The 140,629-nt window shown below is 42.9% G+C and overlaps 10 protein-coding genes across 24 annotated transcripts in view; 5 read left to right on the forward strand and 5 right to left on the reverse strand.

Annotated features, from left to right (window-relative positions):
* Positions 1-15,731, forward strand: part of pou2f1b (POU class 2 homeobox 1b) — a gene marked incomplete at its 5' end in the record, with an annotated part of 19,694 nt that extends 3,963 nt beyond the window's left edge. Inside the window, 14 exons of the mRNA XM_080478271.1 lie at positions 6,273-6,338; positions 6,921-7,012; positions 7,730-7,825; positions 8,753-8,962; positions 9,579-9,696; positions 9,809-9,900; positions 10,122-10,295; positions 10,424-10,565; positions 11,239-11,384; positions 12,438-12,626; positions 12,772-12,886; positions 12,974-13,298; positions 13,418-13,506; positions 15,035-15,731. Coding sequence (XP_080334397.1) covers positions 6,273-6,338; positions 6,921-7,012; positions 7,730-7,825; positions 8,753-8,962; positions 9,579-9,696; positions 9,809-9,900; positions 10,122-10,295; positions 10,424-10,565; positions 11,239-11,384; positions 12,438-12,626; positions 12,772-12,886; positions 12,974-13,298; positions 13,418-13,506; positions 15,035-15,306 — 2,126 coding nt within the window. The 3' untranslated portion in view covers positions 15,307-15,731. The remainder of the gene's footprint in view (positions 1-6,272; positions 6,339-6,920; positions 7,013-7,729; positions 7,826-8,752; positions 8,963-9,578; positions 9,697-9,808; positions 9,901-10,121; positions 10,296-10,423; positions 10,566-11,238; positions 11,385-12,437; positions 12,627-12,771; positions 12,887-12,973; positions 13,299-13,417; positions 13,507-15,034) is intronic.
* Positions 15,732-21,643: 5,912 nt separating this feature from the next.
* LOC308118530 (uncharacterized protein) lies at positions 21,644-35,947 on the reverse strand. 2 transcript variants are annotated; one of them, XM_080477984.1, is made up of 7 exons: positions 35,712-35,947; positions 28,102-28,196; positions 26,216-26,245; positions 26,079-26,099; positions 25,944-26,003; positions 25,830-25,859; positions 21,644-23,105 (listed from the first exon to the last, which is right to left on the reverse strand). In XM_080477984.1, the coding sequence occupies exons 1-7, from the start codon at positions 35,773-35,775 to the stop codon at positions 23,055-23,057; spliced, it is 351 nt and encodes a 116-aa protein (XP_080334110.1). In that variant the 5' UTR covers positions 35,776-35,947; the 3' UTR covers positions 21,644-23,054. The 2 variants fall into 2 exon arrangements, with proteins under 2 accessions (XP_080334110.1, XP_080334111.1); XM_080477985.1 differs by having other exon boundaries at positions 35,757-35,895.
* Positions 35,948-43,260: 7,313 nt separating this feature from the next.
* On the forward strand, positions 43,261-49,453 carry LOC308118784 (lysosome-associated membrane glycoprotein 1-like). Its single transcript, XM_080478344.1, has 6 exons — positions 43,261-43,821; positions 45,866-46,047; positions 46,120-46,248; positions 46,379-46,445; positions 47,807-47,974; positions 48,044-49,453. The coding sequence occupies exons 1-6, from the start codon at positions 43,761-43,763 to the stop codon at positions 48,181-48,183; spliced, it is 747 nt and encodes a 248-aa protein (XP_080334470.1). The 5' UTR covers positions 43,261-43,760; the 3' UTR covers positions 48,184-49,453.
* A 589-nt stretch (positions 49,454-50,042) lies between these two features.
* On the reverse strand, positions 50,043-55,015 carry LOC308118785 (growth hormone-regulated TBC protein 1-A-like). Of its 2 annotated transcripts, none has more exons than XM_080478346.1 (9): positions 54,934-55,015; positions 54,784-54,858; positions 54,025-54,170; positions 53,159-53,317; positions 52,921-53,045; positions 52,468-52,564; positions 51,458-51,630; positions 51,194-51,379; positions 50,043-50,810 (listed from the first exon to the last, which is right to left on the reverse strand). In XM_080478346.1, exons 2-9 carry the CDS (start codon positions 54,843-54,845, stop codon positions 50,709-50,711), a joined length of 1,050 nt encoding a protein of 349 aa, XP_080334472.1. In that variant the 5' UTR covers positions 54,846-54,858; positions 54,934-55,015; the 3' UTR covers positions 50,043-50,708. The 2 variants fall into 2 exon arrangements, with proteins under 2 accessions (XP_080334472.1, XP_080334471.1); XM_080478345.1 differs by having other exon boundaries at positions 54,025-54,173; positions 54,934-55,007.
* A 1,190-nt stretch (positions 55,016-56,205) lies between these two features.
* Positions 56,206-61,767, reverse strand: LOC308118756 (DCN1-like protein 1). 3 transcript variants are annotated; one of them, XM_080478284.1, is made up of 7 exons: positions 60,156-60,209; positions 59,665-59,881; positions 59,396-59,564; positions 58,964-59,094; positions 58,634-58,716; positions 57,546-57,642; positions 56,206-57,464 (listed from the first exon to the last, which is right to left on the reverse strand). In XM_080478284.1, the coding sequence occupies exons 2-7, from the start codon at positions 59,837-59,839 to the stop codon at positions 57,385-57,387; spliced, it is 735 nt and encodes a 244-aa protein (XP_080334410.1). In that variant the 5' UTR covers positions 59,840-59,881; positions 60,156-60,209; the 3' UTR covers positions 56,206-57,384. The 3 variants fall into 3 exon arrangements, with proteins under 3 accessions (XP_080334410.1, XP_080334409.1, XP_080334408.1); XM_080478283.1 differs by lacking the exon at positions 60,156-60,209 and adding an exon at positions 61,721-61,767 and having other exon boundaries at positions 56,207-57,464; XM_080478282.1 differs by lacking the exon at positions 60,156-60,209 and having other exon boundaries at positions 56,207-57,464; positions 59,665-60,056.
* A 2,481-nt stretch (positions 61,768-64,248) lies between these two features.
* On the forward strand, positions 64,249-77,249 carry tfdp1a (transcription factor Dp-1, a). Of its 7 annotated transcripts, none has more exons than XM_080479136.1 (12): positions 64,249-64,452; positions 66,278-66,355; positions 66,507-66,573; positions 68,744-68,865; positions 70,819-70,940; positions 71,069-71,234; positions 71,327-71,473; positions 71,556-71,624; positions 72,585-72,736; positions 74,099-74,265; positions 75,806-75,884; positions 75,973-77,249. In XM_080479136.1, exons 2-12 carry the CDS (start codon positions 66,344-66,346, stop codon positions 76,109-76,111), a joined length of 1,242 nt encoding a protein of 413 aa, XP_080335262.1. In that variant the 5' UTR covers positions 64,249-64,452; positions 66,278-66,343; the 3' UTR covers positions 76,112-77,249. The 7 variants fall into 7 exon arrangements, with proteins under 7 accessions (XP_080335262.1, XP_080335267.1, XP_080335264.1 ...); XM_080479141.1 differs by having other exon boundaries at positions 64,371-64,528; XM_080479138.1 differs by having other exon boundaries at positions 64,371-64,452; positions 66,260-66,355.
* Positions 77,250-79,962: 2,713 nt separating this feature from the next.
* Positions 79,963-85,722, forward strand: LOC308119111 (rhodopsin kinase GRK1-like). Of its 4 annotated transcripts, none has more exons than XR_013935926.1 (8): positions 79,963-80,941; positions 81,748-81,875; positions 82,939-83,096; positions 83,177-83,260; positions 83,353-83,477; positions 83,567-83,768; positions 83,866-84,397; positions 84,561-85,141. XR_013935926.1 is itself a non-coding variant. In XM_080478946.1 (7 exons), exons 1-7 carry the CDS (start codon positions 80,243-80,245, stop codon positions 84,153-84,155), a joined length of 1,686 nt encoding a protein of 561 aa, XP_080335072.1. In that variant the 5' UTR covers positions 79,963-80,242; the 3' UTR covers positions 84,156-85,722. The 4 variants fall into 4 exon arrangements, 1 of the variants encoding a protein (XP_080335072.1); XR_013935927.1 differs by having other exon boundaries at positions 83,866-84,383; XR_013935928.1 differs by having other exon boundaries at positions 83,866-84,353; positions 84,556-85,141.
* A 36-nt stretch (positions 85,723-85,758) lies between these two features.
* Positions 85,759-87,850, reverse strand: mettl21cb (methyltransferase 21C, AARS1 lysine b; the record flags this gene model as incomplete). Its single annotated transcript, XM_080478163.1, has 3 exons — positions 85,759-86,156; positions 87,521-87,638; positions 87,722-87,850. The coding sequence occupies 3 exons, from the start codon at positions 87,848-87,850 to the stop codon at positions 85,759-85,761; spliced, it is 645 nt and encodes a 214-aa protein (XP_080334289.1).
* A 5,686-nt stretch (positions 87,851-93,536) lies between these two features.
* LOC308119301 (uncharacterized protein) lies at positions 93,537-98,392 on the reverse strand. Its single transcript, XM_080479232.1, has 6 exons — positions 98,096-98,392; positions 96,462-97,571; positions 95,595-95,677; positions 95,367-95,507; positions 95,159-95,270; positions 93,537-94,155 (listed from the first exon to the last, which is right to left on the reverse strand). The coding sequence occupies exons 1-6, from the start codon at positions 98,130-98,132 to the stop codon at positions 94,088-94,090; spliced, it is 1,551 nt and encodes a 516-aa protein (XP_080335358.1). The 5' UTR covers positions 98,133-98,392; the 3' UTR covers positions 93,537-94,087.
* A 15,305-nt stretch (positions 98,393-113,697) lies between these two features.
* jam2b (junctional adhesion molecule 2b) lies at positions 113,698-123,938 on the forward strand. Of its 2 annotated transcripts, XM_080479126.1 has the most exons (11): positions 113,698-113,895; positions 117,605-117,670; positions 118,448-118,558; positions 118,635-118,784; positions 119,310-119,491; positions 120,484-120,592; positions 120,674-120,781; positions 121,763-121,781; positions 121,867-121,918; positions 122,050-122,090; positions 123,752-123,938. In XM_080479126.1, the coding sequence occupies exons 1-10, from the start codon at positions 113,844-113,846 to the stop codon at positions 122,086-122,088; spliced, it is 888 nt and encodes a 295-aa protein (XP_080335252.1). In that variant the 5' UTR covers positions 113,698-113,843; the 3' UTR covers positions 122,089-122,090; positions 123,752-123,938. The 2 variants fall into 2 exon arrangements, with proteins under 2 accessions (XP_080335252.1, XP_080335251.1); XM_080479125.1 differs by lacking the exon at positions 123,752-123,938 and having other exon boundaries at positions 113,748-113,895; positions 122,050-123,384.
* The last annotated feature ends 16,691 nt before the right edge of the window (positions 123,939-140,629 follow it).

The raw sequence follows: 140,629 nt of genomic DNA on the forward strand, positions 1-140,629 counted from the left end.
GTGGTGGAGGCGGCCCGGCCCAGGCTGTCCCCTCTGGCTGTCCCTACATTTCCCCTGCGTCGTAGCGGGGGTCTCCTCCACCCTCCGTGGTAACCCACCGCATAGCAGAAGACATGGTCCCAGTTAGTGAGGTTAAAAAGTCTGGATTCAGAAAACACACTTGACCCCAGATGTAATCTGCCCGGTCGCCAATATTTTGCAGAGAAAGCTCTTCCTGCGTTGTTTACTCAAGTGAGAGAAAAAAATACAAAAAAAAAAAAAATGACGATTTCATGATGAAGCTGTTTAATAAATACTGCTTCAGCAAGGTCCACTTCGTTGTGATTTCCCCCTTATTGCATCCAATTTAAATATTAGCATATATTAATGTAAACAGTAATGTTTTAATGTAAACATAGAGTCCTCATACTAGTGTGATTGCATGCATCTAAAGTGTTGATTTCAGGCCAAGCCAAAATATTGAGATATATTGTGTATAGTGATATGGCGTAAGAATATCGAGATGTTAATAAAAGGCCATTTCACCCAGCCCTAACCTGAATTAAACAGTAATCATGTGGACCATCGACATGTGGTTACAGTTATCATTTGTCAGTCTGCATCAATCAACTATCCATCCAGCCATTTTCTTCCGCTTATCCGGGGTCAATCCATCAACTATATTCAATATATTCAGTTTTCCTTCATAATGAACTGAACATCTTTTTGTTATGGTCTGCTGGTTATTAAAACGCTATTTTGGAAAGACATTTGTTTAAAAATTTAGCAGCTAATTGAGTGAGTGATGGATTAGTGCAGGGGTGTCCAACTCATTTTAGTTCAGTCTGTCTGTTTGCAACGTGTTTGATAATTAGTCCCAGAAGTTACTACAATCTCAACATAAATCTCAACATAAATGTCCCAAAAACTCCTAGAACTTCTGGAGTTTGAAGCCTTTTGCATGCATGTTTTTATAAATGCTAGTCGTCAGCGATGACGTAGCTCGCTTGAGTCTCAGTGCCATTTTCTATTACTTTTCATAAAACTGTTAAAAAGTTGAGGTTTAATTTCAATCCTTGTGATTTTCTTGGTGGTTTCCAAGGGCCAGGTTGGGGCCTCTTGGGGGCTGGTTTTGGCCCAGAGGCCTTATGTTTGATGCATGTGGAGCCTTGTTGCTGACGTTCATTAAAGTTTTGTGAGGTTTTAGTCGTAAATATCGGGACAGTAATACACTTTCTTGCTGTTAGATTGTGTCACAGTCACTGTGTTATACCTGAGGTTTTATACCATCTGAATGTTACGATTTAATCTCACTCTGTAGTGAGTTTAATGACGACATAATGCAAATGTTAAGAATAACCCGAAGGATAATTGTTCTCCTGATTGATAGAAGCTGTCTTGCTGAGGGTTCGTAGATTGTTTGCGTTTGATTCCCATATTTTCTGGCGACTTGAGACACAACGGAAAGACATTTTTAAGGCATCACATCTATTTTCCTCTTGTTACCTTCCATAAGTCATTGAGAAGTCTCAAAATGCGTTGGACTGCATCTGAAAGCCTCCTGTGGAGACATGGCAGGGGCTCAGAGCGATGTGTTTTACTGTTCATTTGGACAACATCAACTTTTCATCTAAGTTGAACAGATTCTGGAACATTTTATTCTTATGATTACAGCATATTTGAATGTTTGTTTTCATGTATTTCTTTTGTTTCAGATGAATGTAGCTTTGTCAACACTTGATATCAGTTGTGTCTATTGTGATGTATGTACGTGTTTGTCGCTTCGCCAGCACTGTTAGTGCAGGAATCACAGGGTAACTTTGCCTCCAGCAGAAACAGCATCACATTACAGGCAATTTTGTGACATGTGATATACTGGAAGAGTCGTGATACAGAAAGATATACTTTGTTTCATAGGAAGGCAAGGACGGGCTTCATCTAACAATGTTTTATCTATGTAAAAACTCTTAAATGTTGTGCTTTAAAGTTACTTTTTCTTTGCTAGCATTTTGTGACCGTCTGGAAAATAGGCTCACTTATGTAAATAAAAATAATTGGCTTATTAAAGTGGGTTACTTAAAGAACAGATTAGAAATAATTCTGTTTTCCTCACACTTAGACTACTTTTCTCATTTAATCAGTTTTACAGTTCCACCCTTATTCCAGCCTTGTAGTTTCATCATGAATATTCATTGATGTAAACACGGTTGTAATGAATAATGCATCATTCACCGTAATAAATTCAGGACATGCCATTTCAAAGTACTGAGAAGGCCTCCATGAAGGCTCCAGTCAGACAAGCTTTTTTCTTGTGGCGGAAGAGAATCCTAACTCATGGGAGCGGTTTGCAGTCTTCTGGACTGTTGCGCCTTGTTTTCAGTGTTTTCCAGTCATTCCTGACCAAACAATACAATGATTAAAATTAGTACAAGCTTTTAGCTTCCATAGTGCAAAAAACACACCGTTTCTTCAATCCCGACATGTTTAGCATTTGGAAGATGGTTGAAAGTAGGAATCCAATATTGTGTAGCTGTTTAGACTACTTGTTGCGTAACAAAAAGAATCTCACAGATTTAGGAGCATTATTCCAGATGAGTAACGTTGACATTAAAATTACCAGTACACACATAACAGCATTTTATTAAAAGTTGTTTAAGTTGAAATACAGGTACATGAAGTAATTGAAAAAGTTTCTGCAGTTGGAGCCACATTTAGCCTTGTTTGACTAAAGCGGGAAATGTGCAGAAGAAAGTAGTTAGTGTGGGTAGTTAGTGAACGTGCTCATGAACACAGGCTGTCTTCACTGATTTGTAGCCGTGGTGAATCATGAGGCTAACCTCTGCATGGGCTGATTAGAGTGAGCTGAATATTCCTCTTTGCCATCCCTGAGAAAACTGCACTTTCATTTGGTTAGATTGAATTTTCCACCTAGCCTATAGACAGTTGGCTAATGACCACCCTAGAGATATACCACGGTAGCCTGCAGTAGAGTTAGCCCCCCATTACTGTTCATCAAATTACACTGCATCTTGTGTTTTTGCTCGTTTGTGGGGCGCAGACCAGTGCTGCTACTTTTCCTCCCTGTTTGTCAGGCTGTTTTGGTTTAATGCACTGACTATATTGCACCATCAACATTAATATCCAAACAATTTAAATGGATTTCAGTGCTCATGTGCAGCTTCTGGTTGCTTGGGCATTATCTAATTGGCACAAATTGAACAATTATCTGTCTTGACCATACATCCACTATGTGCCTCATGTTGCTCTGGCTGATCCAGATGTGGAGGAGCGGGCTCGATGTATTCTGTGTTTTTAGATGAAGAATATAGATGTTGAGGCAAGAATGTGAATGTGCTAATTAAGTTTTGCTTTGTCTCATGTTGAATCTCTGCACTCGCATTAACGGCTCTGCAGTATTCATCCTGCCTTCCCTTATTACAGCACTAATGAGATACCTATTTAAAATTCTCTTCGCAGGATATTTGTATAATGCATTGTTCCACAGCAAGCTTTTGCAAACCGTTCATCCAAGTAACTGTACATGTGTAGGAGCTCACTGCTGATAACCGCTCCTGTGTTTGCCGCTCCTTTGTTTTCTCATTTGATTGCACAAATTCATGTAGATTAGACCTACTTTTTGACCTGTTGGAGACACATAGTTGTGATGACCTCTTTTTTTTTTTTATGTTGTGGCATCTATAAATACCCTGTCATGGTGAAAAGTAGATAAATAGGTTTGTTTTGATTCTGTGAATGTTTCTGCTCCTTTTTACAAAGATAGTTAGGGTTAGTTAATCAATATTACTGTGTGTTTGTGACTGTACCGAGAATGTTATAAAGACGTGACATTGTTGTGTATTTCGTATGTGATTGGACAGCCGTACTGCTTAGAGCCACCATGATAAAATCTATGTGGGCACAAAGCTCCATTTCTGAGTTCTGGTACATATCATATGAGTTATGGTTCTGAGAAATATGTTCGCCCTCAGGCTGTTCCCTCCTGGAGTCGCCACTGTGATGTGATCTGCATGTTTGACTTGGCACCAGTTTTACGACTGATGCCCGTCCTTTCGCAACCGTAGGCGGGATTAGGGGGCAGTGGGATTCAAGCTCCGACTTTTCAGTGAGAAGCGAACATGCACAGGAGAGGAGGTTGAAAGTTAAACTTCTCTTTTGCTCTTGGTCAGGGAAGTTATTTCTAATCGGAGGTGCTACCGCTTGATTTGTTGATGAGAATGAAATGTGTGAATAGTCCGATTATTTGTTTACTATTTACAAAGCAGCATAGAAGCAGTCAAGTAGTAATAGATGGATTAAAGTAATAGAGAAAATATGAAATGTCTTGCTTCTACAACTCCAAATGGTAAATGTATGCATTGTTCTCAAGCTTCTTCAGTAGTTTGATTTGACTCTTCATCAGTGCTGGGTGATTGAAGACTTTCAACAGCTCAGAAAAAGGTCCTTCAAGATGCACTGTGCTAAAGCCCTCGAACCCTGTTGGCATTGTTTGATTAGGTGAGCTTGTATGTAAATGCCTTTTGGCGGGCAGTGCGATAGGTAAATCAGTTGATTGGGCCTTTAGGCAGGGGCAGTTGTTGTGGATTTAGTTGGTAAGCCCCTTCCCCCCAAGGACCACAATACAGCCATGCATTCCAGTCCAGCCGCCGGTTCGCTGGACACCTGCGCCGCCCCACAAAGCGGGCTGTTTGGCAGCTGTATGAACTCCGAGGCACACGCTGGAAATGAAAATGAAATACTAATGGAATGTAAAGCTAATCTAAATATGCTAATCCCCCCAACACTTCATAAACATAGACGGCCGCAGCCCGCCACCCACTTTCTGAAGTCGCTCGCTGAGGAATGCTTTAGCCACGGGGGGTCCAGCAGTAATGACGGGCTTGTGGTGGATTAATGCGGAGTTATTTATTTCCGATTGAGCGAGTTCCCCCTCCCACTCCCACCCTGCACTCCCTTATTTCCAGCGGTGGAGTCGGGTCTCTGTGACTCCGGGAGGTGTTCTGAACGAGCAATCATAGACGCCCTGTTAATGCAGTCCGTCATGCTAACATGCTCAGACCGCCGCTGACAGACCTCATACTGCATTCTGGGATATCTTCAGCCTTTTACCTGCTCTTAGCTAATTACTTTTTAGGCCCTCGCTCGTTCAGTAATTGGTCTTGTGCCGCTGCCTCCCCTCCCTGTGCTGCGCCAAGTGTGAGTTTGAGCACTTTTTTTTTCCTCCTTCTCTCCGTCGTCCTTATTCCCCTGTTTTTTATCGTCCTCCAAAAGCCATCCAATTAATATGCTAATGAGCTGATAAATATTTATAGGGTTTAAATTATGCAGAAAGCTTTCAGAGCCCGGTGTGAAATGCGTCGCTCGCAGGACTTCAAAGCCTTGCATTGCTAACGAGGCAGGGGCAGATTTGCATACGGCTTTAATCAGCTGAATACTGATTATGCTTCATTATAGAGTTGGAGGAAGGGGGGCCAGGCCGAGTTGGGGGAGGCCGCCAGCTGCACTTGTCGTTTGTTTCATTTCAGCAAGAGAGAGGGAGAGAGAGGGTGAACTTTTCAGAAGTACAATCTTGGCACACAGGCGAGAGAGAGAGGGAGGAGAGAGTGAAGGAGGAGAGGGAGTGCAAAGTAGGCACAGTAACAGAAAGGGGCAGAGCTATAAGAAAAGAAAAGAGAGTGCAGACACAGGCAAGGAGAGCTGTTTGCCTAAACCCTGTTGGCTTTCCCAGTATGCATTTCCCAGTGTTGTTCAGTGAACCGTGCGGCCGACACTGCCACTGTGTCTGTGTGTAACCCGGCTTGTATTGAACTCTGCTTGCTGCTGACCAGTGGAGAGTGAAGAGAGGGAGGAGTGGGAGGAGGTAGAGAGAGCGCCGGACGCCTCGTCGCTCGCTGGGTGGGTGGGTGGGTGGGTCTGCCCGGCCGGGGCAATTTCACTTGATAGGTTCAGCCGCCATGCTGGAAAACGCAGGTGGAGCAGGAGCGGGTGAGTTCTTCACAACATTGTGTTGGAGCTCAGCTGGGATTTGTTGTTGGCGTCTGTCCTTGAGGTTTCTGTTGTTGTCTGCTGTGCCAGTGTTTGACGGTGTTGTTTGCAGCTTTCAGAGGTGCACGTCAATGAAATGGACTTGCAAAAAAATAAAGAAATGAGATACTATTTTGAAATATATTCTAAGACTAAATGGGAACACCTCTCAGATCGCTGGGAAGAGGTGGTGTTTTAGCAGCGATAGGTTTGAGTGGTGTCTCATTATGTCTCTCTCTGACTTTTTTTAGATGCTAAAGTGAATAATCAGTCAGAAACTACTAAATGTGCAATGGAAAGTGGTGACGGGAACACCGGTGAGTGATCTCCAGCTTTTCTCCTTCATCTTTTCCTTTCGTTTTCTTTGCCTGGTTGACATGAGGATGTGTTGAGTTTTGCATCCTAATGCAACAGGTGTCATATTTTGACTCATCAACCTGTGAGATCAGAGAAACGAGGCTGCTGTCCAATTTTTGCATCAGTTCTTTTATAAAAGATGCTTCTCAAAAGTCATTGTCAGCGTCCTTTTTAGATGTTTTGCCTCTCTTGAATATTAATTGTTTTGGAGTGTCTGAATGCTTCATCTATCCTGTGACGCAAAGGATCAAACTCAGAGGGCTCAGAGGCTTCTAGATTTGTTGCACAGCTTCCGTTTTTTGTGTGAAAGATCCTAATGCAAATGTCACATTAATTCTGTGCTTATTCAAGAGTCTGCATTTCAACAAACATTAAATTTGTGCTGCTACTTGTAAATATGCCTTTGTTACATGAAAGCTGTCTTTTCATTATTGTGTCCTTTTTTGTGTGTCAATAACGGCACAGATTCTGATTTAGAAAAAAAGAAAAACATCATTTAACCCACCTGGCAGATTGCTTCATGACTGTATTTTTGTCCTCAGGAATCCAAATCAATGGATTGGACTTTCAGAGGCAGACGGTGCCAACCACAAGTGCAATCACTAATGCACATGCACAAGCCCTCCTCCAACAGGTACCCGATCACATACACAAATGCACAGCATCACACACACTTTGAGTGAACCTCCCCCACTTCCTCCGGTTCTTGAGAAAGGAGCAGGTGTGATGATGTTTTGGCATAATGTTTTGCCTGCCCCTGTCGTCACGACCGTGAAGGGAAAGTGGGAAGTTTGCACAGGGGTTTGCTCATCGACACTCAGACTTACACAAGCAGAAAAGAGTTCATTTGAATGAGCCAGGCTCTCCCAGTGTCGCCTGGCAACAAGGCAGATTAATCAACCCTGTATGCTAATTAGCTGCTCTGCGGTTGCTCGGAAACAGATGGCCGAGAATATGCAAATCTATGCAGAATTTACATGCACTGCATAACAGTTATTTTAATTAGCATCTCAACTCTCCCCTCCCTTCACTTCACTTTTCTTGTCTCTGAAGGCTGCAGCACATTTAAATACCCACTTTATCGCTGCCTTTTTAATTCAAATTCCTCTTCCTGCATAAACACTACAGACTTATTCAGAGCGAGCTTCTCAGGTAACAGAAATCTGACTTTCTTCCGTCTTTCTATTTTAACAACTGCATTCATTTAAAATGTCTTTATATCTAAATTACATGCTCATTTGAATTGCAACATTTAATAAATTGTCTTTACATTGGTGACATGCAATTAAAACTCAGTTATAGCTCTTGGAAGAGTTCCGCTAAGCCCCCTTCTCTGCTTCACCTCCACTAGTCTAAGTCGGAAGACTCGGGCGCTCTTCCGACCTCCGTCCAGCAGAGCGTTTTGCCTCAAACCCAGCTAATGTTGGCCGGGGGACAAATTGCTGGAGTAAGTGGCCTCGTTGCTCTGAGTTTCAAACATGATCGCAGTCATGTGTCCTGGGGCTGACAACACAACACCATCCCAGCCAGGCTGATTCTGACTGAGGTTGTTAATTGGCGGCTTGCCCTGATTTGGTGGCTGGAGCTGGTGTCCCCTCTTGCCTGTGCGCCTGTTCATCTCTGTGGTTGTCTCGTCTATGTCCAAACTCCTCCTGGATGGAAAACAGAGAGGCGTGTGTGGACATAGGCTGTGTGTCTCTATACTCATCTTCGAGATAGCCACATGACACACTCCATATCCATGCTCACCCCGAGGCCTCGAGAGACCGTCCGGCTGAATGCACCTGCTGCTATGCAAGGCGAGAGTGAATGTATGCTGTGCATGTGGATCCGAGTTTACACATGACATTGACGTGCTCATTTGCACTTGTGCCTGGCTCAGCTGCATGAATGTCCATTTGTCTGAATTGTGTTGTCACGACAGCCAGGTTGCAATACGGCTTCGATACTAACTAAAGGTTACACGTCAATTCTTCTACATGGTAAATGAAAAATGTGTGAATCTGTAATACATGAATCGGTGATTTTGGTAATTAAACTGAAGCTCTTGACTCCAAATGTAACAGTTCAATGTGTTTTCAACAATACAAACTTATGATGTGAACCAGACAGATCCTCAGCCAATAGAGCAACACTGTAGGTAATGATATTCAAAATGATCTTTCTACACATGATAAACAGTTTGTAATATTTCACTGCTCTGCTGTTGCAGGTACATTTTCATTGGATTTCACTGTTTGCTTAAGTATCAAAGCCAAAACTCACCTTGGCCAAGTCTGTCTGATTAAACTTCTTTATTGATTCTAATGACACTTTTTCTTTTGTGTGTGTGTCTTTGTGTGTGTGTGTCTTCATGTTCTTGGTCTTTCTTCAGTTGACACTGACCCCAGCCCATCAGCAGCTATTGCTCCAGCAGGCCCAGGCTCAGCTCCTGGCTGCAGCCGTGCAGCAGCATTCTGCCAACCAGCAGAACAGCACCACCGGGGCCAGCATCTCAGCCTCCGCAGCCACACCCATCACCCAGCTGCCCCTGTCACAGCCCATCCAGATCGCCCCCGTAAGAGAAACTCACCCATGCACCAGAGTGAACCAGACATACTGTTGGAAAACTTTAAAGAGTCCCAATTTAAGGGCTGCAGCCTTTGGAGGACGCAGCCTACAGATACAGGACCCTTTGAAGGCTGCACGATCTGCTACTTAAAATAAAACTGAAATGAAATCATGTAGCCCTAACACACCAGAAAAATATTTCAAACACGTTGTCAGAAGAATTATTTTTTTTTGTGTGTGGTCGGTTTTTTTTCTTAGTTATTTTCATGAAATAGAGCTTTGTGATGCCATCTTGGGAAGGACTTTTAAAAAATGTATTTGTTTTTTTTTCTTTTTAAATCTGTCATAATGATTCGGAACAACAGAATTGCCCCAGGTGCTGCTATTACAGATTTTTACATGGATATCAAGCAGCATTAAGCAGTTTGACTGAATGTAACATAATTGGCTGAGAGACTGTGTTGCCATTTGGTGGTGTCAGTTTGTGTTGTTATTGCTATTCATGGTATAAAAAGGTGACAAAGTCTGTCGTAATGGTCCCAAAAGATATGCAAATTTCTCGATGTGTGGCTGTATAATGTAATGTAGTGTAATCTGTGCACAATAAATGCCCATGTTTTTGTATTGATACCTGTTTTGTCTGGCAACAGTTACAGCAGCAGAATCTGAGCCTACCGCAGTTTGTTCTGCTACAGCCCGGCCACCCGATCGCCACACAACTGCAAGGGGCTCAGTTCATCATCTCACAGACACCGCAGGTCCAACAGGGTCAGTAACACGCCCGCCCTCTTACTTTTGCATGCAGAATCATTAGGAGAGGTATTGAATTTATATTCTACCTTTCTGTTTCTCCTCCCCTGGTTCATCTTTTACTCCTCAGGCATGTTGCAAGCCCCGAGTCTTCTAAATCAACTACCTCAAAGCCAACCTAACCTCCTGCCGACTCCACCAAGCATCACCCTCGCAACTCAGGTTGGCAATGATGCAATCACCTCTTATACACTCCGAGAAATGTTTAACTTACACTGGCTGGGCTTACACTCCTTCAGCTATAATTAATCAAAGAGCACTTCTTCGAAGTATTTTCCTTTAGTTTTGATCGTTTACGTCCGTCCTGTTTTAGTTTCCAATCCTCCCCTCAAACCAAAACGACATAAAAAATATTCATGTTTTCATGTCTCTGCTCGCTGCAGCCCGCAACTCCAACCCGCACAACAGCAGCCACACCTATTCAGTCCCTGCCCCACAGCCAGACTCCACCCAAACGGCTGGATACTCCCACTCTGGAGGAGCCTAGTGATCTGGAGGAGCTAGAGCAGTTTGCCAAGACTTTCAAACAGAGACGCATCAAGCTGGGCTTCACGCAGGTGTGTGTCGGACTGAAGAGAATCGGTTGATTCTCACCGTCTTTCTTCTATTTTTAAATACACTCGTGTTATTTGCCAGCAAATTCCTGCAGCTAATTTTTCCCCCTTTGCCACCGTCTCTTTCACAGGGGGATGTCGGCCTGGCCATGGGGAAGCTGTATGGAAACGACTTCAGCCAAACAACAATCTCTCGTTTTGAGGCCTTGAATCTGAGCTTTAAGAACATGTGCAAACTCAAGCCATTGCTGGAGAAGTGGCTCAACGATGCAGGTTTGTCCCTAAGCTCACCTGGCCCACTGATAAACGTCCAGCCGTTTGGACTCGGATGTGCCCTGGCCACCACCTGTCGCAGACGCACTTTGACGGTGCCATGCCACTCTCCTCTCGGCCTCCACCTTCAGATCAGACCACTTCTTCCTCACCTCTGCAGTCACAGATCTCTCTGTGGCTCTCACACTATTTACTGCTGTGACAACGCGCTGCCGATCACTTGCGTTTCATTTTATTAGTGAAGCCTCTACTGTGACCACCAAATATGATTTTCCTGACCTCCACCTCCCCCGTGACTATTTCGCTCTCTGTGAAAATAATTTCCCTTGTCTTCTATGCCGTGATTTAGTGTGAAATGCCATCGAGCAGCAGGTTTATTTATATGCAGAAATATTCATGAGGTTCTTTGCATTGACCATTCATAATAGAATGTGGGTGTATAGCGGGCGGGATATCATGTGAACCCACCTGTCCAACCTTCAATTATTTTTTTAGTGAATGCCATTTTCAGCTTTTGGGCGCCTTTTAGTATGGATCCTACACAATGTTTTATAAATTCTTCACCTGGTCACTCTCCGTTTCCTTGTTTCTCTGGGAATGAAGGTGGCCTGCATGTCTTTACAACACGTCTTTACCTCCTCTCCCGTTCCTTGTGTCGGTGCTGTTTGTGCAGAGAACCTGACTTCTGACCAGGCCCTGTCCAGCCCCAGTGCCCTCGGCTCCCCGGGAATGGGCATGGAGGGGCTCAACCGCAGACGGAAGAAAAGGACCAGTATCGAGACCAACATCCGAGTGGCCTTAGAAAAGAGCTTTCTGGAGGTGTGAATTTAAGTTTGTGCTCATGCTCAGATGTTTATTTAGATAAGAATGTAAAACCATCTATTGTCCAACATAACCTTTTAGTTCCTGCTGGCCTTCTTGGCTAATCAGTCACAGTTTTACTGACCTCTTAGTGTTTAATTTAATCAGTTATGGTAGATGGGGAGAGCACATACCATCTATCCAGTGGCAGCTGATGATAAGTTTCTTAGGTGGGGCTCTTATTATTAGAAAATGAAGCGAATACAGTTCAGGGCCCATTGCTAGTTTGTTGGCATAAACAAATGTTGATAGTATTACAGTTTATTTATATATTTTATAATAAAAAGAACCCATTCCTCTTGCTTCCACCATTGGGGGCGGCACCCCTGCGCCCTCTATTGACCGGCCGCCACTGCATCTGTCCATACGTACATAGTTGGTTTCACACTGAGAGTCCGTTGTGGCTCAGTTGCCAAACGGGGTTGTCTTTTAAGCCCAAGGTTGCAGTCCAGCTTCAGTCATATTGAACATATTGTTATATAGGTGAAATCCTTTCATACTGACTCATAACCCACTGATTCTCACCTCTGTTTGAAGAGGTTGAGGTTCATGAAATGCCGATCAAAAAAACTGCTTGGTGGGTCCGGCCTCAGTGTGGGAAATGGTATGAATGCTGGAAGAGAAGAAGCACTCTGGACAGCTCGCCAGTTCATCACATGGCCAACGCAGAGCAACAGAAAAACACACACACACGTTCCTACATGCTTTTAATTTACACAGTAGTTCAACTGAAATGCAGAAAGCCCATAGAAAAGGTATGCAGAGGTTGAAAATGCAAACAGAAAGAGATACTCTCGCTCTGAGGTGACAGTGCTTACAACTAAATCATACAACAAGGCCATAATGTAAACATTGCTCACACTTTATGCTGCATCGTCGATATCAACATACTCTTTCATGACTACCCCCTTGAGTGAGCCCGTAATAGATGTTATCAAGCAGCTCAAGGACGGCGCTCTGTAGTCTCCTCAGTGCTCACAGGGAATCTCTGGCTTCTTTGCCCTCTTCCAGCAGAACCAAAAACCTACCTCTGAGGAGATCACCATGATTGCTGACCAGCTCAACATGGAGAAGGAGGTGATTCGGGTCTGGTTCTGCAATCGTCGACAGAAAGAGAAGAGGATCAACCCCCCGAGCAGCGGCAACACTGGAATAGGCAGCACGCCCATCAAAACCATCTTCACCCCCAGCAGCCCACTGGTGAGGACTGGCAGGCCTCTGCTTCGCTTTGGCTCTGTGCTGAGCCATAATGACACAAGGCTCATTATCTTGTTTTTCGCTGTAGTGAGATGATGTGTAAACACACAGTGGCTTATTCAGTGTCGTCTCTTCCTCTGGTGACCAGGTGGCCAGCACAGCAAGCCTTGTGAGCAGCCCAACTATTACTACGCCCACCACTCTGACTGTAAACCCAGTGATGCCTCTCACCAGCACCAGCGTCTCCACTTTGTCCTTCTCAGGTGTGTATGACTGTGACTTTTCACTGTGTGCCTATAACCTCCAAATTCCATAAAATATCGGTTATTTTCATTCCCTTCTCAATCAAGGTGCAACAGTTGGAGCTACAAACACTGCATCTGTCATCTCCACTGCACCCATGGTTACCACGACCGCCAGCTCTCTGTCTTTAAGCCCCTCCCCGACGACCATTCAGTCCATGAGCACAGAGAGCAAGGCAGGCACTCAGGCACAGACGGTTGTCACACATACCCCGACGTCAATAGCTACCACTCTGGGGACGGGGCAGGTGATGGTGGCGGCTCCAGGTTTCTCCGCCGCCCACATACCCACCAGCGCCAGCTTCGCGGCCATGGCCGCCGCTGCTGCAGGGCTCAACCCAGGACTGATGGCGTCCTCTCAGTTCACTCCAGGGTTAGTTTGTGGCGCGTTCAAACAAGGCCTGTCATTGTTGTTCCTGCGGAGTTCACCCAGTTGTTGAAGTGTTGTAGTCTCTCAATGATGTGTGTGTGTGTGTGTGTGTGTGTGTCCAGGGGCGCCCTCTTCAGTCTGACTCCCGGTGGCCTTGGCAGCGCTCTTAGTCCGGCTCTCATGAGCAACAGCACTCTGGCTACCATTCAAGGTGTGAACTGATGCGCTAAACACACTGAACACATGCTGCTACACTCTTATTATGTTGCGGTTTTACAAAAAAAACAAAAACATATGAATAGAAGAAGACACATCATTGCAGCACCAAATGTATAATATAGAAATGTTGTAAACCTGCAACACTCAAATTCTGTAACTTTTTTCAACTGAAAGTGAGTTTTAGAGTTTAATTAGCATTAGCAATGCTTCAGCACAGCAATAGAGTTTCTTTGTTCTTGCCTTACATATAACTAACAAAATCTACTAAATTGATAATTTTTTGGGTTCTTTTATGTAAAATCTATAGATTTTACCTACTTTTCTGTGGCTGACCAACATCTTTTGTATTTTTTATACATGAGTACCCAACAAGTGGTGTCCTCAATACAGTTTATATGATTTAGAAATAATTACAGTGCTTCGAAGCAAATAAATTTTCTTTCAGTTTGTCACTCAAACTCTGGTCTTAAGAAAAAAATGCAGAATTTCCATCTGCAAACCCGACATAACATCCTGAAACACAGCACACAGAGCAATTGGCATAATTACCATAAATGTTTCTGTGCTATTAATGTGAATATTTTCAAAAAAGTCTCACTTGTGTCTTAAGCTCTCACTGGACGTCATAAGATCCAAATATGATTTGAAATATTTATGCTGTCCTGCTTTAGTAGCCACCAACATTAGTGGAACTGAAATATGATGTATCCATGTTCCAAGAACAATAATTACTTAGTAAATGCACAGAAAAATACTGAGACAAACCATAATAATGATGTTTCGAACATGGCAGCATCTGAATGCTGCAAGCAACAAGTATTGACTTGTTTTTCATTAGAACATTTGTCACTGATGAAAGTGTAACAGACAAACAGGAAGAAACTGCAGTTATAATGTTTAATTTTAATTAAAGAAATCATCTTCACACAGAGTCCTTAACTGGAAGCTCTGATATGAACGAAGTACTCGGATTCAACAGCAAATGAATTAATGAATGACCGAGTACAAGAGCCAAATAAAGTGCGGGGAACAAGTGAAAATTAATTGCATGGTGAACGAGATAATCCACCGTTGCTTTAATTCCAAAGCAAACAATTGAAAACTTTTGAATTCTAACTTAGTAATTCGTGCTGCACCCAGAAAGTGCCGAGGTCGGACAATTACCTGGGGAAGACGGAGATGTTTGTCCTGCAATACCAGGATGTGAACAAGTAGAAATCATCTTGTCTTGACCCTGAAACAAAAATCATCACAGTTCGCTCATGACAAATATGTACAGCTGCTCCTCTACGCATGAGAAAAGCACTATAAAGTACATTTATTTGTGAGTTTGTTCAGTTATAACATCAATTAATCAATCTTTTTTACAGAGTTTTGCACGATGAGGAAATTATTTATAGGCTCAAAATTCAGTTTATTCGTAATAAATGTGAAATATAGGGAACTTTAACAGTGACACAGTTATGATAGTCAAATGCACCATTCTGTCATCACCGACTGTCCGCCGTGTCGTCCCGCAGCTCTGGCGTCGGGCGGCACCATCCCCATCACCTCGCTGGACGGCAGCAACCTGCTATTCGCCAACACGTCCGCCGGCAACACGCCCAACCTGGTGACCACGCCGCTCTTCTTGAACCCCCAGAACCTGTCGCTGCTCACCAGCAACCCCGTCAGCCTGGTGTCGGCGGGCGCCGGCGGGCTCCACGTCACCACCGACGCTCATCACCAAGCCACCACGGCCGCCGTGCCTGTGCAAGCCACCACCATTACCACTGCCTCCAAGGCTCTGTGAAGCCGCTCCGCCCGACGACACGCCCCGTTTGAAGGCATCGCCCCCTGTGATGTCACGCGGGGACGCGGGCGGCCGCTTGATCTGGCCTTCGTGCTTCACTAACCGCCACTCATTCTTTCCATTGTATCTACCATTATTTAATCCTTTTGCTACACCAAAAAGAAAACGGCCTTAAACAAGGTTGTGTTTGACTTTTCAGTTTTTTTTTTTTTTTTTTTTAAATGATTCTTGGATGTTTTTTTTTTTTTTCTTTTCTTCTTGCATACAGTAGCCAGATGGACACTGTTGTTGTCGTCCTGCCGCTCTTCATGAACCTTGACCCGTGTCCAGGAGGAAAGAATCCTCGGCACCTTCAAGCTGTTCACATTTTGTACATATAATCCTCCTGTTTCCAGGTCAGAATTTTCTCTGAAGTACTTCTAACCAAAAATGAAAAAAAAACTCTCTCTTTTACTGCTAAAATTTTACTGATTTACTACTAATTTCATGATCGTCGTCATCACTAATGGGGTTTTAAAGGGTCACCCTATCTCTCATGATCTCTTTTGGATTCTTTGGACAGGCCTTGATGTAAATCATATCAAAGTTATATTTTTTTTTCTTTTTCTTTACCGTCTCCATTTTTTTGGAAGTTTTCAGAACTTTGTAAGTCTAATATTAAGTTAATGTTTTAACTATCACTTTTTAATCGTGGTTACAAGGCTTTAAAAACAAGTAATAAGTGGCCGATATAAAGGTTATCATTGCTTTAAGGGTCGGAGGGACCGGTGGCGTCTCCTCTGGAAACACTGAGTTTTACAGTCTGAGCTTTTCGTCAGGCGCCGGTCTGTAGGTGTGGCTTTGAGACACTGACAGGATCGGACTGAAAACATTGAGAGCTTTAACAGGAGCTGCGCGTGTGCAGCGCTGCGTCTGAGTGAGGGTGATTTGTTTTGCTCTGTGATCCATTGGGGAAAAAACTACGTTTCACTTGGATTCAGGCAGGGAGTTGATGTTTGCCGTGTGCTTGATGCAGATGTTGACGCGTCGCCCACGAGGCGCCGCCGACGGCTCGAGTTGCGGTCGTACGGCGGCTCTGGCTAAGTTGGGGTTATTGTATCGTGGGTTTTTTTTTTGGGGGGGGGGGGGTTTATTTTTTTTGTTTGTTTTCTTTTCTAATGGTAGTACCGTCGTATCTACTTGTGCACAGTATCTGTACCAAAAAACTGGATTGATGAGCTGCAGTCTGCCTGTTTCGGGGGGAATGAAACCTGTCTTATATTTTGTCTGCAGTCGGTCGACTGGCTTACGTACTTTAAGATATACCAAAAATATTTGTTCAAATAATTGCTGTGTGTAGTCGGTGTAGCTTAGTCTCGTCGTTATATTTATGAGTACAGAATCTCTCTTCATTGTCAACAGAATATAGAAATGCAATATTTTGATGATCATTTTCCAAAGATGACATTTGTTTCCCTTTTTAATTTGACCACGCGTCTCGTCGTTCAATTTTTAATTGGCAGCGCAAATGACCAAAAAAAACGAGTGATTGATTGGTGGGTTGGGATTTGACAAAGTAGTTTTTTGTTTTTCTTTTTTCTTTTCCCAAACTCGTTTCTTTTTCTTGTTTTCAATCAAGCCTCCGGGGCCTCGCCCTTCATGCTTCGTTTTCTTTAGTTTTTGAGCCATTTGATGGCTTTGTGTTCCTTCCTGATCGGTTGTGGTAGCAGTTTGAAGACTTTCCTGAAGCCTAATGGAAAAGTGTTTAGTTTTTTGGTTTCGTGGTAATATTCAGCCATAAAACAACAGCTTGAACCAAAGTGGGTTTTCCTCAGTAGTTTGCTGTGCCCCACCCGTCCTATCCCCCCCGCCTCCCATCGATCCCCCATCCTCCTGATTTGGTGCTGCTGGATTATGTCTGGTTTATTCTCCAGCGTGGGATTCGATACCGCCACACATTTGAAGCATCACATTTTTAGGATTTCCTCATGTTACAAAATTTGCCGTTTATTTTCTTCATCTCTGAAATGACGCCCAGTTTCAGTCCAATCTGCTTTAAAGTCCCCCAAAAAGTCCCGAAAGGCGAAGGGCTCCATGTAGACGTCGCGCCGAAGCATAAGCCAGGCTCTCGGATCCCAGAAGCTTTAACGACCTGCTGCTGAAGCGTGACTTCTTATAGCTTTACCACTGCATCCTGCAGGAATCAGGGTTTGGTAGTTTGGGACCGCTCCCGGCTGGACGGACGGCCCCGATGTGTTGGTGCACAGATCTGATGACGAGCATCACCTCCTCTCAGCACCGCCATGAGTCCCCCATCTGTCTGCAGGCTCGAGGACACACACACACACACACACACACACACACACACACACACACACACACACACACACACACACACACACACACACACCCGAGCAGTTCTGTTCTGCTTTCTAAAGAATTACTACATTGATGATCGAGTCTTTGCGACTGTAAGCGGTGAAATTGATCCTCTTGAATACTTTCCTTTCTGTTGAATTACTTTGACTGAATATACCTCAGCAGGACTCCAAACACAAGGTTCACCTTCCGGCTTTTCTGCGTATACAACATTGTAGAATGTATAAGTACTGTCTGTCTTATACTGATCAAGCGTACATAGGAAGCATTCATTTAAAGGACAACCTACTACTGCTACTTTTCTAGTACTACTATTTATGGGGGTATTTCCAGGTTTATATATTATTTTGAGATCCTTCTTGCCAAAGTCGAAGCCTTTCTCTTTGCAGCTTGGCGGCTCGTGTTTCCCCGTTTTGGAGGCCCCGCGGGGCCCGGAGAGCTCGGTCCTGCTCCAGAGCTGTTTCCTAGTTACTTTAGGAGCCAGTTGCCGTTGGCACCATAGGATGTTACTGAAATATTTATCTAAGGAAAGAATTAGAGAAACGGATCTTTTTTCTTAATTCTATACATATAAATATATATATTAACACTTGTAAGATATTCATATTTTATATTTGAACCCGTATGTTATCAAGACTGAATGTAGTGTTTATCTTGCTTATTCAAAGGAAAAAAAAAATCCCCTAAATATTTTTTTTATATATTTTTTTTTTGTGAATTAGCATTTTTTTAATTTTTTTTTTTTAACCGTCAAGACCAAAAAAAAAAAAAAAAAGAGGAGCTGAAACGTGAGCGCACGCCTGGGCGGAGCCTGCCAGCTCGCTCAGACACGTCCTGTGGTCGCTAGGAGGCTCTGGAGCGTCTGCTCTGGAGCGTCTGCTCTGGAGCGTCTGCTCTGGAGCGTCTGCTCTGGAGCGTCTGCTCTGGAGCGTCTGCTCTTATATCTTTTCACTTGTTTTGAGTTGTGGTGGACTTGATTTGGTGTGCTGTCTTTTAACAATCATTTGACTTGTTTTACTTTATGCCTTTTAATTGTTTTGTATTGTGCGAGAGGGCAAGATCACTGGCTTTCTTAGAAGATTTAACATTATCATTTATGCCTTATTGTTATGTAGAAGACATGAGCATTGTAGCATTGTTGTTCTGTGTGTGTGTGTGTGTGCGCGTGTGTGTGTGTGATTTGGAGTGAGCTCCAGTGCTGAGCTCACCTGGTGCATTGTCACTGAAAAAATACAGTGTACTCCGGGCATTTGGGACGATTATGTTGCTACCTATGCTTTCTAGGTGGGCGTTACCTGTGTGAAAAGCTTTACTAATAATTCCAGCAGGTGGGCGTGCGAGTGTGTGCAGAGAGAGAGAGTAGGGGGGGGGGGGGCAAATCTGCAAACCATTATGGTGCGTTTTCCCCCATCTTCCAGCGAGTGTTCGGAGGGATGTTCGTTTGAGCGTCGTCGTCTGGAGGGAGATTGTCTGCTGACGAGCTACATATACCGGCTTTAAGCGAGCCACTGCCGAGCCAGGTTCTGGTTTGTTCTCGTAAATCCACACTTCGTGGTCCACTTGTTTTTAGGAACTCAGTTCTTGGCACTGACTTAGCTGACGATGCTTCAGTTTGTTTTCTTTGGGGAGTAAACAACAACTTGTGGTTCAACCATGCATCAAGAGTTAATATGTTGACCCACCACACTGGTTTGCTGGTTTGTTAATGGCGTCAGAAAGGACACGTGGAGCACCAGTAAGGCAAAAGGAGCTGTTGTATACCTCATTTCTAACTCAAGACTGAGTGAAACCTGCTTTAATCTACTAAAGAAATAAGTAAAATATAAAAAAAAAAAAAAAAAACTACACAAAGTTGTCTGTGGAGAAGCCTGCTCATACCTGTACTTGGTGAAGCTGCCACAAGGGGGAGACAGAGAACACAGCACTCATGAATGTCTGCAGTTTGTCTCTTTGCTCACGTGTTTCACCATCAAACACTGAGGTCATTCTAATAGACGCTATTGCCTTTCATTTAATTTATTTTCCCCTTGTATGCTTGAGGTTTTTTTTTTTTTTTTTTTTTTTTTTTTAATTTGACAATCCTGTTTTTATTTATTTTTTGTTTGTTTTGAAAGTTTGACATCTGACCAGGTACAGGTATGTGCGAGTCTTCCCACAGGACGGCGTGCTGTGGCGGCCCGCTCTCCTGGCGGCACCAACGTTAACCAAAGACTTTCTGACTTGATTGTATCTGAACGCCGCTGCTGCCGCCGCCTCTCGCCCGTCGCCGCCTCCCTGCTCGGCATCCAACCCCCGGCTGCTCGCTCGCCCGCTCGCGCTCACCAGCGTCCTCGGCCCGCCTGCGACCAGTTCCTGGGTTGTTTTTTTTGGGTTTTTTTGCTCTTTTTTTTTTTGCATGCGAATGTGCATCCGGTTTCAGTGCCTGTGGGCGGGGATTGGAGGAGGTGACGGAGGGAGGGAGGGAGGGGGGGGGGGGGGGGGGGGAGGCGAGCGGGCTTCTCCAACAGACACCAACCGATGTGGTAGCTGGGTGATGTTTGTTAATACACACTGAGGGTCGATCCTGTGCACACTGTACCTGCTCAGGACTCTATGTTTTGTATGTCTTGAGCGCTGTTGCTAGGATGTCGTTCTCCCCCCCTCCATCCCTCGCTCTCTCTCTCCCTCTCTTTCTCTCCCTCTCTTTCTCTCCCTCTCTCTCGCTCTCTCTCTCGGACTGTGGTAAAATACTGTTCCTGCCTCTCACGGTGCATCTCCCTTCCTCATCATCTCCACACTGTAGTCCCGGGATATGCACACCCTGCGGTTGTAAGAAAAGAAAAGAAGAAAAAAAAACCCTTCACTGCTGTCTCCCTCTTCCTCCTCCTCCTCCTCCTCCTCACACGCCCCCCGCCCCCCCCCTCCACCACAGACTCTTGATCCGCTGTGACACTATGCATCACGGCCTCGACCTCTGGCCGAGCGGCTTCAGTGACACTTTGTTCAATGCTTTACTCCGAGTGAGGCCGCCAGCCTCACAAGCGCTATCCCAAAGCAAAAATCCAAATATTTAACTTTTGACAAATGCAGATACCAAAGATATCTCTCTGTCCTGTGTGTCTCTGTCTGTTATTTCTCTCTCCCTCTTCCGCCCTGCAGCATGTGTATTAAGAGACAAACCCAGCACTGGCTTTAGTCCTAGCCTCAGTAATTCCAAAGCTTAGATGTATATTTTGGTATATCTCTGAGAAATACTTACGTGGAAAGCGTCTGATTCTCGTTTGTTCGTTGTAATCTCTACTTCTTTTATTTCTTTTTCTGTCACAGCATGGAACTAATTGCAGAACTGTCTTACTCTTGGTAGGTTAAAGAAATAGTATTTTTGTATGTTTTTTGGGTGTGTCATGTGTGTGATTATCAGTTCACAGCCCAAGTGACCATGTCTTTCAACAAGGGAGGAAAGGACAAAAAAAAAAAACAACCCACCATGAGAAAATGCCAACCATGTACATATTCCGTCTGTGTATCTCCAGAAAAGCATTCTGTAAAACATTTCACGTTGGAAGCTTGGGCTCATCTAAAGGAATGTGTCCCCGTTTCCCTTTTTTTCTTACTCTTGCAGTCTTGATACGATTAATTGACTCTCCAGGACTCGAATGTAAAGAGTTTTGGTTTCCTTTGTGGAAATTAACACTGAGGGACACGTCTCCGATCTGACTACAATAAAGAAAAAGAAAGAAAAATACACAAAAAAAAAAAGGTTTAAAAAAAGAAAAAGATAAAAAAAAAAAAAAAGAGGCCTCCAGTCATGGCGGCGTAGAACTGAAAGATTGTGTAGGAGTTTTAAGTATGTGAATCAGGATACATAGTAGATTTTAATGCATTTGTCTGCTGTATTTTTTGTTTTTTGTTTTTATACACATATAAAGATAATCTTTTACTGTAAATGTACAGTTCTCTTTTGTTGTAAACACCATTAAACCATTTTCCAAGTGTTTTTGACAGGTGCGTGGTCTTTTATTGTGAAGTTTCAATACATTCAGGACAGTCTGCCATGAAATACACTAAATACTGCAATTCATAATAACATGTGACCTTTGGGGCGATGATAGGTAAAGAACATGTGATGCAATCTACATGTAAGTTACAAGTATAGACAAAGTGATTAACCAAAGCAGTAGTTAGTAATTATTCATTAAAACGACACTGAAGGAGAAAAAGTGAAGCTTCAGATTGATGAACACGACCGACGCAAAGCTCATGACCACTTCTCATTAGAAATGAGCTCGTCCACTCAGGATGTGAGTGACTTTTCTTCAGATTTCGGTTTGTGCTTCAGTCGTTTTCTGAAGTTTTTAAACATTTCCAAAGTTACTTTCCTTCCATGTTTAATTGTCCTGCTGCTCAACTTCTCCTGAGCTTCAGTCGGTCTGACAGGAACCCTGAAAGGAACCCTGAAAGGATCCTGCAGGAGAAATCTGGGAATTCATTTTCCACTTGTGAATGGAAAAGCGGTTCGAGGTATCAAAGCAGCCCGAGTTCATGATGCTCCCTCCACCCTACTTAGTCGTTAAGAGGTTTTTAAGGTGGTGTTTGCCCACGTTACACTCTACGTGGTGACGTGTGGTCTGTGGAATTCATCTTAGCTTTTCAAGTTGAACAAACATTTTTGTGGAGCGTCAGAGTGCTGCCAGGCGGTTTTAACCAGAGGATATCCTGTTTGTGACGTAATCCACCAGCACACGCTTCTTGTGAAAAAAAAGAAACAAGTAAATAGTACTAAATCTACGAGTTTCAGACTTTTCCAACATCACTAAGCACGTGAAGTCCTATATTCAATATAACTGAAATATAATTGTGTTTTTTTTTTCATTTCATCTTATTTCAGAGCCAATTAATCCCAAAGTTTTCACTTCTGTTTCTTCCCAGGGTAGATTATAATTTGAAGCTGTTGCTCAACAACGTTCATGAAAACAGGAAGAAAATGAAGAAAGAATGAAAAACAACACGGCCTGTTTTTGTATGACCGACAATAAAACTGAATATTTAATTTTGCAATCACACATAAAGCTGCATCCAAAACAAACTCCGATAAAACCCAAGCTGCGGAGTGACTGGATGATTTCTGAATAAACGGCTTGGAGCAGGAGTTTCACATGGAATACTTGAGAAAACGTAATACTTGAGAAAACGTAATACTTCTGTTATTTCAGACGTCGTCGTTTTACATTAAAGCCACTTCCTTTCATCGCCTCACCTGGAATTGCTTCAGTGTTTCTTATTCTTTTTTCTGTTTTCTCTCTGAGTTTCTCTGCTCTGGAGACAATCTGAGAAAAACCCTCTGAGATGAACTGACGGACCGAAGCGACGGCGACTTGAAGCTCTTTCCTCTGTTTCTTCACGCGACGGCGTCACTGTGCAGCTGAGGTGGAACCGCCGCCGGTCAAAGGCGGAGCGAGGCCCTGGTGTGACGGTCAGCAGGAAACACAAAGTTCACACTCTGGATTGATAACCGGCAGTTCCACACTTAAACTGAACGGAACTAAAATGTGTTTTAAGCTGAATGTCTCTTGAAACGTCTCTTCCCTCTCAGTGGCTCCTGATCTCTGTGGAAGGTTTCCTGGTTTTATCCTAAATGCTGGAAACTGCAGAACAACGTTCCGACACGTTTTATTGCAAAACACTTTGGAATTGAAGTCAGAAATTCTAATTAAATTAAATTCTCATTAGAATTCAGGTTTTTGTGCTTCTTCACACTCTGGGTTCTGCGGCTGTCGGAGGAACAAATCGGCCTTGATTTCATTTCCATGTTTGTGTCTTGAAATGTGCCGTCAGAGCGACGCAGTGGTGCAGTGGTCAGCTCTCAACAACATGGATTCACCCCCAAAGGAGTAAGACGCCTTCTTACTTTCTACTTTCTACGTTTCAGAATGGGTTCTCCCTGTGTCTGCATGTTCTCCCTGTGTCTGCATGTTCTCCCTGTGTCTGCATGTTCCCCTGTGTTTGCATGTTCTCCCTGTGTCTGCAGGTTCTCCCTGTGTCTGCATGTTCTCCCTGTGTCTGCATGTTCTCCCTGTGTCTGCATGTTCTCCCTGTGTCTGCAGGTTCTCCCTGTGTCTGCATGTTCTCCCTGTGTTTGCATGTTCTCCCTGTGTCTGCAGGTTCTCCCTGTGTCTGCATGTTCTCCCTGTGTTTGCAGGTTCTCCCTGTGTCTGCATGTTCTCCCTGTGTTTGCATGTTCTCCCTGTGTCTGCATGTTCTCCCTGTGTTTGCATGTTCTCCCTGTGTCTGCATGTTCTCCCTGTGTTTGCAGGTTCTCCCTGTGTCTGCACTTTCTCCCTGTGTTTGCACTTTCTCTCTTTGTTTGCAGGTTCTCCCTGTGTCTGCATGTTCTCCCTGTGTTTGCATGTTCTCCCTGTGTCTGCATGTTCTCCCTGTGTTTGCAGGTTCTCCCTGTGTCTGCAGGTTCTCCCTGTGTCTGCACGTTCTCCCTGTGTCTGCATGTTCTCCCCTTGTTTGCATGTTCTCCCTGTGTCTGCATGTTCTCCCTGTGTTTGCATGTTCTCCCTGTGTCTGCAGGTTCTCCCTGTGTTTGCATGTTCTCCCTGTGTTTGCAGGTTCTCCCTGTGTCTGCACGTTATCCCTGTGTCTGCACGTTATCCCTGTGTCTGCATGTTCTCCCTGTGTTTGCATGTTCTCCCTGTGTTTGCATGTTCTCCCCTTGTTTGCATGTTCTCCCTGTGTTTGCATGTTCTCCCTGTGTTTGCATGTTCTCCCTGTGTCTGCACGTTATCCCTGTGTCTGCATGTTCTCCCTGTGTTTGCATGTTCTCCCTGTGTTTGCATGTTCTCCCTGTGTTTGCATGTTCTCCCTGTGTCTGCATGTTCTCCCTGTGTTTGCATGTTCTCCCTGTGTCTGCATGTTCTCCCTGTGTTTGCATGTTCTCCCTGTGTCTGAATGTTCTCCCTGTGTCTGCAGGTTCTCCCTGTGTCTGCAGGTTCTCCCTGTGTTTGCACGTTCTCCCTGTGTCTGCAGGTTCTCCCTGTGTCTGCACGTTCTCCCTGTGTTTGCATGTTCTCCCTGTGTCTGCAGGTTCTCCCTGTGTCTGCATGTTCTCCCTGTGTTTGCATGTTCTCCCCTTGTTTGCAGGTTCTCCCTGTGTCTGCAGGTTCTCCCTGTGTCTGCAGGTTCTCCCTGTGTCTGCATGTTCTCCCTGTGTTTGCAGGTTCTCCCTGTGTCTGCATGTTCTCCCTGTGTCTGCACGTTCTCCCTGTGTCTGCAGGTTCTCCCTGTGTCTGCAGGTTCTCCCTGTGTTTGCAGGTTCTCCCCGTGTTTGCATGTTCTCCCTGTGTCTGCATGTTCTCCCTGTGTTTGCATGTTCTCCCTGTGTCTGCATGTTCTCCCTGTGTTTGCATGTTCTCCCTGTGTCTGCATGTTCTCCCTGTGTTTGCATGTTCTCCCTGTGTCTGCAGGTTCTCCCTGTGTTTGCATGTTCTCCCCTTGTTTGCAGGTTCTCCCTGTGTCTGCAGGTTCTCCCTGTGTCTGCATGTTCTCCCTGTGTCTGCATGTTCTCCCTGTGTTTGCATGTTCTCCCTGTGTCTGCAGGTTCTCCCTGTGTCTGCATGTTCTCCCCTTGTTTGCAGGTTCTCCCTGTGTCTGCAGGTTCTCCCTGTGTCTGCAGGTTCTCCCTGTGTCTGCATGTTCTCCCTGTGTCTGCATGTTCTCCCTGTGTTTGCATGTTCTCCCTGTGTCTGCATGTTCTCCCTGTGTCTGCACGTTCTCCCTGTGTCTGCAGGTTCTCCCTGTGTCTGCAGGTTCTCCCTGTGTTTGCATGTTCTCCCCTGTGTCTGCATGTTCTCCCTGTGTTTGCAGGTTGTATTGCGGGTCAATGTGAGTGTTTGTCCCGTGATGGACTGACCATAGTGACTCCTGCTGGGACAGAAATCCCATCATGCACTGCAATCAGAGCCTCCAAAGCTTTAACGTTGATCAGATGTTCCAGAAAACGTTTTATATTGAAAGAGTTTGTATGTTTCCTGTTTTTTCACTTCCGTGCGGCCGAGGACTCACAGTCTGGATTGTTCTATTGCTGCTTTGTAAAAACTCTGTGTCGCCTTCTTTCTTATATTCTGGTTGCTGTTCTGCTTTATGGCACAGGAGTTCTGTCCTTTAATAGATTTTCTCACCTCAGGTTTGTTTTTCTTCGCTGCTCTTTTCTGCGTTTAAAAGAAATAAAATGAAAGTTGATGAGAAAACGTGGAGACGGAGTGGAATCCTTTGAAGAGTCTTTATAGTCCTACCTTCTTTTTAGTGGGCTCCAGTCCCTGGTCGAGGTCAGCGTCTTTCGGCCTCTCCAGTTCCTCAACAGACAAACAAGACAACAGTAAATAAAAAAACACGGCAGCAGAGTTCAGAAACACGAGAGTTTTACTGACCTGATAGGTGCCGTCATCCTCCTTTCATTTCATGGAGAGAAGAACAAAGAACAAACACGTGAGTTTGGTAGGATTCGGTGAACAGTTGAGGAGTGGAAGAGGAGGAAGTTGGTCAAACGTGACGGTTGTAGACTTACTGACGGTGGAGCCACTGTGATGTTGAGATACTGCAGCAAAGAGGAAAGAGAAAGGTGGTTTGGTCAGTCGACATGAAGCTCCTCTGGTTTCTACGGAGGGACGGATGTGAACCAGGGACTCAGATTTACACTGAGAGTTTCAGTGAAAACGTTTCAGAATACTTTCTGAATACTAATAGATCCTTTTACAAACTATGTACACTCTTTTATGGATCTTTCCTCTGAGATCCAAGATTGAAACACCCGCCAATATTTTTTTTAAATACTTTTCCCGTTATTTATTTATTCATTTATTCATTCATTCATTCATTCATTCATTCATTCATTCATTCATTCATTCATTCATTCATTTATTTATTTATTTATTTATTTATTTATTTATTTATTTATTTATTTATTTATTTATTTATTTATTTATACATACATACATACATACATACATACATACATACATACATACATACATACATACATACATACATACATGCATACATATTTATTTATTCATTTATTCATTCATTTATTTATTTATTCATTCATACATACATATTTAGTTATTTATTCATTTATTCATTCATTCGTTTATTTATTTATTTATTTATTTATTTATTTATTTATTTATTTATTTATTCATACATACATACATACATACATACATACATACATACATACATACATACATACTTACTTATTTATTTATTTATTTATTTATATATATATAATAATAATAATAATAATAATAATAATAATAATAATAATAATAATAATAATAATAATAATAATAATCTTAAGTGTTTGTCCCGGCAGTGGGTGGAGGGTTTGACATTCAGATGTATCTCTGTTTACTTCTTTTTTTATTTTTTTTACACTGTTATATTTCACACAGTCTGTCCATATCGTTTAAAATGTTCTAAACTAGGTAAGATTTATGTGTCTAAAATTGTTTAAAACAAAATAATCAATCCAGAAAATTAAAGTTAAAAACATTTTTTTCTTTTAAATGAACAAAATCAGCTTCTATTAAACAAGACATCAATATTAGTACTTTAAAAAATCCTAATTTGTGCAGTAATTTCCTATAATAACATTTGATGAAGTGTTTGGATGACCGACCACTGTTTATAAGTACTTGATTACATTTATAGTTACTGATTTAAATACTGTAGTAGTGGAGTGAAACATCAGTTTATTACAGTTTATAATTAATACATTAAATAAAAGTATAATTAATTTACATGGAACTAAAATTTATTCTTTCTTGATTACATAAATACTCACTGCTTTAAATACTGTAATAGAAGGTTTACTGTTCTCATCACTGAAAGTAGTAATAGATTACTGTAATAGTTACGAGAAAATATTGTAAACACGATAGCAATTGAATTATTTTACTAGTACCTGAACTTCATTACTTAATTACATCTGGAGTTGGAATTTACTGTATCAAATACTCTAGTAGACGAGTTACTCTACATGTAACTGTACTTGATTACAGTCAAAGTTACGAGCCGTGAAATTGTTCTGATTATAAAACCTCAATATCAGCTGGAATATCGAATTATGATCCGTTTACGTGGAGGGAAGACGGCGGAGCAAATCTGTGAGATGAATTTCTTCTTCACGTTCATCCATGAATTTATTGATAAAATTCATCCGACTTTCTTCGTCGTTTGAATCGTTTCATCTAAAAAAGAGTCTGAAGGTTTCTGGGATGTATTTCAGCCTCTGAGGATCTTCTACAGTGTGAATGTTTAATTTAATCAAAGTCCAGTTTCAGTCTGAATTCACTGATATTAGAAAAGAGTCCGTCAGTAATCAATATAAAAGAGAGTAAATACTTTGTGTTTTCACCGTCGCAAAGAGGAAAACAAACAAACTCAACAAACCTTTTCTCTGAAGAAGAAAACGGTGAAGATGATGCAATAGATCAGGAGGAACACGTCCAGGAAGTAACAGATTACCATGTGGCTGAAGAAAGTCTCTGGAGTGGAGAAAGAAGGAATGAAGTTACTCTTTCTGCAGGAGAGTACTGTGTATCTGGTGTATCTGGTGTATCTAGTGTATCTGGTGTATTTGGTGTATCTAGTGTATCTGGTGTATCTGGTGTATCTAGTGAATCTGGTGTATTTAGTGTATCTGGTGTATCTGGTGTATCTGGTGTATTTAGTGTATCTGGTGTATCTAGTGAATCTAGTGTATCTAGTGTATCTAGTGTATTTAGTGTATCTAGTGTATCTAGTGTATCTGGTGTATCTAGTGTATTTAGTGTATCTGGTGTATCTAGTGTATCTGGTGTATCTAGTGTATTTAGTGTATCTAGTGTATCTGGTGTATTTGGTGTATCTAGTGTATTTAGTGTATCTAGTGTATCTGGTGTATTTGGTGTATCTAGTGTATTTAGTGTATCTAGTGTATCTGGTGTATTTGGTGTATCTAGTGTATCTGGTGTATCTAGTGTATTTAGTGTATCTGGTGTATCTAGTGTATCTGGTGTATCTAGTGTATTTAGTGTATCTAGTGTATCTGGTGTATTTGGTGTATCTAGTGTATTTAGTGTATCTAGTGTATCTGGTGTATTTGGTGTATCTAGTGTATTTAGTGTATCTAGTGTATCTAGTGTATTTAGTGTATCTAGTGTATCTGGTGTATTTGGTGTATCTAGTGTATTTAGTGTATCTAGTGTATCTAGTGTATCTGGTGTATCTAGTGTATCTGGTGTATTTGGTGTATCTAGTGTATCTGGTGTATTTGGTGTATCTAGTGTATCTAGTGTATTTAGTGTATCTTGTGTATCTGGTGTATTTGTTGTATTTAGTGTATCTGGTGTATTTGGTGTATTTAGTGTATCTGGTGTATCTGGTGTATTTGGTGTATCTAGTGTATCTTGTGTATTTGGTGTATCTAGTGTATCTAGTGTATCTTGTGTATTTGGTGTATCTAGTGTATCTAGTGTATCTAGTGTATTTAGTGTATCTAGTGTATCTGGTGTATTTGGTGTATCTAGTGTATTTAGTGTATCTAGTGTATTTAGTGTATCTTGTGTATCTGGTGTATTTGTTGTATTTAGTGTATCTGGTGTATTTGGTGTATTTAGTGTATCTGGTGTATCTGGTGTATTTGGTGTATCTAGTGTATCTTGTGTATTTGGTGTATCTAGTGTATCTAGTGTATCTTGTGTATTTGGTGTATCTAGTGTATTTAGTGTATCTGGTGTATCTGGTGTATCTAGTGTATTTAGTGTATCTGGTGTATCTAGTGTATCTGGTGTATCTTGTGTATTTGGTGTATCTAGTGTATCTAGTGTATCTTGTGTATTTGGTGTATCTAGTGTATTTAGTGTATCTGGTGTATCTGGTGTATCTGGTGTATTTAGTGTATCTGGTGTATCTAGTGAATCTAGTGTATCTAGTGTATCTGGTGTATCTAGTGTATTTAGTGTATCTGGTGTATCTGGTGTATCTAGTGTATTTAGTGTATCTGGTGTATCTAGTGTATCTGGTGTATCTAGTGTATTTAGTGTATCTAGTGTATCTGGTGTATTTGGTGTATCTAGTGTATTTAGTGTATCTAGTGTATCTGGTGTATTTGGTGTATCTAGTGTATTTAGTGTATCTAGTGTATCTAGTGTATCTGGTGTATCTAGTGTATTTAGTGTATCTAGTGTATCTGGTGTATTTGGTGTATCTAGTGTATCTAGTGTATCTAGTGTATTTAGTGTATCTTGTGTATCTGGTGTATTTGTTGTATTTAGTGTATCTGGTGTATTTGGTGTATTTAGTGTATCTGGTGTATCTGGTGTATTTGGTGTATCTAGTGTATCTTGTGTATTTGGTGTATCTAGTGTATCTGGTGTATCTGGTGTATTTGGTGTATCTAGTGTATCTTGTGTATTTGGTGTATCTAGTGTATCTAGTGTATCTAGTGTATTTAGTGTATCTAGTGTATCTGGTGTATTTGGTGTATCTAGTGTATCTAGTGTATTTAGTGTATCTGGTGTATTTGGTGTATTTAGTGTATCTGGTGTATCTGGTGTATTTGGTGTATCTAGTGTATCTTGTGTATTTGGTGTATCTAGTGTATCTAGTGTATCTGGTGTATTTGGTGTATTTAGTGTATCTGCACCTTCACTGCAAAGTTTGACCAACTTTTAAAGTTAAACTGCATCAGTTTAATCAGAGTTTATTTTTCGTTGCTTTAGGACGTTTTGAGCTTTTATTTTATTTTGCACCAGAATGATTCATTAAAATGACTTTATTTTGACGTTGGAGGAATTCTTGGTCGTACTTGTTTGGTTTTCGCCCCAAAAATAGAGAGAAAGTCATGAAGTCTGATCTGCACCACAACAACGGAACACTTCAGTTCTCAGGTAACGACTTCACTGTGTTCCGGTCCGGACCTCTCAGGGTGGGACTGGACCGCATGTGGCCGCTGACATGAAACCAGTTGGACACTCCTGCTTCAGAGGCCTGAAGTCCTGCAGCCGACTGGGCAAAGGAGCAACGTGTTCCCGGCTGGAGGCCCGGCTGGTTCCCGGCTGGAGGCCCGGCTAGAGGCCCGGCTGGAGGCCCGGCTGGAGGCCCGGCTGGAGGCCCGGCTGGAGGCCCGGCTGGAGGCCCGGCTGGTTCCCGGCTGGAGGCCCGGCTGGAGGCCCGGCTGGAGGCCCGTCCAGGACGGCGAACCGTTACTGCACTTCATGAACCACTCCAGATAAAAATGGGACGTGTTTGTGTGTCGGTGTGCGTTTGGCCGCCGCACAGCGCAAGATGGAAAGTGGCGGCGGCTCGGCGAAGCACGTTGACTGAGAGGTCGGGGACAGGAAGCTCCACATCTCCACTTCAGCCTGATGGTTCTGCTCTGAGGTCGAGCCGGGGCCCGTTTATCTCTGAGTGCGGTTGGAACAGAAACCGTGTCGTGAGAAGACTTCCTGCTCGCGTCTTCATCCAGGAAAAGGTGATTTTGCTGGTGGGTAAGATTTCCCCTGAACGGTGAGACCCAGACAGCCTCTGTGTGTTTGTCTCCTGTTTGCTGGACGCAGTGAAAACAAGCCGCCAGGGAACAAACCAGATCATCTCAAACCTGCCGACAGAACCACGTCTGGCCCACGACACCGATCCTCCCGACTCAGCAGATGTGAACCATTTTAAAGTGTCTGGCTTCTTCGCCCTGCAGCCACAAGGTTTCTGCTGCAGCCCCGCAACTGTTAAATCTGCTTTTTTACTCAAATAATCCAACAAGCAAAACCATTTGAAGCTTTAATGACATTTCACACAGTGGGAGTTACTTCCTGCAGGACCTTTTTATTTAAAACAAATCATTCCTCTTTTCTTGGTTTTTAGCCGAACCTTCTGTTTCAAACAAGAGTGTGTTTATGAATTTAAAAGTGATTATAAAACCTCATTATAATTCAGTGAATGTTTCACAGACGTTTATGCTTTGATTGGATTTTTTCCTGCACGTCAGATTATATATCAAAACCCTGGGAAAACTTTTGTCCTTTTGTTTTAGTGCAAGTGCAAAGTTAAAATGTAAATGAACTTAACACTTAAATGAGAATGTTTTGTCCCAAACAGTTGTGAATAGATAAGCAACAGACCGACAAAGAGATGAATCCAACAATTTCTTTAAACTGCTTTTAGTTTAAACTAGTTTTAGTTTAAACTGCTTTTAGTTTAAACTAGTTTCAGTTTAAACTAGTTTTAGTTTAAACTGCTTTTATTTTAAACTGCTTTTTGTTTAAACTACTTTTAGTTTAAACTAGTTTTAGTTTAAACTACTTTTAGTTTAAACTGCTTTTAGTTTAAACTAGTTTTAGTTTAAACTAGTTTTAGTTTAAACTGCTTTTAGTTTAAACTGCTTTTAGTTTAAACTACTTTTATTTTAAACTGCTTTTTGTTTAAACTACTTTTAGTTTAAACTAGTTTTAGTTTAAACTGCTTTTAGTTTAAACTCGTTTTAGTTTAAACTACTTTTAGTTTAAACTGCTTTTACTTTAAACTAGTTTTAGTTTAAACTAGTTTTAGTTTAAACTGCTTTTATTTTAAACTGCTTTTTGTTTAAACTACTTTTAGTTTAAACTAGTTTTAGTTTAAACTACTTTTAGTTTAAACTGCTTTTAGTTTAAACTCGTTTTAGTTTAAACTGCTTTTAGTTTAAACTAGTTTTAGTTTAAACTAGTTTTAGTTTAAACTGCTTTTAGTTTAAACTACTTTTAGTTTAAACTGCTTTTAGTTTAAACTAGTTTTGGTTTAAACTAGTTTTAGTTTAAACTGCTTTTATTTTAAACTGCTTTTTGTTTAAACTAGTTTTAGTTTAAACTAGTTTTATTTTAAACTACTTTTAGTTTAAACTGCTTTTAGTTTAAACTAGTTTTAGTTTAAACTACTTTTAGTTTAAACTGCTTTTAGTTTAAACTCGTTTTAGTTTAAATTACTTTTAGTTTAAACTGCTTTTAGTTTAAACTAGTTTTAGTTTAAACTAGTTTTAGTTTAAACTGCTTTTAGTTTAAACTGCTTTTAGTTTAAACTACTTTTATTTTAAACTGCTTTTTGTTTAAACTACTTTTAGTTTAAACTACTTTTAGTTTAAACTGCTTTTAGTTTAAACTAGTTTTAGTTTAAACTGCTTTTATTTTAAACTGCTTTTTGTTTAAACTACTTTTAGTTTAAACTAGTTTTAGTTTAAACTACTTTTAGTTTAAACTGCTTTTAGTTTAAACTCGTTTTAGTTTAAACTACTTTTAGTTTAAACTGCTTTTAGTTTAAACTAGTTTTAGTTTGAACTAGTTTTAGTTTAAACTGCTTTTAGTTTAAACTGCTTTTAGTTTAAACTAGTTTTAGTTTAAACTACTTTTAGTTTAAACTGCTTTTTGTTTAAACTGCTTTTAATTTAAACTGCTTTTTGTTTAAACTACTTTTTGTTTAAACTGATTTTAGTTTAAACTAGTTTTAGTTTAAACTACTTTTAGTTTAAACTGCTTTTTGTTTAAACTGCTTTTAATTTAAACTGCTTTTTGTTTAAACAGCTTTTAGTTTAAACTGATTTTTAGTTTAAACTGCTTTTAGTTTAAATTGATTTTAGTTTAAACGGCTTTTTGCAAGTAACTTAATTTGGCGGGCCAAACATCGACGTCTCTCCGTGGCTCCAGAAGAACAAACCACCTGCTCTCATTTCAGAGGCTGAAATCCAAAAAAAGCATAAAATGAGCATTTAACATTAAATAAAAGTCAATATAGTGTAATTGTATCTTGACATTAGGTAAGATAATCAATGTGGCTGAATTCTTGTATTAGGTTTTATAATCTTGGATCATCAACTAAAACACTATATAATATAACTATTTAAATCATATTTCATTAAAACTCATGACAGGTCAGATTTGCTTGTCAAGTCGAGTTTGTTTTAAAAAAATACGTCAAATATGTATTTTCTGTGGGGGCTGTAGAGTTTATTTTTATTTTTTATGATTGATATTATTATTAAATCTTCTCAGTTTCTCCTAGTGAATTAAGGTGCAATAAACATTCTTACCGCACAATCAAAGCAAATATTAAAATAATAGTTTTAATTCCCACAAATGTTGAACTGTGTCTTATCAAAGCATCTGATTTGAATTTATTAGTAATGCATTTAAACTATTTAACCTCTGAATACTCTGTAGTACATGTTACTAGAGATTATACTGCATTTAAAACTATCGGAGAAAATGTTTGTATAAAAAAGAAATGCTGCACAAAAGCTAATAAACTCTCACTGATTTATTAAAATGACAATTAATTTCAGTGATAATTAAATACATCTTTAAAGAAAACTGCACAGATTATGTCATTCTGCCATGATTATCACAAGTTATTGTTTCTCATTCAGTCTTTAGTATCTACCAGTGCCTTTCTAAACTATTGGCTCAACTAACTTTATAACTTAAATCACAACTGAATTTTATTCTTGAATACCAGATATTCTATATTTGGTTCTATGTTTGACTGCTTTGCTGAAAAGACGTGTTGAAGGTGGTGAAAACATCAAACATATTTCTGTTTTTCATAAATTGAGAAAACCGACAATGAGAGAATCCTGGGATTCAGAGCAACAGATCGGCTCTGTGAGGAGAAGCTCTGTGAGGAGAAGCTCTGTGAGGAGAAGCTCTGTGAGGAGAAGCTCTGTGAGGAGAAGCTCTGCTTCACGTCGCAGTGCTCAGGGAGTTCTTCCTCACAGACCTTCATCCAGATACTCTTCTTCAGTTTCCACTGTCAGTAAAGCGTCTGCGGGGAAACAACTGACTAATTCATGCTTTATTTTCCATCACTGTGAATGTGACAAGGCAACAAGGCAACAAGGCAACAAGGCAACAAGGCAACAAGGCAACAAGGCAACAAGGCAACAAGCCAACAAGGCAACAAGGCACACTGGAGACCCTGAGAGGGTTTTTTGATGAGTAGAAAAAAAAGAATAGATTCACTCCCTCTGCGGCTGTGAAACGCAGGTTCTCAAACTAAACTCCCCAAACTGAATATTTCACACGCGATGTGAAAGCCAGTGCCAGACAGAGAGCCATGAGCACGTAAGCGGTGAACTTTGAGACAAGATCAGAAGGTTTCATCAGATTGTCATTTATTTTGGGGTCATCAAGGAGCAGCATCAGTACCTCTGCGTCTCCGTTTCCTGTGTTCTGCAGCTGCTTTTAGTGTAACCAGTGGAAAGTAGAAAAGTAAAAAACAGCCTGCTGTGCTTCAGTTTTACTGCAAAGAGAAAAATAATCTCCTTTTTTAGTTGATGGGAAACGTTCTGCTCCCTTCAGATCGTTTCTCTATGAAACGGTGGTGAAAACAAATCAATCCTGCTTTTACAATCCGAGGGTAGAAATCTAGGTTTTTAATTTAAATGTTTATTTTAGATTTGAATGTTAAAATACTACCACTGCTCCTGAGTAGAAATACTTATGAGGGATGAGGATTTCTACTTTGGGAGGGTTTATCTCGTTATTCCAACATCAATCAAGCATGTTTTGTTCTTTAACCATCGAGGTCAATCACTTCCCCGTGACACTGAAGTCTAGAACCTCTAATGGACTCTTTAGGTGTGTTTATAGCTCTGCTCCCTATAGACTCACCTCAAGACTGATTGTTTATGTTTGTGACTAATTGTTGTTTTTTTTAATTGATTCCATGTGAGATGCAATTTGCGGTACATTTTTATTCTTGCTGACTGTATATAAAGGTTCACTGATATGATTGAGGGAGTGGGTTGTGAGCACGATTGTCTGGTGTTTTATGTCTTATTGTTGTCCAGAGTTACACTTATTATGTATTGTGCTGTTAGTGAAACTGCGTGTCAAATGTTTTATGTTCTGTGTCTTTATGTTCTGTGTTCCTTAGGTCCTCCTTGTAAACGAGATGTTGCATCTCAAGGGGCTTTCCTTACAATAAATACAAATTCTAATAAATTCAAATTCTAAATTCTAAATTCAAATTCAGGATAATAAAACTGGTTTGTCTCTTACCTGAACAAGAAACAGCTGCCGGGAGCAAAGTGAGAACAAACACACCTGTCCTCAGCGAGTCCATGGTTCATCTCTCCTCTCCTCTCCTCTCCTCTCCTCTCCTCTCCTCTCCTCTCCTCTCCTCTCCTCTTCCCTCCTCAGTCTGTTTGCTTCACGCTGATCAGAGGACGTGGCTGAAGGCAGCACAGCCAGTGGACTGACACTGAGACACTGAGACACTGAGACACTGAGACACTGAGACAAAGCTCCTCCTACCCCCCCCCCCCCCTCCCCCCGCCGCTCTCACACTGCCTCTGATTCGCTCGCCTCAAAAAAATACTTCAACTGCCACTTCCACCTCATCAAATATATAGTACTCGTCTGTCTGTACCTGACAGGAATAAACGTCATCAAGGAGCAAATGTGTCTTTGCATCTGTTAGAATCTAGAACTCAACAGTTTTTTATCATATAAAATAGAAAAAATAAACATTCTCTTATGTTTTCTGTCCAAATATTACATTTTTAAATAATTTTCATTCCCCGTGTGATATTCAACACGCCTGTATTGTTTTCAACACATGAAAAACAGTTTAATTATACTTCAGATTTCGGTTTGACTGCAGCACCGGTAACCGTAACGTTGACACGGCCTCATGTTATTTATTATATTTATTGTTTTGGTTCATGTAGGTTTGCTGCTCTGGATCTTCGCTGTCACTCTCCTGTTTTATCAGTATTACTACATATACTTGTGTTTTTACTGGCGTTCTTTCTGTTTTCATATTTCTGAAGGGTGTAAAGCACTTTGTGATCTTCATCTGTGAAAGTTGCTATATAAATAGATTTTACTCACTCACACAGATGCAGAGTGGTATAGAGGTTAGGATTCTCGGGGGCATAGTGAGATTATCTGTAGTTTGAGTCCACACTGGACTTTAGATTAGATTAGAATCTCCCTTTATTGTTATTTGGGAAACTTTCAGTCTGGAGTTTGCATGTTCTCCCCAAGTGTCCCAGTTTCTGTTTCTCCCCTGGTGCTCCGCTTTCCCTCCACGGTCCGAACACACGAGCTGGAGGCGACTTGGTGACCGTGTGAATGTGAGCGAGTGTTTGGCCTGAGTGTTTTGGCCTACACCCTGGACAGGTCGCGAGTTCATCGCGACCTGTCCAGGGTGTAGCCGGCTTCCTCCCACACTCAGCCGAGGCCTGAGCTGGAGGAGTTGATGTAGAACACACAGAGGGATGGAATTAGTCGTGTGCTGAGTTGGTGGTAAATTGCCCTTGAGCAAGAGGAGCAGTTTCCAGCAGTGGTGCATGAGGATTGTGTGAAGCACATTAACACGGTTAAAGCTGCAGACGTGTGCAATATAAGTCATATTCGTTTATCAACAGGAAGAGTTACATGGAACAAACTGGCAGATGTGACCGGGCGTCTGGATACATGAGCTTCTGTTCTGGATAGTCGCAGGTTTGAATCCGCGACATGTTGCCACTGTGGGTCCCTGAGCAAGACTTTAAAAACTCCCCAGGCTTTCTTAGCTTGGCTCTTTGCATATGTAGTTTTGTTCAATTGATGAGTTGAATGCAGATAAATATACCCCCAGAGGAGACTAAACTGGACTGGGTCATAAATGATGAATCACATGTTTTGTTCTTTCTTCATCGATGCTGAATCTCATGCAATTACTTGTTTTGCTGGATTCAACTGAAATTTTTTTTAAATCTCTCACTGAAATTATTACAATTCCAGGTTTACTACTGCAGAAAATAAATGTTTCAGTTTAGACAAATTGTAAAAACTCAGGATATATACAATACAGACATAAAATCCTTATTTGTGGAGACAACATTTAAAACTCTCAAAACTGCATTTGTGACGTATATCTTAACATGTATAGACAACAGACCACCTTAACACACGACGAGGATGTTGGTCAACAGAGTCTGTTGACAGACAGCAGAGAAATCAACGTGTGCAACAGCAACTTCACGTTTAAAAGGTCAAAAGATGCTCCACCGTTGGCGTGTTTGTGTAAAGGAAGGAGTTACAAACGCAAACCCTTTGCGTGGTTTCAACGAATCGCGTCGGTCTCAGGTTGCACAATCACACTGATCTGTGGCACTCAAAGCACTCATTGAGCCGGCAGGAAGACACGAGGCTGTTTCAGCTGCACAGAGAGGAGAATTCATTTTGCCACCTCTGTGTCGAAGGACTTCCGACTGCAGCTTGACCTCCGCAGGCTTTCTGATGGCAAAATAGTTTGATTCTAATCTAACTAAAGCAGAGAGAGCAGGCATGCGATGGGCACAAGGTGGGCGTCAAATGCAAGAGTTGTATTTGACGTTTTAAGTAATGAAGTAGTAAAACCTCCCCCTCAGTGTCGACATGTGCGCCACTGCACCGGTCCGTCAAGTAAGAAGATGCCCCCTCAACAAGAAGTCAGACACACAGTTCATCAGCGTGAAAACAATTAGACACACTCACAATCATGCTTACAGGCAACTGAGAATGGAGGTTTGCACTCTGGCCTCACGGAGACATGTCAGGGTTTCAAATACAGGCTGGGTCTTTCTGTGTGGCGTTTGCATGATCTCTGGTTTCCTCCCGTGTCCAGAAACATACATGTGAGTTTAACTCGTGGCCCTCAATTGCCTGTGCATGTGAATATAGGTGTGTGTGTGACCCGCATCGGGTGGTACGGTGTCGTTAATTCAGAAATTCCTTATATCAGTCTGAGGTTAGCGTGAATGGAGCTCAAATGTGCTATTTCAGTGGGCTCTTATTTTGATATGCCACATCAGATTGAGCCGATACTTGGTAGGTGACATCCTGGGGTGGCCTACTATTGGTCTGACATGGAGTGGTTCAATGATAACAGGGGAATTCCTTTTAATATCAGTCTGAAGTTAGTGTGAATGGAGCTCAAATGTGCTATTTAAGTGGGCTTTTATTTTGCAATGCCACATCAGATTTGGCTGAGTGACATCTAGAGGTGACCGACTATCACTCAGACATTGAATGGTTCAATGATAACAGGGAAATTCATTTTAACATCAGTTCAAAGTTAGAGCGATAGGTGCTCAGATGTGCTATTTCAGTGGGCTCTTATTTTGATATGCCACATGAGATTGGGCTGATACTTGGTGAGTGACATCCTGAGGTGGCCTCAGTCTGACATGGAGTGGCGTCATGGAGTCATTCAAGTCATTCTCTTATTTTAATATACCATATCCTGATCTGGCCTATCTGTAGTTAAATGACTTGTTTATGTTTATGTTTATGTTTATGTCTTGTCTTGTTTTGTCTAATCTAATCTAATCTAATCTAATCTAATCTAATCTAATCTAATCTAATCCATCCATTGTCCACCGGTTATCTGGGGCCGGGTCGTGGAGGCAGCACTCTAAGCAGGGATGCCCAGACTTCCCTCGCCCCAGACTCTTCCTCCAGCTCTTCTGTTGGGACCCCAAGGTGTTCCCAGGCCAGACGAGAGACATAGTCTCTCCAGCGTGTCCTAGATCTGCTCCGAGGCCTCCTATCGGAGGGACATGCCCGGAACACCTCCCTAGGGAGGCGTCCGGGGGGCATCCCAAACAGATGCCCGAGCCTCAGCTGGCTCCTCTGGATGTGGCGGAGCAGCGGCTCTACTCCGAGCTCCTCCCTGGTGACTGAGCTCCTCACCCTATCTGTAAGGCTGCGCCCAGCCACCCTACGGAGGAAACTCATTTCAGCCGCTTGTATCTGGGATCTCGTTCTTTCGGTCATGACCCAAAGCTCATGACCATAGGTGAGGGGAGGAACGAAGATCGACTGGTAAATCGAGAGCCTCGCCTTTTGGCTTAGCTCCTTCTTCACCATGACGGACTAATCGAATCGAATCGAATCGAATCGAATCGAATCGAATCGAATCTAATCTAAACTAATCTGGGATTTTGCCAAGATCTGCTGTTCTGTTTGGCCTTTAATTTGAATAAAGTGATTAGTGGGCTGATGTCTATAGTATTATAATAATAATTAATACATCACTGACTGACTGAAACGGTGTTTTGTTTTTTTGCTTCTGGAAGCAATATGTTTTATTAATATTTCATTTTTAATAGTTTGGATCAATGATACATTCATTTATTTTTGTTGTTGTTATATGTTATTATTAGCCGTAGTATTAATTTGTGTTTTATTAACTATCTGAATGAAGGTGAGATCTTGTTCATTGAAACGTCACTTTTATTTTGAAATCCCTTTGAGTTTGCTCTAATGGTAATGTATAGTGTATAGGCGCACCGCTAAACAGAGTGGCGGCTGGCTTGACATCAACTAACAATTTCCTTTCTTGCTTATTAAAGATCACCACAACAAAATGAAGAGGAGACACAGTGCACGACTTGTGACTGTCCATAAATTCTGTCCATAAAACTTATGAACAGAATCGGTGACAAAGGACAGCCCTGCCGGAAAAGCTCTCCCGGAGGTGGGAGTTGAAGACTGCGTGGACAGAGGGCTCGGCCAGGCGTTCCCAACAGACCCTCATGACACGTTTGGGCCTGCCGAGTCTGTCCGGCTTCCTCCCCGTCCAGCGGATCCAACTCACCACCAGGTGGTGATCAGTTGACAGCTCTGCCCCTCTCTTCACCCGAGTGTCCAAGACACGTGGCCGGAGATCAGATGACACGACCACAAAGTCCATCATTGACCTCCGGCCTAGGGTGTCCTAGTGCCATGTGGACCTATAGACACCCCCTGTGCTCGAACATGGTGTTTGTTATGGCCAAACAGTGACTAGCACAGAAGTCCAATAATAGAGCACCGCTCGGGTTCAGATCGGGGAGGCCGTTCCTCCCAATCACCCCTTTCCAAGTCTCACTGTCGTTGCCCACGTGGGCTTTGAAGTCCCCCAGTAGAACAATGGAGTCCCCAGTTGGAGCACTATCCAGCACCCCTCCCAGGGACTCCAAAAAGGTTGGGTACTCTGTACTGCTGTACGGTCCATAGGCCGAGACAACAGTCAGAGACCTGTCCCCTACCCGATGGTATAGGCACACGACCCTCTCGTTCACCGGCTGAGCTGTGGGGCAATAAGCAAGCCCATGCCAGCCCACCGTCTCTCACCGCGGGCAACTCCAGAAAAGTGGAGTGTCCAGCCCCTGTCGAGGAGCTGGGTTCCAGAGTCCAAGCTGTGTGTGGAGCAGAGCCCAACTATATCTAGACGGTGTCTCCCTACCTCCCGCACAAGTTCAGGCTCCTTCCCCCCCCAACGAGGTCACATTCCATGTCCCAAAAGCCAGATTCTGAGTCTGGGGAGTGGGTCGTCGAGGCCCCTGCCATCGACTGCTACCCAATCCACACTGCACCCAGCTCCATCTACCAGCAACGCCAGGGCGACCTCCTTCGACAGGTCGCCGGAGGACACGGCCCAGGACACGGAGCCCCGCAGTCTGCAGCTCTGACAGACACAGCAGGCTGGCAAACGCTTCTTCTTCTTCTTCTTGATTTCCGGCAGGCTGTACGCCGCACGGCATAATGCTGCCCTCCACCGTCTAAACAAGATATCACTCCACCAGCTCAAATCCTCTCATACATCCCAGAGGAATGGAAGAATTTTAACACTGTCTTCCAAAGAGAGTCAGAATTTTCCCCTAACTCTAACACTGTTTTCAAGGAGAACACCTCCAGACCAGACCAGATAGATCTTCAAACAGCTTCTGCCTGTGACAAGAGTGTATCCTGCAGCGAAATAACACGCGAAATACCGTCTCTGATTCCCCACACTCACAAAAACCATTCAGATGTTTGCCTACCACCTTTAAACTACTTGCCAGACAGCAATGCCCCAATCTCAGCCTGGTTAAAATGACGCCACCTCTCCACACCAACGTACTCCTCCACTTCTTACGCTTTACTGAAGGTTGCACAGAATAAAAATGTTGACCTTTCTGCTCCTGATCCCATTCCTGTTGCCATTGTCTCCAGCTTTTCTTTGCAGACGCTAATCCAATCCCCTTTTCCCATTTGTATCTTTAATTCAATTGTTTCTTTAGTCAGGGATTCTTTAGCTAATCTATCAGCAGTTTCATTTCCCTCAATTCCCAAGTGACCTGGCACCCACATAAAGCAAACATGACAACCGGACCTTTCAGTTCTTGAAAGGCAGTGCAGGATCTCCATTATTAGATCAGGTCGAGCTCTAGAAGCACCTTCATCTCATGCCACCAAAGCAGCAGCAGAATTCCAGCGTATGACACTGTTCTAAGGTTTATTATGCTCAAGTCCCCCTGAACCACTATTAAGGATCGTCCAAATTTACTTTAAACAGGAAAGTGGTCACTCCCCATTGAATGTTTCTCCAGGACATCCCATTCACCGACTCCAGCTCGGTCCGAGGAGGCAAGAGTTGAATCAAGACAGGACGGTTTCAGGGACGTAATATCAAATCTAGTAGGCCTGCAATCATTCATAACTATTAGTCCAAAATTATCTAACATATCTTCAATTACAGCACCGTTCCCATCCCTTGACTGACTTTAGTAGCTCTTCTAGTTCGAACAATAATAAAGGTTAACAGGGGTTGTGAAAGTTGATCAAACTTAATTTTCCTTGCTGAGTCCATACATCAACAATTAAACACTCAAAGGGCAATTCATACTCACAGACTTTATATTGGAGGCCTGTCTTAACAAAGGTGGCACACACCCCTCGCATTGCATTCCACTGAAGGATGCAGACCATTATGAAAAATTTAAACGTCCTCAATATCTTCAATGAAGTCACCATCAGTCATGTCTTCACCGTCCTCATCCTCTGTCAGACTGGCTGCTGGACTTCTGGACTGCCACCTCCTGACTTACCCTCATATATGCATGAAGTGTCTGTGGGGAGTAATTCTTTACTCCTAGAAATCTTCCTGCTGTCTCAGCCACAAGCTTAATTAGATCTGACCTTGATTTCCTTTCCCGAGCACCATAAATAATATCAACCATGAATGCAAGGAGGGCCTCCTTGTCGATCACAATTTCCTGCCTTGAGAGAACATGAGGAGGTTGCTGCCCAGGCACCACCGGCGTTCTCCCACCAGGACCTGAGGGTCCAGGCCTTTCCACTTTCTTTAAGGCTTCTGCATACGATAGTTTATGCTGGTCTCTGACCTCCTGAACCTTATTTGCTTTCTGAAAATGTCCACACTCTTTAAATGAAGCCATGTGATTCCCTCCACAATTGGAACACTTAAAAGTCAATTCTTCACATTTCACCACATCATGGTCTCCTCCGTCTGTTCCCCCTGCAGGAAGCCGCCATATGACCAAATCTCTGGCACCTGAAGCATCGCAAAGGAGGTCTTTGATAGGGCCTGACTTGGAATGACAAACAACCTATAAAGACCCGAGCTGGAAGAGGACTTCCTTCAGAAGTTATCAACACTGGGGTATTTCTGTTTCCATCCTTATTGGCTTTAAACCTCTTCTCATGTTACTTCCCCCCTTGGCAAACGCTGCCAACAGGTAGCAAGGGGGCCTGAGACCTTGAGAAAGGGGGCGGGGCTCTGACAGGGCGCTGTGTTGCACCTCAAAATAACAGAACGCGAGTTAAAAATTTGTAAATCAGAATATTTTTCTTCTCCGCGGTATAATTATTGGGGGAGGACAAACGCGCGAGTCTCAAATTTTGGGCTGGACCCCCCCCCGGTTCCTACGCTTATGCGCATGAGGTTAAACAAGTTGTGCGGCTGCTGCTGTGTGCACCACGTGACCTTCTGGGTGCTTCCTGACAGAGCGTGTCACATGACTGTGACGTCACAGCTAGCAGTGGTTAAAGCGGAGCTCAGTTCACCTCCAACTAGCAAGTTTCGGCTCGTTACGGCAAACCGCACTGGAGGGCTTGTTGTCGACGTTAACGCGGTGCCACTGACGAAGAGAGCCGTTAATACCTTCTCTCTGCTGTCCGCCTGTTTTTGCGACGCCCCTCGTTAGCCTCGTTAGCACAACCTCTGCTAGCCGTTGCTAACGAGCGTCTGGCTGCGGTGTTTGCTGAGATTCCTCCCCGAAAACAACAACAACAACGAAACAGGACACAAACATGACTCAGGTCGCTTCTGCCCGGCCGTGGTGCCTGGGAGTGACGTTACCGCTCATTTTAGGTGAGTATTTGTCTGGTTTATCTTGACCTAAAATGCCATGTAGACGATGATAAACAAAAGGTTGCAGATATGTAATAGCCTCGCGCGAGCCAAAACGGCGTTTACTCCAGACCTGCGCGTCTTTAAAAAGTACGTTTGTTTTGTTTTTAAAGTAGTAGAGGAAATATTTAAACTCACGAAGAAATGTAGATGTGTTTATTAAACTACCAGCCTGAAAATTGCCGCGATTATCATGTGATGTGTCGGATTGTTTTTTTGTCAACAAGATTGTGGTCAGGCATTAATGTGGCGAGTCCAGTGTTACCTGGTGTGTGTGTGTGTCACCTGTGACAGTCACCAGTGGATGTCGTCAAACCAAGGGATTCCTGTTGTTCATTTTATGGCAGCAACACATGTCAGCTGAAACATGATGGACATGTTTGGGAGAGTGAGTGGGTCTATTAGAAATAAAGTAGGTCAATCTGCAACCGAAGGTACCATGACTGTATTAAATGAGCAGAGGTTGTGCAGAAGTTCACCAGTCTGCTTAAAACTAATTCTAAAATGTGTGGAATGACTGCAAGTATTCTCTTTTCCATCCATCTAGTCATCAGCTTTGACATATAGCAACGTGGCTCCACTTTGAGTCTCTTCTCGACAGTTGGAGTTTTCTTGAAGATCAGATTGTAAATATTTTGAGATCCCTTCACCGACAATATGTAATACTGTCAAACATTCTGATAATCTATACAATAATCCACTCCTATAACTCCAGCTTGCTCGTGCTGCTGTCATCAGTTATAAACACATATTTTTGATTAAATCGTGAAATGTCTTTTAACATTCAACATCTTTCTGATATGTATCTTAAGTTGGATGTTTGCATGAGTGTGTGGAGAATTGTGCCTCAGTGTGTTTGGCCTGTGATAAGCTGTGCAGGCTGTACTTTGCTTTTTGTCCATTGTCAGCTGGGATTAACCCCTGCAACCCCGGATAGTGTGGAAGTGTGGAGTCTGTTGACCTCTCCTCCCAACACGTTTGGGAATACTTAATTCTTGTTTTGTTCAGATCTTTGATGCCACTCAGATGATAATTATTTAGTTTAACTACGTAGTCACGCCCCTGGTGAGTGAAGATCAACCAGTCAACACAATAAGGTCCAACCTGGACTTAAACCAAGGTTTGACATGAGCCATGAGACGACGCTACACCACTGTGCAGCCTTAAATAGATTTATACTACTCCCTATATAATTTTAAATCACTGAAGATACTTTAAAAACATTGCTCCAGTAATTCAGTTGGTCCTAACTGTATTTCTTTGGAGCCTCTCGGAAAGGCTGCAGACTGGCTCTTCGATGATTTGCCCAAAGTTAGACTGAAACCAAAATGCTGGTAGACTCACTTTCATCAAGAACAGGAGGATAAACGTTTTGGTAAAAATCAAGGTTTTTGCTAAGATGTCTTCTATGTAGGGTCGCTGTGCCTACGGAGGAAAAAATTGTCCCAACATCCTTGTCCACTGCAACATCTTGCAGCTCTTGTGATTCATTCTCGGGTGCTGCGCCGACCTCGGGGCTTTGTCCGATTTGACATGTCTGGCAGACCTCTAATAGGAGGCGCCCAGGGGGAATCCTCACGTTACTGGTTCCTCTCAATGTAGTGGCTGGACTTGGACTCTGTCCATCTCTGAGGGTTGAGCTCTTTTATCATGAAGGATGAGGCCCCGCCGTCCTGCAGACAAATGCAATTTTCACGATCTAAATGAGCGGTGACCAAAAGGTTCATGACCATAGGTGACTGACAGGTAAAAACAAAGCCCTGCTTTACAACTCGGCCCCGACTCTCTCAATCCCGCCTCCCAACACTCACGAATACTGGAATCCCCCACACGAGGAAGGTCCTACTGACCCTCCACCTGGATGTGCTGATTTGCGTCGTCACTATTTTATGATAAAATCAGGTTTAGTTTTTCTAATACGTGTCATCACTACACATATTTATATATCAGGGTAATTTAACCACATTGTCTGTACGTTTGACCTGGAAGTGACTGTGTTTTGCAGCTGCTGCTCTACATCAGGGTTTTGCAACCGTCGCTCCGCCCACGACGGCCCAAACCACCACTGCACCACACAAAGGCCCCGGGAGACCCGAAAGGGGACAATACCACGTCATCGGCAGCAATGGCACCGTGTGTTTACTGGCCTACATGGGCCTCCAGCTCAACATCACCTCCCAGGACAAGGTGCCCGGGTAAAATCCACTCTGCTGCCGAAGCAAAGGCATTCAGGTGTTAAAACATCTCATTTATTTACAGACCGTGCAGGATGTTGTGAACATCAACCCCAACCTGACAAAAGCCTCTGGATCATGTGAGTCGGACCGGGCTGTCCTGCAGCTCACCACAGACGCTGACAAAACCAACCTCTCCTTCGTCTTCATCCTGGTGAGTCGCTGCTGCTGCTGTGCTCATCCAGCGGCCGTATTTCGTGTAAAGGCCACTAGAGGGCGGCTGCAGCTTGAAGTGAGCCCGGTCTTCAGTACTGGAGTGACTCTGATGGTGCTTTTGTCTCCAGAACACTACGTCCAATAAGTACCACTTGGGTGAAGTGTCTGTGACCGCAGCCTTGCCAGACATGAAAGGTGAGTGCTCAGAAAAAAACAAAATTAAATCTAGTCATGCAGTTTAGCAGATTGTCTGATTTCTTGTTTGTAAACGAAAACTATAGAGTAGTAGGTATGGATGTATCTTCATTGAATAATTTATATTATAATTCATGATTTATACATCTGTTTATCACTGTGTAGTTTTTAATAATATGAGGAGATTCAAACAATTTCAGAACGGAGAGTTATAAATGGAACATAATGCGACGCGCACAATGTAAAATCTATGAAGTGTTATTATATAAAACAAAGTGTTGAACAGTTTTAAGCCACAAATGCATATTTGCTCAGTCTTTCAGAGCAGGTTTTCACGACTCATTACAAAGTTGTATTAAAATGCAGATTATCTTTCATTTCAAAAGACAAAAGGTTCATGTAGCTGCCGGTGTTTTCACTCACTGGACTCGATGCTTTCTCTCTGTGGTTGACGTTGCGTCTCACGAGGAGGAGGAGGAGGAGGAGGAGGAGGAGGAGGAGTCCAGCTTTGTGTGCATGTCTGTGACGTTCGTTCACCTCATGTCATGACGAAACCATGTACACACGTCTGTTTTTAAACAAACTCCGACGTGTGGTAGGCGGGACATGCAGCAGCACAATCCGAGTCACATGGAGCACTAAAGCGTCCCGTTATCGTCTCGTCCTGATTCTACTTGGATCAAGAGAAGTTTCAAAAGTAATGAATAAAGAAGCACCACAAGCGTAATAACGCCCGTTAATTCCAGCTTTGATCCCGGTGGGTTTCCGGGTAAAGCTGGTTGTAGGATTCTGTGCACATGTCACAGACTGCAAACGTCCCAGTGCAAAGCATTATGGGATTGATCCGCTGAAATTAATCGGGTTACATATAAACTGGCATGATTTATTTATTTTTAATCATTGTTCATGTAAACAGGCCAATCTGATCCTTTAATCAAAAATAATTTAATGGGATTGACAAAGTGAGCATGTAAACGTGTCTAATGTTGTGGAGATTTAAAAAATAAAGTCACAAATCACTGAGAAAGTATAGATTTCTGTTTGCAAAAATAATTTTTTTTCAGAAAAGTAAAGTAGAGATGAAGTCCAAAGTAATTGTGTCTTAATTCCCAGTTTTTGGTATGGTATTAAATGAGAAGCTGCTTGGTGAGAAAAATAAAACCTGCAAAATAATCAACTTAATTATTTTAGTTATTTTAGTTCATATTGTGCATTTAAATTTAGATGATTTTTGAACATAAATTTTTCTTTTCTTTTTGGAAGGATTGCCACACGTTTCAACGTTTTCCAATGAGAATACCTAAAATGTGTTCACTAGACATGGAAAAGTCACTGGGTTGTCTCTGCGTCTCGTCCCACAGAACCCTTCTCGGCTCAGAACCTCAGTCTGGACTATCTGCATGGAAACCTGGGATACTCCTACATGTGCCGACAGGAACAAAGTTTGGTTGTGGCGTCCAATTTCTCCATCAACACCTTCCAGGTGCAGATCCAGCCCTTTGGCGTCGCGGGAGATCAGTTTGGAGCAGGTAAACTCCGAACGAGGTGACGTTAAAGCTCGTCGCCCAGAGATCTGAACGCTTCTCTCCTCCTCCCAGCCGAGGAGTGCCAGCTGGACCAGGACGACATGTTGATCCCCATCATCGTCGGAGGAGCGCTGGCCGGCCTCGTCCTCGTCGTGCTCCTGGCTTACCTCATCGGCAGGAAGAGGAGCCACGCCGGCTACCAGACCATCTGAGCCAACGCCCCCTAGAGGCCGGGGCACGCCGTCCCAAGCCTCCATATTAACCGCTGATCTGCTAGGCTTAACTCCACTCCTCTGTTCCTTCATCTCTTCGTGTGTGTGTGTGCGTGCGCGCATGTGTGTTTTGTCTTCATCAATAACACTAGTCATTTTCACTTTATGGAGGGTAACATGTGCTTTCTGACTTTAAATGCTCTTTCAGATGAAACAAGGTGGGTTTTCTCTGTGGGGCGCTTGTACAGGAACGAGGAAAAGTCTTTACTGTTCCTCTAACGCAGAGGAATCGTGTTCATCAGAGGGTCGACGACATCCTCAAGTTGTTTTGTACTATTTATGATTTCTGTGAAAGGATTTCTGAGGGATTTGAACCGGTAGCTATTTAAGCTTGTGCTTTTTTTGTTGTTGTGGGTTCTATCAAAGGTTAATTGTTACAAAGGGAATATATCTGCCAGTTACACATCTGCCAACTCAGACAGTGGATAGATCACTTCTCTTTCTATTGCGAGGTGTGTGTGGATTTTAAGGAACATTCTGAAGAAAATATTTACAGTTTTGCAAGGAAAAAAAGGTCAATTGGTTTCTTTGGGAAACTTTTGAGAAAATAGGTCTTGGTAAAATGATGAGTCAGGTTTTCCACCATCTCTGGTTGTTTTACTTTGGAAGTTGGAGAAAATAAGTTGGTTCCTGGACTCCGAGAACATGAGATGCAACGTAAAAGATTTGTGTGGAACAAGAACCGTCTGTTACAATATTCACATCAGTAAACTTTGTCGTACAACCAATTCATGAAAATGGTAATCAACATTAAAAGAAGTCTGTCAAATGGCCATGAGCTCCTGTATCGTTGTTTAAATGGACGAGACTCGGAACCATTAATCAGATGGGATTTTGTTCCATTTTGACGTATCAGGTGGAACTTTAAAGCATCAAGTGTGCAAAGGTGGCAGATCTGCAAGATGTTGATGGAATGGGGATCAATAATATTCATCTTTTCATGTAACTCGGCACAAAAAGTTAAGTTTCCCCTGTGGCCACAGCGACTAGGACTGGAGGAAGCAGCTCAGGACGTCACTGTGGGAGCGTTGCTCTGATTGTCACAGTCCACTGGGTGGCATTGTGCGTCAATTTGGGGCCCAGTTGTTTGTTTTATGAAAGAGGAAGAAAAAAAAAAGTTGCACTGAAGTCTTGAGACAAAGCCCCATGTACTGATGATGATGATGATGATGATTAAAAAAAAAAAAAAGAAAAAAAAAAAAAGCCAAAATGCTGTTGGTTAGTGTTCATTAGTGCCTTCCCAGCTGTCACATGATGGGATTCCAGTAAAGTAACACCCGAGGTTCTGGCTCACTGACACTGCTGCCATGTTACGGGACATTGTGTGTCTCTTGTAGCCTTTGTGTGCCGTCACTACCATAAATCTGCATTGTTTGATGTAGTTTGTTTCTTTTCTCCCTCATCGTGGTACCTATAATGAGTTATTGCAATGGTTTTACTGAGTTGGTTTGAACTGTTTCTTTTTGTTTGTGTTTTTTTAACAGAGAGGTCAATAAAAGGGAAAGAACAATTCAGTGGGGCTCTTTTCTTTTTGTTTCACCTTCATCCGCAGCAGTCAAACCAGTTTGTGGTTTGTTTTATAGGCCTCAAATCAAAAGGTTCATTACTCAACTTGGTGAAATCCAAACTTCGTGCGACGGTTACAGGTGAACGTTCATGTTTTTGAATCGTTAAATCACTGTTGTGACGGCATTTTGTAATAACTGTTGCATATTGCAACAGTTATTACAAAATGTGGGTGTTCCACTTTTGTTTTTTTAAGAAAATTGGTGTGTTATGTAATAAATTTAGACCTTTATCTGCAGACATGGTTCTATGTTTAATAAGGATAAAAAAAAATTAAGATTCAGTTGAATCATATGTCACTCCTTTTCTGTTGCTCGTGTCCTGCCAACGTAGTGACGGTAGAATGCAGGACGAAATCAAACTTTTAAATCACCTGACATTGTGGCTGGTAGATTTTTAAAGTTACAAGCCAACTAGTATTTCCACCATGTTCAAGAATATTTTTACAAAATGCGGCGGAATATTACAAAACTGGGCGTTATTACATAATAAGTTGAGCATTATTACATATTGCACCACTATTACATCATGTTGAGTTACATACCTTTTTTGGATTCTTGGTCACAGCAGAGACAAACTGCAATAATATAAGTAATAATGTAGTAATTGAATAAACAGCCTCAGGTTGGAGACGCCAGTTTTCATCACTGTTTTACATATAAGGTATTTATAAAATCAGCCAATCATGAAACGGGTGAAACTTAAAAAGCAATCTTGATATGAACCCGACCAAACCGAAGCCGTCATATTGCACAGTAACAAAACAAGTCGGTTCATTCCCACATCATGTAAGAGACTCCAAAAATATGAAAGTTCTCGTCGTATTTATAGCAGCAAAGTTCAGGGCATGAAGCCAAAGGAAAGATGTCAAAATGTCGGTTCATCTGGTCCTCGTGTCCTCACGGCGGTCCTGATTCCTCCTTCAGGAGCTGCTGTCTGCACTTCTCCCTCAGCTTATCAATCGTTGTCATCGACAGGCTTCCAGGCTCCGTGAAGATCTTCTGTGATAGAAAGAGACAAACTCACATGTTTGTTACCACCAGAGGCGAAACTACCGAAGCAAACATGCTTCAGTTGGATATTTGTTTTTTAGCTGATTTCAACATGAATATTTTACTGTTTCAGAGCAGGTTTATTACTTTTCGGTTCACTTTTGTTGTTTATACTTTAAACGATGTGCACATGTGGAGTTAATCTTAACTCCTCGCTGTGTATGATCATGTTTATTCTAAGAAATTAAATTATTGAAGTAATGTCATGAAGAGTGCAGGCTGGATATTAAGAGAGAGCATCTTTAAAAGTAAAAGGCTGTTTCAGTTGTTTTGCAGCTGTTGAAACTCAGAGCAGATTGTGAAGCTGCTACTTGACGCCCCTCTGGTCTGACCTGCATAAAGGAATGACAGTCCAGGGTGAAGGCTCCACAGGTGATCTGCTTGAAGCACTCGCACACATCAGGAAGCGACCGCGCTCGCAGGATCTCCGTCTGGTGGTGACCGACGAGAGTCAGAGCGACTCGGAAAAGCACCTTGGATCCCTCGTAGAAAAGACAGTCCCAGACCCGCAGCACCGTCTGCAAGACAGACGGAAGAAAACACGATTACAAATCCTTCTTCTTCTCTGAATGGCTTCCAGTCCAATCTCTCCTCACCTCTATCGGCAGTATGTCGATGTAAAGGCATATGAACCAGCGGGACACGACTAAGGTCCATATCCCTGGATACTGAGCCATGAGCTGTCCCACTGCGGGAGCCTTGACCTTCACCAGCTCTCCAAGGACCTCCTGGTCCATCTTCAGGCCCAACATGGCTGGGCTGTAGTAATCTACAACAATAATGGCATTCACCAAAATAAGAGAAACGTTCAGAATCTTTTCGTCGAGGAGTGCCACCCGGCTCTAACCTGGGACAACAGTTTAACATGTTTTGGAAAATCCCACTAATGTGCATTTTCATGCAGATGAAAAACAAGTTTTTATTTTTCCTTTTAGAAAGATGATTATTATCCTTCATTTCTTTTAACTGACTTCTTACTTTGAACCGCCATTTGGCGAAATTCATTTGAACGATACAGTTTTGGACTTTGGGAGACTTTCTATGCTTTTACTGGACTTTCCTTTGATCGAACATGTTACGGTAAATATTTTTCAGTTATATTACTTGTACATATTTTTTCACAGGAGATTTGAACCCTGTTTGTTTTATTTTTTTGCCATCCTCCACCTCAACTTGCAGCAAGTCATGTCAGTTTCTAGATTTACCTCCACCCTTCCACCTCTCTACGAGGAGCACTGACCTGCTGCATCTAACATGGGAAGAAAAGCCCATCACAGGTCGAACAATAGAAAAAATTATCTACACGGTTCACAATTACGGCCATTTTAGAGTCCTCCCTTCACCTTCCATTCATGTCTCTGGCTTAGAGACCATGCAAACGTCACAGGTTGTCATTTTCCTACATTCAAATGAAGACTTTTACATTCTTCTGTAGTCCGCTCTGTCCTCCTTCTTTTAATGTGTTTCTTCCATCATTACTACAGAAACTGGTGGTTGAAAGAAACTAAACCTTGCTCATGTCGGCGCAGTGGAGTTGTTTGAGACAGAGAAAAACCCACAAAGTGGCACAACCGAGGACATTTAAAGTATATTTAAGAAACTCCACCTGGGAGTATTCTGCCCAGCAATGCATCCATGAGCCAAAACGACTTCTCCTCATCTTTAGTGATGATGATGAGGTAGCCTGCGATGAAGTTCATGCCCTGGAAAAGAGGGAATATCCTGGATCACTAGTTCACATATCAAAACACGTGACAGAAACTCTTCTCGGTGTTTAGACGGTAACAACACATTTCACAGGTCCAATTAATAACACTGACCTGAATGATTGTCTGAAGGGAACAAACATCAAATCTTCTTCATTTTTAATAAACCCACCGTTTACAAACAACAGTGGATATTGTTCATAAAGTTAGAAATGCCACAGGCAGGAAAATCCTGAGCATGTATTTGAATGTATAAATAAGTAGCCAGTCCAGATCTGTATGTAAATCGACATTACATGAGAAAGGAATCAACTCTTGCATCTACACAGCTTTATTTTGTTTTTGTTTTTCACCTGACAGTACCCCACTGTGGGATTATGGTGTCCGTAGGCCAGCAGCACGTTGTACAAAGCCCTCTGCAGGCTGGGCTCAGCTCTGCCCTGGAAGAGGATGTTGTCAGGAAACGTCCGATGCATATCTGACAAGACAAGACTGTTATCTTAGCAGAACTGGGCCCGAGGTAGACGGAGGTGGAGGTGGAGGTGGAGGTGGAGGTGGAGGTGGAGGTGGAGCGCTCCAGCGGGGTTGCACCTGTGTTAATGGTTTCCTTCAGCTTGGTGTCATGCTGCAGGGACAGCAGAGTCTGGTAGTAACCCGGTTTCCTCTCCAGATGTTCCTGTGCTCCGCTGGCTGCCATCCAGATCCGGGCACGGTGCTCGTTCGGCACTCCTTTCCGGACATATCTCTTCACTTGGAGGACAGATGTTGGAGTCACACGGGGCTTTTCCACCAGAAAGAACCAGGTGGTAGTTCGGAGCCAAGGCCGGATTTAGCACCAGTTCTTTGTGTTTCCACCGCCAAAGGCCCGGGCCTATCAGGGGCTAAGCTCTAAACGGGTGCCAAGCCAGCCCCAAACCGTTGCTGGGCCAGAGCGGGGCCTGACAAGTCGTCAGCAGGGGGTGGAGTTATCGCTGGAGTTATCACTACCTACAAGGCGGAGGAGACGCTGAACCACAAACACCACCAAAGCAAGACGGACGTGAAAAAACAACAATGGAGCGACGAGGAGCCGCAATGTTTTCTGGCTGTTTGGTCTGCATCCGAGGTTCCGGCCAAACTAGATGGAGCGACCCGGACCAACCCGGTGTATCAGGGAATTCAACGGGACATGGCTGTGGTGGGGTATATCAGGACTGCGGAGCAGTTCCTGAGTAAACATAAAAAATTGAAAGAGGAGTGCCGCGGAAGTGCTTGGGGCTACGTCTGCAGTGACGCAATGACGTGGCTTTCACTCAGCTCCCCCGACAATGGAAAAACAACTGGTTCTGTGGAAGTGAAGATTTAAGAACTAGCTTTAGCGCCGGCCCTGAACTAGCACCTGGTTGTTTTTGGTGGAAAAGCCTCTTCAGAGCACGAAAGCCAGAGATTTGGTGTGTTGGAGTTTGTGTTTTTTGTACCGGTCACGTTCTTCTCCACGAGAGGTTTCTCCTGCAGGAGCTTCGACCATCTGACGGACCTCCTGTTGAGGACGGCTACGTACTCATTCATCATCTCCTTATACGACTCGAAATCATGACGTCTCTCAAAACCATAGGGGTCAATCCTGCTGGGACAAATCCACAAACACGTCGTGTTCACTTAAACAGCGCTTTACTGCCGCTTGACCCATCCACACTCCAGTGGAGGTGGCGGCCATGCAAGGCGCTTGATCCAACCATTGGGCAGCAATTTGGGGTTGGGTGTCTTGCTCAAGGACACTTCGGCCCGGCAACCTTCCAGAGAGACGACCACTCTACCAACCGAGCCACAGCCGCCCCAGCATCAGCCTGCCATGAAGGACATTGACAACAAGGGCACCGTCTTGCCCACCATGTTTTCTCTCTGGAGTGCAGCGTTGAAAAAGGCCTACAACTCCCTCCACCCTCCGGGTAGGGTTTCTGTAGGAGGGCGATCAAATTACCCCGCTGGATGAATAGTGAGCATTATCTTACTGCCCGGAGGGATTAGGAGCAAGGAGCAAAACTCAAAGTTAATATCAGAAAAGCTCTTGTCTTTTATTTCACAACGACGGGATTGTACAACGGTAAGTGCAAATATAACCAGAAAGAGAACTGATGTGGAGAGTCGACAGAAGATGCTGTGGATGTTTAAAACTCAGGAAAACATCAAAACAACATGCTGATAAAGAGCCTCGCAGATAAAAACACAAACCCTACCTGCCACTCTCATCATAGCACGTCAGAGGCTGAGTAGCTTTTCCTTCAAGTTCCCCCTCCATCGTGCGTCATGTGCTGCAGGTGGAAAAGTAAAGTGAGGCTGTAAACAAGCGTCCGGGGGGAAAAATAAAAAGGTTATTTCATCTTTACCTGTTAGAAGAGGACAGGCTGCTGTGAAGGTGAATAACAAAATGATCTACGTTTCAAATGTCTCACCTTACAGTGCTCACCTGGAGGAGGGGCCCATAGGTAGGGGTGTGTGTGTGTGTGTGAGTGTGAGAGGGAGGGGGGGGGGGGGGGGGGGGAGAGAGAGAGAGAGAGAGAGAGAGAGAGAGAGAGACAGAGAGAGAGAGAGAGCGAGAGAGAGAGAGAGAGAGAGAGAGACAGAGAGAGAGAGAGAGAGAGAGAGCGAGCGAGCGAGAGAGAGAGAGAGAGAGAGAGAGAGAGGGAGAGAGACAGACAGACAGACAGACAGACAGAGAGAGAGAGAGAGAGAGAGAGCTTAAGATGATATTTATACAAAAAACATTTGAATAGGGAAACCTATAATGTTTGCTCTTGCGTACGAACCACACACATAAATACAGGTAGTACAGGTAGCATTAGCATTAGTTTCAGTTGTAATAAAGAGAAGTCTTACGCTCTTAGTTCTTCTTTTATTTTTCAGAGTGAACTCCCAGATGTTAAAAGTTGAAGCTACAAAAGTCCCAAATAGAAGAATTAATGGGGCCAAGCTGGGATGTTTTGTCAAAGACTAAAGCTCTCAAGTCTTATTAACTGCAGAAAAAGAGAACCGAGTGCATCGACCTGGAAACAACTGATGCTGTTCACTTAATTTAAATTTAACTGAGTTACCTCCTTCCTGGACAAATGACAATAAGCATGCTCCAAACAAATGCTCCAACTTTTACTTATCACTCTGTTAACAGGAAACTTACCTCAGATGTTGCCTGTTAACTGATATATAAACATTATCTGGGCTAGTTGGTGTGTTTTCTTGTGGATTGAGTTACTTTAACATGCTTTAATGAAGAAACTCCTCTAGGTTTTACTGTGTATGTGAAGTTCAAACTCCTGTACATTTTCATATTGATGAAGTCCAGTCGTTCTGCTTTGCCCAGGGCACCAGGCAGTGTTTCCAATAATAACTCAGGGACTTTTAACAGACTTCCAGGGTGATGAACTCGATGGTTAACAGACTTCTTGTTTCTTCTTCAGCAGTCTACACACCAAAACACATGAAGTTTAGATTTGAAAAGATAAAATGTGAGAAATCCCTCGATAAGGTTTAGTGAATATGTTCCACTGCTCCAGTGACGTGTCCTGCAGAAGGAAACTCAAACTGTCCCTCTACACTATGATCCTACTTTTTGATGCTGGATGTGGGATTGATCTATTTTACCAACAAGAAAAGAGCAGCAACGATCATGAAAAAACAAAGTCATGCTTTATTCATCTTCCTTGAATGAACAATATACTTAGGCTACTTACAGGATGTATCAACAATATGAGCGAATGTTCCCGACCCTCGGAGACACTGGACAGGGGGACTTCAACCGTCACATAAATATCAAACAGACACAAATAGATTTTTTAAGGCTTACTTTGTCGTCGTCCTGATGTCACATACAGACATGTGCCATGCAGTCCCACAAATCGTTTGAATTTCTCCTAAATGCTGCCGTTTCGTCGGGGGATAACATCGTCAAGATGAAAAAGTCTTTCCTGAACAGTTAAAATGAATTTAATCCGACGAAAGAAACCGAGGAAGGGACCGGCGACGTTACACTTTGGATTTCAAGACGTGCTTCCAGCTCAGATCATTGAGAGAAATGAAACCACACACCAATACCAATATCTCTAAACCAATGCACTGCCTTTACTTTATAGTGGGAATTGATTGGTGATCCAGCCCGAGGAGACGGAAAAATGTGTTTGACACGCGTTGGATGAGCTGCATGACCGATTTCACCCGACAATTAAACCGACAGCGAATCTTCCACGATACCGAGGCATCCCGGTACAGATCTTAGCATTTACTGTACATAAAACAATCATCATCTTTTTGCATTTAGAAATTGAACATATTTATATTATTCTTCATATAGTTCTCTTTGTAAACTGTCCCAATAGATACAGTATGTACAGTAAAAACTGCAGCAGTTCTGTTGGTGCTGGTGAAATGAGCGCCACGTCCCAGACCTCGTGAGACATAGGAACTTTGCACTTTGTCACTCAGAGCTTCAGGAAACAAATCAGAGCGGACGGCTTCCTCCTCTCCAGTCCATTTAGAGCGGCCGTCCTCTCAGCGCTGTGTCCGGGCCCGCCTCCGGGGCTGTAGTGCTCCTCCGGGAGCGGAGCGGCGTCCCAGAGACCGGGCATCAGGCCGCATCCAAACCATGTCCAGAGGACAGGAAATGCTGGCAGCCGTCCTCCTAGTTTTCACTCAGCTCCCAGACGGATTCAAGTGTTTCTGTTTTCTCTATAAAGTCTACAACTTTCTTTTTTTGTTTTTATACAAGTCTTTTAAAAAAAAAAAACCCAAAAGAACTATTAACTCACTGTAAAAGAAACGAGGTTCTGCTATTCCAGAGTCGGGGTTTAGAGAGTTTTACGTTTGGATCCTGTTACAATCGGCCGGGCGAATTCCACAAAATCATCTATAAGGACCGGCCACGCTCCTGTGGAAGAAACGCCGGTGATGAGAGTCACACTGGGACAGTTTAGGAACTTTTCTCTTCCCTCTTTTCGTCTGAACTTACCTTCCTCGTCATAGTTTGACATGTCGTCTGCGATCATGTTTCCAAAGTCCAACAATAAGTTCCACGTGTCCTTTGGGATGGATCGTTTATGATGTTCCTGTAAATTACAAGATGTGGTGAACATGTGGATTAAATGTCGACAATCATAAACACATTTCCACCTCTTTTTTATTGTGACTGCAGGACGAGCATCGGTTTGTTCTTTGGACTCATGTTGTATCGATCAAGTGGAATCAAAACCAGCGATTCCAAACCCGTTTCCCCAAGGGACCTGCATGTTTATGAAGAGTTGTTGCTGGAGCCTCACGACACGCCGCATGTGAAACACAGCGTTTTATTCTATTCTGGAACGGTGATTTCCTTTCCTCTGAGGATGATCTGTTTGGCTTTACGCTCCGGGTCGGGGTGTCTGGAGGACTGGAGTCGCTTCAGCTTCAACAGGTTCAAACTTTCAATCTCCACTTTTTTCACCACAAAAGATGCATTCAGCTGGAATCTAGTCCATTTCTCCAATAAAGCCCTTTTCTATTCAGCTCTCTTGGTACTCTCCTTTTTTCATTTCTCCTTTGGACAGATCCATCTTTCTCTTTCGCCTGACGCGCCGCACCTTTCTCTCCTGCTGCTGACATTGTGAGTTTACATTTGTGTGTATTGGAGACGGAATGTTCAGACTGTCCTTTAAAACTTTTAAATAAAGATTTAAAAAGTGTTTTTTTTTTTTTTTTTTAAATGAATGATACTTTTAATGTAAATGCTTAACCGTAATAGTTTTTTGACATAAAGGAATTAAATGCAGACTCACCTATTTTCACAACATTAAAAAAATGTTATACCTCTTAAAGCCAAGAAGGCTTCTCGACCCTTGAGATTAGAAGATGAGCCGCTCTACTCCCCGGAGGTATGTCAGTGTTACAAGATAGACGGATGCAAAACAACCCCCTGGTATGGTGGCTGTTGCCTCGTTGTCAGTGCCGAGCACGGTGTGGATATGAAACCCAGTAAGAAGTAAACAAATAAGAACGCTGTAAGACGCTCTTGCCTTGTGAACTGTGTCTATTTACTGAACTCCGACTTGATCTTTGACTCACCAAAAGGAATCGATTCCAGAGATCGAGGAACTTGAACCGTCCCGACAGAACCAAGTTCCAGTATGCTACTGCCATCTCCAGATCTACACACACACACACACACACACACACACACACACACACACACACACACACACACACACACACACACACACACACACACACACACACACACACACACACACACACACACACACACACACACACACACACACACACACACACACACACACACACACACACACACACACACACACACACACACAGAGGAATCCTTCAGTCCAGTTGTTTTTACTTCATGTCTGTGGTGGTCAGCGTGTCTCTACTCACCAAGGCCCTTCTGTCCGGGGTTTTTGGCAAAGTTAAAAGTAAACTGGTAGAAGTCCTTAAACTTCCCGCAGTCTTTTAGCTCCTGTTCTAACCTTGGCAAAATGGCCTTTAGTTTTTCTGGGCCGTCGCATCTATAAAACAAAACAGAAAAGAGATGTTTTAAGCAACACAGGGTGATTACACAATGACATAACTCCCAACAGTTGCAGCATGATGGTTTTAATGTCAACCAGCTCCAGCTGATTCTGACTCATGAGCCTCCCAAGTCAAAACACTTTTGAGTCCTTCTACGAAGACACTGAATACTCAAGCTGTGGGTGGATCTATTTATAGACAGACGTTGCAATAAGACAACCGCCATGGAAAGTTACTTCTGGCCGTGTTTACAAGCCAGTTCAAGTTGTTGTCAACACAGTTCAGGTCGAAACTCACCCCACGTCTGTCATCCCGTCCAGGAACTCCTTCTTGGTGAACTCGCACTGAGTGGCAGCACGGAACTTCCAGGCAATCACCAGCACGGTGATACTGGCTGGATCCAGAGCCAGGTCGTCGCAGAACTGCTGGATCCCGTCGATACCGATTTTATTTTCATCCTGGGGATCTGTCAAGAGGAAAACCCCAGTGACTCACATGTTTTGTAAATAAACAACCTTCGGCTGGCAAATATTGTAAATATTTGAAGCTACAGAATTAAAACTTGCCTTTGTACCGATTGTAGAGTTGCTCCAGCTTTTTCCGGTCAACCGAGGTTTTCATGGATTCCTTACAGTAAAGCTCTGGATTCTGAAAATAGTTGTCCGTCGCAACTTCTAGTTTCCAGTCATTCTGTGTGAGGCAGTACACGGCCGTCTTCTCCCCGGCCTGCGTGAAGGACATGAACTGCCGTACCTTGTCCCTCTGCGAAGACTTCAGCTTATGCTGTATGAAGACAGGACAGGGGCTGTCAGACACCGGCGGGATCAGAGTGGGAAGCACAGACAGCAACAGGCAGACGCAGAGCGACACACAGACAACAACACACAGCGAAACGCAAACATCCACAGGCATTCAGGCAACGGTGAGGAGAAGAGGCCCGACCGGGAGACGCTTAAAAACCCGCCGACACATATCTGAAGCTGTTAGTCAGTCGCTTTTGACAGAAACAACGTTAGGAAAGCTGAGCTGGGACGCGGCGGTGGCCTTTATGTCCTGCCTGAAAGCAACATGGGCGTCTCTGAAGGGGGATGTTGTGGATTCTCACAGCACATGCTGTACCTCCGAGGGCCCCTCAGATAACTAGTCATAGATGTAACATGAGCAGGGTAATGGGATGCCATCGCAGGGACCGAGAGGTGCAACAAGTCTGGAGTGCAGCACAGGCTACAAATACTGAGACAAATACTCGGCAATATGTTCTTTTTATTTGGAGGGAAATATATTGCGATGAGACTTACATTAAAGTTTTTAATCATAAGTCTTAAAAGCCTCATTAGATTAGATATTCCTTTATTTGTCCCACCATGGGGACATTTAAATCGAAACAGCAGCCAGTAAATAAATTAGAGTAGCAAGAGAAAAGAACATGGACAATAAGAATCTACAACAACAATAACAGTTAAAAATATATAATCAGTCGTTGATCACAACATTATTTACCTTCTTACAAGAGTTAAAAGTGCAGTGTGTGAATTGTAATAGTATTAAAAAGCAGGAACAGGCTGAGACTGGGTTGGTGGAGTGGTCGTCGCTCAATCAGAAGGTTGCCGGTTTGATTCTCCCTATCCACATGTCGAAGTGTCTTTGAGCGAGACACTGAACCCCAATTTGCTCCCAATGCAGGGTGTGTGAATGGGAATAATAGTGTTAAGTGTTGTACAAGTGAAATCCATTTAACGTTGAAAATATATCACATAAATCCTTGTTTAGAGGAGGTTAAATTGGAAGAAGTGATCATTTCTTTTTCTCTTCCAAACTATCTAGCTCTGAACTGAGTTAGAGGACAGAAATAGTCCTTTTAAAAAGTGATCTGAGGGGGTTTATAGGAGAAAACACACCAGCACCTCCTCCTCTTCCTCATCTTCCTCCTCCCAGCAGCATCTGTGGAGCATTTCCTGGAACTGGAGACTCAAACTCTTGACTTCACGGAGCCTCTCGTGACTGATTTCTACCAACACCGACCGTTAAGCGACACCGGCTGCCGTGCACCCTGCACAGGGGTCCCGGTGCTCCGGACCCCCGGTGCTCCGGACCCCCGGTGCTCCGGACCCCCGGTGCTCCGGACCCCCGGTGCTCCGGACCCCCGGTGCTCCGGACCCCCGGTGCTCCGGACCCCCGGTGCTCCGGACCCCCGGTGTCAGCGGACCGGTGCACCGTTAGTGAGCTCAGAACACACGAGCAGCTCGTCACTCACACGGTGCTAATGCTAGCTGGGTCTGGATGTATCCCTCACGTTAACCAGAGAAAAGCTCAGAAAATCACTGTCAGTGCCATTATGGATGAGAGAGTCCCAGTCAGCGCCCCTGTGTGTGTGTGTGTGTGTGTTATTGTGTGTGTGTGTGTGTAACCTGCTCTAACACGAAGTTGCCATTCGTGTAGCTCCATGCTAGCTGCTCTCAAAATATCAACTGACCTTCCCTGTAAAGGCAGACAAACTGATCACTGTGCGACCCGCCAAAACGCAACACACCACGCACTTTAATACCGCGACCATGCCGCTCAATGTTCCGCCGCGTGGCACCAAAGCCGAAGCCCGTGTTGGTGTTTATTTTGGTTACCTACCATTTTTACACCCGCTGTTTCACCAGTTTGGGAGCCCGACTGACGCCCGCAGTGCGCATGCGCGGAAGCAGCCCAGGAGCAGATAGGTTACAGGAGAGAGGGGAGGTCTGCAGCTGCTGCTCGGCGGGGGGGGGGGGTCATTTACATGATCTCAGATTATTTTACAGAAATTAATCTCTGTGCATATGAAATACGTGGCCAACAGCGCAAGAACGGTATTTGTTCTCCCCTAAAAACTGCACACATCACTGTTTTAAGAGCCTGTGATCAGCAAGGATGAGCTAATTAACATTTTCTTACAATGTTGGAGTTGAAAACATGGGTCAAGTTTATTCCCAGCTAACATCCATTCTGTAGACTCCACGCGGTTTATTGCTGGGCAACTTAGCTACCAACTGGGCATAGACTGATAATTAACAGCCTATCTGGGACTCAAATGGGAAAACCGAAGTGTTTGTATGGGTTTAGACTGTGCAACTCACGGTACCACATGTGTTGACAAAATGCTGCATTGAGCCCACATGGGCATTTGGCACGGGTCATTATGAAACCAGAGGACAAACTCACATGCAGTCCTGTAGTATCCACATAAAAGAATGGGACTGAGATGCACTTTGTGCATGTAGCCCAGGTGTAATACCAGGTGTAATACTGCAAGGAGCCAATTGGCTGTTGTTATAGGGCCATTATGGAACTCAAGGACAAACCAGTATGCAAGATCACAGTATATAAAAGCTTACTCAACTGTGTTGTGTTTACTACATTAGACTTGCTTTTTACACTCTAAACGTTTTATATTTTAGCTTCTATATTTTGGAGCTTCTATATTTCTTGCCTGTATATTTTCAGCTTGTGTGTAATCTTTTTAAATGAGGGTTTGAGATAAATGCCATTTCCGTTCTCTCTATGGTTGCGCGTGTAGCAGAACAGACAATAAAGTAAACTTTGAACTTGATGAACTTTTGAACTTTGAAATGATGGGTTGTTCCTGCAGCTCAGGGTATGTTTTTTCCAACAATGATACCATGTAATACCAATTGCAATGAGAAAAAAACCCCAAAAAACATTGAAACCACTTGTTCTTATCTGAGAAGAAAAATGAAGCAGACTTTTAGCAGAAAGTAGACGCCGCTCAGTTTTATCTGGTGTGGAAATGAATCCACCCTTCAACAAGTGTGAAGAACGCATGCAGTACTGTCACTGATAGAGTATCTATGGACGTCAGCTTCCCTCCTTTTTTTTTCTTCATTGATTTAAAGTGAAAGAGAAACTCGAGTGAACTCCAATGTGCAGGATGCAGCTTGTGTCACAACGATGCAGGGGCATCTTCTTTCTTCATCACGGCCATAAAACACAGTCCTCGTTGTGCTGCTGAAACCCACTGAGTATTAGTGGTAATTAAAAGAGTCATATTATGAAGACTCTTCTGTTTTTTTTGTAATTTTAGGGCATTTGTGGTTCAGTTGGTAGAGTAGCAGCTCTTGTTCCCTCGTATCCACATATCAAAGTGTCCTCAAGCGAGACACTGAACCTCAAACTGCTCATCATGAATGGACTGAGCACCTTACGTGGCAGCTGCCTCCACTGGTGTGTGTGAATGTATGAAAGCACTTTGGGGCTGCTCAAGCATTAGACAAACACTATATAAGTGAAATCCAATTACAATTTAATTTGGTTCTGGCAGCTAAACGTCCATGTCCACCTGATTTGGATATCTGGAAAACTTTGAGTGTGAGTTTAGAGTCAATCGCACGTGTGAGAGTTGGCAGTCTTGCTTTTCCTAGATTTGAATTTACATGTATTCCAATTGTTTTAGTCAGACTGATGGTGAAACGTGAGGAGGAGTAATTCTATCCCATTCATTCATCTTCTATTATGCTTTATCCAGTGCAGTGTGGCAGACTAAATATGAGTGAGGACAGGATACACCCTGGATAGGTTGTCAGTCCATCGCAGGACAAACACAGAGACACACACTCAGAATCACACCCCGGGGAAATTTGGGGTCCCCAATTAATCTCATCAGTAGTTAGTGCTCTCGCCCCGCAGTGGGGGGGGGGGGGGGGGGGGGGGGGGGTGGTTTCGCTGTTTGCCCTGTGATGGACTGGCGAACTGGCCAGGGTGTATCCTGTCCTCGTCCACAGTTACCGTAACTGCATGAAGCAGTAGTGAACATGGATGAATTAACCGTACATGCATGTTTTTGGACCCACACACACACACACACGGGGAGAACATGCAAACTCCACGCAGAAAGGCCAGGACAGTATTTGAACCCACAAACTTCTCGCTTGTGAGGCAAGAGCACTATCCGCTGCAGACCAGACAGACAGTCGACCTTTCCTCCATGCTTTGTTTATGCGTATGCTTTAATTTGAAATCGTTTTAAGTTCTAATCATCGCTGTTTTCCTTTGTATTTTAAGATCCTTCGCCCTGATGCGGTGAGATGTTGGCTGACCCTCCCGTGCAGAAGGTGGCGCTGTGGCATCCACCCGCAGCGCCACCCCCCTCCGCCCTCCCGTGCAGTCCGGGCAGCTGCGGGTCGTGGGCAGGACTTCGCCGTGACTGCGCTGCTGTCGTAGGCCCTCCGCGGACCAATCAGACGCCGCTGCGGAGAGACACCGCCAAGATCAGATTGTGAGAGTCGCCGCTGCAGCCAGGCTAGCGCCGACCGACACACAGCGCTGCGACGAGGCGAGCTAAGCTACCTGCTAACCTGTGAAGTGCGCCGGTAAGCAGCGTCCTCCGACCTGTGGCTCCGCGCGGACATTAAACCCCACCTGCCGCAGAACCCGACACCTTAACAGGTTTCGATTTCTTGTAACTTTATGGACGCACCAACTGCCGGGAGACGCGGAGCTAAAACGCGGCTAACTCCGGCAGTGTAGTCGGTGACAGCTGGAGTTAGCTCGCCCGCTAGCTCTCCAGCGGGCTAACAAAGCAACGCAGCGCCCGGTTTGTCAACTCTAATCCAGACTCGGCGTGTGGGGCTGAAACGGCCGCTTCTTTAAACCCCACAATTCGCTGTTTACCATCGTTATTCGGGGGTTTTAAATCGTCGCCTGTCCCCCGCTGCTCCCGGGTCGCGTGCAGTTTAACGGTCCGCTGTGATTATGATCGAGCTGGTCACATTAACACTGAAATACGACGCCTAACTGCAGATTTCTACTTAAAAATATAACTCGTAAACAATTCTGGAACTATTAAAGCAGCTTTAGTGCAGCAGTTTAATAGCTCGCTTCAACAGTTATTGCTTAGTTTAGTTTGTAAATTAAACTCCGCGATGTTGAATATGTCATCATTAGATATAATATGTGTTTAAATAAAAGTTTAAGATTGAGCTGTGTTATTTATCGACAAGTGTACATATATTTTTTTTAAATAGGAGGTCCTCACCTGGCAATAGAGATCAATGAACTGCACGTAAACAATACCATTATCAATAACTAGTAGCTGTGGATGAATATCGTGTTAGTTTGAAGTATGTTTACAACTTTTCCCAGTATGAATATTTATGAATGATTCTGTTTTTATAGGTGGTTAATTTGAAGACTCCTACTTAAATTAATTTTTCACAGCTTTACTAAACGAAACCAACAGTTAACCTGCAATCACATACAGATAAAAAAAATGACAAATACTATTTCAACAGTCAGAATGATCAAACACCTGGGATTAAGTGCAGATTGATGTAAAAGTGGCTCGACTTTGCTCAGTTTGTTTCCTGTTTAGTGGGGATTTAGACCTCCTCTTCCTCCATTCTCAAATGCCAACAACAACAGCCGTCGAGGAGACAAGAGAGATTGCCCTCGTAAGTGCACACAGTGCCTCATATCAACCCCATTCGCCGTGCCGATCGCTCGTTACTCTTATTAAACGCGTTTGCCCCCGTTTCCCCGGCCGGGACCTGCAGCCCGGAGGCAGCAGTCGCTGACATTTTGAACGTGAATCCTCTCAGAAACGTGCAGCCGCTAACTCGCGAGCTAACGCCAGGCTCGAGCCAGCTAGCTGCTAGCGGCGACACTCGGCTAGCCGCATCCAACAAAAGGTCCCTGCTGCCGGGCTGCGAGCTGGAAGCGGCCCCCCGCCGCACGCAGCCGGGCCGTCCGGGGGCCGCGTGCTCGCCCCCACCCCCCGGGTCAGTCGTCTCGCTGCGTTTCGTCGCGGAGTGAAGTTGTAGCGTGACCTGTAGCAGAAGTTGGACGATGCCTCTCCTCCGGACCTGAAGCAGGCCTCTGGTGTTGCACACTGGGGTAAAAGTTGAGAGCATCAGTGCGGGGGTTAATCACGCTCTCCCTGCATGCGTCGGGAAAACGAGCCCACGCAGAGCTTCAGGAAAGTGAGACCAGGAGGGAAATGTTTGTTTTCCCGTCAAAATTACAGAAGCTAATGTTGGTGATATTGTTAGCTTTTGTGTAGCAGGCACTTCAAATGGGCCTTACTTCGGGAATAAGTTAAAATTGAATACATTCAACAAACCAGCACGAGCTGTGGACACCTGAGGTCAATCTTAGAGCTTGCACTCATTTGATCTTTAGACCTGTTTGTGTTTGCAGGGATCTGAACACTGACGGAGGAACATCTTTTCTGTCTGAAACTCCTCTGTTCGGTCCTTTGGGATCATGGCTAAAGATGTAAGTATGGCACATGGCCGCAAAGGGAACATTTTACCATTAATATCTGCTGTAACTTGTCCAAAGCAATCGGTTTGTTGTTTCTGTTTCTACTGTCATTAAACTCAAATTATGTGACCTTTGCCTCACATTAAACTCTTGTCCTTTCCAGGTTGGTCTCATTGAAACCAATGGAGAACTGAAGGTTTTCTACGATCAGAATCTGAGCCCGAGCAAAGGTAGAACCTCCCGTGGGGATAAACAAAGTGAACTCTGTTAGTACTCTTGCCTCACAGTGGGAATATCCATGATTTGAGTCCATTACAAGGAATTTCTTTGTGGTCTTTGCGTGTTTTCCCTGCAAGTGCACACGTTTCCTCTCACAGTGTAAAAACCTGCATTTCAGGCCGATTGGTGCATCATAAATTGACCCATATTAGTGAATGTGAGTGTGTTCTTTGGTGACGTACTGGCAGCTTATTCATGTTGCCACCATCTCCTGCAAACTGCTCCTGAGCCTCACAACAACAAAGCAGTAAAGATTGATGTATGCAGTCTGTGACAGATCGAAAAACCTAGTATTTATTTGGCTTTTTAGCCAAATAAATACTAGGTTTTACCATAGTTGTTCCAGGATTTGAGAGTTGAATCATGGTGTGAATGTAAATTTAAAGACATTGTAATTAGTATTTAAAGCTCACATTTAGTTGAGTAAAGTACGAAAGCAACATGACATTTGCTGAAATTTGCAATTCGTCAAGCATTTTTGAAAACAAAATAGAACGATTGGCAGCTTCTATTTATATCACCGCTCATTGTTTCAGAAGTGTTGGTAAAAGGGACACATTTTTATGTTGTTCTTAACAAAATTCTGCAAACTTTTAAGAACCTACACCACCAAATGATGTTTCTTCACATAGATCAAAGTCCCTTCCTACTACAAAGCTGTGCCGTGTGGTTTAGCTTTGTTTTGCTAACTTGAGCAAGGCTGTAACTAAAAAAAGATGAAGGAAGAAGATTTGTTAAGTTTGTATTGCAACAATACAAAAAGGTTTGTGGTGATTTCTCAGTAGGACCAGTTAACTGTAATATACTCTCTTGTTCCGAGTGTGGCGGACACATCAACATCATCACAAGGATGAATTGATCCCTGAGAACTCTTTCTCCTCACCTCTGTCCATCTGGAATCAACTCAGGGAAAATACCTGCATGTCTGCGTTTTGTTTGTCAGATCTCTTCCACTGCAAATTTAAAGACCGCCGCCTACCGGTCCTTGTTTCTGACTCACTCGCTTCCAAAGATTTGTTCCCATAAGGTTACCTGATTCACTTCAGTGGATCAATCCCATAATGCTTTGCTCTGTGTTGCTTGTGACATATCCACAGAATCCTGGGAACTTTGTGTCCGTCAAGGCTTTCAGATAATTTTAATTGAATTCTTTTAATGTGTTTTAAAAGATTTGTTGTTGGACTAGTTTTGCTGTGCTCCCGCCATCTCTCTCAAAACACTGGTGTTTGTTTATAGTCACGTTATGGCGTTAGGTGAAGTGACGTCACGGACGTGAAAGCAAAGCTTTGACCGTAGGAAATAACCCATGTGCCAATTACATGCACTATGATCGGTTAAAAAAAAAGCAGGCAATTGAATGGTGCAAATATAATGAAATCGAAGTGTTTATATAGTACAAATTTATGGTCTCTGCCTTTAATCGATTACTTTGGTTCATGTAACCACAGCTAATGTTACTGACGTACTGACTACCCTCGTACGGTGTCACCGTCCTGTCTGGTGTTATATAGCATTACATTTCCAATCCTCTTTTGACAATTCTTCAAGATGTTCCCAATGTCAAATCCAAAATGTACTCCTCAAACACAGCAACATTTCTCATTTTCAACATTTAATACGTCTTCATTTTGGATCTTAAAGCTTCTCACATTGCCGGCAGTTAATTTGCTAGTATTCATTTATATGGCACTCAGAAACTGAAATTATAATTCTCTTAATGCCAATATAACAAACATGCACATGTCTATACATTCTCTGCAAAAGTCATTCATACATATTATACAATTCCTACTTTAAAAAAACTCTTAATTGAACTTAAATGTTTCCACACACTATTGGGAACTCTTTTACTATATAATGTCTGCAAACTAAATACTTTGAATGTGACTGCTATATATCTACAAATAGTAACGGTTGTTTTAAATAATTATTAATGGTTAATAGCTACATGGAAAATGGTAAACAACTTAAAATCCTAACAATTCTGTGTTGATCCCAGCGCCCTGCATCCTGCACTCATGCTTGAATGCAGGATGCGTGTGGGCCAAGAGGTGAACATTAGGGGGCAATGGAGTTTCAGGCAGGAGCCGTGATGACGTATCCTGTCGTATCTCCCTTCAGGTGTCCTATCCCTGGTTACTGTCCAGCCTACAGCTGCCCCCGTGGCCAAACAGCTTCTACCCAAAACCCTCGGGCCTTCCAATGTGAACGTCGCAGCACACATGCAACATGTTTCCCACATGGTGAGTGAGGCCTCCTAATTCAACCTTTCTGTCTGCTCTCCACCCTTTTCCTCCCTGGTGGATGTTTTAAAGAATCCAATAGATTAAAATACAATGTTGGCTTCTTAATCGGTGACCTCCAGACACTTTTGTGTTTGGATTCGCTTCTCTTTTTTTCCCCCCCTCAGCTCAGCCTTACTGTTTAAGCCCCTCCATTATCATTGTGAGGTGACCGGGCAGAGGGTAGTTGGAGGCAGGTGATCCTAAGCTTATCATCTCCCAGTCAGCAGGATTACACCCATCATCCCATTATATACAAGGAATGTATACATAATGGGAATCAGCTTAGATATCACCTTAGTGAAGGAATCGATCACCTACCTTTCAGATACTTCACATTACTGTCCAGAATTCTTCTTGACCATCTCTTTGCATGATTGCATGATTTGTCAGCTGACGAAATGTTAGAATCCCTCAGTGATTTTCTTGGATAAGAATTTATAAGCAGAGTATAATCTCAAGATATTTATTTATATTAATGTCAATAACAAGAGTGAAAATAGGTGGTTTGATAACTTGCATTATCATACATGAAACAGCACTGACTCACCTCATCTGAAACACATTGACTACATTTAGTTTGAATTCTGTAATTAAGTTCTTTGAATAAGGAGCCAACATGTCCGGTTGCTGCCGTGGTACTTCAGTATACATTAGGCCTTAAAATGACAGAAGATCTTAATTTATCCAAAGATTTGAAAGTATTATGCAAAACAAACCCCTTAATGGTTTTTAGCAGTGAGATATGTCCCTATAGCCTGTGTATGAGGCTGCTGAAGTGAAGAAAGTCTCGTCTCCCTCACCTGCTCACATCTCTTCTTAGAGAACTTGTACTCGTACAGGCAATTTAGAAATGTTCCCTTCATGACCTCATGCAGCGAAATAAACGCTCCCTCTGGGGGTGGATACTCACTTTGACCCTCCCACGGGTAGATAAAAACTTCCAAAGATTATTGAAATACTGAATAAATTCAGTGTAAAAGGAAAAAGCGTAACAGTTACTCTTACAGTTAGCAGAAGCTAGAATTAGCTCCTTGGTAGTAACTAATAACACATATGACCAAATTAACATATTCAGACACACTATTTTTCAGCAACCCTTCTGAAACATTCTGCTGCAGCCGCAGAGTCTGAACCCTAAAAATGAGCGCTTGGTACCGGAAAGTTGCGCCATCTCCAGGGTTGCCAGGTCTGACTCACTGTTTCCAGCCCAAACACAATGTAAACCCCCCCACCTCAATAAAAACCAGCATAAATCTCAACCTCTGTAGAAACTCGGCACAACTGCACAAAGTAAACAAAGAAAAAAAGTAACACAAACAGGCTCCACACGAAGTCCAATTGGATGGAAACCTGCCCAATCTGGCAACACTGGTCTTCTCCCCAAGAGGAGCATAGAAAGACGCAGCTCATTGTACAGAATCAGAAATGGCCCGGTCTTGGTAGAGCTCACTGGAAGGACTAATTCAGGACCAAGCTGGATTTGGAGAAATACACTTTGAATACCACGTTGTTGGACCTCCTGAAAACTCTGTGAAATTGTTTAAAAACTTATAATATGGGACCTTTAAGATCTGCAGTTATTTCTCATTAAGCACAGTCATAAAGTTATTACTTTTTGTATATTGAACTCTTATGAGTACTGGATAAACTAATCTTATATCATTAATCCCCTTGGGGAAATTCCTTTCTCCGTATTTATCCATCCCATTTCAAGGATGCAGTGGGCAGCCACATTGCGGTGCTCTGTGGAGCTGATGGGGTCAAGGGTCATGCTCAGGGACCCACAGTGGTGATCTGTCCACTGTGGGGTCAAAGCCTCGATGCCACCGCGGCCCCCCAGTGGCTTCACCTTCTGGATATACTCGGCCATATTTTGCTGAATGTTCTCCTCTCTTGCTGTCTTCGTTACAGGTGATCGGTACACCTCAGAGGCCGACAGTATCAAATGCCATTTTGGTAAATAGTCCACACACACCAAGTTCACAGTTTCTCACTCAGAGTCAACCAGCCGACGCGTCTCCTTGGTCATCAGGGTAAGTCTTCAGAAGCTTTTAGAGTTTTTAGGCCGGGTAGTTTCTTACGCAGCCCCGTGGAGAATATCTTTATTTCAGTTTCAGACGTGTTTGCAGGTGAAGTGATGAGGGGGTGTCTTTGTTTGCAGAAAGCGCGGTAAGAAAGGGGAGAAGAATGGGAAAGGCTTACGGCATTTCTCCATGAAAGTGTGTGAGAAGGTGCAGAAGAAAGGCGTCACCACCTACAATGAAGTGGCAGACGAGCTGGTGGCAGAATTCAGCTCTGCAGACAACCACTTGTCACCAAATGACTCGGTGAGTGTTGCGGCTGCGTGACAGTGTTTCACCCGTATAATACATACAGGCAATTTTAAATATCACACGTATATCATGTGTTGGGATTTCAGCACGTATATGACCAGAAGAACATTCGGCGGCGTGTTTACGATGCACTCAACGTGCTGATGGCCATGAACATCATCTCGAAGGAGAAGAAAGAAATCAAATGGATCGGCCTGCCCACCAACTCGGCACAAGAGTGCCAAAACCTGGAGGTACAGATACGACCAAGACCATTCTCACATCAGCGTGCTTCATCTGTTGCATAACTCCTAGTTGTTATTCTGTCAACTGTAGGTGGAGAGACAAAGGCGACTGGAGAGGATTAAGCAGAAACAATCGCAGCTCCAGGAGCTCATACTGCAGGTGGGGATGCGCCTTCCTCTCCTTGCTTCGTGTGTTTGACTTTAGATGTGACCAAAGCACGAAGGTCGTGAGGTGTCTTGACGTGAGGCTGCTTAGTCTGTCTCTTTGCTTCTTGGAGGATATTTTTAGCTTAATGTGGTCACATGAAGCCCTCCTGATCCCACCTGGTTCAAACCAGTAAAAAGATGGCATCAAATGTTCCCTAAAGGCTACTGTATTCAAACTACCTGACGCTCACTACAAACTCGTGTCCATTTTCTGTTTTTCACTAAAATTCCATCTGTTTTTTGCAATTGTTTTTTTTTTTTTTGTGGGAATGGTTTACTGGATCATCAATAAAAGTCTTAGCACACATATTCCAGAATATAACACACTAAATTCCAGAAATTTCCACACGTTTTGGTGTGCTTTTTCTTTTCTTTTTGGTGCGTTTCTCCATTTTGACCAAAAAACCGTCCGCTTTGATGGGCCAATTTCTTTCATAAACATTTTGCCGAATCGTAAACAGCTCATCGCTATTCCCAGATTTTCCACAGGAAACGGGCACCTCGGACAGTAATCTTTGCGTTTTGCCTCCTAAAGACGACGGCACAAGTAGCTACTTTGAGTGGACGCATTTTAAATTTTTTTACTCTTGTCAAGGTCGTCACACTGCGTAGGACCCAGCGGGGGCCCCGGCTGACGCCACCGCTTACTATGGTTAATGGGACAAGAATAGATTATGACGTCTGTCAACCAATAATGTAGTAGTCAGTGTAATCATTTAGGACATTATTTAGGTCATGTGTTCTGAATTACTGCTTCACATTATTGGTTACATTATTACATTATTGGTTGTTGCAGCTTTAGTTTTCCAAACGATGGTAAAAATCTGTTTTTCCTGTAATATTCCTTTCTCCACTTAATCTAGACAAAGTTGTCTTTGTACCAGCTTCATCTTTCTCTGGTCTCATCTCACAGCAAATAGCCTTTAAGAACCTGGTCCAGAGAAACAGACAGACGGAGCAGCAGGCGAACAGACCTCCACCTCCCAACTCCATCATCCACCTCCCCTTCATTATCGTCAACACCAGCAAGAAAACGGTCATCGACTGCAGCATCTCCAATGACAAGTACGTTCTTGTTAGACTCGTCGTGTTTAAAAGTTTCATACGTGTTCAACTTAAATAGAAACTGGTGTTTGATTTGGTGAAGAAACATCTGATCAGTTAAAATGTGGGGTTGGGCTCAATTGTCCGGATCTGACTTGAGAACTTGTCGCAGCCAAACTCTTTGAAAGTTATTTATTGATATGTTATTGATATTTCAAGGACGTATAACAATCAAAACTAGTAGAAAGCAGAGAAATAGAGATTTGTATCTATATGATGTGCTTCCCTGGACTTCTGCAGTATGGCTGTCCATTCATAGAAGACTCAATAGAGTATTCCACGTTTGTGAATATGAGCTTCTTAGTGCCTGTAAAAAACCCACAATATTAAAAGTTCAGGTCACCGTAGAAAAACGGATAAAAACACTCAGCCATTGTACATTTTCCGACAATTTCCCAGCAATGAAATCAATATAATAATAATAGTTTAGTTTCCCAAAAATAGTCATACAACAGAGAGAAGGCAGGAAATATCCTCACTTGGTTCATCTCCTTGTCAATGTTTCAGTCTGCAGAGGTAAATAGTTTTCCAGTTTCATTAAATGTTTTTAATTAAGATCAGGGGGAAATTAATTTAGATTCCATCCCTCATAACCTGGGTGAGAACACATCTGACTGTAGTTCAACATTCAGAAAAGTCTTTGCATTATGTGTGTTAAAGAAGAAGACCATGCATGCTGAATGGGATCGCATAGATACTGAAACCAAAGTAGTTTTCAAGAAGCTTTCATAGCTTCTCTCTCTGATGGAAATACTGATCAGATGGTTTTAATTGCGCAGTTTAAGATGAACTCGAGTGTGTTTGTCTCAGCTAATCATGAGACTGTTGCTCTGAAATGGGAAACCAAACGGTTCTTGATTGAAATAAACATAAAGAATAGAGTTCCTAATAGGTCGCTCAGTTTGTTTGTATCATTGAAGTTGTGATGAAAATATTTCCAAAATGCTGACCGTTTCTTTTCACAAGGCTCAAACATTTTGCAAACTAAATCTTGTTTTTATTTTTTTCTCCCCAATAAAGACGATATGTGGAATCAAACGGCTATGAACTGTTTAAAATGCTCAGCACACACTTCTCAGGTGCTCCCTTGTTACATTTAGTTTAGTTTTTTTTTTTAAATCTTCAGTTTCCTTCCAATGTGCGTCATCCCTGCTGCCATTAAAACCATTTTCATGAGAGAAAAAACGGTTCTAATGAGACAACTGTTGAAGTTGCCACTTTGAACTGAATCTTGTATTGTACCGCTTCTTTAACGTTTGGTTCCTTCTGTCCGTTTACCGTCAGTGACATCAGAAATCCGTAAACGTCCCATGTTTCCTGCAGGTTCGAGTACTTGTTCAACTTCGACAGCATGTTTGAGATCCACGACGACATCGAGGTGCTAAAGCGTATGGGCATGGCCTGCGGTCTGGAGGTGGGGAAGTGTTCTCCGGAGGATCTGAAGACCGCACGGAGCCTGGTGCCCAAAGCTCTGGAGCCTTACGTTATAGGCAAGTCCCACACACAGCCTCACCTCTTACTTTCTGGATGAGCATAGTGCCGACCAGGAACGGAAGCAGTGAACTGATTAATCAACAGTTTTAATCAAGTTAATTTTCTACGCGTTTACGTGTCTCTCCTTGTGAAGACGACTAGTTTGAGCATGTTAAAGATTAGACGGTGGCCGAGCGTCCGCTCTGGGGAAAGTGTCTTATGGTGCTTGGATGTCCAACAAATTTCTCTGGTTGCTCATTGTGAATCACAAGACAGGAATGGTGTTTTGGGTAAATGCTTGTGACTTCAAACTGTATAATCCAGTGTAAATCACTTAGTGCTCATTTGGAAGTTCCATTGTTTTGCTCATGCTACAATGAATGATACTAAAATACCTCAGTTGGTTTTCTGTTGGCTCAGCTCAGGATCTGTGGACAAAAACTGTGTAACATGCAGAGAAAGTGGTGATTTCATGCACATTTTGATGAATTTAACATCACAGGTTCACTCCTAAAGTCATTATTGATTAATAGAAATGAATTAAAGTTGAGAATAACAAAGTAAGTTTTTATGTTTATTTATAAAAGAGGTTTGATGATTGGTTTGATGATGAATGACACCGTGGGTGAATAAAGAAGTTAATTCTTTACAAGCAACTGAAGTCAAGTAAATGAGTTCTCTTGTTTCTGAATCTTTTCCTTATCAAGGTAAGTTGTGAGATTTCATGCTTTGGGCTAAAGCCTTCTCAGGATTTCATAGAGATTTTTGAGATGTACTACTCTGTTGTACTCTAGTTTTTCTCACATTGTCTTCATTCACTGTCTGGTCACGGGTTGATGAGCAAAATCTGTAACCTCACGATGACGTATCGTAGTGTGACAACGACGATCTCATTAAGAATACTGAAACCAGAAGAATTTGTTACTGTCCAGGAATATGAATAAATGGATAACTGCTGCTATTTATCTTGTTATCTTAGAACCCGTTTACACGTTTTCAGGTGATAAGGCAAAACTTTTTTTTGCGTGTCTGTTTACGTGGCCACTGTTCTCACTTAAAACGCAACTTTTTGAGAAGCGCTCCCAAGGTGGAACTTTTTGAAAATCCTGTAGCTCCGTCTTCGTGTACATGGCCAAATTGCTGCTACTGCACATGCGTACCGCGGCCGCAGTAAATACTACTTCTGCACATGTCCAAGTAGATGGACAATAACAATGTGTCCTCCAGGGTGTCACGACTCCCGGTCCACATTCTGCTGTTTGGTTTTGACAATCCACCCTCGTCTGTCCACTAGAATATCTATTTCTTTACAAAAACAAACGGCACTCACTGGTGGCCCAACATGAAAACAACTTCCTTTTTGGTGTTTCTGCCGTTTCCATGGAAACAGACACAGTTTACAAAATGTTACCATGTAAATGCCAAACTTTTCTTTAATGAAAATTCCAAAACAATGTGTTTTCACTGGAAAAGCTCTGGTGTAAATGGCTCCTAAAGTAAAGGCAAAGCGAGGCGCTGACTCAGATGTGATTGACTGAAGTTCATGTTTTCACCCAGAGATGGCGAAAGGCCCCATCAGTAACGTCTACATCACTGGAGGATCCTCTGCTAACGGATCTCGTTACCCCGCGAGCACGTAAGAGTTTTCCTTCTCCCCCTCCACTCGCGTTCGGCTTTGCTCCTTGTCCACTCGTCCAACCTCACCTCTTCCCGTTTCCCCGCAGCGACGGCTGCACTGACGGCACCATGGCCTCCAGCTCAAACGACTCTCACTACAGCGGGTCCCGCGTGGAGACTCCGGTGTCTTACATGGGGGACGACGACGACGAGGACGAGTACGACGAGAACGATGATGAAGACTAGCCGACGCACGCCTCGACACTCCAACAAGCACAGTCCTTCAAACCACCTCCACCGTGGGAATCTAGTCCCCTTCTCGTGTGTGCTTCTTCCACCCTTCCCATGTTCCCTATGCCTGTATTTCTGTCCGGCTTTCTCAGGGGTGTAGCTGAATATTGAACGAACCGCGGTGTCTCCGGGCACCCGTCTTTTTCTGCTCCTGAATAAACGTGCACCTGCACCACAGCTCTAGGGGAGACGTCGTCCAAGGGAACTGTAGTCTGTGGCACTGCCACCTCAAGTCTTTGTATGTCTAATCCACTTTCTCAAAAAGCCATCCCACTAAGAAGTATGTAAAACTTACTGCTGTTGGAGAATGTAAAATGTACTGGTTTGAATAGTTATTCTTATTTTGCAATGACGTCTGGCCGACACAGTGGTGATCAAAGTGTGCAGAGGTGGCCAAGTGTCTGCTTTAACCTGCTCTGTTGGTAAGAGGCCGTGGCTTCTGACTGGGCGAAGTACAGTTGCCATGTTACGCTGCGATGGGGCTCCATCACTTGTGTTGATGCTTTTCTGTTCTGTGTTCTGGGCAATTATTTTAAAAATAGTTTTTTTTTAATCCCTTGTTGCTGGGCCGGCTTCCTTCTGTTCTGTAGGCAGCTGCTTTCCAGATCCTCTCTGCTAGGTTCTTTTTTTTTTTTTTTTTTTTTGTACTCGGGAGTTGAAATTCTCCATCACAGTCCTGTTGATGCCTTGGTAGTGTTTACAAAATATGGCAGCAACAAGGTAAAGACTTTGGTAACCCAGCCTCCTGATAGGTAAATAAGCTTTTTCTTTTTTTTTTTTTTGTTAATTGCGTATATAAATCCTACAAAGATTGTAGCTTATAGCATCTTTTAGAGGCCAGTGGTAAAGATAGACCCTGAAAAATTATCCATGTAACAAATGTGTGGTTGTATAGGTCTTTATGTACTCCCTTCAAAGATCTCCCTCTCCAAACTGAGCAACACATGTACTGACTCTTCCAAATACCTTTTCTGTAATCTAATATAAGTTTGCAAATTAAATATAGATTGTTTAAATAAGTTTGTATCGACGGTTCATGCCACTTTGTGCCGGAAAAATGTTCATAAAAGGTTTTATTATGCTCTGCTACATTAATTTTGATTTTAATTCAGCTTAAGAGCCAATTTAACAACTCTGCACTAAGGATAGTTTGCGTCACAGGCCAATCCTGTCATATTTAGTAGCTGCAATGAAGGGCTCCTTTTTAGGCTTTAAGTTTGGTGCTGACATAATCAATACATTTCGGTGCATTTAACAAAATTCAGGGGAGTGTTCTGCTTGACAGGAGGAGGAAAAATCAAGTTGAAATTGCCTTGAAAGTTTATTTTGGAACTTTAGGAACAATGCATGTAATGCTGGCCTGCTAGGGACTCGAGCTTCAGGAAGGGCGTTCAGCATTGAAGATGCACCTCATATGATTCTCATTGGGCCCAGAAGGCTGCAGCTGAAATACCAACACATTATCTAGAGTTTCTCCACATTTGGATAATCCAACAATGATTGGATGATTGCTTACCTTCACGCTCTAGAATATGGAGTCACCAATTCAACTTGAACAAATGTTTCTGGACTGGAGGAGTGAACCAACGTACCAGGACGAAAATCACACAAGGCTCCACCACCGAGCCCGGATTCAAACCGGGGACAAAGTTATGAGAGTGAGAGCTCGCCACTACGCCACACTGAAGAGACTTTGATATATTACGCGTAAGTCATTCTAATCTCTATAAATGTCTGCCATATTGTCAAGCAAGTTTGACGTGATTGACAAAAAAGACCAAATTTGGCTTTGTTGCTCTGAACATGACTTTCAAATCGTAATTGTAGAGTTTAAAATGAACAGTAAGACGTTTTGACAACATACCCTGGATTTAAAAGAAGGTCAGTGTTTTAATGGAAAATCTGAATCACCCTGAGACTTCACCGAGGCTGTTTCAAAGCGATGGCATTTCTCCGACGGTGTGAGTAGGAGGAGGAAAATATGTAGACTCGCCAAGCTGGTAATGCAGACTCAGGTTTGGACACCTTCACCCACAACAGGAAGACTTCATTGTATGAACACAGTAAGAAAACAAGAGTGAGAAGCTTTTTTCCAGGTCGTAAATTCAAGAATTCTGTGCCGTCACAGTTGTTGTCATCCATCTATATTTAGGGCAGCCAACCACTGAAGGACACACTACCACACACACATTCACACCGACATGAAACCGGCATGTTTTTGGATTGTGAGTGAAAAACACTATGTAGAGGAAGCGCGTGCATGCACAGGAAGAATATGCAAACTCAGCTTCAGATGGGGGACCTTCTCTCTGGGGTAACGGTGCCACCCACTGCACCATCGTGCTGCCCCATGACAGTTTTAAAATGGATGACTGACCTGTGCAGAGCTAAAATAAAAATCAACCTCCAAACCGGTAAGAAAATCAGTTGATTTAAGAGTATTGTGTGCACTGGATTAAGTATAATTGGAGGGACTCTTGGCATAAGAAATGTAATTCTTTCTCCGTATCTGATGTGCTAATAATTTAGTCCAAGGCTGTACAAACACATTGTAATTCAGGGGCCACATATACAGCTGGACTGCTGAAATAGAGCTATAATAATCTTTAAATGTGAACTTGAAGGTTTTCCTTTGTTACAGTGCAGAGTACGCGTGGTTAAAGTGTCTACATTTTCACAGCATCCAGTAATTACTACAGAAAATGACAACAATCTCAACATAAAGCCAATTTCAATGAGAACTTCTGGTGAAAAAAATACTGTGGAATTTCCCATAAAAACATTCGTGGTGTTTTTACAAACTCACCTTGACCGCATGGCAAAGAGGCTAATGCTCCTTGGTTTTCTTTCGTGGCAGCCTCGTAGATATCTCAGCTCGGGTCTCAGTGTTGTGTTGTGTCCGCCACATTTAAGAATATTTTTTTATTTTTTTTAAAGATTGGCGCCTCGTGCCTGCTGGTTTTGTTTAGTTTGAAACCCCCTGATTGAGACGATTTTTAAGTCAGAACCAACATGACTATGAACTGGATGAGTTGGTTGCCGGAACAATATATTTAATCCAGAATGATCATATAGGGATGTAAGCAGAATAAAAGCAGCCGCTCTCTTCGTGAAACAACCTGAAAGCTGAAGAAAGGGTAACACAAATGAGCACATTGGTGTAAAAACATTAAATATAGCCACATACATGCTGGTGCCTCACTACAATGGACAATTAAATCTCATCCTGGAGGGGAGATTTCTTTTCTCCACTAAACCAGCTAACATTGAATTTCCTTGCTCAATTGATCCCTGAGTGGCCCTAAAAAGCCCGAGTAACGATTACAACCAGCAATTAGTGATCCTTTGTCTGAGAGCACTGTGGGTAATTTGAGACAACCTTTCAGTACTTTCCACCCAGGCTTTATACTGTAAGTGTATTTGTTGTTTGAATATAAGCGTCTGTTATCAGCAGGCCTCCCAGTACGTCTCATCCATCACTGCTTATTCAGTCTGGAACCTTTAACACGAAGCAACGGCTTGATTTTACTCTGCATGAGCAGCAAGTTGTGATTTGCCAGTTGACTGCCTGGTGACACTCCTGCATCTGCTGCTTGTGTTGTTCTGTTCCAGAATGTGCTCGCACACTTTGTCTGGGGCATTTGGGTGTTAATGGATTACTGAAAGGTGTTGACTCAGGTGTGTGTATCCGTGTGTGTGTATCCGTGTGTGTGTGTGTGTGTGTGTGTGTGTGTGTGTGTGTGTGTGTGTGTGTGTGTGTGTGTGTGTGTGTGTGTGTGTGTGTGTGTGTGTGTGTGTGTGTGTGTGTGTGTGTGTGTGTGTGTGTGTGTGTGTGTGTGTGTGTGTGTGTGTGAACCAGAGTGGTACACGGATCAGAGTGTGCCGGGATCTCATTCAGGCACCAGTCTCGAGGTTCCATCTCTCTCTCATGCTCCCTCCGTCGCTCCTCTCTGACCTTCCTCCAGTTTTTCGGCTCCTGGCTTCTCCTTCTTTCTACACATTTTGCAGCTGCACATTATTTCCTGCATCTTTTCTCTCTTTGCAATGTCTTCCCTTTGCGTCGCCTAACAGTCGCCCACCCTCAACATGGATATCGGAGGCTTGACCACCGTGGTTGCAAATTCTGCCTACATCAACGCCCGTGGAAGCATTGACGGCTCCAATCCGGCGGCGGCTCGGGACAAGAAGTACCACTCTCGTCTGAAACTCCCCCACATCACTGTGTGCGAGGACCTGAGGGACACCTTAGATTTGGCCTTTGATACCGTCTGTGTAGAGCAACCCATTGGAAAACGCCTCTTTAGGGAATTCTTGGATGCAAATAAAGAGTATCATGGTGCGTGCCGCTTGTGGAAAGACATGGAGGACTACGACCTGGCAGAGGACTCGGACAGGGCAAAGAAATCCTCTAAGATTGTTCAGCGGTACATGGACCCCTCTGCCAAACACTACTGCCCCTTCCTGCCCGAGGACGTCGTAGCCAAGGTGAAGGAGGGGCTGGAAGCTGTCGGGGATGATTTATTTGCGGCCGCCATGACCACGACATTGAACTATCTGCGAGAAGCGCCCTACACTTTCTTCCTGGAGAGCATGTACCTGAAGAGGTTCCTGCAGTGGAAATGGCTGGAGATGCAGCCCATGGACGACGACTGGTTCCTGGACTTCCGTGTGCTGGGGAAAGGTGGGTTCGGAGAGGTGTCTGCCTGCCAGATGAAAGCCACGGGAAAACTGTATGCCTGTAAGAAGCTCAACAAGAAGAGGCTGAAGAAGAGGAAAGGCAATGAGGTGAGAGGACATGTCAGCTTTGACTCTCCGTATCGTGCGCTGGAATCTTTGGCATTGATTCAGTTCAGTGGTGGAAGAGTGAGTCGTATCTCTCTTCTTGCAATAACTCACTTTAACGGCACAGCTGATAAAGTTGTGATTAATTTAAACCACTTAACCTTCGGAGGGCTTGGTGACGAAAAACACAAGCTAATAATAATGAGCTGTGAGGAACTGAGAGGCGTGTGGACCTGACACGGCTGATCCAATTTAATGTTTTAAATGAACGAGGCTTTGTGAATGTGTGAGATAAAAACATACCGACCACAGTAAAGTGCCTCACAGTGATCACTTCCCATCAAACTGTTCATCATGGACGTCAGTCTTGCTCTAGCCTCAGTTCTGTTGCTGTGCACGAGGTTCCAGTCGTTCACAAACCAGCCTGAAAGGTGTTTTGGTGCACAGCGATTTGGAAAGCAGGAATATTTCACTGGCTTCGCTCTGAACAAAGTGCAGCGCCGCTAATCATCTTTGTCCCTGCCTGGGCCTCGTTTAGCTTCAGCCTGCAGTATTAAAAACTGAGACAGGGGATAGAGCGATTACTGGGAGCTTTATCGGAAAGCTCATCTGAAGGGAACTCCTTGGCACAGTTACATCTCGCCCTTGATACGTCTGAGGTCATTATCTTTTCCAAATCAGCATTAACACACCTTTCAGCCGGAGGAAACAAACTTATACTTTCACCTCTTTTCAGTGAAATGTCATCATGCATCCTTTTTTTTTTTTTTTTTTCCTCAGTAATCCTGTTCTTTAATTCTTTTCTGTAGGGGGCGATGGTGGAGAAACGGATTCTTGCGAGGGTTAACAGTCGCTTCATTGTGTCGCTGGCTTACGCCTTTCAGACAAAGGACGAGCTTTGTCTGGTGATGACCATCATGAACGGAGGAGACCTCAAGTAACTTAACGCATTCTTAAAAACTCTTATGTGTTCAAGCACCCACAACATGATCACCGAGGAAGAAGCTGGGATTCTTTTTTAGAAATGACCAAATACAAAACACAAAGCCTGCTACTTCTTCTCTTTATCCCGTCCCAGGAGTGACAAACTCCCGTCTTCCCGCCACAGAAACAAATCACATACACTCCAAAATCCCATTTACAAATTTGCCCTAAAGTACTCTTTTGAAATCAGATGATCAAATCAATAAGTTTCACCGCTAATTCATTTAAATTGTGTTTTAATGAACTTGTTCGGCAGAATCGACTCCTCTTAAGAAAACCTTTCTGCATCTCCACTGTCTTCACACAGCCTGCAGTTTACATTAGGATCTGAAAACAATTCAACTGAATCAGCATTCACAGGGTGAATGCTCAGTAGATTTCTACACTATTATTCGATTAAATTAGACTACATTGGATTAGATATCCCTTTATTACTCCCACAGCCGGTAACTCCAGATGTTGCAGCAACAAAGTCAGGATAATGTGCAAAAGAGTAGAGCAGTGAAGAAAAATAACACCACAAAATACTGTCACTTTTAGTAAAGATAAGAGCACAATGTAGAATAAAAGAAATGTATATGCCCAGTGTGAGAAGTGAAGACAGTACATTTCACATAATATGTGAACGATATGAAATAATAAGATAGTAAATACATTAATTCACAATAATGCATATATATATCATAGTAGAAAGCTCAGTATAAGACAGTATATTAACATTATAGAGTTCAAAAATATATAAAGATGGGCTAGAATTTACTTAGAATATATTATATATTGGCAAATGGATGTGAAATATGTAGTGACTGTGTGGTTCTATTTAAACATCAACTGAACTTCAAATGATTTATGTAGCTTCATATAGCTTCATATAGCTGTAGAGTTAAGTTGATAATCTAAGTGCACACGTTACCCCAGAACCAATGCGCTATGCTGCATTTACATATAACACCACATTATCTGTAGAATTGACATGTTTCATGCGCCCAAACCTCTCCCTTCCTCTGTTCCTTTAGGTACCATATTTACCTGGTGGATGAGAGCAACCCCGGGTTCGAGGAGCCCCGGGCCTGTTTCTACATTGCTCAGATTATCCAGGGCTTGGAGCATCTCCACCAGAAAAGAATCATCTATCGAGATCTCAAACCAGAAAATGTGCTCCTGGATAACGATGGTACGGACCGTGTAATCTCTCACCTTCCACTGTACTTTCTGTGAGGGTTGTTTGATATTAATACAAACGCTCACAAACAGGAAATGTGCGAATATCTGATCTGGGTCTTGCTGTGGAGCTGAAAGAGGGCAAAACATTGACCAAAGGATACGCTGGGACGCCAGGTTGGTTTCTTCTCATCGCCTGAGAATCAGTAAGATGCTTCATATTCACATTCCTCATGTTCCAGTTGAATGTTTTGGCTTGTTTCCCGCAGGTTACATGGCGCCAGAGATGCTGAAAGGAGAAAAATACGACACCTCGGTGGACTACTTCACCTTGGGTGTGACTCTGTATGAGTTCATGGCTGCGAAGAATCCCTTCAGGAACCGAGGGGAGAAGGTTGGTCTTCTACTGTCTCTTTGTCACGATGCAGACCTCGTGAAGGACGCGTGAGGACGAGTCAGGTGATTGTTTCTTGTCCTGCTCAGGTTGAACGCGACGAGATGAAAGAGCGCATGCTGACTCGGGTGGTGACCTACGAAGACAGGTTCAGTGAGCACGCCAAGTCGCTGTGTGACGGGCTGCTGGCCAGGGAGGTGGATCAGAGGATGGGCTTCAAGAACGGCTGCTGTGACGACATCCGAGCACATCCGTTCTTCAGCAGTATCAACTGGAGGAAGCTGAACGCAGGTACCATCGACTCTCAGTGTTTCTAGAACATATGTCGCTTCTCAATAGACGTTTTAGTCCACGGCAAGTAATAATCTGATTTTCTTTGGTCAATTAGGTATTCTCCCTCCTCCATTCGTCCCAGACCCTAAAGTGGTGTACGCCAAGAGTCTGGATGATGTCGGGGCTTTCTCTTCAGTGAAGGGTGTGACCTTAGAGGATCCGGAAAAGACGTTTTTTGACGAATTTGCCTCAGGCAACATCTGCATCCCCTGGCAAGACGAGATGATCGACATGGGCATTTACGGAGAGCTCAACGTCTGGGGCCCCGAGGGCACAGTCCCCAACGACCTCCGCAGGGAGTCCATTTTAGAGCAGCCAAAGTCATCAACATGCTGCATATCGTAGATTCTCTGAAACCCGCACGATCACGTAAAGCACCCCGCGTACAGACTGTCACTCCTCAGAGCGACGTGAAGACTCAAGTAACTCAGGAAAGACACAAGAGTCTCTCTTGAACTGTCTGACTGCAGATTAAAAACAGGTTGGGACTTTTATGCACTGGAAAGAAAAACAAGAACGGAGTGATGAAGGATTTACAATATGGCTGGGACATCAACATAGATCTAGAACAGAGTTCTCCAACCCGGGTCCTCGAGGGTCCCTGTCCTGCATCTTTTAGTTCTCTCCCAGCTTCAGCATTCCTGAATCTAATGATGATGTCATCACCAAGGTTGAGAAAAAACCCAATGACGAGCCCCTCATTGCAATCAGGTGTGTTTCAACTGGGAGGAGCTAAAACATGCAGGACAGGGACCCTGGAGGACCGAGGTTGGACACCTCTGATTTAGAATATTGTGTTCTTAATGTTTTCTTCTTTGGTTCCTTTCATCCCTTCTTATGCTTCCCCATCTTCTCTTCACCACTCCTACTGCTCACTCCTTCTATCTGTGTGTGCACGGGCGGGATTTATGTAATGACTGCAAGGATGTGTAATTTATGTGATAGATACAAAATATTACGCAGTCAAATAATCAAACAGCAGGACGCTACATTTGGTGCTCACAGTCACATGTTGAACATGTATGATTCATGCTTTAATAGAGTGCATGTCTTTTGATTGAGAATGTTTATTTTTCTTAGTGTTGCTGTCAACTTACCAAAAGCTAAGACACAAGAAAGCTGAACTCCATCATTTTCATAAGGGTTTCTTTAATTTCTATGAATAGCCATAGAAGAGCAATGTTCATGAATGAGATTAGAATATTGTAGTATTCATACAAATTTAGGAAACATGTTTTCAGAAAAAATATTTATTTTCAAATAAAAGTTTCATTCTGAAAAACAAAAACAAAAAACACAGCAACAAATAAATAAGACAGCTTCTTCAAATGAAATCTTGAGTCGGGATCTTTATTTCCATCCAACAGTGGTTTTAATGCTGACCAGAAATGTCAAGTAAGAGTGAGACAAAGCCAGTTTTTTAATCCTCACTGATTTATGTTTGTTTACACAATGTTTTTGAGTGAAAATGCAAAACCTTTGGGAGTACGTTTACATGGCAACGGTGCCACTAAAAACACAACTTTTAGATAACGGCTCTCAAGGTGGAACATTTTGAAAATACTCAACTCCGCTTCCGCATAGACGGCTGAAAACCCCACTTTTCTGAAACGCCACACCGCATGCATAGATGGACAATAACAACATACAAATGTCTGTGTACTTGCCATTATTAATGTATTCTTCTGTTTGCGCATGTGTGCGTAATTTCATCCCACAAACAAACAACAGCGCCCACAAGTGGCCCAACATACTAACAACATCAGTTTCAATATTTCTGCTGTTGCTGTGCAAATGGGTAATATTTTCAAAACACAAAACTTATGTGAAAGGAAAGTGAAAGAAAAATGCTTTTTCACTTCAAATGCCATGTACACGGTGTCTGAAATAGGCTAAAACTAAAAATTAACCCAAAACCTTTCAAGGTTCCTCTCTTGAATCTGCCCCATCACTCCCTTGCTGTGGCGTTGTAGATCCACACCTCCTGCTGCGGCAGCTGGGCGAGCAGCTTGGCGTTGAAGCGTTTCTGGAAGCACTCAGTGAAGCTCACGTCCGACTCGAACCGGATCTTGTTGGCCCACAGCAGAGTGGTTCCACTTCCCGGTCGACAAAAGTACTGCATGGTCTTCAGCAGGTCCTCGAGGCGGTCGTGGGGATAGACCACATCTGCTGCCAGCAGGTAGTCGAAGCGGTTGGATGGGAGGGGGAAGTCACGCTGTAGGTCCTGACCCCAGGAGAGGGCGGCCACCTGGGGCGTGTAGAGGGATCGACCCTTGGTGTTTCGCTGGAGGTTGAAGCTCAGATTAGGCAGGATGTCTGGGAGGTCTGTAGCGGTCACCCGGGCACCTGGAACAAATAGATGGGAAGGATCTTACATAGAGACATGATGACATGGAGAAAGAAAACAGTCCGTTGGTCGCAGCTCAAACCATATCCGTCACACACGTCTCCAGAAGAGCTGTTCCCAACCTGTTTTCCTTGGACTCAACCCAGATTGTCACTAACAAAGACTAACCCGTCTCTGAGTCACCAAGACTTTGTAGTGAAGCCAAATGCTGGTGGATACACCCAAAGCATTTTGAGACTATTTTGTCCAGTTGAGGTCCAGTTTTACACGACAGCATTTCAAGTGAAAACTCATTGTTTTTGCATTTTCATTTCAGAAATGCTTCGCGTTTATGCAGCAACACTTTGAAAATGATGCCCGTTTACATGACAGTGGCAGAAACGCTGAGAATGACGTTGTTTTCGAATTGGGCCAGTAGTGGGTGCTGTTGTTTGTTTTTGTAATGAAACCACACACACGTGGACAGAGAACAATATGCTATATGCTATATGTCCATCTACTCAGGCACGTGCAGGAGAATCCTTTACTAGAAGAGTGGTGCCCCTGCGCAGTAGATATTCTCTCACTGACATACAACACCACCAGCTTTCAGAATAAGAATTTTCCCAAGTTTGCCAGGGTCATATAGAGCTTCTTACTATGGCTCCATTAACATTTGTAAATCAAATTTGTAAGAAGAAAAAAGCATTTTTTTCTTCCAGAAATGAACACCATGCTATTTTCCAGGAGGATGGAAGGACCAGTCTCACTGCTCTGCTGGACACAGTAAGTATTAAACATCAAATTCAGAAAAAGAAAAGGAATCTGAAATCCCACGTCGCCACTGAAAAATGTGAACTCATCACCTCTCCTTGTTTGAAGGTGATATGATTTTATTTAGACATTTATTAACAGATAAATATATAATTGAATGATAATTGGCGATTCAATTATGAGTAATACTTTTGCTCAACAGAGCAATTCGTGGACTGATTGAAGGACTAACATTTACACAGTGATCACTTTGTTCGTCAATACCAGCTGGATTGTTGGAAATGCTAGAAATGTGGTGTGGGTGGATAGTTGTAATCCTTTTACAATGAATCCCACTGTTGATCGTTTTACTTTGAGACCCTTCAGCATACTAAAATGTATTTTCCATTCAACACGAGCAGCATAAACAGGAAAACCACGTAACTGTTGCGTTAATGTCAGAATTTCAATGTTTCCTCTGAAGTTGATTTATAACTCGGTATACAACTTCTTTTATTGATCGTTGTGGCATGAAAGCTGTAAAAATATAGCTTATGCTTTTACTTGATATTTTAGTACCAAGATAGTGTTCTATTGCTTTCATTGTTCACCTCTATTAAAGTGCACTTACCAAGCAGACTGGCCACCACAGAGAGTAAACCTGTCCCTGCTCCGATCTCGAGCACTGCTTTGTCCATCAGCTTCACTTGTTGCTGGTTATTCTCCAAAAACTGGCACAGAGCTACCGCCTGGGGAAGAAAGAGTCACATTAACCAATACGGAGGGAAACTGGACGTCTATGTTGCAGATGTGCTGCGTTAGGATGAAGTACCCCAGGCCAGACCAGAGCACCAAACGTGTCCATAGACTCGCGGATGCTGATGTTGTGACCAGCAAAGTAAAAAGTCTCCTCTCCCAGTGTGTGGTACCTGCTCAACTCACGAGTGCAGCTCTTGTCCATCGCTCTGCGGTCAGTTAATGCTAAAAACAAACAAACAGTGTGAGACATGCAGAATGTTCCATGTACAGATCAGAAACTATTAAGGAGCTTTAACAGACTGTGATAGTATTAACTCTGGAGTTGCCCCCCGTTCGTGCTTCTCTGCTCCACCTCTGGTTTTCAATCCTTGAAATTGTGTGCTTGGGCCTGCTGGACAGGACTGCTGGTGGTGGACGAGCTCTCCATGAAGACTAAAAATTATGGAATAAATAAACAAATAAATGAAATGAAATGAAAATAATTACAGCATAACAAAGATTTTTAAACTAACATATTCTATCGAGAACTCCTATTTGTAATTAGTGGTTGCTGTGTTTTCTGATATTTTGTATATTCAGTACACACTGAGGAACCTTTTGCAAGCACTGGTTTCTTGTAGGACTGATCAGCGTGGGACATACATGTGATTCATGGTCTCTAACGTTAACCCTGACTCTTCTGGATGCCCCATGCACCCCCTGCTCTCTGACAGGATATACATTGTGGAATGTGGAAGAAAGTTGGCTCTACTTTCCCCAACCTAACACTAATCCTAACCCTAAACCCCTTGCCAGGGATTGTAACCCCTAACCCCTAACCCCTAAACCCTGACCATAACACCTAACCTGAACTCTAAATCCTTAACCCTAACCCCTGACCCTGACCCTTACCCTCACCCTAAACCTAACCCCTGACCCTAACCCTTACCCTTAACCTTACCTTAACCCGAAACCTAACCCCTGACCAAAACCCTAACCCTAACCCTAACCCTTACCTTTACCCTTACCCTTACCCTTGACCCTGACCCTGCCAATGACCCTAACCCTTACCCTAACCCTAACCCTAACCCCTGACCCTGACCCTAACCCTTACCCTAACCCTAACCCGAAACCTAACCCTTGACCATAACCCTAACCCTAACCCTAACCCCTGACCCTGACCCTGACCCTGACCCTGACCCTGACCCTGACCCTTACCCTTACCCTTACCCTTACCCTTACCCTTACCCCTACCCTTACCCTTACCCTTACCCTAACCCCTGACCCTGACCCTGACCCTGACCCTGACCCTGACCCTTACCCTTACCCTTACCCTTAGCCCTACCCTTACCCTTACCCTAACCCCTGACCCTGACCCTAACCCTAACCCTGACCCTAACCCTAACCCTAACCCTAACCCTAAACCTAACCCGTGACCCTGACCCTGACCCTGACCCTGACCCTAACCCTAACCCTGACCCTAACCCTAACCCTAACCCTAACCCTAACCCTAAACCTAACCCGTAACCCTGACCTTAACCTAAATTCAATTCAATCTTTTCTGCTATACACAAATAAACAATGTTCACTTATTTTTGCATCAGCTTGGAAACAAAACACAATTTCTTAATGCAAAATCAGTCATCAAACTTTACATAAACTCTTGCATTATTATTTATTTAATATTTTTATCATAATGTATTAATCCCCTTGGGGACATTGGGGGGTTTGGAGGGTGGGGTGTTTACTCAAGGACCGGCGGTGCATTAATTATTAAAATTTCTTCATGACTTTCCTTCCAGTGACCCCGGTAAATGCTTTAATGCAACAAAATTTAATTTGATGTAGATTTAGAGTAAAGAAACGAAAGAATAAAAAAAGTTTTCAACGTAAGTTTAATTCCTCATTTCTTAGATTAGAACATCACTGTGAAATGATCCCTGGTTTCTGTACGGGCACTTTGGACGCATAGGTTTTCTTTTGGCACTCTGGTTTCCTCCGTCAGTCTAATTACATGTACTGGAGGTTAAAACAAATTCTTGTTAATGCAACCCAGCTTTAGCGTCTTTTAATGGTTGCATTATCACCAACATTTCTACTGCTGCAGCTACTGTGGTGCCTTCAAATGGTTTATTTTCCCCGTTTTTTATTTTTAGGTGGTCATTAGAGGATTTGTGTGTCGGTGGCTTATTTTAAGCCCAGTAAATGTTGGAATGGATTCACAATGGACGGGATTTAGTCTGTTTTGGACGTCACTGGACTCCAGTCCGCAGCTCAGAGGCACAGCTGGTTAAACCCTCGGGTCAATAAGTCACATGCAGACGATGCATCCAGTTACTGTTTACCTCAGAGGAATGCCACATTCAAGTTTCACATTCTAGTTTGGTGCAAGTAGTGTTGTATCTAAATCATAAAATTCTACTCTTGTAAACGTACTAAACGGTAACTACAACAAATACAGTATTTTGAATGTAGAACGGCAGGACGTGTGCAGCATACCTGTTGGAAGCAGGGTCCTCCGGTGGCTTTTCAGTGGATTGTGAGCTTCTGGCTGCTTCGTTCTTTTTAAAAAGCAGCATCATCTGTGACACACCCCTCCACAGGGCCGGGGTCTCCGGCTGAGTTATGTCTGACAGAGAATCAGGTGCCCATTCCCCAACCCTCCCAGCATTTCACCATTGTGTATTCTGTATTTCAAATACACTCCAGTCGAACATGTTGTTTCCTCATTGGATTCCTGTAGTCATCTTTTTTTTATTTTTTTTTTAAATTGTTGTGCACTACAAGGCATCGTGCTTTAAGCAGAGTGGCAGAAGCAGAGACATGCTGCATGCATTTGAAAACAAAATGTATTCATGCTCCTCTACACACATCAGTATTCATGCTGAAAGGCTTGTGGGTGGATGTGTTTGAAGTCTTGAGATGACTGTGCGCCCCCCGGCTTCCTCTCAGAAGATTGACATTCATTTTTAAGCAAACAGCTGGAAGCTATTTACCTGGAGGCCTGACCTGGAACTGACACCGTCACCATTAGTACCTTCATTAAGCATTTATTCTTCCCTTCTTCATCCATCTGACAGGTTCAACATCTTATATCCTGCCTGCCTTCACTTCTCACTTCGCCTCCTTTCCACTGTTGCACACAAACCCTCAGCTGAGATCAGCCATTCACTCACTCACTCCACCATCGGGACATCTTTCATCAACATTTCACAGAAAGGAACAGACTGAGCCACACAGCAGAGTTCAGATCGTATTGAAAATGTCCTAAAATTGAAATGTGTGAAACGGAAAACTATAGATTAGATTGTGGGACGTTAACATATACGTTAACTTCAAACCTCCAAATCTGCAGATTTTCTAATGAATAAAAACCTGAAAAAAAAGTGAATAACCTCGCATTAGTCACTAAAATATGAATGAAAAACTTGAGCCCTCTCAAGGTGAGGGATGTTTTTTATACTTCGAAAACTCAATACATTAAAGTCAAGAAACAAGAATCACTGTGAAATGCCATTATTATAATCACATCTCTTGCATATTTCTTTTACCATTATTACACCTTTATCTAAATGAGCTTTTAGACGGCCGATAAGAACATAATTTACGTGCCGTTGTCCTTCAATAAAGAAAATGTAGCCGTTTGAATAGAGATCAATGTTCAGTAGGGATGTTCAGTTAAAAAGGAAAGTGTTAATGCCACTAAAATTACATAAATAAGTCTTAATAATTAGTTAACTTATTTTCTCCATATATTCTCATGTTCCCTTCAATTTATAGATTGATAGTTAAAAAAAGACCATGAATACATTTAAAGGTTAAACACATCCGTGAAGTCTCCAAAAGAAGTTAATATAAATTCTGACTTTGCTCAAACGTCATCATTCTTAATGCACAAAACTTGAATTTAATTTCTTCTCACTCTTTTATGAAATCTTGACGCTCTCTTCATTTGAATAAGTATATGCTAATATTTCTGTGTACACGTGGAAACTACAAAAAGAAAGATGTGTCTCATAAATCTTTCATGTAATTTCCCAAAACATTTCTCATCTCCGTGTTGCTTCTTCAACCACATCACACCCAGAGCGGAAACTGAACGTGAATTCATCTCGGTATCTAAAGTGAACAAGTTTGAAAAATAATTAAAGTAACATTTTGATATTGATTTAATATTTTATTCAGCGAGTCTTCACTAGAACTGCTCGAAGGCCTTTGAGGCTCGGCTCGGTTTTCACCGTGGAAATTTGATTCTTCCTTCAGTTAGTGCAGCGCTGTCCTGAAGCCTGCGGTGGAATACACACAGTGTTAGTGCTGGTATGTAACGACTGTGGTGTAAACACTACATAGAGTCTTTGAGTCCAGAGTTACCTTTGAGTACTACCGAGATAAGAGCTGTGTGAAGTGTTGGTATGGCTTTAAGTCGGAGGATTCACAGCCTTGGCACATGCTCAAAACACACATGCACAGGAGACAGCAAGCAGCTGGTTGTGCTGCACGGAGTCAGAAAATGACTTGCATTGACAGATGCTAAGCAGCAGTATTGAGTCACTCTGGTCTAAACAGATCCATTGACAATCCGTCTCGGTATGTATGGGTTTCCATCACAGCCAGTGACCTCAAACAGCAGGTATCCAGCCCGCTCCGCTTCCTTTATAAACCACCGATGAAATTCTCCGCAGACAAACCACATCTGATAACATGTTGACTCTAATAATATGAGTTTGTCGCCGCACTATTTGCAGCAAAGCTACCGGAGGAATCTGTGCAGTGACCGTCTGGCTGTGCAGAATCAGCGGTGATCTTTTAATTCCAGCAACAGTCTCTTTCCTGGAGGGGGGACAATGGAGACTCAGCAAGGCTCACAATTCCCATCATTCCTCATCAACTATTTAACACGTAAGACTGTGCGAGGTGCAATTTGTTAAAAGTTAATGAATGGATTGAGCGGTGGTCGCATGTAAACGGGAAAACAGCCGGTCAATATAATGGATGGATAAAAAAGGTGGCGGTCGTTCATCTCAGCGTTGGTAATCCCTCACCTCCGTGTCCAAAAAGGTCGGGGAAAGGTTGTGCAGGCCAGTGGAAAATGAGTCACGGTCACACACACACAGCAACATGTGCAGCTTACAGAACCTCGGTGTGCAGAGCCACTGTGTGAAAACACCAGCTAATGGACGTTAAGCTGCTGTAATGTTAAAGGGTGGGTGAAGACTGCTACTCAGTCACTCTGGAGGCGGCAATGACAGCGGAACCTAATTAAACATACGTGCAGCCAGCTGTGTTGAAGACAAGCGAACGCGTCTGTGAGTGGAGCGCGAACAGCTTTTGATAGCCGGAGGGACTTTGTGGACCGGTATCGGACTGATCCTGCAAGGTGAGCCAGAATGCCTGGACTCTGTAGGATGAGTGAGCAGAGGTCGCCTTATATGGATGGGAGAGAGCTTTTAACTCCTCCCCACTGACCGACGGTGGCATCGCTGTCCTGGTAAATACCTCATCTAAATCTCAGCAAAGCTCCGTGCTGCAGGTCAACAGCGTCTCTCTGACTGAATGGGAATATGCTGGGTTCCACCTTCATGGGCCTGACAGGGCCTGACACGTGCAGACAGCTTATCATGCAAAACTCTGAGAAATGAACTCACTCCAAATAGAGCTTTACGTACTTGTCATCACACTGACTTGCTCTGAATCAACTTTCCAATCACAGATTCACCAACAAGTCACACATTTGCATCTCAAGCCTTTCAAGTCCCACCAAACAAAACAGACCAAAAAACCAAACCCCAGGGATTTTGCCGAACTGCCGGATATTGAAAGTAAAAGTTATTTTGGAAACATCAAGGTAGAAACACACACTTATTGCACACAGTGTTTGCCTCCATAAACTCTAAACAAATGAGGACCTCCAGGTCACAGAAGGGTTGAAGTTTAATGTTGTTTATACAACAGTGCAAAACGATATTTAAAAAAATACAAATGGAAGAGCAGAGGTTATACATACAGGCTGATAATAGTAACTACTACAAACTCGAGGAAAATCAAAGGATAAATCAACTGAAGAATTAGTGGTAACTCTTTGAATGCTTCATTTTCTTCATAATATCAATAAAGAATAAGTTCAACAAATATATTTCCTGCCATTAATCCTGAATGTTTCAATACTACAATCAAGCAGCCTGCTGACTGCAGGACGTGTTCGGTTTGAACTGATTCCATTGACAACAGCGTCCCGTCGCCTCTTCAGGTGCTCCTGATTGGAGGAACGTGCATGACGTCACAGCATGCCAACTGAGCCCCGCCCACTTCCAAACCCGCGTTCTCAGATCTCTGCTCCATGATTCCGTGTTGTCCATTAGTTTTGTTTGCTCACATTAAAATAGTTACAGGAAAGAGTACAAATCCAGTAATAAAGCAAACGAGGAAGGAGATGAGAAGAAAAGTGTTTCCTCTTCATCCACTACAAAGGGTAGGAGCAAATGAAGGCTTGAGGTTCCCAGCAGGTGAAGTCATTAAACTTTCCATTTCCTGAAAGAGAGGAACATCAGGTCAGAAGTCCTGCAGCACTAAATGTGATACCAAGATAAATGGAGGTGACTTGCTGTTTATTACTAGATTATTTTGTCCCATTTTTGTGATGTTGAGACAGAATATAAGACTCTGGCGTCTTTTTAAATACCTGAGGATCATTTTGGAAGATTTGTCTCTAATTGCATCACCATGAAGTCTTATTTTGATCTAATTCTTAAAGGAAGGATTTCCTCGATATCTTGGCCCTTGATTCGTCTTTTCTTTCAATAATTATTTTCAATTCCCTTTTTACAGTAAGATAAAAAGTATATTCTGGAAGCGATGTTTACAAACACGTGTTGCTGTTCAGATGCAGGATTTCTGCTTCCTTCATATTTCTGCTCCCTTCATATTTCTGCTCCCTTCATATTTCTGCTCCCTTCATATTTCTGCTCCCTTCATATTTCTGCTTCCTTCATATTTCTGCTCCCTTCATATTTCTGCTCCCTTCATATTTCTGCTTCCTTCATATTTCTGCTTCCTTCATATTTCTGCTTCCTTCATATTTCTGCTTCCTTCATGCTGCACGCTTTCACCACTTCACCCTCACAGTTTGGATTCGATGCTCATGTACGAGTATAAAAGATTGTGTTGCATCTTATCACAGTCACATGTTCACCGCTCAGTGTTTTAGTTCTATCTACTAATGCAGGCAGCCGGTGCGACCCATTTTATCATCTGATATGAAAAGCAGATGATAGTCTGATTTACAATCAGACTGAATTTTTACAACCATCTAAGTTGTAAAGTTTATAGTGGCCGTCACTTTGTTTTTTATTTGAACCACTCTGGTTTTCACAAACCTTTTTATCCTCCCTTGATGTGGCCTTCTATCAAATTTTGAAATCTTATATCAATTTTGGGGATTTTTGTTATTTGGAACTCATCATTGTGCTCAACAAACTGTGCTTGGGTGGAGGATAATGAATGCTGCAAAATACTAGAAAAAAAAGAGTCATACCAGAAGGCAGCAGTTCAATACATTCCTCCACATTTAATGTGTAGTTGGGCTCCCCGGTCAGCCAGTCTGCATAGCCCCAGTGTGCTCCGTCCAGCCAGATGAAGCGACCAGTCTGACAAGTAACAAGAACACGCAACAACCACTAGTTAAAACAATTCACAAAACTATAATACGAAATGTAAAAAGATTTACAAGTTAAAAGACATACGTCCAAGTATCTAAGCCCTCCAACCCAGGTGCGTTTAAGGTGTCCAGTTTTCTTCAGCATATCGGCCATCACTGCTCTGTGGACGTGTTGGCTGGTGATGGACGCCAGGTGACCGCCGGGGAAATTCCCCTGACAGAAGAACTGCGAGGAAAAGCCATGATAGGGACATCGGTTGAGATTTAATAAAAAAAAAAATAATGAAAGCTGCATGCATGGGGGTGTGGATACCTCAGCATCTGCAGCCCTCTTTGGCTCACTGAAGAACTGGTAGCACTTCCCCTCATACGTCACACCTGGACAACAGCACCCCCCTGTGGACACAAAGTGAAATCACAACCACGTCAACATGTTTCTACCAGAGAAACAGCACATCTGGCATAGATAACTAATAAATATGAGGTGTTTCCACTGCTAAAACTCTTCATGACCATAAAGGAGGAATAGAAATCCAATTTTTAAACACAATGCATAGCATGCAAAAGTTACAATAATGAAATTGTGTGTTTTTTACTTGTGCATGTAACTTTCTTTGTTAAATGATGCAGTAATTTGTTTATGTTAAATTTCTAATTTTGTTCAATTGAATTAACAAAAGGTAATTAATTAAGAGCTGCACTACTCATGAATTATCTATCTATCTCTGTAGTTAATTAGTTATGAAACAGTCCAGTAAAATGTGGTAAAAGAGACTAAAATATACAGATACTTTGTAAAAAGAATAACCTGTTTATATTACACTCCATTACTTTTCTTTACAAGACAATGTTAGACAGTGTAATCTTGTAATTTTGCCTTGTTTTTCCAAGAAATCTGCTCAATATTTTATACAGTTCAATTGAAAATGTCAGTAAAAGTAGTGACACAGTAACTAATACTTTCAAAGTTCATGAGAAAAGTAATTTGTACTTTGACAAGCATGAAATAATTTATCTATAACAAAAGTTTTACTTGTATTTGAGTGCAATTCAAGCAATGTAACAGTATTTGAGAACTTTAGACATTTTCTGTTGTTTCCACCTAAATAAGGAAAGAAGACAAGATACATGACTGATGTATTTGCATGTTGTTTGACTGTTTTGCACCAAACTGGTTGACCTTGTTTCTGTAGATATCCTGGGTCTGCAGGGCTTTCAGCTTCCTCGCTCATCATGGATCTGCTTTGTCTCTCAGGCATGACACCAATCTGAGCCCCTCCATCAAGCACATGGTGGTCCTCCATCACTGGATCCTCCAACGACCCGTCATATGCCGCTCCAGCCCGATAGTCTTCTGAAAGTGAGATCGGCTGTCCGAATATGTCCAAAGCCGGCCCTTCGTCGAACTCAACAGCGCCGTATTGATCTGGTGATCCGTCCTCAATGACCTCAGACTCCAGTTCCATGACTGGATCTGCCTCTGAAACGTATCTGGCCTCTTGTACGGGCACTTCTCTCCGCTCTGGCAGAACTTCAGCGTCTGGACCCAGAAACGCCGCCCTCACAGTCTTTTCTGCTTCTGCCAATTCAGCGTCGCTCGGCTCCTCCGCAATCATGCTGTCGTCATCCAGTGGCTCCAGCTCCATGGCTCCGTCGCCCACCATCTCATACTCCCCCTCGCCTTCTTCAGGCATCTCTTCGTAGTCGAGGTCACTTTCCTCCTCGAGGTTCATTTCCACCTGAAACTTCAGGGCGTCTTCAGGTTCTGGCTCCACCGGAACTTCTGGCTCAACTTCTAACTCTTCCACTTTAACCTCTGGCTGTTCTTTAGGCTCCTCCACCTTAACCTCTGGCTGTTCTTTTGGCACTTCCACTTTAACCTCTGGCTGTTCTTTTGGCTCCTCCACCTTCACCTCTGGCTGTTCTTTTGGCACTTCCACCTTAACCTCTGGCTGTTCTTTTGGCACTTCCACCTTCACCTCTGGCTGTTCTTTTGGCACTTTCACCTTAACCTCTGGCTGTTCTTTTGGCACTTCCACTTTAACCTCTGGCTGTTCTTTTGGCACTTCCACTTTAACCTCTGGCTGTTCTTTTGGCACTTCCACCTTAACCTCTGGTGCCATTCCTTGCAGCTGCTCTTTGAGGCTCAGTTCAGCCTGTGGTGCAGGGTTCTCCACCTCTACATGCCCCTGCACAGGAACCACATCCCCCAGCAGAGGGCTCTGCTCTTCTTTAGGTAAAACAGAATTCTGGGCGACGTCAGGGGGAGATAGAGGCAATGCCAGAGCCACTGCAAAGAGAGGAAAAAAAAGCTATGATTCCAGAAAACAGCCAGGGAAACGTTGCTTTCCTGCACGCAGGTGTGAATTATAAGACGCAAAAGTCTCTGTCAGTTTTCATCTTTTTATGATGGATTAAAATATTTTGATCGTATCACTGTTCTTACAGGTAATTCCAAGAATCAAAACAAAATATGTAAAAAAAACCCACGTTTTTTATACATGAATAAAAGTCCACATCAGTGATAAAATCAGCATCATTTATTCCACTTTTGGTGATAAAAGTGAGTCAAACACAGACAAACGTTCTACCATGAGTAGATTTACTGAAATGTAATTTATAATCTGTAACAATTACAAACATTGCAAATGAGAAACTGAGTGTTTGAAAGAAAACAAAAGAAAAAAATATAGAAATGAAACAGACGGAAATTAGCCTGTGGCTATAATCTGACATATTTACAAATGTTATATGTTCATTAATATGTACTGTCCCTATTTAAATAAATAAACAAGAATAAGAAAACTGTCTCACCTGTGAGGCTCAGTGAAAGCAGGGCCAATATCTGCATCTTGATTTTTACAGAAAAGCTGTTGAATAAAGACTTGATTTACTGCCAGACAGATTTTGACGGGGAGATTAACCGTAATCCTTTCCTCTCTGTTTAAAACGGTGCCTGGTTTGTTTCCCTCGTCTTTATAAACAGTGTTAGTCCTGCCCCTTTGAGTTAGACTTTTCCAGTAGATCATAAAACGTGACCATTCCTTTACAGTACCTTTTCAAAATCCCACCTTTTTCTTCCTTCTATTTCCTTGTTGCATTTGTTCTGTCATGGTGAAAAGGGCAGAATTGAACTTTCCACCTTCTTAATCAATGTCAGAACGCAAACAAAGATGTCAACAGCTGATTAGACGTGACACTGAAAGCTCAAGGCCAAATACTGACTCACCGCGGGCATGAAGAACGGCTCGTTGGTGTTTTCCCAGGTATTTAATAAGGGTCAAAGGATCGCTCGCACGGATTAGAGGAACAATGAAAATGGTGCTGTGTGAAGATCCCTAAAGTAACAGATGGGATCTCTACAATAGAGTCAGGACACCTGATAACAAACAAGCAAAGACAAACTTGAAAATATAGAATTCAGTCACATCGAGCCGAGAGTTTTCACTGAAATAGTTCTAATTAGAGTGTCATTAAAACAAAAGACTTTTCAGACAGCTGCTTTTATGTTTTCTGTCATCGAATATGTCGCGTTTGGAAAAGTTAACTGTTAAATTGATTTACGCCTCAGACAAATATATTTGATAACAAACAATACAAAAGATCATTGACTCAATTCATTCAGTCAGTTTTAGGGATTTAACATCAAATCACTTGTTTTTCTGGGTTTTGTAGAGAAAGACAGTTATGCAGCTGCTCACCAGGGGTAGTATGTTCCAACAGTCCAAATGAAGGAACAGTTGAATGAAGTGATTCGTGGGTGTTTGATATCAGGTACTTAGTTGGTTTAGCTGAAGTCAACAGAATTAGAATTTAAAATCAGGATTACTTTGTAGGCCTTAATTAATTTATCTGGCCTCTTCTGGTTATGGGCGGTTATCCTTCAGATAAAGTTAGAATCATATTTCGTTTTTATTGTACATTGCATTCATGTACACAAACAAACACATAGTTATCCATCCATCCATTCATCCATCCATCCATTTTTAAACAGCGCTCCCCAAATGACACCAACATGTCAAATGTGCTACAAGGGGAGAGAACACACTGGACTGGTTCTATTCTAACATCAAGCAGGGCTTTAGGGCCAGGACTTTACCACATCTGGGCCAGTCGGACCACGTGTCCTTGCTCTTGATACCGGGACACATCAGGAGAAGCGCTCCCACCACATCTAGGACGAGTAAGACCTGGCCTGAAGGTGCATCTCAACAGCTGCATGACTGCTTTGAGATGACAAACTGGGAGGTGTTTGAACATCAGGACCTGGAGCAACATACCACAGCAGTACTGGATTACATAAAGTTGTGTACGGACATCACCACCGTGGACAGGTACATCAAGTCGAGGGGTCCAACACATTGCGAACTATAGAACCAGCAGCCTGTCAGCGGATGATGGTGGTGCCTCACTGGCAGAGGACCTGAACAACTTCTTTGCTCGTTTCGAGGCGCCGGCACAAAAGATGGCCTCATTACATCCACCAGCACACAGCAGCAGTCCCTCCATGGTGGAGGAGCACCAGGCGAGGCACACACGGTCTCTGGACAGGTGCATAAGGGCTGTGCAGTTCAGTTGGCCCGGGTCTTCACCAAAATTTCCAATCAGTCCTTCAGTCAGGCCACCGTCCCTCCCTGCCTAAAGTCCTCCATTACCATACCATACCATCAGCAGTCTAAAGCCCCGTTTCCACGGTCCCCCTTGGTGTCGGTACGGGTCAGGTCGGAACCGGTTGTTGTGCGTTTCCACTGACTCAGAACCGTTACCAACCGGTACCATTGGTAACCATTTCTCGCTACCCCTCCACTTGGGGTACCAGGCACAATGTGCCGGATATGAGGGGGAGGAGCTTCAACACTGCCGTCTGCTCATTGGTCCGTGACGACCGCTGTTCTCCCAGCAAGCAGCCATTTCCAATCAGTTCTTCTGCAGCGATCAGGAAACTTTTTTGAAAATGTCCTCCCGTTATGGTGTCACATCCTGCGTGATTACACAACCGTTCATAACCCCGCCTACATTTCAAACCGTTCCCCGTGTAATGGAAACGCGGCACTGATACGGGTCTGGTTACAGATAGTCAATCCCCACCTGACCGGCACCGGTACCAAGGGGCACTGTGGAAACGGGGCCTAAATGACTGCCCGGTGGCACGAACACCAATTATCAACAAATGTTTTGAGAAACTGGTCCGGACACACGCCACCTCCATCCTACACTTCGGTTTTGACCTTCTTCAGTTCGCATTCAGGGCTAACAGGTCCACGCAGGACGCCATAACAACAGTCCTCCACACTGCTCTGTCCCACCTGGAGCATCAGGGGAACTAGGCACGCCCACTCTTTGTGGAGTTCAACTCTGCTTTTAATACAATCCTACCGAACAAACTGGTGTCAAAACCGTACGATCTGGGAAAATCTGACTGTCTGCCGATGGATCAAAGACTTTATGACAGATCGTTCTCAGAGGGTGAGAGTGTCCCCCATGTCTCCTCAGCCATCCGTCTCAGTATCGGCTCCCCCCAGAGCTGTGTGCTGAGCCCCCTACTTTACACCCTCTACACACATGACTGCACCTCGACAAACCCCAGCAACAGTATTATAAAGTTCGCTGATGATACCACCGTGGTGGGGCTCATCTCAGGAGGGGATGAGTCCGCATACCGGGACGAGGTGAGGCTGTCTGCGTGGTGCATGGAGAACAACCCGATCCTGAACATCAAGAAAACGAAGGAGATCATCGTAGACTTTAGGAGGAGGAAAACAGAGACTCCGCCCCTGTTCATCGGCGGGGACTGTGTGGAGAGGGTCTCCAGTTGAAGATTCCTGGGCATACACATAGAGTATGACCAGACCTGGAGGGCCAACGCTACAGCCATCATCAAGAAAGCACAGCAGTTATTACAATGCAAGGTTCTCCACAGAGTACACTATACAAATGCCCGACTGGCAAAAATCTACCCTAGCACCAGGGACAGTTGTAACAGATGTAACCAATCACCCGCCAACCACACGCACATGTTCTGGTTCTGTCCAAATCCCACTAACTTCTGGCAGCAGATTTTTGACACCCTTGCTGCCGTGCTGGAGATAGAACTTCTCCCTGGACCCTGCACTGCTCTGTATGGATCTCCTCCAACTACAACAACTAATCTACCAGTAAAGAAATGCTGAGTAATAGCTTTTTCAACATTACTGGCCTGACGCCTTATCCTGTTCAGATGGAAGCAAGCACTCCCTCCTACACACAATAACTGGCTAAAGGAGGTCCTAATCAATATTAAACTGGAGGAGATTCGATTCTCACTAACTCAAATTTTGTCTTTAATGAAACCTGGCAACCCTTTATAAAACACCTGTCCAACATCACTGTCCACCGAGAAACTACCTAGATCCCCCCCGGTGTCTATTGTCCGTATGTCATCAATATCATTATTTCCCCGTCCAATTTAGTTTAGTTTTGTTTTGGTAGTTGTTTTTTAGTTGTCATTTTGTTGTTGTTGTTGTTGTCCTTCTTTTTTTTCTTGTTTTGTTTGTTTGTTTTACTTTTTTGTTTGTCTGTTTTGTCTGTTTTTTTTCTATTTTATTTACTTATGTTCCGTATGTATCTGCTTCCTGAATGAGGTTTCTCACTTAAAGGGGACATATCATGCTAAATCCACTTTTTTAGCCCTTAAATGCATTTTGGTGTATATTTAGAGTGTTTAGAAGTACAGAAAAGTTCAAAGTAGTCTCTTCAGGTGCTCCGTTGATATCTTTATATTCTGTTTTGGTCATATTTTGCGATCGGTTTCGATTTTTCTATTCTCTATTACGTTTTTTGAACAATGACGTCACAGTATTCTCAGCGGAACTGCCAAATTAGGACATCGACGTTTCGAGCAATCCGCCATTTTTGTTTCTCGCTGCGATTCTGTAGTCCAACCGAAGTTACGAGAGGATAAGTCGAAATGTTCGGTTGTTGGATGTAGTAACCCACAAGCTTCGTTACACCGTCTCCCAGCATCAGAACCTTTTCGAAGTGCCTGGTTGAGTTTTATTTTTCACAGAAATGTACCCACATCTGTGGGTAAGGTCATTTTTGTGTGCGCGAATCACTTCAAGAATGACTGCTTCAGCAACCTCCGCCAGTATAAAGAAGGATTTGCCGAAAGACTTCGTCTGATTGAGCGGTCAGTTCCTTCTATCTATGGAGACGACGAACAGAGCACTTCGGTAAGCTGTATATAACGCTAAAAAGTGTGATGATAAGACGTCCCTGTCATTGTTTTGTTAGCATTAGCAGTTGCACCGTCTTCATATGTTAGCGCTGTGTGCTCGTTTTAGATTATAATGTAACTTCTGTGTTAAATAGTCGTTGTAATACAGGCAGTATTGTAGTAGTGGGCATGGATGGAGAAGTTAGTGTAAATATAGTAACACACCATTGCGTTACATCCATATGAAGACGTTGTTCTGCACGTGCATCATCGTCATTTTCATCTCGCTCCGCCGGGTCCGACTCTGGCTCCAACATGTATGGCTGGATGGACAAATCCTCCGTTGTTGACATTTTGTAAATAATGTGTGAATATAAAGTTTCTGCGCCGCTAGATAATTGTATCTGTTCGATCAAACTACAAAGATGGCCGAACAGGGTGAAGTTGAACCGAGTGTCACCTCTGCAACCTGGAGAGGAGGCGGGGTATGAAGTGTCTCATTTGCATTTGAAGAGACCGCCCCAAAACGAGTTGCTCTCAGAAGCGCATCAGAAAAGGGGTTGAAAAGGGGCCTGTGGAGCTATAATAATGAGGAATTCAGACCCAAGCATTGCAGTTTCGCGTTGTATAGACCACAACTGTATGATTTATATGTAAAAAGGAAGGATTTAAAAGCATGATATGTCTCCTTTAAGGTTGGGAAGAGACAACGGACAGTCATGGACGTTTGTGAAGGACGTAGAAGCAAACTGGGCTCACTGGATATTATCATTATTTTTTTTCCTGATACCAACCTGTATTGGATTGAATGACCCTATTTAATTCTCAAGCCTGTCTGCCCACACTTTTTTTTTGTAGCTTCCCTTCTGTTGTAAAAAAAAAAAAAAGTGAAAACACTAATAAAAAGATTAAAAAAAAAAAAAAAAGGAAGGCACAGCAGAGACTTTACTTTCTGAAGATACTGAGAAACAACTACCTCAGACAGGAACTGTGAGTGTCCTTTTATAAATGCTCCATACAGAGCATTCTTACATACTGTACCTATCTGTGTGTGGTTTTCCAGCTGCACAGCAGCAAACAGGAAACAGCTCCAGAAAATCCTCAGCACAGCCAAGAAGATCACCAGCTGCCCCCTTCCATCCCTGGAGGATCTCTACAGTTCCCACTGCCTCAACAAAGCACAGCAGATACTCCAGGACCCAACTCATCCCGGATTTGCACTTTTTAAACACTTACAGTCTGGCAGACATTACAGGACATTCATGGACAAAACAAACTAACTAAGGCCCTGTTAACACAGCAACGTTTCACGTGACAACACCTAATCCATGAAAAAAAAAGGAGTGTGTTTCCACTGCAGCAGCAGACTCAGAGACAACGATGTAGTTAGTATGCCGGGCCACACGAGGGCGCTGTTGTTTGATTTTGTAATGAAAGTACACAGATGTGTGTGCAGAGAACAATACACTATAAACGTGAAGAAAATGGAGAGAACCCGACATCCGTATGGACTTATGACACATCGGATGATATCAGGGGTGAGTCTCAACTATTAAACTACTGATCTGGACGATAAAACTTGAATACGGTCCGCGAGTCATTCCACAATGCGCCGCCATGTTTGTTTACAACTGGATGAGCAGGAGAGATGCGCATGGGCAGTAACAGGCTCCGTAGCAGGTGTAAGCATAGACATAAACACTAGACGCCGCGCAGCCTGTCTCCGCCCGCCGCTCCGATACGTCAGAGCGGCCGCCGTCTTGTGAGTGGGAAGTCTGACCCGTCAGGCTAAACAAGTCTCTGTGACCGCGATGTGTTTTCTGAAGAAAACCATGCAAATACACATTTACATGACTGTGAAGAATCATTGCTTTCATTTTTAATTTATTAAATTGAAAATTATTTCATTTATTTATTTATTTATTTATTTATTTAATGTAGCATACTTATAGAAAGTATTGAGAGGAAATGGAAGAAGTTTGCAGACGGGACATTGGGACGCTGTACTCTCCTTTTAGAGCAGCAACATGATGGAGCCCATGACAAAAATATGCAAAAGCATTTATTTACACGCAATGTGACATTTATGTACAATGAACATGTACATTAGAGCACAAGTTATAACTTTTTTTGTGTAACAAATTTAGATTTTCTTTACATATTTACACACAATAACATATTTATCTATTATACTTTCATATATTTTTACATAGTTACCTTTAATATTACATAGAAAATAATTGTTACATATTTACCTATTACATATTTATTTATTGTTACACATTTATCTATTATTAAATATTATATGACATATTCTCTTTCAGCTCTTCATTTATTAGATTTTTCGCTCTCAGTTCCTCCAGAAGACCACACACTGTGTTCTTTGCCCTCCGTTCTCCATCTTTGGCATTCCTCTTCTCTCCTTTCAGACCCTTGGCCATGGCTTTGCTGAGTCTGGCTTTTAAAGCATCAGGACATGTGGGCAGTGCATAGGAGTGGTCCTAGTGAGAAAAAAGAGGATTTATATGTTCAGAGTCCTGTGTTATCACATTAATTCATTGCTTGTGCAACGTGCACTAGGACCACTCCTATGCACTGCCCACATGTCCTGATGCTTTGACTCAGTGAAGCCATGGCCGAGGTGGAGAGTCTGAAAGGAGAGAAGAGGAATGCCAAAGATGGAGAACGGAGGGCAAAGAACACAGTGTGTGGTCTTCTGGAGGAACTGAGAGCGAAAAATCTAATAAATGAAGAGCTGAAAAAGAATATGTCATATAATATGTAATAATAGATAAATGTGTCACAATAAATAAATATGTAATAGGTAAATATGTAACAATTATTTTCTATGTAATATTAAAGGTAACTATGTAAAAATAAATGAAAGTATAATAGGTAAATATGTTATTGTGTGTAAATATGTAAAAAAAATCAAAATTTGTTACACAAAAAATGTTATAACTTGTGCTCTAATGTACATGTTCATTGTACATAAATGTCACATTGCGTGTAAATAAATGCTTTTGCATATTTTTGTCATGGGCTCCATCATGTTGCTGCTCTAAAAAGAGAGGAGAGCAGTCCCAATGTCCGATATGCAAACTTCTTCCATTGTACATGTAAACGTGGCCTCAGAGTACGCAGAGAAACTGCAGGTATGCATAAGGCAGTGATGCAGATAACGTGTTTATTAGTAACGTGTTACTCTGTTATGACGAGTAACGAGTAATCTAACGCGTTACTATTTCCAAAGTAGTAATCAGATTAAAGTTACTTATCCAAGTCACTGTGCGTTACTATTGTAGCATTACTATTGTAGCATTACTATTGTAGCATTACTATTGTAGCATCACCAAGGACGAGTTTCTTGTCTGCAAAGCCGCTTTATTATTAAACTGAACTGGCTGCTCCTCCTTTCTCCTCCAAACTGACGCAGACTCACAGAGCATGCATGCAGTCTGCACGCTCACCTGACCCGCCCCCTTCTCCACTCTCAGCCAATCACAGGCCAGCTCGCTCTAACGGTTCAGGTGACACAAAATAATGGGAACAAGCTGACGTCATTAATAAACCTGAACATTGCAATCAGCCCTCCTTTTTTCAATCAATCAATCAATGAAAGACTTTATTTGTCGGCAGCTGCTGAAAGTAACTAAAAAGTTACTTGTACTCTAACTTAGTTACTTTAAAAAAACAAGTAATCAGTAAAGTAACTAAGTTACTTTTTAAAGGAGTAACTAGTAATCAGTAATCATATTATTTTTTTCAAGGTAACTGTGGCAACACTGCCATGAGGTATCAGGTCCCCGATTGTGTGAAATGTCTGTCTGTCCCTTTTTGTCTCACCTCACGTCTACAATTGTCCAGTTGTCTTCTCCTCCTTGTCGGTTCTCAGGAGCAGCACCTGTTGTCTCTCCTCCTTCCCCGTGTATTTCAACTTTTCTCCCTCTCTGGCCTGTGTCAGTTCCTCTTTGTTCGCTCCAGACGTCCTGTTTTTGTTTTTGACACTTCTGCTTGAAAATAAACTCTAAAGTTTACCGAGCGTGAACTCAGACTGAGGATTTTCTCAGTGTGAGATAAGAGTGCTAACCACTACACTAAAATACTTTACCAGTTCTTTACAGGAAAGTCCAGATTTCTTTTGCAATCAACTGAAATGTCGCAGCCGTCCATATGGGATGTGTACAGTAAATCATTTAAAGCTTTAAAATGAGCTCCTGTTAAGCTCTGATATCACGAGTCCTGATTTATTCCAAGTGTGGTGGTGAACGGTTTAGCCACGGCAGTGAAGTGTGAGCTGGCCAGCTGTTCGAGGCTGCCTGACCTTACGTGGCTGTCGTCAGAGATCGTACATTTCAAGTCACCCCGCTCGCTCGTGTTTCTGCTAGAGCCTGTGTAGAGCGAGCAGGCAGCGGCTCTGTTGTTATGGATCTGATTGTGTTCCTGTGTGTCACATGAGCTCAGTGAGGCCCTGCACACGGCAGCTGTGGCCGTTGATCACAAACAGGTGCTGCAGCTGAGATTCTGCCTGTTGGTGTTTCACTGTTCTTCCCTGGGCGCGCTTGGTCACACGTGTCTGCGCGTATGGCCGCCGCCGCGGGTGTCTTTGTGTGTGCATGTGGCCAACAAATGCACGCATGTGTGCACATTAGCCGGGCTGAGCGACAATGTGCTGTTGTGCGAGCGCTTGGTGGGGAGAAACCTAATAGCCAAGGACACAGTAGCTCAGCAGCAGCTGTCTGATCCCCCGGACCTCCGATTACACTCATCTCTGTGGACACACAGACAACGCTGACCGCCGTGACTTCCAGCTTTTACATTTAGATCATTGATCATATTTCTGTGAAATCATACAAGGAAAATAGATAATAAAGTGGATAAATGATACAGATGGTACCTATTTGTTCTCGATAAAGTGCGATAGTCATACTGAGGTGTCAACATGAGCTGGCCTCTGCAGTGCATCGCAGCATGTTTGTAGGATTGGCCAAACTATTTAGTCATTCATATTAATTCTAATTACACTGACATTGGTATTGGCTCATTACTTGTGGTGTTGGGATGGAGAACATCCTGAACTTGAACCAGTCCAGAGCTGTGCAGGTCCAAAACAGAGACACAGGCACATTCACCCTTGCATGCAGTTACACTTATGACCTATGGTCTAACAAGCGAGTACCCACAGTAGGCACAATGAGAACATGCAAACTCTGCAGAAATAAAATGTCCCAGAGCCTCTTGATCATTACAACAGGTTACAAACCAACAATCATGAGTGTCTTCGTCCTCCATCATTGAACGTGTCAGCCTGAACAGGCTCCTGCAGCGACGACAGGGTCACACGCCAACAATTAAACAAGAAGACAGGTGGTTTAGAAAAACAAGAGCTTTTGCCCAGTCGATTGTCTTGTTGTGCTCATTTGGTTCTGCACATCTTGTATTGACATTAATTCTATATTCATACGCAGTCTTTATCATTCACTTTATCCACATTTACAGAACAACTGTGATGATGTTTATACCTTGTAAATCTCCAACTGCTACTTCTCACAGGAGTCACCTCAGCAAGTTGTTGAAAATTGCATTGTGGGTAGTTTTTATGGGGACGTCAATCTAACCTGAGGCCCTCGAGCTCAAGTTCAAATGTCTGCATGAATGCATGTGTGTGTTTGCTGTGTCCTCGTGTGTGTGTGAGACCGAGAGTGTTCTACAAATGCACCAGTCACACTCACAACAGACGACCTCTTTTTTTTTTTTTTAACTCACTCACTCCTCTCCTTCTGTTGGAGCTCCTGGCAGCAGTGGCAATGTTGTTGCTTTCTGTGAGGCAACATCAGCGGTCGGTAACTCCGCCAGCAAGGCAGCAGCAGCTGCTGTGTGAGGGGGTGATTCCTTCACCATGGATTTCCCCTGATCCCCTGAGAACAACCTCGTTCTGTGTGTTGTTTGTGTGGTCCACCAATTAGATGCAAATAATGGATCCGTGATTACTGAACGGATCCATCAATCTCGTTGCTTATCCCTAAACCTAACTCTAACTCTAACTCTAACTCTAAACCTAAACCAAACCCTGATCCTAACTCTAACGCTAACTCTAAACCTAAACCTAACCCTGATCCTAACTCTATCGCTAACTCTAAACCTAACTCTAACTCTAAACCTAAACCTAACCCTGATCCTAACTCTAACGCTAACTCTAAACCTAAACCTAACCCTGATCCTAACTCTATTGCTAACTCTAAACCTAAACCTAACCCTGATCCTAACTCAAACGCTAACTCTAAACCTAACCCTGATCCTAAACCTAACTCTAACCCTAAACCTAACTAACTCTAACTCTAACTCTAACTCTAACTCTAACTCTAACTCTAAACCTAACCTTAACCCTGATCCTAACTCTAACGCTAACTCTAAACCTAAACCTAACCCTGATCCTAACTCTAACGCTAACTCTAAACCTAACCCTGATCCTAAACCTAACTCTAACCCTAAACCTAACTAACTCTAACTCTAACTCTAACTCTAACTCTAACTCTAACTCTAACTCTAACTCTAACTCTAACTCTAAACCTAACCTTAACCCTGATCCTAACTCTATCGCTAATCTAAACCTAAACCTAACCCTGATCCTAACTCTATCGCTAACGCTAAACCTAAACCTAAACCTAACCCTGATCCTAACTCTAACGCTAACTCTAACGCTAACTCTAAACCTAACCCTGATCCTAAACCTAACTCTAAACCTAAACCTAACCCTGATCATAACTAAAACTCTAACTGTAAACCTAAACCTAAACCTAACCCTGATCCTAACTCTAACGCTAACTCTAAACCTAACCCTGATCCTAAACCTAACTCTAACTCTAAACCTAACCCTGATCATAACTAAAACTCTAACTCTAAACCTAAACCTAACCCTGATCCTAACTCTAACGCCAACTTTAAACCTAACCCTTATCCTAAACCTAACTCTAAGCCTAAACCTAACTAACTCTAACTCTAACTCTAACTCTAACTCTAACTCTAACTCTAAACCTAACCCTAAACCTAACTAACTGTAAACCTAACTAACTCTAAACCTAACCCTAACCCTTACCCTGTAGCACTGTGCGCTTGACCAATATAATCGCTAATTAAGAATCCATTATTTGCACCCATCATCCAAAAATGAAGATCAAACACACTGATGAAGGCCGAGATGCGATTGAGGAAGAGGATGAGAAGATACTGACAGTTCCACCTCCCGCAGCTAGAGGTGCTTGATTGTAAAAAATGTTTTGACGTGAAAACATATCAGTACTATAAACTGAATGCCCGGAATTCAAGTTGTGTACTGCAAAACCCCGAGTCTCTAAATTCATTCATTCATTCATTCATTCATTCATTCATTCATTCATTCATTCATTCATTCATTCATTCATTCATTCCCTGGATTCCCTGGATGATGAAAAGAAAGACAGTTGCTCATCAGAGTGAAAGATGTAACTCATCATTTCAAACTGTCTTCCACTCTGCAGGTGGATTTTTCTTTTGAACTACAAACCTGCAGGATGATCAGTATCATGTGTATTAGAACCTCTTGGCCGCCACAACGCTGCATCTGAAATGCCTCCTGTGTTTGTTTGTCTTACCTTAAAGGAGTCATATTATGTAAAGTTCCCTTTCTAAAGTTTTTCCAACAGTAATACTCGTCCCCATACCTGGATTGACGTCCCAGAAGTGAAGACAGTCTGTCCTCTCTCTCCCCGGCTTGTTTCAGGTTTTAAAAAGAGTGTTGCTCCAACCAGCCAATCAGGAATCAAACCCTATATAGTGTCATCGGGGGATTAGCCAATCACGATCAAGGTAGGCCCTCCCTTTGACTCCTCCCACAATTAGGCAGCTCTGCTCTGGCACTTGGCACCATAGACATAATAAAGAGTAGACGCTGCATCGACCACTACCACCTATTGGCACCGGTGAGCGGTGGCGCCGCCATCTTGGCCCGGTCGTCTACCATATAAATGAGCAGTCTAATCTTCTTGGCAGGAGTAATGAAGTGTCAGCGACTTTAATCAATCATAACTGGATAATTACTGAACTGATCTTCACCTGGTTTTCTTTCCTGCAAACATCATACATGTCGTTCTGATACTGGACACATGGTTTGGTGTATTTTGATGTTCATAGTGGACTAAACAATAATAGAATGTTCTGATTTCTGATGTATGATAGGTAATTTATAAACACACACACACACACACACACACACACACACACACACACACACACACACACACACACACACACACACACACACACACACACACACACACACACACACACACACACACAGTATATAGAGAGAAGTATTTCACCTGCCCTGTGGTTCTTGATAGAATATTTACATTCATGAAGCTACTAGCCTATTGATGATACACCTGTTCTTTGGAGGTGAAGAGGAAGATGAAGATGGAGGACGAACTCTTCCAGTTTAAAATGTCCCCAGCAAACTACAGAGACTCAGTCAGGGAATCCTTCCTCCTCAAAGCCACCTCCCTCGTCTTCATGAAATCTTTGTCTTTGGGAAACCTTCAAAATGAAAACGGGAGACTTGAGAGTTAAAACAAAAACCTTTTAAAAAGGAGATTAAGCTTATTTTCTCCTTCTTTGCTACTTTCTGGAGGAGGAGACATGAGAGGAATCTTACTTCTGTAAGGGTGAAAGAATTACATGTGAACAATACAGCTGTGTCACCTGGTAAAATGTGCTGGTCCATGTTATACCTGCAATATTTGGTTTATTTCTACAATAGCATTCTTTAGTTATAATCTCAGTCTGTATTGTGGAACATTTGATTTATAAAGTTTCAGTTGGACTAATAGCAGGTGAACAAGCTGTAAACAAAGTCTCTGGTGTCTTGGATTCGCTGCTGCAGCAGTTTGTGTTTACAGACTTGACGACCGGACCAAGATGGCCGCCATAGTTCCTGCTCCGCGGCAGCCTATGCAACGTTTACTCTTTATTATGTCTATGCATGGCACCACGAGAGGAAGTACTTCCTCCTCTTCCCAAGATGGGCATGTGTGGGCGCAGCCAGTCCAGCTCACACAGACACAGCAGATTCTGAATGCAGCTCCTATCATCCAATATTCAAATGGCTGAAAATCAAGGAAAAACTGGATTAGGGGTGATAAACTTTGAATACAATGATTTTGGACCAACAAGACCATGTGAAAGTGTTGAAAAACTGGATAATATGGCACCTTTAAATCACTTGGATGACATCAGAAGTGGAAGAAGGTCAAAAGAAGATGCCACGGGGACCATGTGACTTCTTTTTATTGTTTCCGATGAGAACAGGGTGGCATTCTTGCCCCAAAGTCTCTCCTCAAAGACACTCTAAAGCACATGTGTCGAACTCCAGGCCTCGAGGGCCGCAGCCCTGCACGTTTTGCATGTCTCCCAGCTTCAACACAGCTGATTGCAATGAGCAGCTCGTTATCTGGCTTTGTGCTGAATGTGATGATGAACCATCAGGACATTCAGGGGAGGGAGACATTGAAAACGTGCAGGGCTGCGGCCCACGAGGATCTGAGTTTGACACCCCTGCTCTAAAGGTTTCATACCTCCTTTACTGAGATCAACCGATGCGTAGAGATGTGCATCAAATGTTTGTATAATCTTTTTTAAATTCAAAGAATGAACATGCATCCATCCACTTTCAATTACACTTCATGCAATGCTTTAGGTGGGCCGGTATGCACCAGTAAGCAGTACCAGCACTTTAAAATGATACCCCTCAGCATACCGGGACTTTGTTCTAGCGTACAGGAACTTTCCTTAATTTCCGTACTATAAGCTTCTACTTTTTTCACACTCAGCAGCTTAAACAACAAGGCCAATTTGAGGGTTTTTAGGGGTAAATGAGCTTCATGCCAAATGGGTGATGCGTTCAGGTGCATCACGTAACTCCGCCCTGTTGCGCTCTGTGGCTGCACTAGCTGACCAATCGTCTTCAGAGGAAAATCTCCTCTCTTCACAATCAGCAATTACTTCATCTACAGAGATAAAATCCTCAGTGTTTGTGTATGTCTGCTGGAATTCACTTGCCCTCTCACTCTCTCCCTCCCATGTTAAAACTTGTTTTTTCATAAAAAGAAAGAAAGAAAGAAAGAAAGGAAAACAAAAAACACAATCCCACAGTGAAGTTCATGCCCTGTTACAACGCTGACATGTGTTTATAGACAGGTGTGGCCTATACTGTATATGTAGAAATGGTTTTTTTCTTTTTAAATTTGGTGGCTGCAGGTTATGTTAATTTTTTTAAAATAGTTTACACTGTACTGTCTGTGGACAACGTCAACATTTTTCACAATTACAGACATCACTGTGCAAGCAGAACATTTCCTGAAAATTCTAATCTAATAGTTTTCAGCAAACTGCACCACATTCTTGTTCTGTCCATTCCTACATGCCACAGGTGCCACTGTGTCAGTTTTCAAATGGAGTCACTGCAGCATTTTCTTCACAATTACACGTTTAAATTACACCAAATACATGTAATGATGTACAGGCTGATTTAAAAAAAATAAAAAATTCCCACTGGGACGATTAAAGCCTATTTTAACTTATTCAGGATGATGTGTAATCTCTCTCTCTCTCTTTCTCTCTCTTTCTCTCTCTCATTCTTTCCTTTAATTTTTTTTAAGGGAATTTTTAAAAAAATCTGTCAATATTAAAATAAATATGCTATTTTTTTAAATCTCACACTACGATATTAAGGAAGCCGGGGGTTCCATATGCTGCACAATGTGTCCTTATGAGCACCTGCAGCCCAAACCGTCTGTTTACGCTGCTGAATATTATGTTTTTGTCCCGTATTTGTTTGACAGACGGTCAGAGGGTCACTGAGGGGAGGACTGGCACCTATGTTTTCTACTTAAAGCTTAAATCCTGTTCAAGGTGAAACCAATGCTCCATAATCATACAAACCTCTAAATAAATGCTTAAGGTTTTTAAGCACAATAAATGCTTATTCATAAACAATAATCACTTTAAAACATCTTAAATCCTAATGAGTTTTCTGGTGAGCATGAAAAAGACACATGCTCGTCGTGTGTACTGTACACTCTCTCTCTCTCTCTCTCTCTCTCTCTCTCTCTCTCTCTCTCTCTCTCTCTCTCTCTCTCTCTCTCTCTCTCTCTAATTCTTCCTCTGCTACGGTTCGCGGGCCCGGTCCAGGATTAGGCGCGTGTGCGCGCGCACCCGCGCGCTGCTGCGGACGCTCCTTGGATCCGCAGAGTTTGGAGCGAAACTAATCTCATCCACACTCAGGATCCAGCCCTGAACCTCAGGACCGAACTGATCTTTAATCCGCGACCCGCCATGAAGAGAATGACGCTGCTGGCGCTGCCGCTGCTCGTCACCTTCCTGCACAGTGAGTCTCACCGCTTTTTAATCACTTTTATCAAAGTTTACTAAGTTTGAAAAAGAGATGAAAAGTTTTTTACATCTTGACACCGAGATGAGGGAGAGGTGGTGTGTTGGCCTTCACGCTGTTTTTGATGTTCTTTCCTTTGCTTGACTTAGAAATCAGCTGCAGGACGGTTTCTCTTAATGTTTGAAGTATTATTAAGGTACAATTTAAGTGTTTGTGTTTGCAAGGCAAAAATAAAATACTGTAAACGATATGGAGGATTGGTGGGGAGGCTTGTGCTCTTACCTGATAATGACAAGATCAACTATATCAGTCCTGTTGGTGGACTTTGTGTTGAGTTTGCATATTCTCCATGTGCACGCTCTCACGGTCAAAAACATGTGCTCCAGGGGAATTATTATTATTATTATTATTATTATTATTATTATTATTTTATTTTTTGGTGTGATTACATGACTGCCTGTCTGTGTTGTCTTGTGCTGCACTGCTGTCCACTGGGACCCACAACACTCTGTTCGATCAAGCTGTAAAGACAATCGATTAAATCAAATCAAAGTAAAGTATACAACTTAAAGAAGATGTCAGTGACTGCATGTTTGGATCGACTTGGTGAATCTTGATGCGTTAACTGATTAACTCTTGTACTCCCAACTAGAGATTATTCATTATTATTTTTTAACGCAAAATGTTTTCAAACAGATGAAAGTGCTGTGTTGATTGTTGCGGTGATCGTGGGAGTGATAGAGCCCGTGCACAGCGCTGAGCCCCGGTGGGAGGAGGTGTGATGGGTGGAGGGGCTGCAGCAGGCGCTCAGACTGCAGGGAGTGGTGGAGCTCCGTGTTTACACTGAACACGCTCTGATGCTGTTTGAACCCGAGATCCTCAGGCTGATGAGACACGTCACACCATCCCACCGCGGAGCCCGAGATCCCACACCGGAGTTTGGAGATAGCCCCTGACTGACCCTGTTGTTAATTGGACTGAGATGAAACTGACCGCTTGCTATCTGGAAACCAAAGAAGAAAAAAAAAGCATTTGAAGTTGCTGTGGGAACGTTAAAGGGCAGAGGCTGCTGTCCAAACAACAAACTTCATGTTGCAGATTGTCGCTTTGACGTTTTGATCATGATGTCCAGAGATCCTGAGACATGATTGAAATCTTCTGTTTGAACAAACCTATTGAAAATATGTACATGCAGCATATTTAACAGAGAAGTATCACTTATATTAATCTGCTTGACTCCAAAAGATTTGTAATTGCTAGATTTTATGCATTTTAAAAACTTACTTCAAGCACGATTTCTAATAAGCACATTGTAGAGTAACTTCATTTAAAACCCACTTACTAGTTACCCTTTCCTCAGCTTTTGGTTATTGTTTGTTCATTATGTGGCTTTATGAGAATGAACAGACAATAAAATTACATTTGTGTCGGTACAATGGAGTCAGATGAAGTATTAAAGTCGGACTGAAGTTCAGGTTGAGGTCATATTGAAGCCGTTGACGTGTGTGTGCGTGTGTGTGTGTGTGTGTGTGTGTGTGTGTGTGTGTGTGTGTGTGTGTGTGTGTGTGTGTGTGTGTGTGTGTTCGTGTGTGTTCGCCAGCTGAGAAGTGTAAGGTTACTGTCTTGAAGAGTTTCTTTGTGTGCATGAAAAAGACACATATTCGTCGTGTGTACTGCACACACACACACACACACACACACACACACACACACACACACACACACACACACACACACACACACACACACACACACACACACAACCTGTTTCAGTTTATTTTTCACATTGAAGAACAACTAGAAACACCTTTAATTGTGAAAAGTCAATAAAAGGGATTCGATGTACCGCCTCTGCTCTGCTACTTAATTCTCTTCCGAGCATCAAGCTGATATTAAGGAATGTCATAACAGTGTCGTCTGCGAAGCATCCAAACTTTGCTGCTTATCGGGATTCTGTTTTTATAGTTGAAGCATCATACGAATCATTAACTGCTGCTTCTGTATTTTCAAAGAAAACATCCTTAGTGGCTCTTCTGGAGTGTTTGATCTGTAGTTTGGTGTGTGTGTGTGTGTGTGTGTGTGTGTGTGTGTGTGTGTGTGTGTGTGTGTGTGTGTGCGTGCGTGCGTGCGTGCGTGCGTGTGTGTGCGTGCGTGCGTGCGTGCGTGCGTGCGTGCGTGTGTGCGTGCGTGCGTGTGTGTGTGTGTGTGTGTGTGTGTGTGCTCGCTAAAGGGACACGTCACTGGAGGTTATCAGGTGGGGATAAGGCGGTTTGTCCAGTGGTCATCCATCACTGGCATTCCTGGACGCCACCGCTCCAGGCACCGCCAGGACGTGGCCACAACCAGTGTAGTCTTATGCATGTTTTTGAAAACACATGTCAGTTTTGAATCCCGAGAGTGAGGAAATAATGAGAAGAGCACAGTGAGGCTGGGTGTGAAGGACATTTCAATGGGAGTTCAGGATTCTGTTAAAGGTTTAAGGCAAAGACTGAATGTTTGAGATGTTATGCATGTTACCCACTGAGCGTGTGCTTTTAATGTCAGTTTATAACTAGTGCTGAGTCATGGAACTTCTTCTGCGTTGTTCTTGAGTGAATAGTACATTGAAATGTTGATTTTATACACTCTTTAACATGAAAATTATTCTATCCACATTTTTCATTTGAAAATGACCTGATTCCTGTGAAAGAACTGTGGTGGTAAAATTAGGGAGTAAAGCAGTTGTTCGTTGTTTACGTTTCTTGGGGCTGATCTGGAACAAAGAGGGGCGGATTCTTCTGGTTTAGAAGCTAACAGCTTTACTGTAAATCTCACTTTGCAGTAATGGTGTGGGTAGTTTTCTTGCTTCGTGTCCTTCCTGCTGCAAGATTCAAAGCTGTGACCCCTAAAATAACATGATACTCCACCAGCCATAGTGTTTTTGGCAATACAGCCGCATCTCATTCCTCTTCACTTTACCTGAAATCAGAAGAAAATAGAAATATTGATGTTGTTTATAAAGTTGAAAATGACCACATTTAGAGACTGTACTCAGTTTCAGGATCGTGAGTGGATACTGTCTAAAAAACTATTTATGATCATTACAGTACTTAAAGAGGTCATGTTATTCAGCTTTTTGATACCTTCTCTTGGTCTCGTTGGTCCAAAACCTTCAGTATTCAAAGTTTCTAGCTTCTCCTTGATTTTCCTTCATTTGAATATTGGATCATAGGAGCTGCATTCAGAATCTGCTGTGTCTGTGTGAGCTGGACTGGCTCCGCCCACACATGCCCATCTTGGGAAGAGGAGGAAGTACTTCCTCTGGTGGTGCCATGTGCCAGAGCAGAGCTGCCTAATTGTGGGAGGAGTCAAAGGGAGGTCCTACCTTGATTGTGAATGGCTAAATCCCCGATGACACTATATAGGGTTTGATTCCTGATTGGCTGGTTGGAGCAACACACTTTTTAAAAACTGAAACAAGCCAGGGAGAGAGAGGACAGACTGTCTTCACTTCTGGGACGTCAGTCCAGGTATGGGGACGATTAGTACTGCTGGAAAACCGTTATAAGGGAACTTTACTTAATATGACTCCTTTAAAAAAAAAAAAAAAAAGAAAGATACTTACAGACTTAGAATACATTTTTTCCTGCTTTGTTTCATCTGTTCTTGTTGTTTGCAGAGCTGAAACACTTTATGACAGTGTTGAATGGATGTTTTTGCTCTGCAGGTCCCGCCTGTTTATCCGTGACAGTAAGCAGCAGTAAACCCAAAGTGGAAATCCACGAGCACACAGGTGAGCAATGGAACTTTTCAGCACAAATTAGTAGTTTTCTTTGAAGAAAAGAGTGTTAAAACTTCATATTTATATGATTTCTGTAACAGCTGGTTGATGTTCAGACCCTTTGTACCTGTAACAAGCATAACATGCCAACACATGTGTTTGTGTGTAACAACACTGGGTTTCCAGGACAAACACCTTGAACTCGTAGGGAAAACATGTCAATCTGGACCTGAACCGGGTTCTCGCTCTGACTTGAGCATGTTAACCACGGAACCACTACCAGTGGTCAAATGACTGTATCTCTGTGGCTGAAGTACAAGGATGTATTGGCAATATAGCAGGCTGCTCTCTAACCACCATCTGTTTAAAATAAAGATCAAAATGGTCTGCAGTCAGTCTGCTTCAACATCGTGGCTGATTTCACTTCAGTGAAGAGAATTTCTATTAAAACCTATAACTTCTTTAAAAAAGATATACTGGTATGTCCCTCCTCCTTTTCTAGATTTCTCATGTAAGTCAAGTGTTTCAGGAACGCTTGAAAAAACGTGACACATTTTGACATTTAGTTTGATTTCTGAGACAAATTACTCAGATAAACTAGTGGATAAGTGCAGCTGTTTTTATGCGTATGATCAGTACATTCATGTATTTTCATCTTGAATCACACAAATCTGTGTAAGAAAACTGCAAAATTCCCAAATCTTATTGACTCATCCAGTTTGTTGACTCGATCCTTGAGCCTGTAACAAAACCAGCGAGTTCACCTCTGAATCAATCTTGTCGTCTCAGACGCCGTGCTGTCCTGTGAGTTCAGGACCGAAAAGGACCAGAACCCTCGAATCGAGTGGAAGAAGAGAGGGAAGGGGGTGACCTTCGTGTATTTCAATCACAAATTCACCGGTGAGTGTCAGAACTGATCAGTGCAGTGTGCTGGATGAGCAAGTTGGTCTAATCGTCTGCCGTCTCTCCGCTGGAGGCCCGTACGCCGGGCGGGCCAAGATGGACGGAGCGACGCTGACCATACACTCGGTGACGCTGAAAGACTCGGGGGAATACCGCTGCGAGGTGACCGCCACCGAGGACCACGTCAACCTGGGAGAGGCCATCGTGAACCTCAACGTGCTCGGTAGGATGATGGGTGGTGTGCTGGAGTAAAGTGAATCGTTTGAAGTGTGATGGAGTGAAAACAAAACAAAAAACAGCAGATGAGCGTTGTTCAATCTAAAGTCGAGGAAGTAAAAACCTTCATTTGCACATGCAAATGAAGGTTTTTCTGGCAGAAATCCACTTTCTCACTCATAACAGTTATTATCACTCTCAAAGAAAAATAATAATAAATGATTACTGCCAGTTTTTTTTTTCTTCTTCTCATGGCTGGAAGTGAAATCCAATAACCACACCACTCATAATATTGTAATACAACCCCATAGACGACAGACATTTCTCATTAAATAGTGAAATTATCGCGGCCTTGCCAGCTTCTGCTTCCACGTTCCTGCATAACCAATAAAAACTCGCACATTAGACGTAATGAAGCCAGAATAATTGAAGTCGATCACTTCGACTGTCACACTAATATTTCAGTTTGTCTTGTCTTGACGTGACAGTTTTGGTGGAACGGGCTCTTTCTCTTTCCTCTCCACTGCCTCAGTGCCTCCACACGTCCCGTCCTGCGACGTGCCGAGCTCGGTGTTCGTGGGTTCGGGTCTGGAGCTTCTCTGTAAGGATAAGCTCAGCGTTCCTCCGGCCACCTACCGCTGGTACAAAGACAACAAGGCCATGACGGCCGCAGGAGAGGCTCCCTACAGCATGGACAGCAGCAAGGGCACTCTGGTGAGTGTGTTTCCGAGTATTTCAGCTTTACCAGGCGCGTGTGGAACCAGTTCCGCACAAAAACTGCAAAAATTAAAACTCAAGGTCTGGGATCACCACAATTATATCGTGATGTCCTGGTTCGAGGTTAAAGACCTCACATTTACACAAAAACAACTAATTAGTTAACACGGGCACAGTCTTTATCTTCTTAAACAAAAATTATTATTTCAATGTTCCCATCACAAACAAATATTACAAATTTGCCCAAAAATTTAATTTAAAGAAAATAAAATCTGTCCAGAATCAAGAGTTGCTGCAGCTTTGATCCCTTAATTTCATTGTGCACAACTTTAATTTAGTACTAAAGTCCCTTTTTAGTGGTGGCCTTCTCCTTCACTAGTGTTGGAAAGATCTTACTATTGCAGAAAGTATGAGATCCTAGTCCGTAGGCCACGCCCACCGTCCCTCCTGGCCGTAGAAACTGGCGCAGGACGGGTGAACACAGCTCCTCCCTCTGACGTTCAACATCTGCCTCACTATTACAATAAATAAAAGCTTCAGACACCACACTGGAAAATCCCTCGGTTGGGATCTTGTTTTGTTTTTATATTTCACAGAGAACTAACCTGACGTCTGTCTCACTCTGCCGCAACCATGGAAAACAGTAGGCCTATTTACCGCGCAGCCCCGCTGCCACCTAGAGGACGTTACCACTAAGCGTTTGTCAACTGCTGTAAAAGTGTTGCAAAAAAACAATTCAGATATATATATATACATACAGGAAATATAATACAGGCTCATTTTACCTTGATGACTCAATACTGCACAAATCTGCTCACATAATCAAAGGAACCCTTAAGTTGTGCATAACCTATGAAAAAGTTAGGAACTTCCTTGTGGAAATTTGAAGTAGGTTACACACACACACACACACACACACACACACACACACACACACACACACACACACACACACACACTTACGGTCTTCTTTTCCTTGTTTGGAGCAGAAATTTAAAAGTGTGTCCAAGATCGATGGCGGCATGTACCGCTGTGAGTCCTCCAACAGCGTGGGGGCGCCGAAGAGCTGCGTGGCTCAGCAACTCAAAGTTGTTGATTGTAAGTTTTTCCTCCAATGAAAAAAAAAGAAGATAAATGCTTTCCTGAGTGACACAACAGATGTTTTTCTTCTGCGTCCAGACCCTTTGAACATGACCGTTTTGATAGCCGGAGCAGCAGGGTTTGTCGCGCTCTTTCTTTTCTGCTGCATCTGCGTCTGCGTCTGCCGCCGCCGAGGCTGCTGCAAGAGTGAGTATCTTAGGCCGCGTTTACACGACAACGATTCAAATAGCTTTTTCAAAAAGTTTTACTTTAGGACCTGTTTTCCAAAAGTTGTTTTTTATTTCAGTAACTAACCGTTGTGTAAACAGACGTCCGAACTGAGACCAAAGTTTAGCATTTTCACTTGAAAACATTGTCAGGTAGACGAATCCTTAATTCACCTCCACCTTTCTGTGTTTGTATTTAATGTAGTCCTCCATTATCCAGAGATCAGAAAGTTCTTCAAAGTATTCCAATGGAAAACAAGACATTGTACCTTTAAATTAAGTTTATAGCTTCTGTTCAAATGAATATCTTCAGAAACCAGATAAATCTGTGAACCTTTATTGTTTATTTTTGATGAAATCAAACTATATTGCTTTTAATGATTACATTTTGGATGTAAAACTCTTGATTAGATAAGAGGCTGTAGAGAAAAGGAGGCCAACTACAGTACAAATCCTTATTACAGACAGTATCTCCTTATTAGGATTTTCTAGGTGAAGGAATTATTTTCACAACGGAACATGGAGAAAAATATGCATCGTACATTTCATCAGCTCATTGCACACAATAATATCAGTTTAACTCATTTCCAGAGGCTGTTCTCACACCTTCCTTTACGGTTTGACCGCCCTTCTTATCATAGTTTCCAGCAGGAAGTGATTTCCAGTGAAAAAAAAAAGAAAAGTAAATCTCAGATAAAGCAGATTAATGTTTCAAGGATCAACAATTAAAGTCTGAAAAGCAGAACTGGTTGGAGAAATGAAAAAAGGTGTTGCTAAACATCAGGATGTGTTTGACAGAAGTGGATTGAGGAAATAGATCCAACGTACCAGAAACTGCATGAGGAAATATGTTAGTTATGGTTTAACAGACACTGGAGGTAAATATCCGCTCCGAGTCAGCGAGCTCAGCTGCAACTCAATCAAGCACCGCACTGAACTTTTCTTTTGTTTCTCTGAACAGAGGCCAAGAAGACAAAAGGGTGAGCTCTTCCCTTCTCTGTACTAATTTTACTTTATAATCTGGTTATGAGCTCAAACTCCACCATCACCGTTTGTGTGTTTCAGCTCGAAGGCCTACAGCCCTCCTCCCCCTCCGCCTCCTCCTCCCTCCCGCAACGTGAGTGATCAAAGGCTCTCTTATCAGGCCAGGCCCTGGTTTGACTGCCATTAAATGCTGTTGATAAGTTGCCGATAACACAGTTCCTTGGCTAATTAAAGGAAATGAATCATTGTTTTGTCTCTCCACAGTTCAAGCACTACAAACAGACTCAGTCCTTCATGATCTGAGGGTGAAGATTTCTCCCTACGTCTTCAGTTTTTGCCTCTTTGGACGGCTGCGACGTTTCCACCAGGACAGACAGATTTGGTTTTAAAAAATTATACAGAAATGCTTGTGCACGTCCAGATTCACAACTTTATTTTTTCCCAATGCTGTACAATATTTTCTAAAATCTCCTTTGTCTATCGTGAATCTTGAGGAATCTGAAATATTTTTCTAATTGTCTTTAAAATCCTCAGGTTCAATCGTTCAGCTGAACATACGGCTCTCTCCTGCCTCCTATGGGTCAATACACACACTTCCTGCTGTACTGTATATAGCTTGTTACACATGACCTTAATCTCATTATCGGAGTGCTTATTTGCGTAAAAGAAAAATGTTTTAAACATTTGTATTTTGTATTTTTGTTCCACATTTTTATGATATCTTGACCTCATTTTATTTTTCTTATATTTCCTCTTTGTATTTTAATATTGCTCATGTAAATTGGGTTCCAGATGAACAGGTGTCTGCACACACTGAATGGTGTCACAGAAATGTATAAAATGTTTTGCATATCTACTTGCATATATTGACAAATCTAACTCATAATCAATAAAAAACAAAACCAGAAATCCGTTTGGTGAAACAGTGAATTACACAGGATGTAAATGCACCTGTATGCTTATAAGAAGGCCACACACTGTTGTAGTTCTTTTCAGCAACTTTACTCTATGAGGTCAAAGTTCGAGTCTTGTCTGACTTTTTCTGTGTGGAGTTTGCATGTTTTTCGTGCTCGTGCAGGAATTGTGATCATATATGAATGTGTGTGACTGTCTGTGTGTGTCTTTTCTAGCTTTGGCATCTTGCATGACTATATAGGCATTGTGGTGGTAGAGAGAGGGGGAGAGAGAGAGAGAGAGAGAGAGAGAGAGAGAGAGAGAGAGAGAGAGAGAGAGAGAGAGAGAGAGCAAGAGAGAGAGAGAGAGAGAGAGAGAGAGAGAGAGAGAGAGAGAGAGAATCAGCAGTGGTGCTTTTTTTATTTTGAGACATGACCTGCCTGCACAGTGAGGCGAATATACTTTGTGTGTGTGTTCAATGATCTATCTGTCTGACTGTATTCGCTATAGATGGATGGTTAATTAATGTCACACGATTGCTCAAACTGCAGGCTCTCATTTGCACGTGCACTATTGCATGCCGATAGACTTACCTGGCATTTATTCAGTCGACTGCTCTTGTAAACGTGCCGATTATTGTCATGTCTTTATTGTAATGACTTTGCCTCTCCTTGTTATAAAACAACATGCATCTTTAGTCAATGCAACCTCCTATGTCGTGTGCTGTCATGTAGGCTATAGACTGATGGTCTTGGATTGCATCCATGAAATATTATCATGTGGGCTACTGCATATTAGGAATATTTAGCTGGTATTGCACAACAGCCAGGAGATGAGCACCCTCCTGATTATTGACGAGTATGTGGCACACTGGTTGGAGACAAAAACAAGTCCTTTCGAATGTGCTGTGAGCACCCATCTGGTGAGCGGCCTAAACTTTACTCATGCACTTCGACCTGAGTAAAAACCTTGAGCCGATACTTTAACTTCTACAAAAGTATTTTAAAAACATAATGAATAAAAAAGAGTAATGAATGTGAATATTTCTGACACCTCTGGTTTCCTCCCACAGTCTAAAAACATGGATGGATGGACGGACGGACGGACGCTCATGACAAATCATCCGCAGTGGTCTGGCTCTTAACCTCCTTAATAATTTGCAATATGATTCACTTTTTACAACAAATTATCAGAGGATGCAGCGTCACTTCCCTCTTCTACTCACATAATTAAATGGAATTTTTATTTGCTCAGAGATCATTTTTTGTCACCATGTCTTTTTTCTTTCTGCGTGGCTTTAAAGGAAGTGAGTTGTAGTTTCTAGGGACATCTAGCGGCGAGGCTGCAGATTGCAACAATTTTTTTCAAAACTCAAATGAGAGGCTTTCAAACTTGTTTAAAAAATATACGGTGCTTTTCAGGAGTGAGGATTTTACCTGGAGGTTTGTTTTCTATTTTTTTCAATATATATATATATTTCAAGTTACAATCATGAGGGCTGAAAAGCTCCATCACAGATTTGACAGTTTGGTTCTATATAATTAAACATCCTAAACATTTGCAATAAATAACTCTTGTTTCATATTTTGCCTAAAAAAAAACAAACCCATCTGTAAGACGTGCATAAAGAGAATTTACATAGCGGGATATTCTTGAACAATGACTGTTCTTTGAATATGTACGTTTCAAAGTCAGACCACGAGGGGGCGCTGAAGTACTGACTGTGTCTGTGCAAACCAGCAGAGACTGTATCTCTGAAGCGACATGACGCCAGCCTTTATCCATTATTCGCCCATGAATAGTCGTGCTATTGTCCCCACTCCCTTTGTCCTTGTTGTTCTGCTTATTGTGGTGCCATAAATCGAAAATCCTGAGATGCACCTGTTTCCTGCAGCTTTACAAGCACTGTCCTCTGGAGAGGATACATGTATGTATGTGTGGTTGTATGTCTTTTTTTCATTTTGAACATTTGGCCGTGACTAATAGACACTTTGGATATTTTTGCATCTCCCCTTTGCACACACCAAAACTGCTCAGATGCTGACTGTGTCAGGAATAACAACAGTCATCTTATTTTCATACATGGCAATAATTTTATCTAATGACCAGAGCCACTGGAACCTATTGATCTGCTGATATTGCTGCATGGCACTTCAAACTATTCAAATAAGCCAATCTGGCTGCAAAGAAAAAGACATCAGCAGGAGTCTAAAATGCAAATGTTGCCCCAGTCTGTCACATGTGGGGAATTTGTGTCCTCTGAGGGAGCCCAGTGACTTTGGTTCTACTATCATGCAACACATTTTGCATTTATGGGGCGTTTTAGTCATGAAATCACATCTAAATATTGAAAGATCGGTGTGGACATAGAATAAAGATATGATGTCAGACTTCTGTCATGTTTTGTGAATGACACAGATCAGCTTGTGTGCTCTACATGATGGTCATCATCATTCAGTTAATGGACATTAATAGAAATTAAGCAGTAAGGGTATCTTGAGTCTAATGTGTCTAATAAAAAACAACAACACATCAGCGTTATCACGGAGACTACATTCTGGTCAGACGGTTCCTCTTAGTTTGCCCATAAAATACACCACAAGTCACATTTTAGTACAGCTGACACATGAACATGTGACTAAAATGTGCTTCAACAATATTGTGGGAAAGTCATCTGATCCGAGTTTGAATTTATTCAATACAGTGTATGTAAATACACACCCACTGTTCTGTTAATAGTGAGCAATGTCAGGGACAGTGTGTTAAGTTTCCTGTATAAACACACCAGTGGAGATCAAATGTCACACAAAGAATTAAATAAATTTGGTTCCTGGTTCCTGGTCGCTGGTTCTATTCCATCTCTACTGCCTGCTAGAGGCAGTGCTTTAGCACTTGAATATCTACGTCTCATGTACACACTGGTTGAGCACCTATACCAACAAAGTCACCTTTGACCCCCGAGTCGGTACGCATGGCCAGGCTGAGAGGGGTGGAGCAGGTCCCGGAAGGGGCCGACCCTCCCTGGATGACCCGCTTCTCCTCTGCCAGGTCCCAGTAGTGAAACGACCGGTCGAAGGCGCCGTGGCGGACCCAAGGGCCAAGAGACCTAGGGGTAATAGGCTGGCAGCCCTTCGGACTGTCCCTCTCTCCCCGGGTCTTCACTCGGTGTGTGGCTGCCGCCCTCGCTCCTCTGCAAGCAGACGGACTGAAGGTTTTACCTTACCTCAACGACTGGCTTGTCTGTGCGCCCTCTTCATGCTCAGGTAGCCAAGGACACAGCCTGGCTTTTGACCCATGTGGCCCGCCAGGGGCTAAAGGTGAACATGAAGAACAGCTGTCTGGATCCCTCCCAGAGGGTTACATATCTGGGTATCGACATGAATGCCGTCACCATGACGGCAAGCTTGGCAGCTGGATGGGTGGACGACGTCCTCTCCTCCTAGTCCCATTTCAGGATAGGCAGGACATTGCCTTACATTCAGTTCCTTCGCCTTGCAGACAAACTGACAGCGGTATCACGGGTCATCCCCCTGGGCCTGTCGGCTCATCTGCCTTTCCAGATATAGATCAACAGCCTCCACCTGGATGGCAGGTTACACAGGCATCGGAGGGTCAAGGTTACCAAGAGGTCCGCTCAATCTCTAACCCCGTGGGAAGAAAGGTCGTTTCTGGTGAAGGGGGTGGCCCTGGGCGCCATTCCGTCTCGCAGAGAGACGGTGATGGTGAGGGCTTGCCCGGCAGGTTGGGGCGAGGACTGTCCGGGGCTGTGGTCGGCCAGGGACAGCACCGGGCATTTAAGTGTGCTGGAGCTGTGGGCGGCTCACCTAGCCCTGGAACACTTTATGAACTTCATAAAAGGAAGGCACGTCCTTGTCTGGTCGGACAACATGTCTTCGATGGCACAAATAAACCACTAGGAGGGCACCAGGTCACTGCAGGTACTGCGGGTGACAGAGTGTCTCCTAGGCTAGGTGGTTCCCCGGCTGGCCAGCCTGAGAGCAATGCATGTACTGGGGGAACAGTACAAAGTGGCGGATTTCCTCTCTCGACGGGGAGCCCCGCCCGGCGAATGGAGGCTTCACCCCGAGGCGTTTGAAAACCTCTAGCAATTTTTCGGGAAGGCAGAGGTAGACCTTTTCAACTCAGAGGAGTCAAACCACACCCATTGAGGCGGTCTATGCTGCAGCCTCGTGGACCTCACCCAGCACCTTTACCAGATTCTACAGAGTGAACGTGGCGACACCTCCTCCTCTGGGAGCGATCTTGGCCGTCAATCCTTCAGCATCCAATGTGTGAAATGGGTATCCAGATTCCTCATGACGCTGTTGACATTGCTCATCCAGTGCTAAAGCACCGCCTCTGGCAGTCATCCTGGATTCAAAGAACCGTAGTTACGTATGTAATTTTCGTTTATTCTGCAGACAGATGTGGTGATTCATTTTATTGGACTCATTTCCTGGACACTGCTCCCGACCATGACTGACCTTACCCTGGACTTAAAATACTCTAAATTGGAATGATTGACATTGTAAAGATCTACCACACGATGAGCAAACAGCTCTGTAACAACAGTGTTTGCACACACACACACACACACACACACACACACACACACACACACACACACACACACACACACACACACACACAGTGGCTGGTTAATGACTCTGCTCGACTGCCCACTGCAGTCATTTCTTTTTTTTGTTTGTGGTTTCCTTTGAACATCTTAAAAGGCCTTCTTTAAGGATGCTCAGCCTGGATTACAGCTCCAGGGGGATGTTACATCACATTTGTAAATGTGTGCGTATCTGTCAGATAGCAATAGTGGAGCGCGAGTGTGAAAATAAGCGAGAGAGAGCAGATGAGTGCGAGTGGGCGGCGGCTGTCAAATGAATTCTATGTCAGGACCACTGTTTTCTAGATGTTAAATTAAGCCACAAGTCAAGCTTCCTTCAAGTCATCCCTCTGTCGCTGCTCGGTTGGTACCAAATTTAGATTCGCCAGGGCCTCGTGCGACCACACCGTCTGTGAGCCGCACTCCTCTGAAATCCTCAAGCAACACTGCCATTTTATGAAGAGACTCACAGCAGGTGTAACACAGGAAATCAATGCTGTTGTTTTTTTGCACCAATGAAACCTTCTTATTGTGAAATGTTGTTTCATTCATTAGTGTTGCACTGTCTCCCAGGTTTGCCGCCACCCGCATTAGCAGCTCCTGGGTTATGCAAAGCTTACATCATGCAGGCATCAATGTATTTATGCCCCAGGGAAATTATGGCAAAGGGAGCCGGAAAGAGACCACTGACACAGGAATTACCAGAGGAAACTCTCTTTCCCTGTAGCAGTAGGAAATAGTAACATTGAAACATTTAAAACGCCACCAGACGACGCCCCCTACAGTTTCATTAAATCTTTATGCTGCGGCTCTCCTATGACGCCTGCTTGTGTGTGTGTGTGTGTGTGTGTGTGTGTGTGTGTGTGTGTGTGTGTGTGTGTGTGTGTGTGTGTGTGTGTGTGTGTGTAGCCGAGAGGGGGAGTAGAGCAGAGGGAAAGTTTCTGTTTTGTGCCTCCGGTTTGCAGTGTGTCGTTATTTAGCTTCGTCCACAGACAAGACTGTTAAGTGTAATTACAGCAGGAACAGAGGATGGAAACAGTTTTGCTGCCACAGACAAACAAACAGTAACCTCTCTGACAGCACAAGCAATCAGCCTGGACCTTCACTTCCACAGCAACACTGTGCTTCTTATTGCAGCGCAAAGTTATACAGACAAAATGCCTTGTCTGTGTTTATATGAGAGACACTGTAGTGAGACAATAATTTGCCTGCAATTAAAATGCATAGCAACATCTATACCATGAATATTAGAGAGGCTTTAAACTCGATAAGGAACAATCTGGTTTACGAATCTTTCCCTGAATCTCCACAAAAATCAATTCTCAGAGTGTGTTAAATAATGAGGCTTCCCACTGATGGGTGTAGATAATCTTCATTCTGATCAAGTCCAGATATACTCTGTTTAACTATCTGAATAGAGTTAATAAGGTCAGCATTATCCCTCAGTTCCACTTGTCTAAAACACAAATAAAATCAGAGATTGCTGTCATGCGGCTTCGTCATCACTCAGCAGCCTATTGTGATGCAGGACAGCTCTGCGTTTTAAAGAAGCAACAACATATGATTTGCGTTATGTCTTCGGTGGTTTCTTTACATCACATGTCATCCAAATACAAAATGGGAAGGGTAAATAAAAATTAAGGAAAAAGAATGACAAACAGATGAGAAGAGTTGAAATGACAACTGCCGTCACATGAGATCACTTCATTTCATGGCTCCAGTTTAAACCTATGCATCATTTAATACTAAGAAGTGTGCTTAAGCATGTACACGTTCATCCATGCGTCCTCGATGTAACTTACTGGAGCCGACAGTCCACCGCACACACACCTAAAGATGCCAGTTGACCTACAATGCATGTTTTTAAACCCTGAGCATGCTGGGAAAACCACAAATGCACAGGGGGAACCGGCCAACAGCTTGTAAACCACAATATTATACACTAAAAAGTTGGTTATCCTTGTTGAAATACTTTTTTAAAATGTAATTTTCTTGAAAACGGGTTAAAATAATCGTCCAGCCTGGTTGCAGACACTCAATACAGAGAATGTATGAATTCATTTGTAATTGCACTTCTGTCAAGTTGTCCAACTACTGCTGTGTGACGTTTTTTGTTGCAGGGCTGAAAATAGTTTCCCCTGCTTGGTTCTGGTCGCCACCACATTCAGGTACAATTTGTGAGCCTTTGTTGGTGGAAGTTCAAGACACGTGCAAACACGTTCATATTCACAAGCAAGCTTGTTTTCATACTACCCAGGCTCAGGGACAACGTGCAAACTTCTTCTTCTTCGTCTTGGTTGCATTACCGCCATGTGCTGGTTGTATCTATCTACATTGTTTCCCACCACTCTCGTTGTCCCTGATGACTGTTTCCCCAGTTTGGGGTTCCGTGTCGAATGGCGTGCTGACTGGGCGCATCTCCCCGAGTTCTTCAACGGAGTCCTGATGGAATGTTATTTTGAACAGCTAAAACTCCACAATTAATCTGTGCATATCTAAAACACGGCTGAGAAGATGAGCAAGAAGAAGAAGACTGCAGCAGCGAAGTCCCTCGCCTTTAAAACAACTTCTAAAAAGACGAGCATGCCTGTGCTAAGGAAGTAGCTAATGCTAATGCCAAAAGGGAAAGAAGCTCCGGGACGCCAACGGACACTCCAGGAAAAAGCGTGATGGAAAAGAAAGCAAGAGGTACGCCTTCACACGAGTTCTCCAACACCCCAGTTGAGCATATAGTGAAAGCTATTGACTCACTGGGAAGCTGTTTGGGCGACGGCATGGAGGCATTAGCAATCAGATGCAGCAACAAAGTAGCATGCTGGCGGCGCTTTCTAAAACTGTGGAGTTCATCTCGGAGGAAATAAAGGATTGCAAGACGGGAGTCAAGACCATGAAAAAAGAGATGGAACAGCACAAAAAATAAAATGAGGAGTTGGAAGACCGTTTACTGAGCCAGGAAAGATACAAGAGAAGATGGTGTCTGCGGATAAAAGGAAAGAAAGAATGGGCCGATGAGAATATGAGAGAAGAAGTCGTTAGCTTCTTGCAAAAAATTGCACCTGACTTGTCAACTAGGATGGATGATGCTGTTGATATCGTGCACAGGATTGGAAAGAAGATTGATTCCAGACGAAGGCAGATCATCATCCTCTTCGCCAAACGAGGGTTGAGAGACGAGATATGGAAGCGATCCAAGACCAGTGTGCAAAGAAGAAGGCATCCACTTCGCAGAGAACCTAACGCAGGAAGGCTGGAAGTCCAGACAAGCTCTGTGGCGAAGGATCGAGCGGGCGAGGAAAGATGGCAGGAAGGCAGGATTCTGAGGTCCTTTCAGCTCATCGACGGCAAACGTATCGCTGAAGAGACTGAAGAGACTGAAGAGACTGAAGAGACTGAAGAGACTGAACAGACTGAAGAGACTGAAGAGACTGCTGGTTTGGTTTGAACATCATGCGAACTAAGCTAATATAGTGGAAAATATGTTTACTCACCTCCTAAACTAGTTTATTTAGTCACTAAGTAGATTTTAGTATTTATGTGTTATATAGTTACATGAACGGCGATATTCAGAAAGTTAATTTGAAATATTTTTGTTAAAAGCCAACCAAACATAAAGACGAAATTGTTTCTTCTTGAAATGTCACAAGTCAGATTTTCCATAATGGAGGTTTTTTTAATTGTAGGTAATGTTTATAATTGAATTTCGAACTGCGAATTGTCATTGTTTGTTTTTACTGTTCAATTGTTCAGATTATATAATTTAAATAATTTAAAAAAAGACTGTTTTCCTTCGTCTTCACTTGGGTTCAATGGCAGTTGGCATCCGTGAAGTTGCCCTACCGCCATCTGCTGGTTCCAGCCAGTCCATACCATTCACGCTGCTCAGAAAGAAAGAAAGAAAGAAAGAAAGAAAGAAAGAAAGAAAGAAAAGCAACATGCAAACTTCTCTTCCGGCTCTTTATTTGAGGTAACCATGTTAACCACGTCATCACTGGCTTCAGGGTAGATTTCAGAAGTTGCAAACAAAAGTTTGAAGTATTTATTTCTCAGTTGTTGTTTAAAACACTGAAAATCGACTTAATTTTCTCATAAATGCAACAGATTTCCAATATTTTAGCCAAAGAGTTTTAGTAAAGACTCGCGGGATGTTTTTGTGCTTCATTGTTCAGTGTCAGCTGAACTCCTCACTGCCCATCAGCCACTGAGATCCAGTGCTGCAGTGTGCTATTTGATAATGCTGTTTAGCATTCAAGAGGAATCTTCGGCACTCAAGTACTCCCAGTATTATGCTTTTAACTCGTTCCCCCCAGAGGAGCAGGGGGATAAAGAGGGAGAGGAGGAAATGGAAAGAGAGGCAGAAACAGAAGGATCCTTATGGGAAGACTGAAATTTCACAGGACAAAAGCCTGTTATTGAATTCCTGTCATCATTCTTTGGATAATATCCCCGACTATCCTGCCCCCAAGATGCATTTTAAGACTTGCGCAACCCCACTCCCTTCTGGTTTGACTGGCTGGCACTGTGGCACTGCATTCCAGCCTTTGCACTGTCCCACCACTTGCTGGATGCCGCTGAATGTCTCTGTGTTGGATTAGACTTCTGGTCCCCTGAGCTGGGCTTAGAAAACAAGCAGCTTGTGAAATGACAAACAATGGTCACTCTTCACACCAGCGGCTGGGGAAATGCTCTTTTCAGAGCTTTACCTGAGTGTTAAAGTCTGATCGCCCGGCCGCCGGAGACATGATGAGGCCTGATTGCTGTGTGATTTGAGCATCCTCAGACCCACAGCTCATCAATATACCTTGCAGCGCTGCTCGGTAACACTCTGCACTGCAGCAGGACGCAAGCGTCAGCGAGACGCATATTTATCAAAGCCTTTCGTCACAGAAAACAGGCAGGAGGAGAAACTTTCCTGAACAATGTTTTAATTCAAACACGGCTTGTCATCGAATCCTCATGGTAGAAAGTAGTTTGCACATTGTGTTTACCATATGCTGCAGCTGATTGGTGAATACAAAGAGGACCAGGTTTAGTTGAGTGTTTTCTGGATTAGAATAATTGTCTCCACTAATCTGCTTGGATTCATTAAAATGGTCAAAGAGGACTTTCCAAGCCATCAGGATTATGAGGTTATACAAAAAAAAATAAAAAAAAGTGTGTGCCGAGCGAGTCGCAGCCCAGCGGAACAGACTCAGAAATCCAGGCGAACATGAGGGAGACGGCCTGATTTTATCCTCACCCTGCCTTCAGACACTACTCATCTCCTCCTTCCTTTTATGCCCCCCCCCCCCCCCCCCCCCGCCCCCGCCCCAGCCCACTGAGCTGGCTGAAGACAGGATGAGGGAAAACACCTCCCCACTCCTCCTCCCTCCATCCCAGCTTATTAAATCCCCGAGTCTACAGGAGGATTCTTTCATGCGTAAAAGATTTACGTAAGACGGAGAATTTACTCAATTCTGTCCTCATTTCCTTATGCTGTACACACCAAATCCTTTTTCTCTATGCAGCATATTGGAGTCTGGCTTTCCGCGGCGTTGTTCTGGCACCAGAACCAGGCCTCTTGCTTTTTCTTCTCCCTTCTTTGTTTCTTTGCTCTGATTAACTGAGAGGGCGTTTTTGCAACAGGCCACACTTGATGTGCTGCCTCTGATTAGAACATGTTAAAAATACCAACGCGCTGCGCCACTCCATCGACTCCATCCTGCCTTCTGTCTCCTCTTTCTGTCCACCTCTCCCACTCTGTCTGCTTTGTTCCTTTCAGATTTCTCAACCACATAGTGCTCCTTTGTCCCAGTCTCCTTGATTAAAGATTTTACTTCAGATGCATGTTTTTTTTTTTCTTTTTTCAATCAAATTTCTCCATCTTCCTCCCTGTGGTCATGCACCCCCCCCCCCCCCCCCCCCCCCCCCCCCCCGCCTTTTTTTTTTGTCACGCTTTGTCTCTTAACTGCCTGGAGGCTGATGTTTGATTATAGCGTCACTCTTTCTGATTATGACCTCTTGTCTGTGAGTGCTGTAGTCTTGCTGGCACATTCGTTCCCAATCAGCCAGTGTGACCTTGGTGGAATAACAGAGGCAGAGACAGTAAAAGGTCTCTTATCTGGGCTGCAAATGAAAAAGAAAAAGGAAACACACAACAACAAGCATAACAAGGAATGAGAGTACCAGTTTAGTATTGTTCAAATAACTCTATATTTAATTAAAGCGAATATGACCCAGTGGACTATGTTGCTTTTAACATGACATTTCTTTACTTAACTAATGTGAATCATTAGTGGCAATCGACACTGTAGAGGCACAAATAAGGCTCCGTTTACACAGCAACACTACTACGATTCAATTAAATGTGGACTAGAGATATATATGATGCAGACATGTTGGCGCAATTTGGAAAAGAAAATTAAGGTATTTCAAACCTCTATCAAAAGTATACAATAAAAGACTTAGAAATTCTGCGGTGTATTCATTACTTCTTTTGCCTGACCGCAGGAAACACACCGCGGGTGCGTCCAGATCACCACTGCAAAGCTCAGTGCAAAAAACAGGAGTGACCCTCACCTCTGAGAACGACCACACAGCATGCAGACACACACAGCCATGATTTATTCCCTGTGGCTATTCCCCGTTTCCTGGAATATGAAATGCACAAGATAATAAAACTTTTGTTTGGACAGACTCACACAGGTTCCTAAAACAAAACTCTACAATCCACAGCTACTCCAAAACACATGAAATGGTGTAACAGTCTTTAGTGGAACCAGCATCACAGGAGGAGAGACTAGTTACTGAATTTCAGCTCTGATTCTGTCCAATTGGAATTACAACAAATCACCAGGTCAAACAGCCCTGACATATTTTTAGTTAATCACATGATGACATGATGACTGAACACATGCGCGGGTTATATTCAGTCACAGTTGAACCTTCTAATCAAGAAGTTGAGATATTCTAGATCAAATCAAGCATCTGCAGGATGTGCTGACTCTTCTGAACCATTTCCATCCTCAGTTCCTGCTGTGTTCATGTCTCGTGTGGTCTGATCATGCTCAATAAGTTACAGGAGAAAAAAGGATTTGCTGCTCACATCTTGGTGTCACATCCACCTGCAGAGCTGCAGCGGAGTCCATGTCTTTACGGGTTAAGGCTGTTACTACGAAGCAGGTGGTAATGTAATGGCTGATTCACATTCTTGCTTCGACTGTTCATTTTGAATTAGGTTGGTTGTGGTAAATGATACTCCTATTTCTATTATCAGCTCCTGAGAAAATATCCCTGCATTTAGCCTCTAATTGCTCTGCTATAATCATTATCTCATCTGCTATATTTCTGTCTTTTATATATCAGAGATGGAAGCTTCCCTTCTGTAAAATGCAATTTGACAGAATTTACCAAATCTGGTGAATTTTACTAAAGACGCTAAAACGTGTCAGGCCTATGTACCTGTTTTGTAAATACTCTGAACCTGAATATTTACAAAACAGGGATATTTCTCTGTGTTTGGGTCGTGCATTTACATATAAACGCAGCTACGAGTCACCACAAAGGATGACTTCTGAAAAACTCTGGCCACAGTGGAGATCTGGATAAACTCTCTGTTTGCATCTAAAGAGGTAAAGGAGGGTCGGCAGTGATTTATGTCACAATTTGTGACATTGTGTTTTTTTCAAGGATTCTGATGGCTTCATGCTTCTTGTTACACTGCCCCCTACAGGTTTGGCAGCTCATAGCAGCTCTAAACCAGTTTGTACAGTAAAACCTCTGATGTAGGGACGCCCTAAATTCCAAGGGTAGGGAGCCTCTTACAGTCCACAGGCCTTATGTTCTCTGCTGTAAAGGGAAAGTAAAACCTACTTTATCGGTCAAAGACTAACTCAACGACGACACGGTTCCCCCGTGGCTCCAGTTGTTCATTCAAACCAAACAGTAATGCTTCTTCACCTTGTTGCCCCCTGGAGAAAGTAGGTCATGTTCTCTGACGTCCGTCGTCGTCGGGGCCTCGTGTTGAACAGCAAATCTCATCTTAGCTCTAATATCTACAGTCGTGTACTGGATCCCAACTTTTATGAACAAGAATTAATTTTTATTTTATCTAATAGTTTATTTGCAGAGGACAGTGCACATTGATGGACACTCAGTACAGTTACTTGTGTAATTGGCCAGATTTAGCCATGGGCTACTTTCCATCTGTAGTCCTCGTACATTTAAGACAACAACAATTATTTAAACACAAACAAACATGGACATAGACATAAACACATTTATCAGTCTATAACATTTAATCAGGTCTTACCAGTGATCACAAGGTTGTTTAGCCTTTAACCAGAGTTTCAGCTCTTTTTAAAATGCTGTAAAAGTGCAAGACTCCCTAATAGTAATTTGAAGACTATTATTGTTTTGTCCAGTGGTGGTTCGTCTGAATGGAACCTCACAGTCTCCTCTCGTGGCTGATCTGGTTCTAAGATTATTATCTATTCGTCTAATAAATTCCTCCAAAGGGGGAGGGGCTAAACCATGGAGGGGTTTGTAGTTGAGACAAGCGTGTTAAAAAATTCTAAAGTTTTCAAAACTCAGAAGATGATATTTCTCTAAAATTGGACAATGGTGAGAGGAGTAGGGTTTTTTATACAGCTGTTCTACAGGTTTTAGTGCAGTGATGCCAGCAAATGACCAGACAGTAAAACAGTACTCTATGTGAGGGAAGATCATACAATGAAGATAAGATTTTATAGTGTTGACAACCTTTTTTTATATGTTTTTGAAGGTAAAGTGTGAGTCCAGTATGACTCCAAGGACCAGTTCAAGCACCTCTCCATCTATAGAGACTGAAAGGTTGTTCTTAGGTGAATGTCATACACATTGCTTTTTACTATTGCGAACTAGACGGTGATCTTTGAGCCAGAGCTGGACCTTTGTTGATTGGATGAAATATCGTCAGTTGTTGAACCTTGAGTAAAAATGACTGTGTCATCCACATACATTTGAACATTAAGGTTGGGACATATGTCTGGGACGTTATTTATGTATAGTGGCAATAATAAGGGTCCAAGGAAAGATCCCTGTGGGACACCTACAGGACAGCTGAGGTGAGGCGACTTAACACCATCAGCCACCACACATTGGTTGATTCTGAGAGATTGATCGATGGAGTCTGTGCTCACCTTTATCCCAGTCAGGGGGAACAAACACATCAGGACGTGCGCCCATACTGGAGGTGAAGTGACCTCAATGGCAGCGGCAGTAAAACGATGGTATCAGATCTTTGAAACATGCTTGGCAGTGATGTACAACGTCCACAGTAACGTTCGCACTGTGGACCCTGAGGCTTCAAACTGAAACCAGAAGAAGGCAGTGTGAAGGCTTCAGAGAGACAAACCGAGCTCAGGTGAGAACGACCGAGGTTCAGAGCCACGGGGAAACTTTGCAAACTGGAAAAATGGAAGTCATCTATCATTCCTTCACTGTGGATGGTTAGAAACATTATCAAACATTCCTCTTTTTCTCCTTTCTCCATCTGTCATATTCGCCTCACTGCATTCATCATTCCCTGGCGCCTCCTGCCTCTGACTTTGCATGTATCTGCTGTGGCACCTCTCCAGTTTTTAATTTGAGCTCCATGCTTTGCCTATTGTTTTGAGCACACAGTGTCTTCACTGTTGATCTCTCATTCATTGGAAATACTCACAAGGGCAGAATATTAATGACGAAACATGTCTCTGCTGTAGTTATTTACATGAATATATAAACAAGTTTTTTTAGTTTGGCTCATTTCTTTCCCAGTGAACTAATCAATCATTTAGCATGCATGTGAGGATCCTGAACATGGCTCAGGCTTCAATTCCTGGCAGCTTCCAGAAGCTCCTCTGCTGCGTCTAAAAGAGGCCATTATAACCACAACAAGAATGATAACACAATGTTATCTAGCGGATATGAAAACTGATTGCTTCAATAGTTCATTAGCTTTACAGTACAAACCATAGCTGAGGGGAGTATTTAGTTACAAACTAAAGTACTACAGAGAAGATTTCAAATTGAGGCTGATGACGGTGCTGGAGGAGAACTCATCACATCATTGAATTAATTTTTGGAGAAAGACAATCATCTGCACTGAACCTTGTGGTGAGGTATCTACAGATTGCAGAGATCGTTCAAACAGGCCTGTGTCTGATTATTTGATGGTCGCAGTGGAAGGTAAGCAATACAAATGTACACCCCTGGTGGCCATGAAAGCCACGATGGTTCGTCTGAGATTCATCCACTGCAGCTGGCAGACCGTGTGGAAACAAACATTTTCTCTGAGGGTGTTCTAAAGTATTGTAGTTACGCAAGACTGAAGAGTGGCAAATTACTTTTTTTCTAAGAAACCTAATTTAACAAAAAGAGGTCCGCTCGCATACCAACAGCAACCACAAGCAGTGTTGCCAGTTACCTTGAAAAAGTAATCTGATTACTAGTGACTCCATTAAAAAGTTACTTAGATTCCCAATTACTTGCTTTTAAAAGTACCTAAGTTAGATTACAAGTAACTTTTCCGCCGCATGAACATACAAATGACAACCGGTTTTTTTTGGGGGGGGGACTTCCTGCCAATATATCTTTTTACTAATGAAAATTACTAAAAATTGTGTACCATCTCTGCATTTGTGTTCTTGTTGCAATGTTAAGGTTTAGTGATGATGTTTCTTGGTTCCCATTCTTTTGTGTCACCTGAACGCACCATTAGAGCGAGTTGACCTGTGATTGGCTGAGAGTGGAGAAGGGGGTGGGTCAGGTGAGCATGCTGAGACGATCTGTGCATGTGCCTGTGTGTGCGTGCGTGTGTGTGCATGCGTGTGTGTGTGTCTGTGTGTGCATGCGTGTGTGTGTGTGTGTGTGTGTGTGTGTGTGTGTGTGTGTGTGTGTGTGTGTGTGTGTGTGTGTGTGTGTGTGTGTGTGTGTCCGGTTGGAGGAGAATGAAGGAGGTTCTGTTAAGTAATAAAGCGGCTTTACAGACATGAAACTCTCCTTACTTAGTAAGTAAGTTCACACTGCAGGGAAATGTGACCCAATTCAGATTTTTTACTCAAGTGACTCATATCCAACCTGTTTTGTGGCCGTGTCAAAGCTCCAAAACCGATTTTTTCACACCAGACCCAGGCCTCAATCATATGATATTCAGATATTTTTCTCCAAGCGACTGCTTCGTCATCGACGTGTGACTGACGTCACCGATGAGCGCCGGAGGAAGCGGCTTCGCCAAAATGTTAAAAGCTGTTTAAAGCTGAGCTCTATTATCACTTCATTCTCCTTCTTTCCTTCTTCATGTTTAGATTTTGTCGCTCGTATTTAACAACCACTTGAAAATGAATCTAAACACTGACCAGCGTTGCCAGATATGGCGGTATCCCCCAATTTGGGAGCCAAACTCTCTCTCACCTTGTAACTTTGTTTATTTTGTGCATTTGTGTGTTTATGGCGTGTTCATTATTACACATATAATAATTTCACAGTTTCAACATGATTCCTACACAGGCTGAGATTCGGGCTGGTTTTTAATTGAGGTGTCTCGGTTTTACATTGTTCAGGCTGAAAACAGTGAGTAACATCTGGCAACCCTGGTGCTGACAGGCATGCCATGTGTAAAGAGCGCGCTCCGCGTGACTTCATGTCGTCTTCTGTGCTCTGAAGCCTGAAAAAATCTGGTCCAATAACGTTCACATGGCAGATCGTGTTTAAATTATCAGGCAAAAAAATCGGAATTGAGCTAAGATATGATTTTTTTGCGTGATCATTCACATTACATTTTAAACACAACCTCTATCAGACGGCCGTGTGAACGTGATCGAATCCGATGGGTTTGGCCCGCAGAGCGAAGAAGACGCCGTTGACAGAAGTAAATATGGATGGCATCACCACGGTTGCCAGATGTGACTCACTGTTTCCACCCAAACCATGTAAAACACACACACCTCAATAAAAACCAGCTTGTGAGAAATCATGTGACAACCATAAAACTATTAAATGTGTAATAAAGTACACACCACAAATGCACAAAATAGACAAAAGGTAAAAGATAAGAGAGTTTGGCTCTCCAATTGGGGGATGGTCCACGGACAACTTGTCCACAAACCTGCAACCCTGGACAACTGGTCCACGACTCATTTTTTTCAGCATTATTGATTTGAAGGACTTCAAAGTATATTTGATACATTTGGAAGGATTATTAAGTATATTCGACTCAAAAACATGCTAGTATATTAAGCTATATGCAGCTTCCAACTGAGCTTTTCATCAGAGGTAATCCTCCAAAATGTATTTAAATGCGCTTGTTCAACTTGTTTGCCATTAAGAGAATGGTAAACAAAGAGAAACAAAGCCATATGATACTATACTAAATATATATAGACATATACTAGATATATGAAAAAAATCTAGTATTCTTCTTCCTGTTCTCGACGAAGGCAGACACTCCCTCCTTTATCTGCCCTGCTTGCTGCTCCTTGTCCCGTCTTGTATTTGTCAGAACTGAGTAGGAGCCTCTCTCTACATCTCCAAACCTAAATTGTGGAATTGATCAGCTGGTCTCTCAATAGAATTGACCACATTTCGTTCAACAAACAGAATGAGCAAGGGAGAACCTTCCTCTCCTGATGGAACACGTTGCCAGATACACGTTGGACTCCTGGAGGAGTTGGAGGATCGTGTGTCTGTCCATTCTTTCCACCGAGGACATGGAAGACGTCTACATAAATTCAATTATGATAACAGGTATGCTGCTGATTGAAGCTGACAGTTTTCTGATCTGATCACAAGGTTTGGATGACGCTGGCAGCTGTTTTGGGAAGGCTGCCAGGTTTCACTGAGGGATTGTGCAGAGCTCTTAACACTCAGACTCATGCGATAAACGAACTTGAAAGTAAGCAGGATACGACTTTTGAACGTCTACGCTGGATGGAATCCAACTTGGAGAAGTTGTCAGCTCAGCTCGAAGGTGGACAACTCGGCTGGAAGCTAAGGGCCACCACATTCGAATATATTGGACACACTACGGAGAGACCGAGGACTCAAGGTTGAGAGAATTTGTGCTCGGCCTGACTGAAAACAATTGTGATCAAGAATTGACTGCCCCAGAAAGCCAGTCGTCCAAGGCTGGTTTGTTTATCAACATTCTCCTGGATGCTTTTGTGTGACAGACTTTTGTTAACATGTCGACAGAGAATTTGACTTTGTTTACGACAATACACTTTATTATATATGTGCATTTCCAGAATTTAAATGTACTATGCACTCGATAAGGTGTGCCAAGCACATTTCAGTTCAGAGGCCACATACAGCACAATTTCATCTTGAGTAGGCCGAACT

This window comes from Lipophrys pholis (assembly GCF_963383615.2).
Source record: "Lipophrys pholis genome assembly, chromosome: 13".
In the NCBI taxonomy this organism is placed as follows: domain Eukaryota; kingdom Metazoa; phylum Chordata; class Actinopteri; order Blenniiformes; family Blenniidae; genus Lipophrys; species Lipophrys pholis.

Coding starts and splice junctions, on each gene's coding strand:
- LOC308118530 (XM_080477984.1), bottom strand. CDS start 35,775: ATGGACTCGCTGAGGACAGGTGTGTTTGTTCTCACTTTGCTCCCGGCA. Junction 26,004..26,078: donor AGGATGACGGCACCTATCAG/GTCAGTAAAACT, acceptor TTGTCTGTTGAG/GAACTGGAGAGGCCGAAAGA. Junction 23,106..25,829: donor CGAAGAAAAACAAACCTGAG/GTGAGAAAATCT, acceptor CCGTCACACCAG/GGCCTCGCTCCGCCTTTGAC.
- LOC308118784 (XM_080478344.1), top strand. CDS start 43,761: ATGACTCAGGTCGCTTCTGCCCGGCCGTGGTGCCTGGGAGTGACGTTA. Junction 43,822..45,865: donor GACGTTACCGCTCATTTTAG/GTGAGTATTTGT, acceptor TGTGTTTTGCAG/CTGCTGCTCTACATCAGGGT. Junction 47,975..48,043: donor GGGAGATCAGTTTGGAGCAG/GTAAACTCCGAA, acceptor TCCTCCTCCCAG/CCGAGGAGTGCCAGCTGGAC.
- LOC308118785 (XM_080478345.1), bottom strand. CDS start 54,845: ATGGAGGGGGAACTTGAAGGAAAAGCTACTCAGCCTCTGACGTGCTAT. Junction 54,174..54,783: donor TGCTATGATGAGAGTGGCAG/GTAGGGTTTGTG, acceptor GATTTGTCCCAG/CAGGATTGACCCCTATGGTT. Junction 53,318..54,024: donor CGTGGAGAAGAACGTGACCG/GTACAAAAAACA, acceptor CTGTCCTCCAAG/TGAAGAGATATGTCCGGAAA.
- LOC308118756 (XM_080478282.1), bottom strand. CDS start 60,010: ATGCCTGTGGATGTTTGCGTTTCGCTGTGTGTTGTTGTCTGTGTGTCG. Junction 59,565..59,664: donor ACTCTACAATCGGTACAAAG/GCAAGTTTTAAT, acceptor TCCTCTTGACAG/ATCCCCAGGATGAAAATAAA. Junction 57,643..58,633: donor TCTGGAATCGATTCCTTTTG/GTGAGTCAAAGA, acceptor TGTAATTTACAG/GAACATCATAAACGATCCAT.
- tfdp1a (XM_080479136.1), top strand. Junction 70,941..71,068: donor GCGTCTCCTTGGTCATCAGG/GTAAGTCTTCAG, acceptor CTTTGTTTGCAG/AAAGCGCGGTAAGAAAGGGG. Junction 71,625..72,584: donor TCCAGGAGCTCATACTGCAG/GTGGGGATGCGC, acceptor CTCATCTCACAG/CAAATAGCCTTTAAGAACCT.
- LOC308119111 (XM_080478946.1), top strand. CDS start 80,243: ATGGATATCGGAGGCTTGACCACCGTGGTTGCAAATTCTGCCTACATC. Junction 80,942..81,747: donor AGAAGAGGAAAGGCAATGAG/GTGAGAGGACAT, acceptor TCTTTTCTGTAG/GGGGCGATGGTGGAGAAACG. Junction 83,097..83,176: donor TGTGCTCCTGGATAACGATG/GTACGGACCGTG, acceptor GCTCACAAACAG/GAAATGTGCGAATATCTGAT.
- LOC308119301 (XM_080479232.1), bottom strand. CDS start 98,132: ATGCAGATATTGGCCCTGCTTTCACTGAGCCTCACAG. Junction 95,678..96,461: donor AGGATATCTACAGAAACAAG/GTCAACCAGTTT, acceptor TTGTGTCCACAG/GGGGGTGCTGTTGTCCAGGT. Junction 95,271..95,366: donor GAGGGCTTAGATACTTGGAC/GTATGTCTTTTA, acceptor GTTACTTGTCAG/ACTGGTCGCTTCATCTGGCT.
- jam2b (XM_080479126.1), top strand. CDS start 113,844: ATGAAGAGAATGACGCTGCTGGCGCTGCCGCTGCTCGTCACCTTCCTG. Junction 118,559..118,634: donor TTTCAATCACAAATTCACCG/GTGAGTGTCAGA, acceptor TCTCCGCTGGAG/GCCCGTACGCCGGGCGGGCC. Junction 120,593..120,673: donor GCAACTCAAAGTTGTTGATT/GTAAGTTTTTCC, acceptor TTCTGCGTCCAG/ACCCTTTGAACATGACCGTT.